The following is a 138,921-nucleotide window of genomic DNA, read 5'->3' on the forward strand; positions in this document are numbered from 1 at the left end:
CAGTAGATTTATAGTTGTATTTGCTTATAGCTGTGTTTCTACAATAATAATGGAGGCACTGAATATTTTAAACTAAACATTACTCACAAACAGTCAGAGAGATAAACTTGAACAAAACCATTTGGGACAACTGTCTGCTTCACTGATAAAGGATAACTCAGGACACCCAGATGCTTCCATAGTGTAAACTTTATGATGAAAAGCTCATACTGTTTCCATTGACTGCTGGCTGCAGTTTCAGACCCTGGAGGGGTCTGGTCTGTACCTCTGCAAGTCTGCTCCCAAGAGCAGCTGGCACAGTCCCAGCTGCAGTCATGGAAACATTTGGGTCTGCAGGAGCATCTGGAGCACATCTGGTTAAAGCAGGTCCACTTACATTGGGTTGTTCAAGGACTTGTAGAATGATAAAATTATTTCAGCCCGGTTTAAAATTAAATTCATTCAGTGTCTGATGAATCATCACGTGCAAGGGGAGAGCTGAGTCTCAGGAGGAACATTTGCTCATTAGAGTGGCTGGGAATTAGTCAGTGGCAGAAAAATTGCTTGGCTACCTCGTGGAACCTCAATGAATAGAAAGGCTTATACAGAACTACTGAAAAGCTAACTTTCCTTAAATCCTGTGCTAATAAATGGTTATTAGGATGTGAAATACAGTACTCCATTCAGACAGGAAGGCTTCTTCAAATGAAGGGCACAATCTGCACATTTCTACACCATTCATCAAATGCACTGCCAGAAGTTTGTCCTTCCACTTTTGGAAGGTAGTAGCTCGAATTAGTGATAATCCTGAAATTAAATGAGTAGACTTGAACTTTGAAATGTTTTATTTTTTCCAGTAAACCCTTTGAAAAGCAGTTCCTCAGGATAAGCAAGCTATGAGCCAGGCTGAGGCAGGGCTCTGTAGCCCTTCAGGGTGCCTTACAGAAACCAGAGATCTACAGCCACCATAACAGATACACAAAATGCACAAAAGCCTGTGGATGCAAGATTTGGTCAAAGAAACAAACTATTTGGCTCAGCTGCAAAAATCTCAGAAGAGGGACAGACGAGCACAGCCCAACAACAAGGACAGATGGGAACACACATGATCACTGCAGCTCTGCCTCTTGGATGTAGTGATGGAGCTGGAAGCCTGTGGCATTCCTGTGACCTGGCTCCTCCTGCCCACACTGACCTCAGTGAAAAACTGCGGTGTCTGGAGGCAAGCAGGGCTGTGGAGCTTCTGGGCAGCACCCCCAGCATCTGCTCACAGATGACCCACTGTCACTGAAAGGGCACTGCATGCACAGGGGCTGCGGGGTCAGGCACAGGGAGGCTCACCACAGGTGGTTCAGCAGGGTCATCCTTTAGCCCTGAGGGTACTGAAACAGGTAAACTCTTGCATTAAAGTTGTTTTATGGGCTAATACAGGGATCTTATTTGACTTGCATCAACAACTCACTAGTGCAACTGTAAAGGATCAAGCGCCTGAATCCCTGGCTCATGTGGAGATAGATGAAAATGTGTTTGGCCAGAACAGTAAAAGACCCACTAAGTTCCTGTGAAGAAAAATGTGGTTTTGAGCCCTTCTTTAAGATATATTTTACAGCAGGTGCTCATCTAACTATGCTTTTGTGAGGCATAACTTAGTGTGGTTTCCTTGCTTATATCCTTGTCACTTTGCTGCAATTACAGCACCTCTTGGTTGATTAAAGATCTTATTTATGAGTTCATAATTTCCCATTGTCAAGTAGAGGAACTTTCAGGATGTGTGCCCTAAAAATGCTGTTGAAGTAATATTAATTTAAAAGGCAAAGTCCTCCTTTTTTGTTTTGGGGTTTTTTTGGGGGGGTGGGGTGTGTGTGCATGTGTGCACATATGCGCTTTCTTGGGTTTTCCTGCTGATTTGGTGGCTCCATGTCTCTCCATACAGAATCTCATCACATCTGTCAGCATCTTTAGTGGTCTTTCTCAGAATAATCTTGCCTACTAAAATTTTAAGAAAAAATTTAAGAAAAATAAATTAATTTCCATTGTGAGCCTCTATTTCAGCCAGCCCAAACATTTGCATCTCATCTACCCACTGGCACATCACACCTGTCAGTACCTTGTCTCCACATTTCATAGATTCACGTGTCTAGATTATTTATCCTTGTAGTGCATCCACTTGTTCTTCACTTGCAAGTCCAGATCACAGCCGTGCCTGTAGGAATCTGGAAGGAGGACAGCGAGTCCAGCTGTTGTTATGGTTTTTGGGTGGCACAGAAATCACGACATGACTCTCGATATGATGATGAAAATAGAGCAATCTTTATTCTTCTAAATTCTCTACTTATAGAGTACTTTGGCACAATTCATATGATTGGTCTTTAAAGTCTACACCTTTTGTAAACACCTTTTACTTCCCAAGGATCATTTTTGGTTCCTCCTTTATTTTTCCCAGGCCACTTTCTCAGGCCTGTGTGAAGGTAGTATGTGAATGATTCCACACAGACACTGCTGCTGCCTGATGCCTAAATTCAGACCATTTGCCAGCACCCATAGGCAACATCAGTGACTCAAACCCAGTGCTCAATTGCTTCAGCTTCCTCAAAGCCTCCATCTTTGGTCATTCAAGACTTACCTGCACTCTTGGATAGCAGGTTTTACACAACTAGAATTGGGTCTGGAGGGAATGCTTCCCAGATAGCTTAGGCTTTCAACTAACAACTAATTTACTATTAATTTCTTGTGATGCAGTTTCATGTGATAAGGTAGAATATCAGGAAGATAAACTGGGACACACATTCTCTTCAGTCCTTCATACACAACCAACATGCAACATCCTTTTTCCTATTAAGACCCCTTTGGTGGTTAATCATCCCCCTTCACCCCTCTGTCAAACCTACTCAATGGCAATACAAAGTCTTTACTCAATGGCAATAAAACATCTTCTTGCTGTTTCTCTTCACCTTGTATGGCAAAAACAAGTCCTAAAATAACCTTTCCTCTTAAAATACCTGACGTTGTCTCAAGACTATCCTGGTCCATCTGGGAGGGAGGTCAGTGTCCCTCCACATCACCTTTGCCCAGTACCCGTTTAGCACTGCCCTTTCACAAAAAGTGCTTATTTCCAAACAGCAGGAACTACTCCCCTCTCCAGCTCCTGTCTGTGCTAAGAAACCAGCTGTGACCCATTTAATGAAGGTAGATCATGATTTGTTTAAGGGTCTCACTGGCCATTACTTTATTTTGACTAGTAAAACCTGGAAGAAAGCAAACTTTTATTTCACTTTTTTTTTCAGTGATCAAAGTTGAAATGCAAGGAATAAACATCAACAAAGAGCTCAGATATAAATGTCCCAGCATGTTTCTAATCTTTTAATTATATTTTTAATCTCAAGTGCTTTTTCACAGGAAGTAAAATCCAGTTAATAAAAGTGGATTTCACAGATGTACATCAGAAATACATTCTGAGCTCCACTTCTAGGTCTACAAAGCAGAAAGCTCATGAACTCATGATATAAGTTGCTTTAATTCAACCCTAGTCCATTAAAAAAAAAAGTATGATAAGTGTAAAGGCATGAAAGAGTAAGTGCAAAAAAAAAGGTAACGTGCAGGAAATAACATTTATACTCATGAGACTCTGAAATACCTCTGGTGCCAGCCATCTCAATTACTGCAAACACCACTGGTTAATACTGGCAGTGAGCTTTACCAGTGGAGAGAGCAGCCAGCTGCCTTCAAAGACTGATCCAACAAGTGGCCAGTGTGAAGGGAAGGATGCAGAATCTCTCCTTTGATGTGCAGCTTGCTAAAACAGCACGTTGAGACTGGGTGGTCAAACTTCACAGCAAAACAGGATTCTTCATCCTCTTCAGCTACTGTATTTTTCAGTGTTTTGCAGAACGCTAAACTTATTTTTATTAAAGAAGTTAAACTTTGCATATTTAATTTCTTTTTTATTTTGCTTCTAAATTTAAACTGGATTTGACTGTTTAAACCAAATATATTCTGTACCCTGTAAGGAAAAATGATCTACAGTTCTCTGTAAATCAGCTGAACAGTTGTCAAAGAAAATAGTGTGATACTTTAGCTTGTTAGTGCTCCATCACTGAATTGTTGGGGTTTTTACTTTTAAAAAATAGAAGGATTTAAACAGTTTTTAAATACTGCAGGTTGGGTTTTTTTCTCCTCTGGTAATAACACTTTTTAGATGTTACAAACATTATTTTGTTTATATTTTTTAACTTGGACTTCTTTTTTCAATTTTGTACATAGATTTATACTCTAGGCAAAGTCTACCCTGGTTTTGACTAAACACATTTAGCAAAATAGTAAGATACAGTATAAACAACATGTACCATCAAAGGACCATATTGGTAATTTCAGGTGCTGTTTATTTCACAAATCAAATATTATTTGATATGCTGAATTTATTTTGTCCTTTAAAAGATTTTCTATGCAACCTAAAAATTCAGTGCAATGCATAATTTGAAGTGATTTATGACATCTTTCTTCAGAGAAAGACTATTTGGCACACATAATTCCAGGTTTGGAGACGTTGTCAGTATCCTATACCTAGGATATAGGATCAGTATCCTATATTCTAGCTTCTTGCAAGCAGTGTCACCTAACAAGACTAAAATAGCTGTACCAATGTAAATAGCTGGATTTAGATTACATCTTCCAGAAGATTGCCAGCCCCCATTAAACAACTTCAGCTGATGGAGATGTCCCAGGGAGATGTTATTTACACAAGTTCAGAAAAGCCCTTTTAACATGAATGGTTTAACTTCATTCAGATAAGAGGAAAGCAAATAAATGAATACCTTTTGTTAGAGAAGCTGTTTATGAGATTCAGTACTGCCCCTCACCATAAGGCAGTCAGTCGTCCAGGCCCTGACTCATCTCTGTGCCCCTTTTCTTTCAGTTTCTTTCCCCTCATCACTGATGTGAGCATTCAAACAGTCCTTGAACTCTCCATTCACTGCTTGGCTCCTTGGCTGTTAAAGCACCCAGAGAGGCCACAGCCCCCTAGATGCTGAATTCCCAGGGTGATCCTTACAGCCTGCTTTTTCTGGTACAGCTGCCCTGGTACACACAAAGTGCTACAGTCTCAATCTACCACTGATACATTTCACTGCTGGTCAATGTTTTGATTATTTCTTCATATTTCACACTTCTTTGATAATTTATCTTATTTTTAAGCCCACGGTATTGCTATAACTTTAAATTACTTTGCATTTATCTTTTGTCGAGCAGTTACCACAAAAGCAATTTTTCTTTCAGAACTTCCTAAGAAGGGGGAATAACATTAAAAAATTAAAAATCAGTATTTTAAGAAGGTGGCAGCATGAGCAGTCTGGAAATACACATTCTACATAACCTAAAGGAGGTCTTCAGAGGCCATGAAAGAAAAAATGCCACAGCATTAGGATGAAAGAACTAGTTCAAGTTCCTCACTCCTTCATAACTCTGTGTTCATGTGAACAATTCCCAGCATTGTTCTGTCTCAATTTCACACATAGGAGGAATAAAAACATTGCAATACTTATTAACTCACACACAGCCTTACTAAAAAGTACTTGTGTTCCAGGTGCAAAAATACTACAGTAGTAGGTAGAGCAACATACGTCACATCTAGTTACTGAGAAATATCCACTCAGAAGCTCTTACTATATAACAGCATATTTTATTACTAACAAATACAGTAATAACAAAACTACTGAACATGTGTATAAAGTTACCTGGTTACAGAACTAGAAAAATGAAGGGTATTTATTGTGCCTTTTCACAGGAGGTTTTTCATATCTTTCTTACTGTCCACTTAGTAGCAAGAATTCTGTGTACTTTCAATGGAAAAATTCTAAAAGAAAGAGCATATGCCATTGAAGGCAATAAATTACAAATGCTAAAATGTAGATACTGTAACATAAAGGTAAAGAAATTCCATTTTTAATGCATGATGGATAAAACAAATAACTTTGGTTTATCAGAACCATAGTTCCTGCTGTTCCAGAATTTACATGTCCTTTGTACCATGCAATTTTCATCGTTCAATGCATCACCATGAATGCTGCCCCAACTCACAGTAAATTCTCTGGATAATATCCTAACATTGAGAAATACCCTTATTAGTAGTCAAATGCAAGATGCTGGACAGTCTTACAAAATCTACTGACATTCAGGTTTAGAAAACAGCAAAATCTGTCTCCAAATTATCTCAAGTAATAAATCCCATTGGATCTTAAAAAAAATTTGACTCAAATGAAGTCAGACAATGCAATTGTTACCCACATCAGCAGTACTTACTCTTGAGAACCACCTAGTGTAAGAAAGGCTATATGTATTAAGGCCTTTTTGATTTAGAGAAAATATATTGCTGTAGTATAATAGAAAAGTAGGCTTTGGAGGAAAAGTATTAAGGCTGTCTTCTTGGTAAAAAGATTGTTAAAGAAGCCAGCATATTAATAATTCAACAATTATTTGCAGCAGTTATCTGCAAGATATTTCTTTATAGCATTTTAAAACAATGAAGTTACTTGCAGAGAAACAGCACGAGACGAGCTGTCGCTCCAGCTCAGGACAAAAGCCCAGAGCCTGCACGTCAGACCGCGCCCACCGAGCCCAGGAGTCTGAGGTGCTCCCTGGGCACCCTGCCCTGGAGCACCACGCCAGGAGAGGCTCCAAGGGGCAGCTTTCTGACAGTGCTGCACCTCCTGCACCACCCCTGCAGCAGGACCCGCCACACCCCAAAAATATCAGTGCATGTCATGGATAAAGGTCCACCATGCTTTCTCAGAACTGTGTCGTGTTGGCTGAGCACCAGGGGACTGCTGGCTTCAGCAACACCCTAAGGGAGGCACGGGAACTTTCCCAAGTTTGTACAATACATACAAAACAGTAGTTCTAAAGATTGACCTTATGCAGTCACTTATTTACAAAATTCTTTTTTATGTACAAAATAAACTGCTATAATTTCAGACTCCCTTTCATATTCAGTGTACAAGCTACCATAAACCAGTGCTATAATTGATACAGCATGATGCATAACTTAGAGAGTATTAGAGAGTATAGAAATCTGTGCATCACTTATTTAAGTGATACTGTTGTTCAAGAGACAGTAAAAAAAGAGAAAAAACTAAGTTTTGAAAAATATCGAAGAGGCAGATGGGATTTTATACCTTGAGAAGTAACAGTGCTTTCTAAGCATTATTTTAATGCAATTCATTACAAAGTGTTCTTTATATCAGCAATAATATTTGTCTCTCATCTTTTTCTTTCATTATTGCTATGTCCTACAGAACTTCAATTTCCATTAGTCCTGGACAGGATTAAATACAGTACATTATTGCTAGCTGTCCCCACAACAAAACATACATTTTTTAAGTGCAAAGCAGGATACGTGTGTTTTTTAATAAGGCACAGAATATCCATTATTTCCAGTATAACAAAGAACTCATGTCAGTTTTATGCAACGCAAATGTTCATACAAATTTTCAATATTTCAAGGATTAGAACTGTTCCCTGAATCCAACTCTCTTCTGGTGTCTGAAGCTGAGTAGACGAGTAGTGATACGGAAGGCGACTGTGAGACATCAGGTATTTGGGAACAGCTCCTTTGTAGTGAAGGGGATGCACTAAAATCATTTCTAGGAGTTACTCTGTAAGTAATGAAAAATAAAACACAGAGTAAATTTTAAGCATAGTTTAATTTATGTTACATGGGGGAAAAAAGAGGTAGTGAAATCATAATATGTCTTCAGCTGTATTCTTTTCAAAAGAATGCAGAACAGTTCTGTACACTGTTCCAAGCCTACAGTCACCACTGTTCTTTTTCAGACCCATCAGCTCTCAAAGTGATTGCAGTGCAGTCACAGGTTTCTTTAGGGTCACTGTTCAACAAGGCAAGAATACCCTACAAACTGAAGCTCCAACATGCAATGCTTAAAAGGAAAAGAAGAATCCCACAAACATACGAAACAGCCCACATGCTAAACATGCATGGCCACAGCCTGCAAGTTCTCTTGACAGCTACTGAAGGCCTGCTGCATCCTGAGAATACCCTGATGCTTCAGAGAGAAGAAACAGAAAACTAACAAAAATAATGGTAAAATGTATAAACAAAGAAAATACTGAGTCCAGGAGCCTTACCTTCCTTCACCTACTCTCTTCATACTGTCAGCCAAAGTACTCATGTGACATGTGCTTTCTGCTCTGTTTCTCCTCTCCAGCTGATCCACGGTCACTTTAGCACTGGGTAAGATTTGATCTCCGCTTTCGCCTCCCTCGACTCTTCGGGCTGATGCTGCTTCTGCCTCTGTCTCTTTCTCAGATGTCTCTGGAGATGTTTTAATTTCTGCCACAGTTTCTTGGCTTAAGTAATCATGATTAGTGATTGCTACTGCAGAAGTTCCATGATTTGTTGTGCCACCTGTACTGGTGCCCATTGACTTTGAAATTACTTTCAGTCTGTGTGAAGTTGACTTGTAGTGCTTCTTTTTATGTTTAACTTTGGAATTGTGCCTCAAGAAAAATTCACATGATTCTTGCAGCACTCTTCGACTCTCACTGATTGGACTGAAAGAGAGTACAGGCATAGAACTGAACAAAGAGCATAACCTTAGCTATAATATAATAAAGAGTGGTACACAAGACCTTGAAAGAACAGCAACCAGTGATGCAATCTGAGCTGGATGAACACGGGGAAAAAAATTTATATGTAAAAAAAGGAGAAAAAATTATAATGGCTCCAAAGTAACTGTCTGTGGAACAAATAAATAAAGCAGATTTCTATATTTCTAACTTCTGCAAATAGGTCCAATGACTACAGTGTATTAGTGACCTACTAGAAAAAAAAAAGGATTAGCTCATAAGTAGCTGCATTACCAACTTTATATAGAGTCAATCTCCTTCAAATGAAAAAGGTAAGCACTGTAAAAATGACTTCACTGTTTTTAAATCCTTGTAGCTAAAAGCAATTAATATCTGAAACACAAGAAAAAATTATACAGGAAATGGAAAAAGAGTGGAGACGGAAAGGAAGCTATAAATTCACCACTGAGGAATGTAGATGTAAAATAAGAAGAGCTTAGCAACTACTGCCTTCTGAAATCCAAAGAAACAAAAGGATCTAAAACCACAACATCATTTATAAGTAACAGATCATCTGAAAAGAAATAATCAAGCCATAAAAAAGAATTGAAAAAACAACAACTACAAGAAATGGAGACAAAATTTATAAGATGTTTAAGTCCATAGATATAAATTTGCTTAAATTAGGTAATAAAAAGGAATTCTTCTGTTTAACTAAAAAAAAAAAAAGGAACACAAGATTAATGCAATAAAAGTGATAGAAGGTTTCAAGGAATATTAATTTTAGAATAAGACAAGCCTGGAAGAGAACACAAGAGGATATTATTATTGCATGACAGTAAATGTAGTACTAAGTACTGTGTCAAATGAAGTGGTCACAACACATGAAAAGGACTAAACTGATGGCTGAAATTATCTTTCCTCCTTTGACTATGAACCAGAGTTGTATCAGCCAATGCTAAACACACCTTCTGCTGTACGAAAGAGAAATCAGCAGAAGAAAATGTTTTCTGTATTCTAGAGACTGTTGCCAAAAGTTCACTCGATCTTTAAAGCTTCCCCAGATTCCAGTGGAATTCTGCTGATGCCCAAAGCAGCACTTACAGTCTGAGGACAACATTTGATTACTTGAGCTATATATAAAGAAACACATCTGAAAGCCAAATCTAAGTACACACTATAAAACAGAGAAAAATAATTTCTTACTCTCTTTTGCGGTTTCTGTTGAAGAAATTGGCCCATTCGGAACAGGTCTTTTTACTTCCCACCCAGAACACCGGAGATATGCCAACAATCAACGTTAGCAAATACTTCATCAGAAACAAAAATATTTCCGGTCTTGCTAGTGCCTTTGCCTAGAAGATAACAAAATTTAATAAATGCAAAGAAGCAAATATACTCATTGATATATTTTTTTAAATGAAGAAAACAAATGAACTTCTTAAATGAGAGACTTTCTCCTTATGACTGTTGCTCTTTGTTGAGGCTTGTACTGCGAACAAACATCAGACATGTGCAGACAAGTCAGACGTGGTTCAGCTGAACATACACACAGAAGAGATCTGTCAGAAGGAATTGTTTTTGGGTTGGAAGGGACCTTCAAGATCCTCAACTTCCACCCCAGCTGCCACATGCAGAGACACCTCCCACTAGCCCAGGTTGATCAAAGCCCCATCCAGCCTGGCCTTGAACACTTCCAGGGATGAGACATCCATAATTTCTCTGGCAAACCTGTTTCAGCACCTCTCCACCTTCAAAGTAAAGGATTTCTTCCTAATATCTAATCTAAACTTACTCTCTTTGCAGTTCAAAGCTATTCCCCCTTGTCCTGTCACTACATGCCCTTGTAAAAAGTCTCTCTTCCTCTTTCTTGTAAGCTCCCTTCAGGTACTGGAAGGATTAGTTGGGAGTTAATCTGATTAGACAGCATCTTCAAGCAGCTGCAGGGAACTACACAGTAGCTTTCTGCTTATTGCAAAATTAATCCACCTATTTGCAGAGCTGTATGATAGGAGCTGAGACATTTAACTCAGTGAGAGATCATTATCTTGGGCTCTCGTGCTGCAAATTTAATTTATGCCACTTGTTTTATCTGCCAGACCCATCTATGAAAGTCACTATTATTGTTAGCCAGGTAACATTAGCTATTTCAGTTTGTTTTTATTTGGTTTTCATCTGGCAAATGTAACAAAAGTCTACAAGCCAGCTCAGGTAAACCAAGGCCAAGCTCACCTCTTTAAGCTATTCCACAATTAGCACACACTGTCTGTTATAGGGACAGATCCTATAGAGTAGATCTTTGTGTAATATTTAATGCTGACATTTCTTCCTTCCAGTGGGCTAATTAAAGGCTAAAAATACACGCTCTGTGTTATTATGCCAAGCTGTTATATTTAAGCACTACAAAACAAATTTATTGATTTTTTAAAGCATAAAAGTCTTGTTTTCAAACTTGTATATTCTGAAGCATTTAGGTTTATACAGAGTGCAGAATAAAACCCACTGAAGTCAAAATACACTAGTTAAGAAACAGTATTGGAAGCCAAAATAACCAAGTTGTCTATGAGCTGTGCTACTCTCAGCCTATACTGACCTCAATCTAGAGGATAATAAATGATGTTTAAGAATGTAAAGAGATCAATCCTGATCATTCCATAATGCTTGTGTTTATATTCCTCATTTTTAATGATAGTTCATTGTAGCAAAAACATGGGTGGGAAGTGTAATGCAATGAAAGATGACACAAGAAACTTGCATTTCTCTTAGTGACACTAAGTCACTAAGACTTCTTATACAGTCTTCTTATGTAGCTGTTCTTAAATGGAGAGAAACAATACTTGTAAGTCTATAAAACTCCCTGCAACTGCAGCAGATTTAATCCACTGAACACGGGCAGATTTAAGTCTTTCCAAGTAAGTTGGATTTTAAGAGGCAAATGTTAAATACAACCACCTCCACAATTTTAAGTTAATGTTTTTTCCTCTGGTTTTTTTTTGAGTTGGTTTTTTAATAAAGAATTCTTTGCATTTCTGAAAATCAGCCTGCAAACAACAGCTATTGTGGAAAAAAATATATGGGAAATTTGTTCTGTAATTTCAAATGGTTTACACTTCTACACTTCGAAGGAAAAAAAAGAAAAAACAATTCTAAATCTGTGGTTATAAGCAACATTTAAAATCCAATTTAGTCTAAATTTTCAAGAATCATTATTTCAGTTTCAATTGAAACTGATGAAAATTCAACTTATGAACTTTGATACTGAGTTTGGCATTGAAGTACTAAGCAAATACTTTTAGAAACAAATATTGTGAAGAACAACCCTCCTCCATCACAATTTGTAACATGAAGTTCAAAGATCATAAAAAAGCTATATATTCTATTAGAGCTGCAAGTTGGAATTTAATTGCTGAATGCTACCAATTAGATTCAAATTTTCAAAGCAAAAGTAATACTCCACTGTTTTTGACTTAAAGAGGAATGAACCACTCCATGTTTTTGAACCGATTACTTAATGAGAAAATAATTTATTTTCAGACATGCATAAGGGTTTTTGCTAATTAACTTTACAGTACTATTTATAAAGGAAAATGTTACTCGCCTGATAAGGACAAGGAATATGGTACTGGTCACAGTGGTCAAACACCCAGGTGGTTTCCCAGATTTTCCGGTTCACCAGTTCGTAAATGTAACATCCAAGCAGCGCTACAAGAGGCACCAAGTACAGGCCACTGAAAACTCCAATGCGGATCATGAACTTCTTGAGCTTCTCCTGGTTCCTGCCGTCGTGCTGAATGACCTGCCGCACGTGGTTCAGAGAAATAATGCCGGCTAGAAGGAGAGAGAGACCGAAAAACACGCAAAGGCACAGCGGCAAAAGCACGAAGTACAGAGACGCGTCCACGTCGTAGAGACCCACGAAACAAACGCCGCTGATATTGTCCCCTTCCACTTTGTTCATTGCAAGGAGCATAATGGTCAGAAAGCCGGGGATTCCCCAGGCAACCGCATGGAACCACATGGCCTTCTGTGCAATGGCTTCACAGCTCCATTTCCTTCCCGCTGCAAGGAACCAAGTGATCGTCAGGATCACCCACCATATGGTTCCTGCCATAGTGAAAAAGTACAAAACCATGAAAAGGACAGTACAGGCTTTGTTTTGGGAGCCAAGAACAACCGTTTCACCGATTTCTAGCTTATCATCTGCCTCGTTACAGGCAGTTCTGTTCCCGAGTAAAAATCCAATAAAGTACATTAGAGAGACTATGCTGTAACACACAGAATAATATATGATTGGTCTCTCTGGGTACCTAAACCTTTTAACATCAATCAGGAAAGTCAGGAATGTGAAAAGCGTAGCACAAAGACAAAAGATTGAAACTATTCCAATGAAGCTTTTTGCTACATCCAATTCATAATTTTTGAAGTACATATTGGGACATGGGGGTGCACACTGATCAATTCCTAGAAACTTGTAGCCTTGTCCATTGGTAGTGTGTAGGTGTCGGGGACACCAGAATCCATAATCCCTTCGGATCTGGCTTGGGGTCTTCTGAGTTCCACGTACGTTTGTGGTTACAGCAGCAGTGGCAGGAGCAGCCTCATCACAATTGATTAGTCTGAATAAATAAAGAGAAGAGGATATATCTCAATAGCCCTCATTCTCAACCAGAATTACTTCTTAGAAATATGAGAAAAATCTGATCCTAAGCACTGTTACATTTATAGATGACGCAAGTGTGAAATTATATGAAAAAAAACCCAGATGGCATTATAAGAATCAAACTTCAACTATCTTCATTTCAGAAGATTTCAATTGCATTTACTGTTGCTCTCTAGCTGTTGTTTTATAGTTTATGAAACACTACTTAAACTGTAATCATTCTACACTTTAAAATTATACTAAACTTTTACATATGTACATAAAATACTTGCAGTAGGTTTTTTTTAAATTTTTGTTAACAGGCTGTGACAGCACAAAATCTTGTCAAAATGCAAGCTTCAATTACGGAAGAAGACTGACATCATAATTGATGACTAGTACATGATTAGTATAATTTTTTGTGTTGTACTGCTATTTTAATGCCAACAATAAACCACCTAACTGAAAAAACCCTAGGTAGAAAATGCAAGCACTGTAAAAATTATAAGCATTTTAGCAACTTTCTAGCTCTGTGATGTTAATTTAAAAATTTTTCAAAACTCAACTGCTCCAGGGTTTAACTGGACACAGGATGTGATCTTTTTATATGGATAATACTATATTAGCAGTGCTGGATGTATCTTCAAATGAGATTATACAACTCAAGCAGGTAAGCATTTACTCAAAACAGGATTTATGGTTACATGCAGCCCAAGTTTAAATGTACATTTAAAAGGAATGAATTTCGCATTCTAGCCTCTAAAGTAAAATTCTGTTATCTCAACATTCTTTGTCAAACGCTATTACAAGAGTCTCTCAATTCAGTATCCAAGCTCAGCTCTGGCTAAAAACTCCTTCAGTTCTTTGTTTTACTGCACTATCATGCTGTCCAACCAAATCCAGACTAATTGATAAGAAAACTGATTCTATGGCAGATTCTTTTATTAACCACAGGCTGGAGCAGTACATGTGGAAACAGAGTGAACTTCATTGACTCGTTGTCTTAATCAGCTTCATGTTCATCTGTAAGAATCCAGAAGTGTGAACCTCAGGATTTCAGTTACTGTCCACGCTCACGCCAGCTCCTGTTCCATGGGCTCCAGCAGCAGGATCTCTGCTGCTCTAGGAACATCCTGGACTTCTCAGAACATGGACTTTTCAGTATTTGCTATCAGGGAGGTATCACTTCACATATGAATAGGAAAGGTTCATTTACAGCAAATGCTAGCAGTAATAAAATACTTTAAAGCTGCACTAGATCCTGCAAAAAACATATTTTGATTTAAAATGTCATTTTAAAGATATACTGAATAATTGGATTCACTTGTAATTGTCCTACTTTTTCAAAACACTCATTGAAGATATCTGCTGGCTGAGGGGCACTATTATTGCATAGAACCTCACAGAAGGTGGGAGAAATTAATGCCTTCTTGTCTTAAAACTCCACAACTTCTATTTTTCTGCAGAACTATGGGAAATGGCATTAATGCCACTTGTCATATTGACTCCAATACTGATTTCTACTAGAGGTCATCCACAGGACTACTGTCCCAGCTCTCCCTCAGTCCCATCTCAGATTAGCAACCGCATGTGGGTTAGAAAAATTATTTGAAAATTTTTAAATATTTAAAATTATTTGCTCCTTTCCTATACCTCTTGACCTGATGTGTGTTAACAAACAAACAAAAATATGGCCTTAGTAATTTTAAAATATCCACAATTGGAGGTCATAATCTCAAGAAATTGCACTGGATTGCTTCCAGTGGTTTCCATTTAAAACATGTAGACATCTTTTCCCCAAATGAAGTATTAACTGTCCTCTATCTGAAACAGGCATGTGAATACCTTTGAGGAAAAGGTGACATTTCAAAACAGAGAGTTCTGGCAGGCAGTACTGGAAAAGCAACACAAGAGTAGGTTGGCACATTTATGTAGTTAGGAGCAAGATAAGGTTTCTACTATTTAATCTTCTGTGTCTGTTCAAATACAGAATATTCTATATTTCATTATGTTATGAGCAGTTACTTCTAAGCCCCTTAATAAAGTAAGCATGATCATCCCTAGTTTAGAGATCAGACACCAAAGCAAAATCTATGCTGCAACATATAATACTTTAAAATTTTAGAAATGTATAGTAAAAAAGCTACCTCTTGCAGGGATCTGATTATTGGAAAGAACTGCTGCAGAACTTTGTTGCAAAAAATGTCACAGGCAGAAAATGCAGATGACCATTTGAATAACAAAAAAGTTTTAATAAAGAAATGGTCCCCTGCATAAGCACTGCAGGGTCAGCATACTAAGTAAGTTATAGCAAGATAATATTTAACATTCTGCCTCAGACTTTCAACTCAGTCTGGGTCAAACATGAAAATACCACTCCCACCACTGTCAATACGAAAAATACCTGGCACATTCCAGCTCTTCAGGCCATGCAATTCCAAAAGTGTCCATCAACTGCTTACAGTCAGAGTACACTTTCTCACAGAGGCTTCGACACGGGTGAATCACGTGAATCTGGTCTAGGCAGGCTGGGACAAAGGCTCTGCACAGAAATGTGTGGACGTCTGGTGAACAGTGAAGGTTCATAAGAATAAGGAAAGGCTACAGGGAAGGAAAAGGCTTTGGTTAGCAATTTTTAGAAGATAATTCAAAGCATCTAGACTAACTTTCATCACTAGGGCTCACATTTAATTCTATGTAGGTTTGAAAAGATCCTAGAAAATAATGTTTGATCAGCAGTTTTGAACAAGCAAAACCCACTGGCCTGAGTGACAAGAGGCTCCGTTAGCACTTCCAGCCCTTGTCGCAGGATCTTGGACAATCTTTGGCTATCCAAACCTCATTTTTCCTATTTGACAACATTAGAAATCTGAAAGGTATTATGAATGCCCAAGATATTCAAAAAACTAAAGTAAAACACTGAGTTTCTCTGTACACCAGTCATGTTCTAAACAAATGCCCTGAGGTTTTTCAAGGTGTGTCTGTTCCTGTAGTTCCCGTTAGATTACATTTTCAGTCCTAAGTGGTGTGTTATACTCATCTTCTCTCACACTAAAGAGATCCTAAAGAGGACCAAATATTATTTCTCATTTTTAAACATCTCATTTCAAATCTCTCTCAACATGATTGAGAATTTCTTTGCCTGGATTACCAAGTACCAGGTAGTGAGTAACTGATGACTGTTCTTACTAGAGAATTCATAGAATGAAGTTTAACTTTGTCTGCTCAATGCATTCAGTTGCTTATTCACAGTCAGACAGACTTTTAAGTAAAAAAAAAACCCTCAGCCTTTCTGTTCTACATTTTTTCAGCTTTATTGTTAGGGCAAATTATTTTGGCCAAAATACTACTGTGTGTGCAAATGTTATGTGTGATGTTAAACAGGGACAGTGCATGCAATTCTCATAGTAGGCCAAGCTTTTAGTAAGATTTTTATTTAGTGAGAATTTTATTTAATTATTTACCATCAATATCAACACCTCGCAAACATTTCAACCAATGGCTGTAAAAGGAAGGATTAGATTCTGAGTCCAGAACAGTATCCTTACGTTTTTCAGCTTTTAAGTATCTCATACATATCTATATCTATATCTATATCTATATCTATATCTATATCTATATCTATATCTATATCTATATCTATATCTATATCTATATCTATATCTATATCTATATCTATATCTATATCTATATCTATATCTATATCTATATCTATATCTATATCTATATATCTCCTTACCCAAGAAGCAAGTCTTACTACTGAACATGGTGTTTAAAAGAGATTGACACATAAAATTTCCCTTACAAAATGGAATATCTCTAAGTCCTCAAAGGACCTTGGTAATAAATACAGCAATGTGTGGGGAGGAAGGAAGAAGACAAGGCAGAGTAAGAATAACATAAAAGTGCTTTATGATAAAAAATGTTGGCAGTACCCTTCAGAGCACTCCAGCTGTGTGCTGCGTCTGCTCATGCCATTACAACAGGCACACAGGAGTCTGATCCCCTCTCTGAATGTCTCCTCTTGAGCTGCCTTTGCTGGAACCCAAGACTTGAGTATTTCATGACAAGGAGGGAAATGCAGTTCTGCTATACTGTGTTCCAGTTCCAGAAGTTGGATTATTTCCTAGAGGCTGCACAGCTTCAGATGAAAAAAGTAGTCAGGATTTCACCCTAAATGAATTAAATTTCCCTTGCATAACTATGAAGTTTCTTTTCTTATCAGTTGTTCATTTATATTTGTTCTGTTCCTCCTGGAACTTAGGATAAAGACAATAGCCTGGGTAATCATATTGAATTGTTACAGAAACCGAGTTTACTTTTGACATTAAGTCTTGCAGAAATTGTCTTGCTTGTTGTGAATTCTTCCTTTTTGTCACCCACAATTCACCTTAATTAATTAAAAAGTAAAATTAATTTTCTAGAGCAAGTTTTGGACTATCAGCCAAAAACCTTTTCAGACTTCAGCAATCTCTAGAAAAGCAAAAATTTTTTTAAATCCCAATATTTATATCAGTGAAACTAAATTTACTCACAGAGATATTTCACCAACTATTCTGATAAGCAATGTAACAGTTTTTAAATAGCATTTTCCAACACAGCTCATAAGGTTACATATTTTAAGCTTGCTCCTTTGATACAGAAAATTAGCATAAAGAAAACATCCAATGAAGAAAGTCAGGACATAAAACCAACCTTTATCCCTCCAACAGAGTTTCTGTCTTATGAAGCTACTTAAAAGCTAAAATATCACAAGAATCATGATATGTATAATGATACTGGGTATTAAAGGTAGATAACAAATCATAAGCAAAAATAAAATGTTTGCATGAGTTTTGCTAATGAGTTATCATTGTCTAAACACTTGTTTAAAGAGCAGATTTTATTTAAATGCAAAACCACCCAAACAGATAAACTGAAAAATGCAAGTTTTTAGGAAGAATGTTATGTTTAGACCATAAAGCAATCAGAGTAGAATTCCAAGGACTTGGCTGCCACGAGTAACTGTTCTTGTAATGCTTCTTTTATTTCTTTCAGCTTGCTAAACATATTTACCTTCTGACACCTGAAAGTATGAGCACAAGAGCAAGAAGTTTGATGTTCTGAGAACACAAACTGACCTCCTGAGTCAGACCATTCAGCTGGACACCTCATTCCACCCTGGCTGGTAGCAAGGGACTATAATAACACAAGCTGACATCTCTTCCAGTTTCCTACTATCAAGGGTTTAGGAAACAAGCTGCACACTGTAACACAACCACTGTGTTGAGAAGACAGTAACAAGCCTTTCTTCATAAAATGAATCTTATCCCTTTTTCAATCATTTAAGTTTAAAATGCTACAGCAGTAAGTTACCCTGCATAATTTAAGAAGACATTGGTGAGAAAATACTGCATTTTACCTGCTTATTGTAACTCCTGGTTTTGCAGCCTGATGTGTGTTTTGACAAACAGGTAACAGATTGCGCTTTACTTTCTCCATGTCATTTTGTCTTCCTGCTATAATTTTTATATTATATTTATATATTAGTTTAGTATTTATACATTAGTTTAGTTTACTAAAAAAAGTAGATTTTGATTTCTGCTCCTTTCATAATATACTATTCTTCCTATTTGCCTTGACTAAATTTGAAGACTGACATCACATTTCCAGTGACAACAAAGACTTTCTGAATGACACTAACTGATAAAATACGGTGCTCACCCCCTTGTACAGATAGTGGGTGTTACTTTCCCCCCATATTTATTACTCTGGGGGTCATTTTCCCCCAAACTTATTACTCTGCATTTCCCTACCCTAAATCACACCTACCATTTTATTGTGCAGTTGCTTCTAGCACATGATCTCTGCAATTCTTTCATCCCATTTTGTTTTCTCAGCAAATTTTGTATCTATCCCTCTTCTAGGTTCATTTATGAAATAGTTTGTTACCAGAGGTTTCAGTACCAGTAACTAAGGGGAATCACTCTAGTCATTTATTTGGTATAGTATGAAACTATCAGCTCAGGATTTAATAACTCTTATCAGGAGAAAACATTTATCTATTTATTTTTTCCTACTTTTCCTCTTGTTCTTTAGGCAGGCATTGGAAAACAAAGTCTCCAATGGGTTACCAACAGAGTATCTTAAAAAAATATAGGCTGTGATGATGTTTTTAAAAACTGAAGTATATATAATATACCATCTGAATTATCCCTTTCAACAGAGGTATGGAGTCCCTCAAAAACCTCTAATAGATTTTACAGTCAATGAGTTTTCTCAACCAAAAAAACTCTATAAAATGTAAAACTTTGCCTCAAGCACACACAAATGGGATTTGTAAAATACAGATTTATTTTCAGCAACTCCCTAGCTTTACCATTTAAGAACACCAGAAGTGTTAGTGAATTGTGCCTGGAACTCTGCTAACAATGAGGTATCTTTAAATGTGGGCTTCACTTGCAGCTAGCTAAAATGGAAAAGTTTGCTCATAGAAAATAGTATGTCTGCATTTCCTGATGGACCATAAAAGCAAAGTCTTACCAAAACTAAAGTATTTGCTTCTCCAGCTGCATAGTCTGGAAGCAAAAAATAAAGCCAAGATCACAAGCTCACTGACAGATTCAGTTCCTTCAAGGGCACTTGATCTGAACCATGGATGTCCCAACCACAAACCACATTTTACCCAAGTGGTCAGCTGGGTAAGTTGCCTGCATGCACAAGCTGGTGTCCTAGGCATCCAAGTCTGGGATTAAACCCAGAATCTTATACCATAATCCTCCTCTCTTCAGGAAGTTCAGGGTCTGCACATGGCACAAACACACAAAATTCACTCTTCCAGGAAACTAAGGCACTTGGCATTTCGAATATTAGCAACCACTGGCCCGTCATACGAAGAAGAGATGGAAATCTGCACACTGGGTGATGAGAATGTTAAAACAGAGTGAAACCAGACTCTTGAGAAAACAGAAATGGAGCCTCACACAGCCAATATAAGTCCTAAAATACAAATTCTCATCTTCTTGAGAATGGGAAACAAAATTCAGTAAATAGAAGGCAAGCTAGAATACAGTAACAATCTTCTGAAAAAAAAAAAAACAAACAAAATACCCCAAACCAACAAACTAATAGCAGCTGTAGAGTCAAAGATGATGCAGCCTGTAACAGCAAGAAGGGCACTGCCTCAAGCACTATCAGTGAAGAACCAAGGACTGTGGGATGCAAACTTTCCACTAACAAACTGGAACACCTTATTAAGTCCTAGATTCCTTACAAGGTGTATCTATGTTATATGTTCTCCAGCAGCAAAGACAAGCTACCTCAGAAATCCAGTTATGGTGTGGTTCTACAAAGAGTAACACAACTGAGATAAGTGAAAACAAACAGTGCAAAACACAGAAAAAATGTCTAAGTGCAAACATGTTCTTAAATGTGCTGTGCCAACAAGCCAATTGCCACCTAGAGCTATATTTGAATCCTGTGCTTGCCATGCTACCCTGTTTTGTGCTTAGCAGGCTTACAATTCCAAGACACAAGAGAAACAAGTTCATTATTCCATGCAGACGTTCCAAATGCTCTGTTGTACCTCATCGCAGTCTGATCCTAGAAAAGTATTACCAGAGAGGATCAGTCTCTGGAGCTCTGACGTGTGATAACTACCAGCATATGCCAAAACAGGTAAGTGAAAATACTCTCCTGTACTCTGTTGATAAATGTCACAGAGATACTTTCATAGTATAGAAAACAGTGGATTGGAATATCAAAGTCTTTGTTACAATCATCAATGTCAAACCCTCACTGTAAGAGACAGGAAATACCTTGAATTGCTGAGAGACACAGAGGACTCAGCCTTGTTCAGCCACTGGAGTCAGATATCTAAGACAGTAACAATTTGTTCTCCTAACCACTGAGCTCTACCTACCACGGTGAAACATTCTGCTTCATCAATCTAGCTAACACTGAGGTTAACTAAATTAAACAATCACAGACACCAACTCAGTGTTAAGCCATGCCACCTCTTTGACACAGCTCGATCTTGTGACTAAAGCAACAACATTACAACCTTGTTGCTTAAATAACTGTGAAGCAAAGGCAGACTTAAATCTGTATTTCTACAATTGTACTACACTGACTACCTCGGATTCCTACCTATATTAAAGATATACATTGTTATTCATGTAACTATGTAGCAGGAAATAACAACTACCTAAATAATGAATAATTAGAGTTATAGAATATCTCAAATTGGGACTCAGAAGGATCACCAACTAACTGCCTTGCTTCTCACAGGGCACCTTAATGATTAATAATTAAAAATTAATTGTTAATAATTTACAGTTCCATACAAACAAACCTACTATCCAGTCACTACAGACCTGAAGTACAGCCTCAGACCCTAAACCAAATTATTTATGAACATGTAAGTTTTCAGATGTGATAGTCACAAAATACAGCCACTGTCAATCACAGTGCACACAAAGGATCTCAGAAGAGGAGACAGTAGTTACTCTTCACACTCCCAGAGCTGTACTAACACTTCACAGTATCTTTGGCCACTTTTACAATGATAATCTGTTCCAATTAAAAACAGCGAGCAAGTATGGCACGGTTGATTTAATCCTACACTAGTGTTACAACGGAGTTATTCTCGACTGGATGCAAACAAGATTAGCATCACACCCAGAGAGATTAATGTCTTCATGTGATTCCTAGACAGGCTGGCAAAGGTAGCAATTTCCTAATGGCCATAGGGAATCAGCTGCCAAGTATCTCTGACTTCTAGTTCATGCACAATTAACTAAGTCATGATAAATAAATGTCCCAACACATGAAACTAAATGAAGAATGAAATTTTCAGGTTCAGTAGATTCAAAGCAAGGTTGAGAAAAGACTAGTTTTTTTCCCATTAGAAGTTACATTGATGAATTTAGATCAAAGGCAAGTTAAATACACTCAATTGGTATGTAAGGATTTTGCAGTTTAAGTGTCAGTCTCTTGTTGCTACATGCCTGCTAAAAGCTCTTACTTAACAGCAGAACTACAAAACAGGAACATGGCAATGCCCAGAAACATTTAGTGCAATGCCAGCCATCCTTTAAACCAGCAAGGAACATGGTATAAACTCATCTGAGAGCCCACATACACCATGTCTCTACCTGAGCTCTGAGTAATAATCAACTACTGCTGCCAGCAGCAAGTATCAGCTGTAATCTGTATTTTCTCAGTGCAGTTAAAATGACATGGGTAAAACAACAAACGTTTTTCAGAACTAAAAGTCACCATTTATATTTTAGCTATAAATGTATGTAAGATATGTATTATAAATGTGAATGCTTTTAAATTTAATATAATTATTAGTGCATCCCGATTCAAAGGAGGTAAAAAGAAAATTATCAAACATACATTAATTTGAGTTCTGTTTTAATAAGCTACTTTAAAAAAAAACAGTATTACTTTCTGCAGCTTCCAGAATAAGCTAAAAGTACATGAAGTCGTGTTTAATTTAAAAAAAATTCAAACATTTTAAAAATGTAATCAATTTAAAATTTACATAGATAAGAATGAAGTATTTTGTCAGAGTACAAAGTAGGTTGCCCTCGTAGTTTAAAAGACAATAGTTTATGTTTCCTACTCCAGGAAAATCTTAAATTCAAAGGGCTGGTACAGGGTGGGGGTGGTGCAGAGGAAAAAAAAGGATTGTAAACAAGCCAGTGGGACAAATGATGCTGCTCTGCAGTGAAAGATGTTCGAAAAGATATAAGTTTATTTTTGTCCTTCAATCGAACAGCAAAGGCAACACATGCACTTAGCCTGTCAAAGGGCTGTGAACAAAGCCTGGCCCAGCGCACAGGCCGATAAGCTGGACCGTGCCCAGCAGAGCCTCTCCCAAAGCCCTGGGTACTGCTGCTGCCTGCCAGCGCCCGCAGATCAGTGTCAGAGGGAAAGGATGACAGCTGATCCCAAAACCCCTGTGCTGTAAAGGCTCCGGGACCGGCCGGCAGGCAGTGCCCGCGGGGGCTCGGCGGGACCGAGCCTCATCACCGTGACCGGAACATCCAGGCAGAGCCCAGGCGCCGGGCTGTGCCACTGCCCAGGGAGCTCAGCAATCCGCAGCAGCGAAATGTTCAATGTAGCGCAACAGGAGCGAGTCTGTCAGCAAACTCTGCGCCATCCTTCACCCAACACAGGCAATGTACACACAGACATATCTACACACAGACATATCTACACACAGACATATCTACACACAGACATATCTATATATACACATAATATGTGTTTGCATATATATTATGGTCCGAACTTTCATATTGGCTGTTTAACCGTTATGGGAATATGAATCGAAAATCCTACCAGGGTAAGGATAAGGCATACGAGGGAATGTTTGGAAAGGTCAATAGGACAGCAAGGCACTCATGCACGTTCAAAGAAAGATAAAACAAACTCAAAAAAACCTACTCCAATACCATAACTTGGCACTTAAGTTGCCATTGACAGTACAAATGGACACAGAAGGATAAAACAAGCTATTTTGCTTTTTTATTTTTATACACTCTGAATGGTTTTGTATTCACTATAGAGAGTTGCAATATATTCTGAGTTGGAAGGGAGTCACTAGGACCAAGTCCAACTCAAGTGAATGGCCCGTGTAAAGATCTAGCAACAGATTTTCTTTCTGTAGTAAAACAACTTAATTCCATATTTCCCCTTTAAGTATTTTCACATGCAAAATAAAAAATATATATACCTATATTTTTTAACTATAGCAAAGGCTATAAACAATTTAAACAGGAATATTACATCTCACTATCTGAAGCAAACTAAAGTGCAACTATTTCAAATACTTTTCAAAATAGCATATTACCAAAATTCCCTGCATTTTTTGTTCTAACCTAAATTATAGCTTGACCTAAATTATAGATATTCCAGCCTCTGCAATTTAGTCCTTGACAAACATGAGAGCTTTTTCCCAAGTGTTACAGAACTGAACTATTTTTTACTAAGATTTTCAGTTATACATTGTGTATGGCTTAGGTTTTGTGTGAACTAGATAGATCATAAAAGACAGACAACTATAAGTCAACCGAAGGAAAGTACACTGCAGGCCCTCAGAGATCTGAAGCATAGACAGAGCTTCATTACATCTGGACTGTGGTTGCACAAGAATCTCAGATCTCAAATTCTCTGTGTATTTCCTGTGTATTATAGGAGTAATTGGATTTATTGCTAAACTTTTGTCCAGAATTCAATGTAAAGGATTACCTGTAATAATGTTGAAGACTGTCTGTTATCTTTTAAAAAGCCCCTCATTTCAAAGAAATTCCAGCAGATGTCTTACTGCTCTGGCTCCAAAAGTCATCCAGATCCATGCTTCCCCCTCTCTCTGAGTGTGGAGACACACTTCAGCACAACAGCACCACCCAAGTTACCAGAGAAGTAACCCTGCACCATTTCTTTCTCACCTACCTCATGCATTTTTAAGCAGTCTTAAATGAAAACTTTAGTGGTCTTAAAAACCCCCAACTTTGTTATGATATAGGAGATGTCAGTCAGGCATGTACAAGTCATCTGACCAAGCTGAAGCCCATGAAGCTGCAGTCATCTACCTCAGCATCTGCAATCACCACCTCTGTCTTCTGCTTTCCCTATTTCCAGTGGTCATACTTTGAGACACTCCCCAGTTTTGAATGTCTGCATTAGACACTGTTTCCTCATTGTTAGCCCACAGAGCTCATCTTAGTGACATTCCCCTCATTATCCTCCCTATTTCTCCTGTTCTAAAAACTCAAGGCCACCTTTTCTTTCTCCCTGTCATGTTATGATTGGTGGGCCATGTTAAGCTTTGACATTTAATGTCCTGTTTGTAGCTCTGGGAATAATCTTAGATTCTTAGAATGTACCTTCCTTGCAAGAGCATTAGCTCATGTGAAGCAATATGCAGCTGGGGCGTGGCATCCTAGCAAACAGATATTGCTAGGTCACCATGAGGCTGGATGGGTACAGTCCCTCTGCAGAAAATTAATGCTTTTAATTTTGTATGCAGGACAACTTTGTGGAGAGTTTGGCCACTAAGTGCTTTGTGGCAGTAGCTACTGAGACTAAAATCTGCTTATGCAAGCCCTCTAGAGAATACAGCATGAGGAAAATTTGGAAGGATGTGGTTATTCCCTGAAATGACTTGATTTACCAGAAGTTTGAGTACAGGGAAGGTGGATTTTTTTTTTCTCCCAGGAAGCTCTTGTCTAGGGGAGAGATCTTCGGTAAGAGCACATCCTTACTGTCCTACAAAGACTGATCATCCAGGCCTCTCTCCCCCATATACAGTAGCTACTTACACAGCTCTTAACACACCCCCTGCACACCTCTCCCAACAGCTAAGCAGAAATCAAATAAGGCTCCACTCATCTACACTACACAGCTCAGAAGAGAGCATCTTTCCCTCTGGCAGGCAAATTACCAATGTGCTGCAGCAATGACAGATGCACACAAATACACAGAAAAGACCCAAAAGGCAAACACATGACAAAGGAACCATGTTTGCCCCTAAGGACTGGTGAATTAACAGTCAACACAGAGAGAGAGAAAAAGGCAGCAAATTTTGTGGTGTGGCTACTCCCATTCCCTCCCCTCTGGAATGCAGTAAAAAAGGAGAAGGAAAGAGACGACACCATAGCAGTTTAAGAAATTGTCAGCTTTAATCATTGCACTGTCAGACTAGAAAAGAAACCATGGACATTTGACCACATTCCCCATCCAATATGGTTATTTTCCGGATCATTTGCTTTTTATGGTTTTTATCAACAAAGGCACACGTAACATCTTGTAGCCAAGTTGTCACCCTGAGCATCCATCCTGCAAATGGAAAACTAAGCCTGCATTCCAGGAGCTCCAGCAGCAGGCAGCAAGGGTCCAAGCTCCGTGCAGCCTCCTGAGCCATGCAGCACTGTGGACACAGAGCATCTCACACCCAACCACCACAAAGCTCACTTCAGAAAGACGTCAGCATCCTTGGCCTTCTTAGGCTGGATTTGTAGATGACATAAACATCACGAGCCTCGCAAAGATGTCCCACAGTGTGCCTTGGTTCACCAAATCCTTCAAGACAATCCAGTTGCTGGTGCCAGAGCTGCTGTGGGCCAATGCACTGGGTGGGAGTTGTTACCCCGTTGTTGATCCCACACAGTTTGAAAGCTCATGGACAGCAGAGGGCAAACAGCGTGGACCACCAGCACACAACACAACACAATTTTGTCCTACTTGCCTACTATTCAAACAAAGATATGTGAAGATCACCTTCAAAATCATGGTCACCACATCACCCTCAGCAGATCTAGCCTACCTAAGCTAATGCTACGTTTTGCTAATGATAAGGTAAAGTTCACAAGGTTCCACTGGGCAGCAGCCACTTCCTTTTTATGGAATAGTAAGACAAAATAAGACAAAAAGGAAATTGCACCTGTGCCTCAAAGCTTTGTGCCCATTGCTGACTTTCCCCAACCCCAAGGATGATCTGTTCTCAGCAGACAGCTCAGCTCAGAAGGCAAAGTAGTTACAAACTCAGTAGCTCTGTTCCTGTTTTCCTTCTCTATATGAATAGTTTCAGGGAAGCTATTCCATTCATCCACAGGTGTCCTCTAGGAGTAGGCTACAGCCACAGGATTAAGTCCCTAACTGCCCTGATTTAGCCAGTAATTGCAGATTTGAGTGTGGGGAAGAGGGAACTGGAGACAAGGCTGCACAGCAAGACTAAGAAACAGCTTGCAGCTACACTTGAACACTAACCAGGGCACTGCAGAAGGACAGACATCTGCAGGAGACAACAAGACACCATGGTATTTCTCAGAAGTCTGCTGTTGACAAAGATCTGCAAGACAGCCTTCCATAGGCAGCTTCAGACCTCATGCACAGTGAGACTGGCCAAAATCTAACCCAGAGTGAAACTTCCCTGTCTCAGGCAGACAGCTAAGAAGTGTGCTGACAACTTCACCCAGTGATCCACTCCTGTAACACCAAATCACTTGCTAGTGTAGGCATAGCTTCTGAAGATGGATAAAGAGGAGGCTTTTGGAATCACACTGTCAACACCATCTCCAAGAACCACAGCTACCATCTCTTTGTCAAGCATGCATTACTTTGGACCCCCATGCATTCTAAACAGCATCCTTGCGGAACAAAGAACAAGGCAGTGTGATTCACGTTACCAAGTGGACAAGTCCTGCTGCTCAGAGAGAGCAGCAGCAGATTTTGCAGATGACTGATATGCTTAGAGCCAGGGTAATGGGATTACACACATTCACCTGTCTGCTTTCAGTCAATCTGCACAAACAATCACACTTGAAGGGCCTCAGTACTATGGGTAACATGTTTCTTTGGAATATCTAAGAGCAAGAGAGCACAAAAAATGAACATATATCCCAATTTTTTTGGTATTTTACAAAATTAAACAGATAACTCCATGTTTTCAAACCCTTAGTCAATGCTTTTCTGCAAGTTCCATGGTGATGTTCAAAACAGAATTACTCACGTCCAACTATTCCATATTTCTTGAGACAACCAGCGGAGAAGTCAGTTGTAGTGCCTTGTATTTCTTTTGATCCATATGAAGTATCTATTAACAACCCTCAACTTAGCTGTTTCATCACCACAATCTAGTGACCACTTCATTCTGAGAAGCTAGAAAAGTTACCTCAGTTTGTACGCAGTAACACATGATGTTCTAAATTAACCACTTTTACAAAAGCCTTCCTTCCGTCATAGTTCCACGGTAAAGAGACAACAAAAATGTTACAAAAAAAAAATGAATTAAAGACTCCTTTGTGCTTGTTCCATTGGGTCAATGTTCACACCTCTGCACACATTCTCCACTTTAGGGTCTGAGGCAGCACCAGGGACAAAACCTAACTCCATGCAGATAGAGAATATTGACTGTTTTTCTAAAAGATGCTGAGATTTAAACTTCAAGTTTTCAGTACTAGTGGCTCACATATTACACCAAGCACTGCTCATGTGGAGTATAAGCAAGAAGCAAAGATGGCTGTCTCTAGAGATTAAGTAAATTCACAAATGTGCTACTTTGCAGGCTATCCCAGTAATAACCTTTTCACAAAACAGCACTTATTTCTCCAAAACTCCCAACCTACAGTGGTAGACAGCTTTTTCCTTCCTATGTGTATGCACACATGCATACCAATTTAAGCTCGTAGACAACAGGTTTGCAGGGTTTTTTAAGTATCCTTATATTGAATTAACTTTGGACTTAGTGGAAGCAAATGAGGCCATTACATTACAAATTTTAACTCATGCAACTTCAGTGTTAAACTTTTGAAGGTACTTTTAAACCCCTCTAAACAGCTTTGTTTAAACTGACCCCAGTTCTCACAATTTCTGCCACTGCTGCAGCCAGCTGCACTTAAGCCTCCATAGACGCACACACAAATTCTGGCATGTGGCCATGAACTCAGAAGTGAATGGAAAACTCACTACTGAACCATTTTTTCAGTTTCTCTGAGGTACTTTCATTGTTCCCTGTGCAACATTTTCCAGTGTTTTCTACAGCTTGCTCTAAAAGCTCACTGGCAAGCCTTTTCCCTTTGTACTTCTACAGACCCGTGGATCTTGCCCACATCAGGAAGTCATAAGGGCTTGTCTGCTGTGGACACATTCCAGAACTGCAGCAGAACAGATTGAGAGATATGGATGTAAGTTACAACACAATAACTCTCTGCCTCGATGGAATAATGCCTTCAGCTGACAGCATATTCTAGTATGGTTAAAGCAGGATTACTTTGGAATTAGAAGTGACTTGTTTGTGTGGATGACCACGAGAGGGAGTTACACATATTTAAGTACAGCTATAATGAGCTAGATTTTCTGTTCTGTCACTTGTTTTCCTCATCAGACAAACCCTAGATCTTCCACCTCCCAACCTGAACTAGTAGTAACAAGAGCAGTTACTGATAAATTTCTTTTAGATACAGAGATGGTAGGCATCTGCAAATAATCAGATTCCACAGTCATGCAGCTGTTTAGCAAACATACACAAAACTTCACACCACAAACCCACGTGGTTTTACTTTCCTAAAGCCACCATTTGTTATGTAAACAAAACTAATCCAAATATAAAGTAAAACTCAAGAAGCCAAAACTCAGTCTGTCAAATTGAAAGCTCAGAATTAAACTAAATAAATAAATATGTGAATGGAGGGAGCAAGTGGAAATTATGTATTTTTTATCTGCAGAAAACAAGATCCCAGAGGGACTATCCTCACTAGCCAGAACATCCACAACAGAGGCCCACGTCATGTCTAACATGAGTTAGTCATCTTGCTCCAGCGTTTCAGTGTTTTGGTTTATAGCACATCATTTTGGACAGCTGATACATGAGGCAGTATTGTAAGACCATGCATCAGCTGCTTCCCTGGAGGACAACCACTACCTGGGTCAGCAGCTCCACATCATCCTCTCCTGGAGGATTACTATGAAGACACCATCCAGAAATACCAATTTAACACATTCCCAGCACAGCTCTCCTGGCTGTACAACACTCCCCTCTGTTGCAGGAGAACACATGTGCAGAGCCTTCAGAGGGGGCATTGTGAGTTACCACTGTTTTGGAGAGTGAACTTCACCCTGAGGTGAGACTTATCCCCTTGACAATTCTTGATCCTTTTGGGGAGTAGACACTCCCCAAAAATTTTTAGAAGGAATAGAAACATAAACCTGGATTAATGTTAGGGCTCTCTCTACACAAAATATTTTTGATTTCTAGAAGAAGTCTCTAAGCATTCCTACTGAGGATCAAAAGAAACCACTTCTACAGAGTGAAAACATGCTATTAAAATTCTTTCTTTGGTATGAATGAAGTTTGGACTGAAAATTACAAAAACATTCAAGCTCTTAAAACAACAGAAGTCTCCTCCACCTCCTAACCTGCTACCTCGTTATGGCTGCAAACTGAAATCAAACACTACTCCAGAAGTGAGTGACTCCTCCTCCCCTGCTGCAACACAAAGTCCCCTGAAAAGCAGAACCCTTTGACAATCCTGAGGGGGTTCTCTGTCACAATCAACTACAGACAAACTCGTGCTGTCACGAATGACGTGAAGAATGGCACCAACATATGTGACACTGGTGTGTACTGGTCCCTCTCAGAAAGAAGGCCCAGTAAAGAACCACAGCAAGCTTTTACCATGTTAATTCTGAATCTAACCACTAGCAGAGGATTCAACAGAACTTCATACAGAATGGGAGCAAAGACCCTTTCACCTGTAAAGCAGCTGTCTTTAAAATTCCCTTTGACCAAGTAATCCATCATCACTGCTGGACCACAAATAAAGGCAGGCAGACCACCACACAAGAGGCAGTTCCAAAATGTCTGCACAGCACCACAGTACTTAGGAATACCAAATTAGAAGCCAGGCAGAGGGAATGACAGGAGACTAGGAAGCAAATCAAAGAGGGTAGGCAAATCAAATCCTAATAGACACTGTTGTTCTCCACAGCCACCCAGCCAGTTGGCTGAGTAGTGATCCAACACTTTAGTAGTCAAGCCATAAAGGTGACAGGATGGAAAAAGAGAGAAAACAACAAAACTTCTCGCTACCACACAGTTTTTAATGAAACAGCTATACAAGAAGGTAGGTAGCTATATGTAAGGTAAGCCATGAATGCTTTCCAGAAGGAACTCCCTCCATACGTGCACTAGGCACAAGTTACTGACAGAAGAGAAAACTCAGTCATAGTAACAAATAAAAATGGCCCTGTGGTCTCTCTGCCCTAACAGCAGCGTGACTGGAAGGCACAAATACTGCCAAGTGGTGGCTCAAAGGTTGCAGTTAACACACACCAAGCAAGAAGCAGCAGTGTACCACAGGACATAAAGCAGCAGACACTGCAGGAAGCATTTCTGAAAAATGATGACTAGAGAAGCACTGCACAGTTCACAACTGCAGCCTGCAGCCCTGCCTTCCAACTCAATAGCCCTCAAATTGTCAGAGATCTGCAGCCAAATTCAGTTGCTTGCATACAGATGGTTTAACATTTGAAACCAGTATTTCCCACACATCTACACCAGGCTGACAGAAACAATGGGAGAGCAAAGCCTGTGCGAATCCAGGCTAGCAACTGGCAGCCAAACAGGGAGTCGTGATTGTAACAAGCAACACTAAAAACATGTTTTGGCAACTGAACCAAGCTCCTCCTCCTAGTTCAGTAAAGAGTATGCAAATAAGATTTTAGTAGCAGTACCTCCAACACCACATATATTTTTTTTTAAAACAGAAACTTAATATTCACCTCACTTGTGTTTCACTCTGTGCATAGCACAAGACACTGAGCTTTTCAAGACCTGTGTTAAGATTTTCCCCCTCCTACCACTGAAAAGCCATTATTAAAACAGGTTTAAAACTTGTTTTACAAGCCTCTCACCCAGAGAGGCTCTCGCCCTTAAACAGGTATTGCTATAGGCAAAGCCTTTCCACAACATGGCATATTCTCAGGGAAGCCACACTTGCAGTCAGTTCAGGTAAGAAAAGTGCTTATTTTCAGTTTAAAAGAGTAAAGTTGCTCTTTCAGTCAGAAGTTTCAGCACCCAGTCAGAAGACAACAAAATGCAAAACCCGCAATGGAGAATAGGGCTATGAATAACGTCAAGTGTTTCTCCTTAGTAGATGTAAGGTGAGAGAGAAGCAAAAAGCATCTTCTAAATATGATTTTTGCACTGAGTTCAGGCAGGCCAGGATATCATAAACTATTTCCCCTGAGAATTTCAACAATTGCTCCGTACAACAGTAAGGTGCCTGAGCTATGTATGATCAGCTCTGCCAAAATGCTCTGAATAGCCACATTGCCGTGCTACACCCATTCCTCTTCCACTCTAACACAGGATCCAAGGCAGGGCGGAGGGAGGAAGTCGGTAGTTCCCTTTCATAGTGCTTATACAACCAAGTAGCTCTGAAATACTCTGCTTGAAGAAAAATCTACTCACTAAACATTATTAGCCTTGTCATTCAGTGCAACAGGTATCCCTAATAATTTCTTAATGACAAATATGTTACACTATCAGGGGAGGGGGGGATAACTTACGTCCATTTTGCGAGCAGCCGTGTCCTGATCATAGTGTCCCATGATGTTTGGGAAAAAAGTCATATTATAAGGCATTCCTGAACATCTGGAAATAGTAATTGGCTCACATGTGAATAAGCTGTGCCCTTGCACCAGAGCCAGAAGTAAACTGCAGGTCGCAGAGAACACAAGTGCTCCCATTTTGTCGGGATCTCCAACTTCAGCACATTGCTCTGTTCAGTAGTTACACAGACCGGCGCTGCACAAGGATAACAACGCGCATCTTCCTCTGCGGGCTCCAGCGCAAGGCAGTAAGGCACGCAGTCAGACTCCTCAGAGCTGCTCAGCTATTGCCCCTTTTAAGCTGAGCGCGACTTTACTAAATCCGTTCTTCTTCGAGCCTGTACGTGCAAAGACGGCACAGAGAAGTGAACAGCAGAAACAACCCGACCGCGACCACCCGTCCGAAGGCAGAGCTCGGCCTCCCGGCCGGCCTGCAGGCGAGAAGGCGGCTCCGGCCGGGCCGGGTGCCCCCGCGGCCCTCCCGGACCCCACACTCCCTGCCGGGGCCGCGGCTCGGCGCAGGGAGCGGCGCCTCCGTCCCCCGCTCCCTCGGGCCGCGGAGCCGCCGCCGCTCCCAGCGCCCGTTCCCAGCCCCGCCCTGGGAAGCGGCGCCCGCGGGCCCGGCAGCGCAGTCGGCCCAGGACCGGCGCCGCATCCCCGCCACGCCCGGGCCGCGCCCCCGCCGCCCCCTCACCGGGGCCCGCCTCCCGGCCGCCACCCCGCGGCAACGCTCCGGGTTGGAGTCGCTGCTCCCCGCGACGAGGCGGGACGGGGCCCGACCCTCTGCCCGCCCCTCTGCCCGCCGCACTCACCGGCGGCCGCCCCTCCGCGATGGCCGCCCCGCGGCACCTGCAGGATGTGGCGTGTGGAGGGCGGGGCGGGGCGGCCGCACCTTCCCGCCCCGGCGGGGCCGGGGGCCGGTGGCGGCGGGCGGGGTCCCGGCCGGGGCCGTGGGGAGCAGCGAGCCGGCCTGTGCGGCCGCGGGCAATCCGTGTTGTGCCGGCGCACCTCCCGTGCAAGGGGAGCCCCGGCCGGGAAGTGCTCCGGGACTGTAGCGCAGACATGAACGGAGTGAAAATCCCTTCAAACAGACTCGGCACTGAAGTTTTCGTAAACATCTCTGGAATGCCGTGTATAAATTCCGAAGGCAATCTACACTGCCTTCAATGACATTCAAGTATCGGGCCATGAACCTGTCCCGCTGTTGGAAGCGATCTCGAGCATTGTTTCCAAATGCACTCCGGCCTCTGAGGGCTCCGCGGCAGAGGGCGGCCGGCCCACACTGCCACCTTCACTGCCACCTTCACTGCCACCTTCACTGACCCCTTCACTGACCCCTTCACTGTCCCCTTCACTGCCACCTTCGCTGCCACCTTCACTGTCCCCTTCACTGCCCCCTTCACTGTCCCCTTCACTGACCCCTTCACTGTCCCCTTCACTGCCGCCTTCGCCGCCACCTTCACCGCCGCCTTCACTGCCGCCTTCACTGCCACCTTCACTGTCCCCTTCACTGCCACCTTCACTGTCCCCTTCACTGCCACCTTCGCTGCCACCTTCACCGCCCCCTTCACTGCCGCCTTCACTGCCACCTTCACTGCCACCTTCACTGTCACCTTCACTGTCACCTTCACTGTCCCCTTCACTGTCACCTTTACTGCCACCTTCACTGCCCCCTTCACTGCCCCTTTCACTGACCCCTTCACTGTCCCCTTCACTGCCACCTTCACTGCCCCCTTCACTGTCACCTTCCCTGCCACCTTCACTGTCACCCTTGCTGCAACCCTCACTGTCACCCTTGCTGCCACCCTCACTGTCACTCTTGCTGCCACCCTGGCTGCTACCTTCACTGCTGCTTTTACTGCCACCCAAGCTGCCACCATCCTGCAAAAGGCCTGAATCCTCAGGAGATGGCGGCTGCGGACACTCTGTAGATAAGGCTACAGCTGAGGAAGAGATTAACACTGAAATTGATGTTCTGCCATTGAATTTAATGAAGGAAAGGGAAGTAATCAGAAATATTTGCTGAGGAAAGGGACGCTGTGGTGAGAACAAAGGGAAATGATTGTTCAAGTGAAGGAGGAGCATTGTGGTGACTTTGGTGCTCAGAATATCACTGTCTTCCAGAGACGCAGCTCAAGGGTGTTTGTGCTGTCCTCCCACTGTTCCCACACCTGCTGCTGGCTGACACCTCACCTACCAGACAAGTACTGGCCAGTAGTGCTCAGCAGTGTTCACAAACACAGGCCTGAGCTAATGAGACCTAACTATAGCAATGTTGAGAGTTACTAAGCAGAGGTGACCAAATTTCTCAGCATGGAGCCGTCCAAGGTCTCATCAGGCTGCTGTTCAGCCATGCAAGTTGCTCCATGCTCCAGGACTGGAACAGGAAACACCAGATGCCGAGACATGCAAACCAGATGTACAAATGGTTTGATGATGTTCAGGCAGTGCTGCCTTTCTTCTAATGAGCCCCAGGATAGTCTGTGCAGTCTGGCGCATTCATCCAGAGAACCCCTCCATGGACTGTGGAGAGTGTGTGAACCTGCATGTGGTTATTCAGAAGACAATAAGCATCTAGAAGCTCTCTATTCATGCAGATATTTTGTGTCATTGCCTATGTCACATAAGAAACATAAAACTCCTCCAGATCTCCTTACACCAAACCATTTTAGCACCTCTGTGAATCATGAGGAGGATTATATCTACCTGCTGCATATCCATTTAGCTCCACCACTTGAGCACATGGAGTAACATGATAGCTGGAACGAAATGTGCTGTACAAACAAGCAAATGATGTTAATTAAATGTTATTTGCAGGTTGTGGAAGTTAATGTACTTTACTATATGATAACACCCATCTACATTATCCTTTGTCATTGCTCCATTTCTCATTTTCCAGCTGTCTTCTGTCCTAGTCTCTCTCAGTAGCTCTTCCTATCCTAGAAATACTACATTTTTCTTTTCATGAGCTCTGAGAGGCTGCATACTCTAGGGGTCTGGCAGTGACAGCCCCAGGAGCATGCAAGGGACAGTTTCCCCACTCCACTTCTGCAGAAGTTCTTCTTGGGAAGTTCTTGATCAACGCTTGATGAAGTTGCAGAGTTGCTTTCAGCTCTGGGAACACCATCAAACACACTGAAATCTTCCAAGGATAAAACATGTTCAGTGCAGATACACACTCCACCAGATTTATAGTGAACTCTCTTTCTTTTCTAGTTCAATTGACTAGGACATAATATAAAGTCATGGCTTAGTTTGTTCCATGAGAACATGGTTTTTTAAATAAATCTCTGAAAAACAGATATGGTTAAGTAATATTCTTTTCCTTCCCTAAATACTCTCATGTTTTTATTAATGATAGGAGAAGACAGAGAACAGGAAGCATGAACCCTTTCTTCAACCACTCTAATAATGTTTTCTTTGCTCAGAACCTAGTTGTTAAGCAAGTTATTCCAGAGGTTGATTCTCAGAGCCGTGATCTAAATATATTTGTTTCTGGCTCTTGACTAACCAGAGTGGGGAAACTGAGCACTCTCATGGGTATCTAGCAAAGCACCTCTAAGTATGATTAAATATTTTAAGCATGTGCTCAGCTATATTGCTGATTAGGTATGCAACTACTCAGATGTGTAAATACTTTTCTTACCTGGCACTGGAGATATTGTTAACATTCCAGTTAACATTGATTCGCTGATCTTCCCTGGCACTACCTCAAATAATTATAGTTTAGCAACTTTTACTACAAAGAGTAGAAGTGAATTAAAGCCTTATTTAAATCCTAGGTCATCTTCAGATGCCTTTCAACAAATTTAGCAGAAGGGGATTCAGCAGTTGTGCACAGCATGTCCCTTCCAAGCTCTGCTTGCTCCTGCCATCTCTGCAATGGATGTGGTGGAACAGGCTGTGCCCCTCCATCTCTCCATGCCCATGCTCCATCCAGCTTGCTTAAACCCACCCCCAGCAGAAACATTCACAACTTGCCTGGGCTGTGAGCTAAAGCACCATTTTCTCCAGCCAGTTTTTTGTGGGGACATGCCTCCAGCAAAGGCAAACTGCAAGGTGACCGTGTTTACCTGCTGTGTGAACATGTTAGTGCCCCATGTGCTCATGCTTGATGAAGGAGGGATCTCAAGCGGTGGCATTTGTCAGGAAGAAGCCTTCCTCTGACACACCAGGAGGGTGTGTGTGGTGTTAATGCTTGGAATCTGCACACCAGTACTTGCACAGTGGCTCAAGCTTTCTCCTCTTGACACATCTAAAAGTGTCAGAATTGAATTGCACTGTTGAAACATTGTACCAAAGTTTGACCTAATGTAATTTAAATGTTACAGATCTGCCAGTTACATAGTTTGATGCTGATTCAGTTATAAGGCTCATAATGTTCTGATTATTCTGCATTTAAAATGCATTATTTGTAATTTGTTGGAATTTAAAAGGACCAAATAGCCAGTAGATGGCACCAATAAATCCTGTTGTGAGACTTAGAATGGCAAAGTGTAGTTCTTGTCTTTTTCTCAAATGCATTTTGGAAATGAAAAAAACTAGACAAAACAGCGTTATTGACATAATTTATACTTTTTAGTTTACAGAAATAGTTTATGAACAAAATGTTTGTCTAAAGTCAAAACTCTACTGTGTAATTAAACACATAAACTTGTGAGGAAGAACACCAAGATGCCTTACAGTAATTTCCCAGTTATTTAGAAAATCCAGTCATTGATGAGTTAGTGTCTTCTGAGTACTTGTGCAGTCTCATGCATTTGTGTCAGCTTAAACCTTGTTTATAACATTTTCTTCTGTAAGGCCTTTAAACTGTAACTCACCCACCTCAACTCACTACAGCAATGAAGACTAGAGAAGGAATCATATCAAGAAAGCCAGAATGTTGATGCATTGCTGTGTTTTAACTGCATTACTGGGTACTTGGAGCCCATGTCATGCTCCTCCCTGAACAAAGTATGTTATTTAGACTTTAGTCCTTCAAAATATTAGAAGCTGTGTGGGTTGTGGCACCCACACACAAGACGATGTTGATTTCTTTGATGTAATAAAGATCTCAAGAAAGATCTCATCTTTCATTTGTCTGTAAATGACAACACTGTGCCTTCACAGCATTGCTTTAATAAAACAGTCATTATGCTAATGGTATTTCTTTCCAAACAGGTTACCTCACCTAGCCTCGGATATTAAGCACGATGCAAACTAAACAGGAAGTACCCTTGTAAAGAGCAAACTGTCCTAACAAATTAATGCCAAGGACACTTCATTCCTGTGGACCTTCAGCAGCTGCCTTCACTCCTGATAAATCTGCAGCCTATCTGGGTAGGTGACAGTAACAGCAGCAGCAGCAGTGAGCATTTTTCTTGACAGAGCCCCTGTTCTCTCATTGTTTCTGTGGCTGGAGTGGTAGTCACCTTAGACAACGTCACACAGGCTGGGGAAAAAGAAATCTGTGTTTCAGAGCATGAGTCATTTCCTATGGAAAAGACTGATACAAACCAAGTGATCTGTTAGAGTGGACAGGTGAGATATGGGTGATTCTGACAGCAAAGCAGATAGTCCTGGCTTGATGGGGTATATTGTAGCTTTGGGTTTTGCTGCCTCTCTCGGGGTCTTCATTCCCTGAGATTCTCCTCGGGGTTGCTGTTCCCCGAGGTAATAGGATCTCCCCAGGGTTGCTGTTCCCTGGGAGTTTCCTCGGGGTTGCTGTTCCCCAAGGTAATAAGGTTTTTCGTCTTTGCCCTAAGTGTTTCACACCGAAGGTAGAGACGACAAGCTGAGTCCGCCAGTGCATGTTTCTAAGGCTGTTTATTCTTCATTATCTCAGTTCTTTCTCAGCTCTGCCAGGCCTCCCTGGCAGGGTACCTTATCTTAGTTCTTTCTCAGCTCTGCAAGGCATCCCCAGCAGAGCTGGACACGCGGCGGACTGGGCAGATCAGAGGGTCCCGGACCTTTTGTACCATTCCCCTGATCCAACCACCATCCAAAATGTACTTTTTATTTACAGAATCATACCAATACTTACTAACTATGCTAACATGTCATTTCTACTCTAAACCAATCCTTGAGATCCAACTCAGCAGAAAATGGGGGACGAGAGCAAGAACAAGGAGCACAGGGGCCAATCCCAATTCCTCCATCTTGCCTCTTCAACCCTATATACTGAGAATCCTAGATTCTACATTTACATTCTATGATAGACTAAATGCTACTTATTTTGAATTTTCTCACCTTGTGATTCTTCATACAATGTGGGCATTCACTCCCATGGCCAGGGGTCAGAAGCAGTGTCTTCCTGGGCTCTGTGTGAGGCTGGCTGAGCCCCTTGTACAGATCCCAGACCCCCCTGTCCGGTCTCCAAACCCTCCAGGGTGGCCAGAGGGATGTCCTGGACTCCCTGGACTCCGACAGCCTCCAAAACATGGACCCATTAACTTGAGTTGAACAGTCCCTTTCAATACAATGTGCCATTATCAAAGCAGGATTGACTTCACACATATTTCAAATGCTGTTCTTTAAGTTGGTAGTTCAAGATATTTATTGAAATGTGAGGGTGCTAGAGATACAAGAAAACAATAACTATGGGAGTTCAGAGGCAACTACTACAAGGTGATTCATGTCAGCCTGCTAAAGGCACACTAATGAGCATCCACAGCAGTGTTTCAGGACATTGGTAACTATATCCATCCCATTGCCAGCTAATGCATCATCTCATCATAACAATCCTGTGCTTCAGGGACTTCTCAGGTTCTAATGAACTACATAATATAACCTTGTATAAAAAAAACCAGATCTGGCTGTAAGTACATCCTCTCAAAACCTCCACCCAGTGGGATTTCTGGAGTGGCAGATTCACTATTTGCTAAAATGTGAAGGAAGAAGCTCAGATAAGAACCACAAATTTTTCATTATTATTGCTTCCCAATTTCTTTAATAGCATTTTTTTAAAATCCTGTGGAATAAAGTTATTGTTAATGTGTAAAAAATTAATTAGAAAATGTCATGGTCACTGTATCCATTATCTGTACAAACAGAACAGCAAATCATTTTCTGTCTTTTTTTTTTGGTCACTGTTTATGATAACAAAAACTTACTTTAATAATGGCTTTAATGCTCAGAAATAATGCTTCTCCTAAGCCTGTTTGCAGGTGCTCCTGAGCTATTATAAATGGAAGCATCATGCAGAATACTAAGTATGTTTTCAGCTGAGACATACAGTTTTGACTGAGATCAATGCACAATACATAAATGAGTCACACTTTAGATCTTACAGTAAGTATAACCACATAACTCATTTTTCAGGTTAATAAAACCTGCTACACTCCAGGACTTGTGTCAGCATTACTATTTTAAATCAGGATTTGCAAAATACGGTTCTGGAACCAGTTATGCCATGTCCTGGAAGATAGTGCTGACCACTTTTAAGACTTCCAAATTATATAAACCTCATTTTCTTAGTCTCCTTCCACATTTTTTTTCATCCTTGATGTTTAAGATCAACATCATATAACTAGCCAGTGTCTGGAAACGAAGCCTTTCCATCCAGCCATTTGTAGTCAGATTATGGAGACAACTGTATGAGCATGAAAGCATCTCAAATGCAAATTATAGCAGAAAATCATGGATTTATAGAATGGTTTGGGCTGTAAGTGGATCTTAAAGATCATCTGGTTTCAATTTCCCTGCCATGGGCAGGGATATCTTCAAAGAGACCAGGTTACCTAGAGCCCCATCCAACCTGGTCTTGAACACCCACAGGGCTGGGGTAAGGGGAACATGGAATATTGTCAGGCAAAAAAAAATCAAAATAGACAAAGCCAATAATGAATGAGATAGGAAAGATTTTAATATGTGTCAGCAGAAATCTCGGTAGGTCATAAACAGAAAAAAATTGCTTAATTAGCAAGGGATTGAGTCTAACAATAAAAATGCTTTTTTTACTATATCTAGTTAACATTCAAATTTTTCTTCCCACCTGGCATACCAGAGTTTCAATAATTCACAGATATCATCAACTATGACAGCAGACAATTTGAGACACAAGGAGGCAGACAAGGGGCTAACCACTACTCTCATGTATTTTTACATGATTTTTGTACAAAGTGTACTGATTTGAGGTTTGTGACTTCATTTCCCTTCTTGGACGTTCTGACATATAACTGAGCATTATATGTCAACTTGAAGATGAAAGAGGAGGGCAAAAGTCAGAAATTAAAGCTTCAGATAGAGAAGGAAGGCCAGGGGCCAGTGGGGGAGGGACAGAGGGGCAGGATTCTCTGCATAGGGATGAGAAGCAGAAGAGGGAAGTCAGGAGGATCTTTGTTTCTTTGAGAAGAGTGTACAGGACACTGGGTGAGAGTTTACTTGCTGGATGGGGATAGAAATTACAAAGCTCAGCTGTGGGCAATTGCTAAAGATCTCACAAAGCATCCAAAATGGCAAAGCAAAGCAAAAATGTGGCATATAAGCAAAAAGCAAAGGGAAGCCTGAAATACCAGATGGGATTTATGCCTCTCTATGACATAGATAGGCACCCAAACCCACCCTTCTCAGAGCACTGAGTCATAAAGGCCTGCGGTCTTGTTCAGGAAATATGGCAGAGAAATATGCATAAAGCATTCCCTATTACAAAGAGAAAGTGAGAGGCACTTAAGCCATTAACTCCTGGGACCTAGAGACCTTCTGAGACAAACATACACTTAGGGTTCATGGGAAACTTCTCAGGCCTTCCTTGCCAACTGCAGCCTAATCATCATCATTTTTTTTTTCCTCAGAGGACCCAAACTGCCATGAATGATAGAGATGTCCATGTCTCCTTCCATGGAGACACTCTTGTGTGTGATATGATGCTCTTGTCCTCCAGCAGAAACCTTTCAGAGCCTCTCAGTAGCAGGGGACAATGAGTTAGCAATGGACAACTGCTCACTGTTGTATTGAACTGTTTTCTAAGTCTGACTCAGGGCTTTAATTTTAGTCCTGCACTGCAATAAGTTGCATTTCTACATGTGCTGGGCCATATCGGCACAAAAGACCACAGTGAGTCATCCTGTGCCACCAGCTGTCACCTCATGCAGTGATTGTCCTTTACTCAAACTTTGAGGCAGCTTAAGAGCCATCCAAAAGGTTCAGTTTGGGTCATTATATGTTGGAAGTACACATTCTTCTGGAACATTGTTTTTCATGGTTGCGTTTAGTTGTAAGTTTGGAACCATGTTCTATGTCTGGTCTAATTTCAGAGTTGTATCATTCTGTAGAACCAGTATTTTAACAGTGAAAAGTAAAGATAGACAAAACAATCCCAGCATAGTAGCAGAGGCCATAGGTCTGCTGGGCAGCAAGATGGAGAGGCTGATCATGGCTGGGAGCCCCTCCAGACCTAAGGATACTGAAACACTTAAGGGAATAGGCCAACCAATCCATGTAAAGAGGAGCACAGACATCCAGAGATGGCAACCCTGTTTACAGGAGTCAGAAAGAGAAAGAAATTCTACACCAAATGTATTGTAACACGCCTCCTGGGACCCTTTCAAAATGTCAGTAGAGCAAAATTGATAGACAAGTAAAAAATCAGTTTAACTCACCCAATTCAATTTCTGATGGAAATGCAATTGGAATAATGTTACTAGAATTTGTCAGTCTGGCCCTGGATTCATAAATCCTTCATAAATTCAATTGTCCTGTCTCTTCTTTGTGCATCAGATGTCACAACAGCTAGCATAAGTACATAGAAACTTCATTCTTCACCACTCAAGCAGTTATTTGCTCTGGAACAAAGGGACTGAAATTAAATAACAGACAAAGACAGCAATTTTTTTTCTATTCTCCTCCTTGCACTTGCATTATATGAACACATGCCTCATTATATTTTGCACCAAATTAATTCAACTTTCTTAGAATAACTCAGGTGAAACTGTTTAGACAAGTGTTGTGGAGTAATTTATTCTAAAAACAGATACTAACAATTTTAATAGACGCTAATAACATGTTATCACATCAAAAATTTTAATGTATTCATTGATTTACACAAACATAACTAAAACAACGATTTTATCCAATGGATTGACATCCCATAATTTCATAATTTTTATATTTCCCTTGTTCCAGTCTCCTCCCTGTGCCTTTTCTGGCATGATATACATGTTTCTGCATCTCTGCCAATTGCATTGTGTTTTTTCCTCAGCTTCTAGCAAATACAAGGTTTCTGCACTCCTGGGAGTAAAGTGAATAATTTAGCAAAGCTTTCATTTGAGCTCTACAAGAACTGTGTGAGTGAAACTGTTGAATACTAGGAAGGAGTTCTCAAATTTCTACCAATTTGGAAGAATCTAAAGTTGCTTTATATTCAGGAGCTCTAGCTGTGTCACTTGAAGTACTGGTTTTAATCTGTTTCTGAATTTGAAAGCAATAAAAAGGGAAGAAAATCAAACCTGCATAAGTAGAGATTTCTACTTTCATACTTTCATTGTGGTAAAGTAACATGATTTCTTCTAGATTGTGTACTATTGTAGGAGAACAATAGCAGCATAATACATGTTGAATGAATAAAGCCAGTCTCACTAAAGAACACAGAAAAATAATTTTTTTGGTATTAAAAAAGTTTATTAAATATTGTCTAAATTTATAGAGAAGTTATTTTTATGTTGTATAAAATTATGTAAGCAAAACTGTAGGAAAAACTACAAACCCACTAATTTGAGCCCACAGTTAAGTCAATTTATATCACAATGTCAATATAAAGTGTATAGAATGAGCAAGCCATACTCTGAAGTTTTTGTGCTAACAAAGTAGATAATGTGGTATGCAATGCCCTTAGTAGTAGTGAAAATCAGTGTCTCTTGAATCAAAACTTACCTTTGCTAAATGCAACCAAAATGGTCAGTTAATGGATGGAGATGTCTGGTAGACCTATCCCCACAGAGTTTTAAACTATTTTAGATATATGGAAGAAAATTATAGAGTACAAAAACTTTATTCAAAATTGCACTGGTGTAACTAAGAAAAGCTTAAACTTGTCAGACAGAAAGAAATGAAGACAGAAATCATTATTTCTTTTGATCTCGAAGACATCTCAAATACCAAGCAGAGGTGGAAGGTGCTGTTACTTTTCTAAGAGTACAACAGGCAGTCTGAGAGCACTGTCAAGATCTATTTTATTATACTACACGTGTCAAAGAAGTGGTCACCTGGCCTTGCTCAAGCAAATCTCCAACAGGTTCTTGAGAGCACAGAAATATATCTCAGTGTCACTGACAGTTCAAATATGTGGGATAAACCCCACATGAATTTGAAGAGAAACAGTCCAAAGAACTTAGCAGGCATAACTGAGGATATCCTGAGCTAATAAGAAAAGATCATAAATATGCAACTGAAGAGGTCCTGGACCAGCACAGTTTTATTGCAGAGGGAACTGGTTGTTTTGGTCCTGTGTGTTACAGGGGTGAACATGCACTTGTGCCACGTGTGCAGCGCAGATGGTCTGGGACGAGGATCCTGGAGCAGCGTAAATCTACCCTGTGATAAAAATGCATTTGTAACATGAAATACCAGCAAGAGATTAACAGACAGAAATTAAAAATACCTATATGGTGACGGCATAAGAAACTTTCTCACCATGGATGCAAGTAATTAATACATTGTAAGAAAGACAGCACGCAGACAGATGAGCAGCAATGATGACAGCAATTTCATGGTGGAAAAACACACACACACACATATATATATATATATATTCTGGAAGTTATTCTGTTGTATTTGTTAATTATTCCTCTAAATTGTCAACAGATACCAGGTACAGACCAAACCAGGGATAGAAAATCCTTATCAGATATGAAATCCCAGGTAGAGCAGGAATGGGTATAAAATGTTGGCCTCCACAATGATTTTAAACATGTTAGTTCATCTGAAAGATAGTTTTGAATCAGAAATATTAATAATTAATATCATTTTCATAGGGCACTATACATGTACATTAATATTGAACTCCCTACATCCCAACAGTTCCCAGAGGTGATGATACTGCTTGGGTTGAGTTGTGGCTGTTCAGTGAGTTAATGAGAATTAATTTTGCCCCTGTGCCTGGCAGTTGTGATCATGAGCTTTAGTTTTGCCAGGCCCATGTCTGAATTGGTAAAATTATGCTCTCAATAATATGATAATGTGTCTAATAATGTGCTGCAAAAAACATGTCATATTTATAGTCTGAATAAAGTGGAAAAAATTTCTAAGAGGAAAGTAATGTGAGGGCAAAGGAGATGCTGCTGCATTGCAGAAGGGCTGGTTTGGGGACTTGGACAGGCCACATCACCCAATGTTTAGGTTCAAATCAGTCCTTGAGTCAGGCAAACTGAACATTAAGCCATCTACTAACTATGACCTGGAAAGTTCTACCTGCCTTGCATGGACAAGCCCAATATTTTATTTCTGGTAAAACCAGATACAGATGAACATGAATAACTTCACGCCTTTTGTATTTGACAGCTCTTCATAGCTGATAAAGAATAGGCTGCTGCTTAGCTATAGTGCCTTTTCTTAAGCTGCTTTTTGACTGTGAGCAAATTGTTTTTTCTGTATATGCAATAATACCCCAGACATGTTTCCCTGCATCCAAACATGTGGGTGTTTTGCAGAGGTTAATGGGAATTAAATTAAAGCTGAATAATACTGATTATAAAGCAAGAGTGTGCAAGCAAAGCTAATTAATACAACTGGCAGCATGGCTCAGTCTTGCCCTGTGACACCACTCTCTCTCTTTCTCCCTCAATCCCATTTTCTTCCTAAGCAGGGACCCCCAGCAACCTAAAGCTGCTTGTTTTATACAGTCTTGAATGGATAGATATACAGCAGCATCCCAGTTTTTGCACTCAGGACTTAAATGATATTCAATCCTCCAGAAATAAATGAAAAGCTATTATATTCTCTGTTTTTCCGTCTTGCTTATGAACATCCTAGTTTTACCATTAAGATTACAGTATTTCCTAGATTTTAGTGTTTGCTGAGTTTTTCTGTGCAAGAGGCTGTTGCAAATAAACTTGGATTTTATCTTGATTAAGTGACATATGTCAACAAATGTAATTTCTGGTGGACCAGCTCACTTTTTGTCTTATATTAATGACCCAACTTTGCCATTAGTTTACCAAAGAGCAGAAGAATGGCCTCTAACTATGGATAGTATGCACAGGCTACCTGAAAAAAAAACTTGAAAATCAGACTGAAGGATTTGAAAACTGGAGGGTGGTAACAGGACAGAACAAGATCATACATCCCTGCATCTTAGAGTATATCTTCTTTCTTGCTAGCACCTTTTCCACATGCTTCACTGAGCCAATCTGGAAAGGAGGCACCTGAGAAGGCACTGGTGCAATGAGGGATGCTTGGCTTGAGGACAATGAAGGTTTAATTTTGAAACACTGCAGTGTATTGGGTTCTTCAAAATATTTGCCTCACTATGAAATGAAGAGTACTGTGGACACACTGTGTACACATTATTGAGCTCATGGAGCACCTCCTAAGCATTACTTTTAGAAATGCCATCTCAGCACATATTCCCCAGAGGCACGAGTGGAATGGAGTCCATTAAATTTAAGCTTTGGGGGCTTTGCTTCCAACAAGACCCAAACCCCTCTCCCCTCCAGTTGCTTCTTGCACCAACAAAGGCTCCACTTGCAAGGTACTGTCTGATCCTAGATTTTGAAGCATCCTGTTTGTAGGGGTCCCATGGCCTGTTACACGCCTGACTGCTGGACTATGGCTTCCTTGTGCCCCTAAATCCTTTTTATTTTTGGCACATCTGAAAGCCATTCCTTTGATACTATTCTTCCTTTTCCACAGGAAAGAAACCAGTTGCTGTGTCAGCACCCTGGCCAGGAATCAAAGAGAACAAGCTACTTGTCAGGCAACACTGGGAGCACAGACAATTAGGATGGGGATGATATTTCAGCAAGAGCTTTTCTGGTAGTAAAGAAAAATATAATGAAAATTTCATGCAATTTTGGAAAAATTAAGAAATGTCATCTGTAAAAGTTATGAGTTTACTTCTATGGCAGAGGTCAAGCAACACTACAGCTACTTTTCCATCCTGTGCTCTCCAGTTTGGACAGGAACAACAGCTTTTTTTAGCTATGTATGCTAGTCGCCCGTCATTGATTCATGGTATCTTACTAGAGAAAGTGTCTCAGATTTTCAGTGTCTTCTGCTTTAGCCATGACAGCAACCACAAACTCTCCCATTTATAATTCAGAGGCACAACTGTATTTTGACCTCATAATCTCTCTTTGGTAAACACATCAATTTCTTATGGGAATATATGTATTTTACCTTCTTTCATATGACCAAACAGTCCATGAGCCACAACCTGAGGACATCAGATACAGAAATATTCTGATTCTGTGAATAGCAGATGTGGGAACCATTCATTATACATTTGCACTCTTTGATCTCAGCTTTAAAAGCTAGTCCAACCACAAACACAGGAATGTGAAATACATGGAATAATAAACTGACACTTTAAAATTTTTCTTTATTTTAATTTTCAAATTTAAGGTCAATCTTCATTAATTTGCAGAGAGTACAAAAATGTTCCCATTAGTCTAGTTTGAATTTAGATGTATTTGTAAATAAAACTAAGCCTGCTTTTTCAAATACCATTTCTATGCACAAATTATATAGCTCATTCTTTTCATAAGGCATGTAAAACAGATTTCAGTTTAAACGTTAAAATACTTTACACTTGGATATCAGAATCACAAACAGAAATTAAAGGTTCTCAAAAAAATGTGCCTGAACTGCAGAAGTACACACTAAAGACATTACAATATACACATGCAGAGACATGCACAAACAAATATCTATGTATATGAACATACCAGGAAGATCGAAAATACCTGTGTCCTGGTTTTTATGAAATCTCAGTCATTTAACTAACAATGCATGTTTAACGCAGTACTCAAATATTGCTCACACAATAATTATAGTTTCCTATTTATGTCAGTACAAAATCATTTCAGTCACACAGTAAAATTGTGTGTCTTCCAGTCAATGTCCTACAGTGATGCTGAAATGATGAAATACATTAAGGAATCATAAGGGAGAAGATGAAGGAATAGTGCAAGATAAAGGAGTACTGAATCTTTGAGAAGTATAATTTGCTACATGATGAATTGGTAACTGTAAATCTTCCCTTTTCTTGAGACAATATCCTCTTTCTTTTGAATTACTCCATTTCTCACATAGTGAAAGAAGATATATCAAGATATATAGGACAATCCTATGTATTTGTTGTGTTGGAATTCTGGAAACATGAGAAATTTCCTTTCTGTTTAAAACCTGAACTTAGATAAATCATAAGAACTCACCATCTGTTGGCACATCTTTCCAGCAGAAAGTGTGTTGTTTCAGTGCACCTGCAGAAATCTTCACGTGCAGCCAAGGGACATCAAACAAATTATGTGGCAATGTCTTTTGGGGGAAAATTACGTTTCAAAAATCCTGGCATATAGGACAGAGATGGCCACAGAGGTGCATTATCTGAAGGTCCATGCCTTTTAACATGGTTGTTTTATTTGATTTTTTTTTTAAGATTATTCTCAAAGAACAGATCCTGTAAACAATACTCCTTATTTCTAAGAAGGCCACTGGGAATGAAAATGTCCAGATTATTCTTTGGGCTTGCTTCTTCCACTGAAATCATTATGGGAATCCATTATGAGGACTTTAAATTGTCTAAATATAGACTAGACAATATAGACTAGATTCTGTCACCCTAATTATACAGAGTGGTATATTATTTTATAAACAAATTGGTTGTTTTTACTGGTGGTTGTCTCTAGTAGAAGTAAACATAAGTACATCCCAGTCTGTGTACAGAGGCAAGATCCACATCTCCACAACATGTTCTTAGTTTTATTAAGGTCATTGGAAGTTTGCACATCAAACACTAAGAAGCCATCTAGGACATAATGTAATTTCTTTTCAGTTACTGTCTAATGAATAAGAACAGTAATGTATTACATGAGGAATGTATATAAAATTGCTTGTTACTAAACATGGCTTTTACCACAGAAGCTGGATCTAATCTTTGAATGTCATAAAGCTAAGTTTCAGGATAGAAACAGGTTTAGGGGATTTTAGAGTAGCTCAGGAATGTGACCATGAGCAGTCCAGGGCAGGCAGCATCCACCACTCTGCAGCTGCCACTCTGATGTACTCGTGGTCAGCATGAGCAAGGTCTGTGCTTCTGCCCAGATAATTGTGTACCAAGGCCATCTCCTGCAAACCATCCTGCCACATCTCATGCTCAGAATACAAGATTTAAGAGCTGCCTCCCTGGGGGCTGCTGGCATGAGCCAGGGCTGCTTGTAGTGCCATGCAGCTCGCGGGCTTCCTTGTGTGGGGTGACACAAGCCATCTGACACAACTGGTCAGCACATCATCACTAAATAATTTCTTGGCTAATAAATAATCTCATGCCAGGACTCCTTTGTTCTTGCATCTACTCACTCTAATGTGGTATCCACCCAAGGCCACAATCTTGGGAACAGCTTCTTACACAACAAACCTTCTCTTTTGCCTTCCTTCAAAATTCTGTTTACCCTTAAACACATCAGGATCATTATTCACTTTCTGTAGCTTTCTTGTGTCATACAAGTTTATACTGCACTCTCTCTGCCAGGAAATCCTTTTAGAATATGCTATGGTATGCAAAATCCTGGCTCTAACTCTGGATTCCAGTTTGTCTTTTTGTTGGAGTAATTAATAAAGAACTCCTGTTGCATAGACCTGTTGTACAACAAGGAAAATAACTCTCACACATAAGCAGTAAGCTATTAAAATGATCCTAAAACAAAATAAACCAGGGTTCAGTTCACAATCTTATTCATGCTTGTTTGTCTGTTTTGAGTGAGTTTTTAAATGGCCCTTTAAGGATATTAATATACATCCATATATATATATATATATGTCTGATAGGGGAGGCCAATAAATTTACCTATTTTATCTTCATAAACATGCAAACTCACAGAGAATATGTATTATTACTTCCATATTAAGAAGTAATATATTAAATTAATTCCTAGGCTTTACTATATTGAACATTTATATTCGTTTTAGATGTATATTTTTGATAATCATGGAGTATTGTGGTACAGGATGCTCACGATGTATTAAATAAGTTCTCCACAGTGAATTAAGTATATCTCATCAAAGGAAGTTATTTTTTCGAACTGACATTAGAATATTACTTTAAAAATTGTGGTTATTTTCATGTAATGTTAATGGTAACTTTTTTCCAAGTCAGACTGGGCTTCAACATAATGAAAGAGGCATTTATAAAACAACCAAATAGCCATACCTCTACTTACCAGTTAAGACTAGGATCTTCAAGTAAGGCTGATCGATATGAAAGTTACTGTTTCTAAGTCTGAAATTATGTCAATACAAACAATAAATTAAAACTAAGTAATTGAAAATTTAATATATAAAAATGTTACTGTATGACTTCACTATATATAACCAATATATATAGTTGGAAAGGGATTTGATGGAAGACTAGACTTTAGTCTCACTTTCTTGAGATATCTAGGTTTGTGTTTTAAAACATGTGACTGCTTTAAATTAATTCTGTGGGTTTGAATGTGCACTCTCAAAACCCCTTTATGACTAAAAATGCAGATTCATTTGTTCATTTCCTGGTTTTAATTGGGATGAGCTGTACCCCTTATTATCCAGCCTCATCTTAATAGCAAAGCGGAACAGGACATACACAAGGGATAACACAGAGGTTAGTAAAAAGCAAATGTGATGAATTTCTGTGCATGTCTGTGTGGTGTCACTGTTTTAGACAAACGACATCTGAAGATCCTACAGTGCTTGCAGCTGGTTTCCACAAGACCTGCTTCTGGAGGCACTCAGTAGCAGCTGCCTGCTGTATTCAACCTGGAACACCTAGAGGTCTTCATATCTTCAGTGACTGGCATTTAAAGTGCAGTGAAGCTTTGTTAAGTCCATCCTCACCTGCAATTTTCTTCATTAATTGGCACAATTCTTTGTTTTTCTTCTGTCACTTTGTCTGATGCCTTTTGTAACATTAATGGCGACTTCCTGTGTGGAGATTTTCTGTGTGTCCCATTTACTCTGTGAGAGTTTTAAACAGTACAGTCAGTTCCATGATGACAACAGAAAGAGTCATTGATGATTAACCCCTAATTTACAAAAACAGTTCTACTTAATGAACAGAATGCCTCCAGCATCCTTCACACAGCACTGTGATGCAGAGCAGCTTCCTTATTCAGCGTGGACACAAGCTTTTATATCTGCTACAGAGGCAGTGGATGTCAGTAGGCTTTGATCAACCTTCTTAACTATAATTATCATCTCTGCATGTGTGTACTAGAAAAGCAGGGCAAATAAATCTGGTTTCAGTCCAGAAGTGAATATTAGAGGTTCCTTTTGATTTCACTGAGACTAGTGCATCACTAGCCTGAGACAGAATTTTCTGTACTTGTTTTTATGTTTCTGATGTGAAAATACAGTTTTAAAGTAACACTTCTGCCTGTGCACAAAACCCAAGCACAATATATACCTTTCAGAGCTTCATCAGTTTATTTTCAATATTCAAAAATGTCAGTCTGTCTGTGTCATGCGAGTGCATCCCTAATTTAAATTTATACTTTTCCATCTCCCAGACTGTCTGCTTGTTGCCATTAGCAATGCACTGTAATGCACATTACAAAATGTGGGAAACTGCATAGGTCTAACAAAGTGTACTCAGATCTGGGCTAACAGAGACACAGCTGAATTAGGTGGGTTTCATTATTGTATTGCCAGTGTTCCATGAGACTATTTGTAAGGAATGCCAGGTGAATTTGGCATTATTTACAGGGTAAAATAATGTCTGATAAACTTCAGGCACTGACATAAGTGGAAGGTAGATCTATATTGCAGACCAACACCTGGAGTTAATTTGCTGCTGTGTATTATTTCACATTTCTGCAGCCTGAATACACCTCCTCCTTTGCTATCTGCTCACCCAGTGCTACTGTTCATGCAAGTATTTGCCACAGACTATAATGAGAATTAAACCAGATTATTGTCAGTCAGGGACATAATCTGGATACCACCTTTTTTGGAAAGAGGTGCCTGACCAACCTGTTACCTTCACTGGTATTAGCACTCCTTTCTTTATTACTGTCTTCATCATCATCATCTTTTACTTCTAAATTGTTTTGACATTACCATCAAGAGAGGATAATAAAGTTTCCCAGATACAGTACAGTGCTTTTCAATAGCACAAGTTGTACCCTATTATAAGCAAGTCTGAAGGGATAAGGCAGATGGCTGCTTCACAGCTGGATGCAGGGGAAAGTGGGAAACAGAGAAGTGACAGGATTTATCCCCTGCTAGCCCACAGGCCAATGGCACAACCCAAGTCTCAGGAGAGCACCATGTGCTGCATTGCACTGTTTTCAATGGCATGTTGAGATAAAAGAAAAACTGTGGTCAATGTGAACGTTTGGGTAAATAAAACTTAAGGTGTTCACATGTTATGCTCATCTTATGGGTCCCTAAACAGTGGAAAAACAGAGATAAGAGTGGCAGATCAGAGCTGGAGCCTAAATTAGATACCACGCTCTCTCTCTCTCTATATATATATATTTCTTTTTTGATGACAAGAAGTTTAGACAACTTCCTTTTTTATGCACCTGCATTAGATGTAGAGAATAATGTAAATGCTTTAGTTATCATGAGAAATTTTCTTTGCACTGAGCTGCAACAACACAGATAGATGTTACTGAATGTATCTCAGCTAGAAAATGCAGGAGAATATCTTCAAAGTCATGGGACCTCAGGGCAGGAACCCACACTTCACTGAGTAGTACCATTAGAGTCAACACTCACATTATTAATATGTTGTGGGAATTTGCTCATACATCCTACTAAGTGCAGTACAGAAGTAATTTTCCATTCAATTACAAAATTAGACAATTTTCTCGAACAGTAGGACAGGTACACAATGTAATTCCCAATTGTGACCAAGTGATTTTCAAATTGGATTAATCATTATCTAGTTCTCTTTGACTATATCCAACCTCACCAATTAAAATTTCTCTCTGGGCTAGTGGCTATGACAAGCATTTGTGCTTTTCATTTACAGAAATCCCATGGCTCTAGATGTCATGCTGCTGTGGACTGTGTCCCTGTCCACCTGGAGGTGCAGTATCTCGTGAAAAGATACAGCAGTGTCTTTTATGTCACCTGGGAATATCTTTGTACTATAGCAATACAAAAGATAACAATACAATGGAGGTATAAAATAAATAGACATGTACTGATGTGTTGTGTGTTAGCAAATGCAATGGCAAATTCAATCCAAATTCTCTTTTTCATTTGCTCAGACCCCTTGGTTTAAGGATGTGACTCCCAAGATGGGATAACATCTTATGTTAGCAGTGTTAGGGTGTAGCAGTTCTGCCACATGCTGTGCTGAGGCATTTTCTGTGGAAAAATGTCAAAAGACAAAGCTCAGTGAGGAGGAGTGCCAACATGAGCAGTAATTCAGCAGAAACAAACTGTGTGTGCCTGGGGAGCAGGAACACCAGGGGAGCTTGTTTCATGTCTGAGAGGCAAGAAACAAAGGATGGAATTGCACAGAGGTGTTGCAGTCATTCTCTGTTTAAAACAATGAAGCTAACAGGAATTAAGCCAAAGGAATGACCCAAATGGTGACTAAAAGCTGAAATTTGCTTGAGCTTGAAAATACATACTCCATTTCATTCCCCACATACGCTAACAAAGTAAAACTTGTACCATCTTTACATGTATATAAAGTCACCCAAACTCCATTTAAATGTGAAATTATGTCAGCTGAAACCTTTGTTCCCCACCCTCAAAGAAAACAGTATAAATATGACTTAAAAGGGGAGGAAGGCAGAGGAGACTCTACCTTTGTGTCCTGGGATGGTCAGCAGGCTATACTCTCTCTTCCCCCATGGGGACACCTGTCAGATAAGTTTTATTCACAGTAACACTATTGCTTATGCATTCTGCTATCAGTGCCTTTATCAACAGCCATTTTTGGACCTTACTCTGTCCAACAGGGAAGAAATTACACCATTTGTGGATGTGGATCTTACTGAATTTGCCCAGACTTACAGTGCAATGGATGCCAGTTTGGCATCAGGGATTGCAGTCGTGACCAGATTTGCTGTGCCCCTCACCAGACCTGAGTGCCAGATTGGTTACTCTGAAATATTGTCTGTGAAGGTGTCCCAGGACCTCAGACAGGCACATAATACTGAGGAAGGAAGGGAAGGCCCCCAGACCTGCTACATCTGCAGACAGCACCAAAAGCAAGGGTGGAGGGGTCTCCCTTCCCTAATTTTTTATCTGACAGAAGAATTGCTGTAGTCAGCAGGATTGCCATGGATAAAAAGTTACAGAAGTATGAATGTGCCCCTTCCCAAGCAGGCAAGGAATGGGCCCAAAAATTCTGGAAAGACAAAGCAATTATTTGTACAGTATTGGAGGCTCACTTATCTTACATGCAAAAGGGAATCAAAGAGTCCTTCTTCCCTCAAATATATCATATACAGAACATGCTGCTTTGCAATCAGAAAATGGAGTATTAAAGTCATCACTGACTTTTGAGAGGGACATAAAAGGAAGATTGGAAACCCAAAAACGAGCGTATCACTGAGAAAGAGAATTTTAAGATTCTACTTGCTTCAGCAGAGCATAGGGAAAGACAATTATTGGAGAAATTAGGTAGGAAAAAAACACAGCAGAGTGAAACAAAATCTGAGAGAGGAAATAGAGGGCAGAAAAACAGCTGAATTGTTACTATCTTTGGAAGATGAGCAGCTGCACAAACAGTTACAGAAAGAAAATGAGATAAAGCAGAAACTGGAAGAAAAGGTAAAAATGATGCTTAAGAGGGCTGCCAATCTAGCCAGCATTGTACAGGTAAGAAAAGCAATTGTATCCTCTGGAGAATGGTGAAAAAGCCAAGGGGACAGTGGCCACTCACCATTGTCTTCAGGAGACTGAATGCCAATATTACACACCTTTAACTACTGCTGTGCCAAATTTTGTGGAACTAGCAATGCAAATTCAGGGAGCATCCTATTCACGGAGGGCAAAGCTAGATGTAAAAGATGTTATTTATGATTCCACTCTGGGAACACCTCAAGGCTTAACTCATGCTCACCCAGAAGGGAGTGCAGTGTACCTTTGACAAATTCCACAGGGATACAAACATTCACCCATGACTGCATATTCTGTCATTGCCAAACTTCTACAGTCTCACTCTCCCCAGATGTGAAATCAGATTATATCATAGTAAGAGGAGACTCTCCTGAAAAAGTAGGGGAAGCAGCAACAACAGCATGGCAAGCACTTCTTCAAGTAGAAATTGAGATTCCCCCAGAATGCCAAGGACCATGTAAAGCACTTTATCTGCTACATCTGCAGATAACCCAGAAAACAAGGAAGTCTCCCTTCCCAAAATTTTTACCTAACACCTTATCATATGAGAAACCAAGGAAGCAATAACCCAGCCATAGGTTGTGGCTTTCTTTAATCTGCAGCAGCTCAGCATCTGCTATGCAAACAGGGCAGCAAGGGGAAATCTGTAGGTGGCAGGTAGGTGGATAGGCAGCTGTGACAGGAGAAGGCTGGTCTTTGGTACAGCCCCAAAGCCTTGTTCTTACAATATATACAAGGTACACCACACGTAAGTGAGGGGGAAAAGGGGAGAGGATCTGACCCAAAGCCTACTGAAGTTATTGAAAAGACACCCATTGACTTTTTCAAGCTTCATGTCCAGCTTTGAATGAACCAGGGTTCATGCAGTGCACATATTTTAAGCAGAACAGCAATTAAGGGAGGGCATGTTCCTTTTTCAGATAATTAAACTAAATTGTTTGCACAATGCATGCCACATGTGGACTGAGTTGGAAAGAAATTAGCATGGGAGCTTTTTTTACTGTAGCAAGTGTGTGTGCCACTCTGGTTGACAAAGAAAACATCAGTGCTATTGGCTGTTCAGGCATGAAGCATTGCCAGAGGTGCTCAGCTCAATCATGCCATGGCTGTAGTGCAGCCTGGCACCATTTTCTCCTATCTCAAGACATTAAATACAGTTTTACTGCAAAGAGAAAGCTGTCACAAAAGTAGCTTAGACGTGGTTGAAGCTAGTGCTGGGCATTAGGGAACATAGTTATACTCATACCTCTGTGGTCCTGAAGCCATTCTGTCTCTGTGTTGTAGTTCCCATGCTGTGGGCTACGGGGTTTGCACACTGAGAGCCACAGTTGTTCCTCTTCTCAGCGTTCAGCATTCCAGCTGTGGCTGATGCTGTAGATACACCTGGGTGAGCCAACTTCCCATCCTCCAGAAGACCTAGTAGGGACACATGGAATTGGGCAATTAACACTGAGGAGCAATTTGCAGCTGGCTCCAGCGTTCCTCTATTTTGCCACAATTTGTGATCTTGTCAGTGATGCAAGGTGTGGTACCACAGTGAGAGCAGTCCCTGTGGCTTCTTCATCCTCACATGTGACATGATTTGGCCTTTTTCCTATGGTCCACTGCTCTGTGAAACATTGGCTCAGAAAACTTGGAAAACCAGTCAATGAGTGCAGTATATCAGTAGATTTTTGTCACCTGCAGGTCTCCATGGACTTCTCTACACACACACACCTTCCTTGCCTGATTGAGAGTTGAACTAAGACCCAGAGAAGACTCCATTAAATCTCTTCCAGTTCCGGGAAATGAAGGGGTTAGATGTGAGCATGACAGATGAGACAAATATGGAGGGAAAGGTTGCTCTGTGCATGGCCTTGCCTTGGATATTTTTTCATTTGAAGTTAAGAAATTTAGAAAGGATTTGTTTCATGTTGTTTTGTCTATCAGCAATCAAATAAATGAGTAATTTGCTTTCTGCTCGCTCTGTGGATACACATGCATCGTACAATATGATATTGGACAGCATAAATGAATTTTCCCATCTTACTGCATTAACAACAATCAGTTGTCATTTATGGTGAGTGCAGAGCACTCAACATCTGGTTGCAACACTGGATCTGAAATCCAAATACAAGGAGTAAGTGGGATGCATGACTTTCTCTCAATTTAGTTTTTGTCAAAGCTTATTTGTGAAGAGCTTTATGTTAAAAGACAAACAAAGAAGGCAAATTTACTAACTGGCAATGCAGGTATCAAACCTAGAAAAATTAAGGAGTCACAGACACTAAGTGAGAAAAAAGTATGTGGAGAACCAATGACAAACCATTGCTACATGAAGTGACATGGTGTCGTCAAAACCTTCTGCATTAATCAGGTAGGAATTCAAGTGCTGTGTTAAAGACATTAAAAAGGAAGCAAAATCCTGAATTATTTTTCAGAAATCTGTACGAAAAGATGATTTATCAGTAGAAAGCAACATTTGTCAGTATTAGCTAGCAAAGGGAAATGTCTGAATTCAATAAAGTTTCACCCAAATATTCAAAGCCTTGGTCTTGAAAATATATACAATTTTGTGAAATTAAAAGGTCTTTAGGCTCTCGTCTGAGTACAAACTAGTCACTGCACTTCCCTGAGCAGTCAGAAGATGGAGGCAGAGTATTCCAAAGGCTTTAACTGTAGTGGTGGTAACTAATAATACTGCCATCTAGTTTTTGATAGAAAAAGAATTGAACTGAGACTTGAAAATATTATATTGTAATTTATTTTTTAAAAAATAGTTCTGTCTTTGGAAACTGCCTTTTCTACTAGATATAAAAACTGATGTTGTTCTAGTGTGTAAGTTTAGATGCAACTTCAGTAAGGCAATAGTAAACCTCACCTCTCCTGCATCTCCCAAAATTCCCCACCTATTTTTGTTTTAGGTCTTACCTCTTCCTATCACTCCACAGGGCCAGAGGAGAGGTAAAAACTGACTTTGTGCAGAGCAGTTGGTGGCACAGACTGGCATCGTAGACAAAAGCAGTTGTCAGGAAGGGAAATGGAGAGGCAACGAGCCACGTGTGAGTCAGAGCTCTCAGCCAGGAATCCACTGCTCCACCTTGCAGTGGAGCTCCAAGAACAAGCTTGAGCACAGCTTTCAACAGGCAAACTGCACTAGGAATTGTGTTCTAATCCCATTAATTGAGTCTTTGACATTTCAGACATTCAAATTATGAGTTTTTCCTTCTGTGGAGTCATCCTATGAAATTACTTTCCACCATGTGTCTCTTTGGCCATCTGGCCTAAGACTAAATTATCTGGTGAAACAGCTGTCAGCTAAAAAGCCATTTTGTTATTAAGTAAAATTGTTCATTTATCAGACTGTGTTGCATCTTTTGATCCTGCATAGAAAAATTTTTCTTACATGAATCCGTTTCCAGAGGCTGATGAAAAATCTCAATCTTGAAAATAGCATATCTAGTTTATATTTTGTCTCTGTTAGTTTGCACCCTGAGCATAATTGATGCATCCTGCATTGCAGGGGTGTGACCTTTTTTTGCAATACTTGTCAAATATAAACCAGGTATCAGTATTTGAGCTTTCCACTACCACTACCATATTTTTATATGGATGATCCAGTGGTCACAATACTAGGCAAAAAGATTTTTTTTATTTTATCTTGTGATATGTTTGCTATTCTGAAGTGAAGAAACTATTTTAGAATTTGTTTTCATTAGCAAATAGATGATTTAGACAGTGGGCAGCAGTTTAATGGCTTCAATGACTTGTCCTTTATGTATGACCATCAAGAAGAAATAACAGTGAGAATATATAAGCAGTGGTGTTAAGAGCACAAGATTTATTGGCAATCCATAGAGCAACACCTATTTTATAGACTAGATACATAACACAAAATTATAATTGCAAAACAGAGACGATGTTAAAAAAGGATTAGGAACACATGGTTGCTTTTAAAATAGCAAATATTTTTGCACTGCTATTTAGGATTTGCCACAGTACACAAAAACGAAGAGTTAGCTCTCTAATGCACTATTTGGAATTTACAGGCCAGCAGGGTGGCAATACTAAGGGTCTTGCCTCATTGTGGTTTAAATGCAAACTGTTGAGATATTTATGCCATCCTCCCAGCTGGGTTTGGTAAATAATCTCCTTGGTCTTTTATGGTAGGGCTTCAGTTTACATCAGCGCTGTTAAATCACTGTAGACATTTAAATGAAGGGGTTCAGTAATGTTGTTTTCATTCTCACCTTCTCTTTCATGGCACCTCTGCCAAAAGTCTGTGGGCCTTTTTAGGCCCGGGGAAACAGCAGATCCCATCTCAATGCTCTGTCAAAGACACAGATTTTACTTTCAGATGACCTGGCAAGGCTCCAGTATTCCCAAGGCTCCGTTCCCTGGGTTTCTGGGTGATTATTAAACGCCATGGATGTGTGGTGAACGCTCCCTCAGGAGGGGCCGGCCGGGGCCCGCCGGGTCGCTCCCGCTGTGGGGAGGAAGGGACAAGGGCAGGAATTCCATTGCAGGCAAGCGGGCTCGTTTGTAAGGAACATGCATGAGCTCTCTCTCAATGACCACAGGGAGAACACCCCTGCAGCAGCCCCACTGCTCACAAATCCACATCTTTCCAGCACAAAGTGTGCCTGAAAGGATTTGTCCTCTCACGGCAATATTTACCACCACCTTCCTCTTTGCTTGCTGGACTGCACAGGCACAATAAGTCTTGCCTTTCTTACCAGGACAATAGAAATGCTTTAGGCTGGAGCTTGACAAATGCTTTTTTTCAGCAGCATCAAGGGCAAAAAGGGTTATTTTAAACTGAAATCGGTCCTAGACTTTATTCTTCCACCAATGACGCAAGCAGTCAGGCTGGCATGACTTGGGAGGTAGCACGGGAATCAGAAAAAGCAGCTGAAAGCAGCTTAAGTTGGTGTGTTCTCCAATAAAACAAAACAAACACCATAATTTAAAAATTTTGAATTAGTTTTCATAAAGTGTCAGACAGCATCATCTCAATTTTTTAGTTTAGGAGAGATGTTTAAAATTGCAGTCTGAAAAATTGTTCAGAGATTTGCATGCTTATGTCCATTCAAAATACTTAAATCAGGTAGCTCTAAATCTCCTCCCTATTATTTACATGGGGAGAGAGCTGTCGAAGAAAGCTTTGAAAATAATTATTTTAGTAAATAGGGTGTTCATCACAGAGAAGTCTGTGAAAATGTAAAATACAGAAAGAAAATGTAAGACATTAGACCTGCATTTCTTAATTTTTCTGGTTTCTTTTATTATAATGACAACACTAATGATAACAAAATCAAGGATAAACATTGCATACATGCTGCTCTAGGTCTTCATACAGCCTGGTTACACCGAAGGATTCAAATTATTCTTAATGACAGTATTTCATAAAGAGGAGAGGAATTTTTTACTCTACTCTTTCTAACCAGAGTTTTGTATGAAGAGTTTTGTATCACCTTTGTATAAAGATGATGTGAAAACAAGGAAAACCACCTAATTTATTCAGATTGTGAATGTAAAACTGGTCTGAAAAGCAAAGTAGTGTCATGGATTGACAGCTGGCACAGAGAGACAGAAAAGAGATCTAGGGGGTACAATTTTATAGCCCTTAAATATCAGGACCACAGGGAATTTCTCAAACCACAAATGACACATAGGTAGGTCTGCCTGGATCTCCTGCACAGACTTCATCAAAAGAGTAAATTTTAATAAGCTTCAAGATGACCTGAAAATTTCTGTGACTGAAAAAATCAGCAATGCTGCAGTAGCTAATGCTGTCAAGTGGTTCAGGCAGGGTATGAAGCCTTGTAGTAGGGAGACAAAGCTAATCTTTGCCAAAATAATCAACTTTTTATTCTGTGTGTGTTCGCCACAGTATTCTCCCACTTCATTTTAAAGCAACAGGTAGTGACCAAACAGGACATGAATTTGGACCCAAATACACTCTAGATCTGACCCAGTACCATGAGACCCTGTGCTGTCACAAGTTCGGTTAAGGAATAAAAAACATGTATTTGTTTAAAGCAGGTACCTGTTGTTTACTGTGCTAAATTTATACCTTTGAAACTGACTACAAGCAAACCAACAGGGTTTAATTTTCTAGTTCAGCAATGTCCTTTTTCATGACTGTTATCCTCACACATAATGCAGAAGGTTTAGAAAATGCTTGCCTAAAAAGATACTGCACTGTAAAGATGGACTCTGAGAAAGCTCCCAGTGAAGACAAATGAAAAGTGTTATCACCACATACAGATGCTTCCAGAGGAAATGTCTTTGCAATCATCACCAAGTTTCTTGCATTTAATGCTACAGAGTGATAATAAGTACAGAAAACACTGAAACATCTGTCTTCTCTACCTGTTTTCCTGATTTGAAACTATTTTTGGGAAAGCCACACATCTGCAGGCCTGAGGGCTGGTGTGCACTTCTGCTGCAAAAACAAGACATAGCAAGGATCCAATAAAAATGAATGGAGCGGAGGCTGTGACAAAAGTCAGGTTTAAGTCATTTCCTCCAAAACAGCAGCCACAGGGATAAGGCCAGATGCTCAGGAAATATGCAATAGCTCTTTTTTACCTAAAAAGAATCAATTTAGAAACTTACAGGCATAGCAGAGAGTGGGTTTGTGAGCTAGGATGAAGGATCCAGATTTACAGAGAGATAACCTGCTGCAGCAGGAAAATATTGTCAGAAACAATGTTTTGTGTCAGTAAACACAATAATGCACTAAATTTGCTACCCAGACATTCAGAGAATCCAGAATGATTTCTCTGAACTCTAATGTGATATGAATTTTAGACTGCAAAGCAAGACACAACAAACACATTTGCACTTTACACATGTTTTGGAGCTCTCTCCAAAGCTGTCTTCAGGCAGGCAGGGCTGAGCCATGCCCAGGCACACTACTGGTGTGAGGAGGCAGCCAGGGGCTCTGTGCCTTCCTCCAGACTTACAGGAGGAACAGAATTACTTACTTGAAGTGAGCTCATCCTAAAGCACAAACAAACTCTCAAGCTGGAAACCTTCATATCACTTGCATGGCGTAACTTTCCAAGTACATGAAGATGCTAAATCTTTGCATATTGGTATATTTCAATTTCAAATTGTGATACAGAATCACATTATAACCATTCTTTTAAACAAATTTAACAGTGTTGTAGCTATGTTTGCAAAATAAAGGTGAGTATAAAATTTATTTTTATTCCGAATGGGAAATGCATGCTGCAACACTCTTTAATGAATGTGTGATCATTTCAAAGTTCTAGACAAAGGGCTCTATATGGCAAAGAGACTCCAGATGATGAATTAAAGGGAATTGGCCTGACCATCAAGGGAAGATGCAAAAGGTAAACTTGGGAGAATTGTAATCATGGTGTTAGGCAAGGACCTAATGTCAGAAGGACAACAGATTTTAATGCGTGAAAGTACAAATTTTGATAACTGAAACAAGAGAGAAGAACCAAATTTTCACTGTATTTTGGAATAAGCGTCATCAAAATTTTGGAAGACCTTGACAGCTGAGTAGATCTTTTGCCTGGGAAACTAATGACACATGATGGATTAAGCAACTAAGCAGTGCCACATGATGTGCCAGAAACAGATCACTCCTTCCTCCAAACTGAAAAACTAACACATAAATAGCAAAGCTCTGAAGTGCTATTCATAGTGCTGGATTTTAGAAGAGGTTATTTGCTTTTCCACACGCAAATATAGTGGTTGTGTTTCAGTAAAGCCCATGAAAAATACACATTAAAAATTACACACTCTGTGCACAATACCCTATATCATGCATCTAAATTACTGCAAATCAGCCTGTTTTCCAAAAGTGCTGTCTTTTGTCTCAGTTCCTGTCTAAACCCATCCTGAAAATGCCAAGAAAGAAGTCCTCCTTGCAGGAGAGCACTCCTGTGTGAGATGGAGAACAGGCAGCAGGCTGCTGGCCCTCTCAACATCAGTATCCACCCTGTTCTGACCAGTGCTTAGAGCTGCAGATGTTCACATGCTCTTTCCCTCTCCTTTACCTTGGCTTTCCTTCTCCTTTGGGATGTGGTAACAAAACACCTCTCATTAGGATTAGACTAATTTCCAACATAGACATGGAAAGCGTTACTGTCATTCTTATTAGCTAGCTAATCACACACGGAATTTTAAGATGAGTAAAATACATCATTTCAATTAATCACACTGAGGAGCAGCAAAAATATTTAGGCAGACTAAATATAAATCCTCATGAAAAGCATTTAAAGGTGTACGAAACATGAGCTAAAATGACTCTTCAGCTTTGCTTACCAAGCTTCAACAGCTGGAATTGAAGTTGAATGTTTCAAGTAGTACTTAGCACATTTATTTTTAAAAAATAAAAATAAAGTGATTGACTATTGAGATAATTTACAAAGGCTTGGGCAAAATGTGAGCCATTGGAAAGCTGTAGATTCAGCCTCAATGTCCCAAAGGTATTCTCCATGTGGGAATTAACTGAGGAAGGTCCAGTGGGCTGTGTGGCCAGGTGGCATTCCCAGCCTTGAACATGCAGAAAGCTACTGCTGACTTAACTGGTTCGCAGTGTGACTATGATCATTTAGTTCTTTGGCTTTAAGATATCTATGTGCATGTGAAAAAGTCATCACTCACATTTAGTGTTCACCCTAAAATGAAGGCAGTAACTACATTAAAACTTAATGCCATCAGCCATCAACTATCTTCTAGATAAATCCATTGCATTTTTTCCATCTTTTTCACACACAGTGTAAACACTCAGAAAGCATTCAGGCATCAGCATTGTGCAAATGTCAGGTATTCATACTTTAGTATTGCAAGTGCTTGAAACAATTCTGACAGCCCAAAAATGCCAGCATTTCTTGGGAAATGCTAGCAGTTCACAAAAATGAAAATTGCAACATGAGGACAATACACAGACAAAATGTACAGAGACAGAAACACAACTATACGCACTGTTAGGGAATTGGTAAAAAAACTCTCAATCAAAATATTTCAGTCAGTCAATAAAGAATGGGCTGGTTATTTTTCTATTCAGTAGCTAGCATGCATCTGAACCAGCTAGCCTAAATCTCTCATCTCCCAGGAGAAAGGAGACTCAACATTGCTTCATTTCAATCAGCTGCTTAAAATGTTAGGCTCAGTTAAGCAAACAGCAATGCAGAGGGGCTCAGTGGACTCAGGAAAAGCTTAAAATGTAAAGTCCTGCCTCACAGTGTCCTGTTGCCTATGCTAATTGATAAAACCACTCCTTCATCTACCTCTTTGACTATCTTTTAACCTGTATTTTTCCTAAACAGAACAGGAATTGTGGCAGTCTAGGGAAGCAGACTGGTATTTTATTTTCTGATGTGTTCATTAGAAAATAAAATTGCCTTATTGCATTATTTCTTTGAATACAGCAAAGGACCAAGCCATTTGTTTCATGTGAGACAACTGCTGAAGAATGTACGCACTCACCACACAGCCAGAGGGATCTGGTCCTATCCTCCAGAAAAGAGGGCTGCTTGGTGCAGGACAAAGAGAAAGCCTTACAATAAACTGCTGGCTCTGATCATTCTGTTTCTGAGTCCTAAATATTACAGATTCGTTTTAAGATAAAACCCAGGTTTCAATCCTAGATTTCTTTTAACTGAAATCTGTTTTAAACTGCAGGAACATTTGAGGGAAAAAAAAAGCTGTAACTTGCAATATCATTTCTGTTTCTATGAAGAGATATATTTGTAGAACTGATTACAGTTAAAGAAAAGAGAGATTTTGGTCACTTCAGTGCTGAAACTACTGAAATATGTGCTTAATGTGGAAATTTTGGAAATTTTAGTCGATGAACAATGAGGTAAACTGCACTCTGAACTGTTTCCTGTATGCAATACATTGCACTTCTGCTTTGAGATTGGCAGGAATCTTCACTTAAAGATAATTCAGTGTTTAACTGTTTGCTGTGAATTCTACATTCCTAAACCGGAAAATACAGAATTAGAACTCTCTGGAAAGTGTAAATACATTCCCAAGGGGAAAAAAAAATTCAAATGTCCTGAATCAGGATATAAACCTGGAACGGGAGAAAGAGTGCTATTTCCACAAGAAGAATAATTTTGCCGAGCAATTTCTTTCTCAACATCTTACTGGCAGGATCTGCCATTGACAAAAACTCAACTCAGGTTTCCTGCTCAAACTCTTTCAGACACTCTCCCTCTCTCACCATCCCCCCTCCCCACCACATGCTGCAGAGACAGTGTAAAACCTCTTCCTTTAGTTAATGACAGACCTTTGGCCCTCATTAACTTAGAATACTTTTGCCTTTAAAGATTTCAGTGCTGCAAAAGAGAGGGTTTTTTTCCACAGGGAAATCATTTGGAGAGATCGTTCCAATTCATCTCTCCTGCAAATCATCTCTATTGATGCTCAACAGCCTTTCTGCTTTCTGATACTGTGACAGCTGGGAAAGCCTTTCATGTAATTCAAGTATGTGACATTTGTAGTAAATTTACTTTATCAGATGGTAAATTATTATACTGAGGTAAACTGTGGGTGATCAATTCTAGCAGGTCTGCTTTAGACCATAGGAAGGGTTTGTCAGGACTGTTGGTCACTAATTAAATGGATACTAATCAAAGCCTGAGAGGTTTTGTGGAAAGATTATCACACTTTGGGTTGCCTGGCCTTACAACTTTTGCAGTGTTTTGAGATAATCCCAGAGGCAAATGAAGTACGATAAAGAAGTTGCTGGAGAAGGAGGAAGCATCTGGAGAACCCTGTCCAACCCCTGCTCTCCCTGACAGGAGTCACAGGGGTGAGAGGCGGCTGCTCCCCCGTGAGACACGATGACCGGTCAGGAGGGTTCATGCAGTATCTGAACCACCTACTCTCAAACAAGACTGAAGTTTTTCCAGCAATTGAGTCTGATACATCTCACAGAATAGCAAGATGAAGGGTCATAATAGTAAAAAAATTCCCATCTCTCAATTACCTTTGACACCTTTACTTAAGTTCTGCTATCTATGGACACATCCTTTTTTTATGGCAGTGGTTATTTATTAAAAAATAATTAATTTTAAAAATTCTTCCAGAGGTGGTAGAGTAGATTGCTTAGCATGATCTGATGGGCCAAATAAGTATCAGTGCCATTTTTTTAACTAATGTGAAATTAAACTGGTACTACACTATCAAATGACAGCAAAGGTGAAAAAGTATGGAGTGGAAGAATTAACAGCTACTGTTGGGCTGAAAAATATGGTCATTACAAAAAGTTGTATTTATCACCTGAGTCTGATTTTTTCCAGTAATTTCAATGCTCTCTTGTGGTGCAATAAATACTGGTTTAGGCCAATACTGTAATCTCTGATTGGCTTCTATGCTGAGCAAACACCAAGTCTATGATGTACTGGGTTTGCATGGCCTGTTTTTGGTAGCAGGGGGGCCACAGGGATGGCTTCTGTGAGAAGCTCCTGGAAGCTTCCTCCATGTCCAGCAGAGCCAATCCCTGATGTCTCTGAAGATGGACATGCTGCTGGCCAAGGCTGGGCCAAATAGAAATGATGATAACACCTCTGTGATAACAGATTTAAGAAGAAAATCCAAACAAAGGTCGCGTAGTAGTAACTATCCTGTTAGAGAAGAGCAGAGTGAGAATATGTGAGAGGAATAACTCTGCAGACATCAAGGTCAGCAGAGAAGGAGGGGAAGGTGTAACAATCCATTTCCACACCTGAGCAAGTGTTTCCATATAAGGGAAAGGGTTTCAGTTTGCCTTGGAACATGTAAGGAAGTTAAACTAGAATTTTCTATAGCCTTCTCACTGTAACTGGCTCAGTACCAGCACAGAGGCACTGATTGAGCTTTGGAAATGTACCTCAAAGCCTGTTGCCAATCTCTTTGACCAAGGTGCCAAATAGCCCACCTAAACAATCAAGTACCAAAGGGACAGAAGAGAGGCGCTGAAGGCTTTTTTGGACTACCTTAGCCAGTGTAAGAGTGTTTTCTACACTGTATTCAACTTGTACTTTTTTGTTCTATTAATGTTTATTATTTTTGTCACTATTAAAATCTTTTATTTACAAAGCCTGTCCAGAGAAGTTGTCTCACTATTATTAAGCCATTTCTCCGCAAGGACTGGACTCTCGGGGGTGTTGGGAACCCCAATAGGCAGGAGGTGCTCCAGGCACTGGAGCTGGGATTCCCCTGCAGCCCTTGGTGCAGTCCATGGTGAGGCAGCTGTGCCCCTGCAGCCCATTGAGGTCCAGAGGGATGCAGAGATCCCCCTGCAGCTGGGGAGGAGACCCACGCTGGAGCTGTGGATGCCTGGAGGAGGCTGTGGCCCTGTGCAAGAGCCAGTGGAGAGAGGATGCCCCTGCTCCCAGCTGGAGCAGCCTGCCTTGGAGGACTGCACCCCATGGAGGAGTGACCCACACTGCAGCAGTTTTGGGAGGACTGTTGCCCTTGGGATGGACTCGTGTTGCAGCAGTTCACACAGATATGTTGCTCTCACACTGGAGAGTTTCATGGAGAACTGTCTCCTGTGGGAGGGACCTCATGGTGCAGCAAGGTAAGGACTCCTCTTCTTTGAGCAGCAGGAGAAGCCTTGGGAGTTGAACTGACCATAACCCCCATTCCCTGCCTCCTTGAGCCCCTGGGGGAGGAGGTAGAGCTGGGAGGGAGGGATGGGTGGGGAGAAGGTGTTTTTAAAGGCTTACTTTACTTCTCATTCTCCTGCTCTGATTTTGTTAGTGTAGTAAATTCTCTTCGTATTGGTAAGTTGAGCCTGTTTTGCCAGTGACAGTATTTAATGAGTGATCTCTCTCCACGCCCTTGTCTCAACCCACGAACCCTTCATTAAATTTTTCTCTCCTCTGTCCAGCTGTGGAGGGGAGTGAGTGCTTTGGTAGGTGCCTGACATCTGGCCCAGGTCAACCCACAACGTGTTGAACAGGAAATGGTGAAGGTACTGCTGTCACATATTCTCACTCGTCTCTCCAGCTGCTCTTCTGCACGTTCTTCACCCCCATACTTCTTAAATATGTTATCCCAAAGGTGCCACCACTATTGCTGATGGGCTAAGCCTTGGCCAGTGGTGAGTCCACCTTGGAGCTGCCTGGCTCCACGAGATGTGGGGAAAGCTTCTAGCAGCTTCTCACAGAAACCAACCCTGCACCTTGCTGCCCGCTACAAAACACTGCCAAGCAAACACAACACACTGTTATACCCAAGGTTCAGACTAAGATGGAAAGGGAATTGCTGCAATACATCTACAGTCCGTAAGAGCTGCATTTATTCACTTTTACTGAAACTCTGAACTGTAATAAGGCTATCTCCTGAAAATATCACATCAGGATCACTGTTACAGCTGTTTATTTATTAAACATACCAGATTTTGAAACAACCCATTAATAAAAGAACATAAGGGAATAAGAGCACAAAGAGATCCTGATGTACCCATGTAATGCCTCTTTACCTCTTGACCTAAACCAGATGGTTTATTACATATTTTTTCTGCAGTCCAATTCACGGAAAACACTCTGCTGCACCGGGTTCTTAACTTACAACCTGACACTTGCTTATTTATTTGCGTTAAGCTCTCAACTTTGCGCGCCCCTGGTAAAGGGGGGAGCGGCTGCGGCAGCGCGGTCCGAGCCGGCAGCAGCCGCTGTTGTCACGGCAACACTGCGGATCGTGTTGTCACTGCTGCTGGCACGGCCCAGCTCCGGCCCTGTGCGCAAACCGTGCAGGGCTGGCTGTCCAAAACTTCCCTGGGGAAGGTCACCTCTGAACGCCGCGTTCTGCACACTGAGTCTTGACCAAACCTAGCTACAAGTGATGAGCGCGGTCCATGAAACGTCCCGGAGCTGTCAGCGACCAGAAAACAGTGAGCCAGGCACTGAGCCCCAGAGCAGAGCAAGAATCATTCATACACACACAAGCATATCAGGGCAATTATGCAAGATAAACTGTTAGCCAGCCAGATTGCTAGACAGTGACAAAATTTCTCCTGTATTCCTCTGATTTTCTCTATTTATTTTACAAGGATTCGATTGCCCTCCCATTTCATAGATATTTTGCAAATGTCTTCACTGATCCTAAACTGCAGGTTTCATTCCTGGCAGACCACTTACTGCAGTTATGTTTGCTGATGCCATGAGCAGGTTTTCCTTCTGAGCACATCGTGTGAGTCTGTGTGAAACACAGATAATGTTTTCTTTATGCTTCAGGGGAAAAAATGACTTCACTAAGGAAAAAGTGTAAAGTTTGAAGAATAAAAATCAAATTTTTTTTAGCTGACATTGTGGATCACATAATGATAAAAAAATCAATAAATATTGTACTAGCTGAGGACCTGAACACAATGAACAAGTCACTATTCAACTTTTCCATTCTGATACCAGAGAGTTATTTTTTACTTGGCTGCTACATCATTTTAAAATTAATTACTTTTATTTCAGTAACAATCCCTATTAAAGACTGGGGTCTTACTGTGCTGGTTGCTGTGGGAAAACAGTAGAGATCCTGTCCGAAGGCACTTGCAGCCCACAGGGTAAATTGACTGTAGTCTCTCTGACCACAAGACAACAAGCCATATCCACTCTGAGGCATTTTCAGGTACAATAAAGAAAAGAATAATTGAATACAGCAGCTAACTTAGCCAGTGAAAATAGAAATATAAATAAAATGGCTTTAAACCTGCTTTAAAACAAACAAAATTAATTTTTGTTAGAGCTGACATTGAGTGTGTTTATAGAGTACTTTTACAGTCCTGGTTTCCAGTAGTAAATTTTACATCTTAAAGTTCTAGGATATACATATACATATACATATACATATACATATACATATACATATACATATACATATACATATACATATACATATACATATACATATGTATTCTGAAATGTACATATACATGTACATTTCAGAAGTTATCCCAATATAACATAACAGGTTGTGCAGACATGTTCCAAAATACTTGTCAAGTTTTGTGTTCTTTTTTGTGAATTCAACATCTCCCCCATGGTTTACATGTAACCCATGGTGACTGCCCTTGGGACTCATCTGTACCCATAGATTATTACTTCCTCCAAAAGTCATTACTTTGCTAACACTTCCACTTAGCTGAATCAGACCCTCTAAAGAGAAAGCAATTTGTGCAAAGAATTGCAAGGGTCAAGGAATAGTTACTAAGCAGACATGTGGTCTATTATTTCCCCCAGCTATAGCCTACGCAGTAACTCAGTCCTGTGAAAAGTTCTTTGCTCACATAGCAATGGATGTTCTTCCAAGAAATTGCTTTATTGTAAGGGCTCACTGTGACTCTTTCCTTTTTTTCTCCCTCACAGAAGCCACTCACCCAACGAACAGTACGTACGCTTATCTTCCAGAAAATGCCTTTCCATTCCAGCACCTGCAGTGCTTCATGAAGTTATTTATTACTTCTCTATCCCTCTTCAGCCATATCTGGTTGCCCTGTTCCTCATTGCCAAAGCCTCAGCAGTACACTGCAACACCATTAAGTTACATAATATACATTACTGTATAAGTTGCAACCACCTATATTTGTGTCTGCTGGTGACTTCTTATGACCTAAGTCACTTCTCGTGAACCTAAGATCATCTCTCTTATTTTAGGTATGTTATAGCAACTAATACTGTCCTATATGTCTTCCTGTAAAAAATAGGGAGATTACAATACACTTTATAAAACTGGATGTGAAAAATCAAGTAGGAAAATTAACAGATAGTCTAAGAAGGGATCAATTGAAATTGGAAAAATAGAAAGGCAAATGAGAAAATTAAAAAAACTCAATACTTCCCTTTTAATTTAATAATATTTAAGCTTTCAAAATGCTTTGGTAAAGGTACAAACATTTGGCTACAGAAATACATAGAGTTCCAATGAGAGCAAGCACAGGAAACTAAATGTACCGGCTGAGAAAAAGAGAAGCATATGATGAATTTTGTGGGGGTATGATATTACTAAGACTGATAATAATAACCCCTTCCTCATTGACACACTCTCTGATTTTGTATACATGACTTTCTTTCATCCCTGAGTGATTAACTCCTCTTTACATGTTGATGTCCAGTTCTGGTTTTTTCTACAGCTGAGACATGTTACAACCACTTGTTACTGCTTTTGTCTTTTCCCAAAATATTTCTTTCATCCTATCTCTACGCCTCTCTCTTCACAGAATTTCATAAAATTATTCCAAATGAAAAATGACAAAGAAGAACTTCATCCTCTTTCCCCATCGTCATTTGGCTGGTGTTCCCTTCCCTGGCTGCCTCCTCCCTTTCTGTGTCCCTGCTACAGCACCTTCCTACCTTAACTTGTGCCAGTGTCATCTCCCATTTCCCCATCTCTCCCAGCCTGCTCTTGTCCCCTCCTTTACTCTTCCTTTTCTGTGTCTCGCTCTTAGGTAGTTTTCAGTTCTCACAATAAAGGCATGTTTTCCCCTTCATGTCTGAAACCCACACTTGACCTCATTTGCCCCTCCAATTGCTCCTTCCTCTCCCTTTCATCTGTAAATTCACTTGAAGTGCTGTTTCTAGTCCCTGGAGTACCTCTCCTTATCCCTGTTCCTTCCCTGCCTCAAACCTTATTCGACAACAGCTCTCCATGAAGTACTTTATGACTTGAGGCCCTAACTGGGAGCAGTGTGCATTCCTCAGGTTCCTTAAACTGCTGCCACCACAGCTCTGTTGAAGAGTTAATCTTGCCCTGACTGAAGTCCCACTCATTGTTTTTGCTCCTACTCTCTCATTTCCTCATTGCCTTCCTTCTAATTTCTTCTGCAAGGTTTTCTTGTAAACTCTTCATGCCCTCATCAGTCTCCATTGGTCTCAAGTGTTGTTCTTTTCTCCCTATCTGTGGTATTCTCATCTCTAAACACAAAGTCAATTATCACATGTTTTTAGGAAGAATACTTACTGATCTAGCACTTTATTACCACCTATTCAGAGTCTTGGACTGTCTAGCTTCTGTTTATGATGTTTAGGTACCAACTCAAGGTAAACATGGCTAAGATAATGTTAAGTGTGGGTTAAAAGGTAATGCTCTGTTTAGCTTTCGCTGCTGGAGACACCACTGTTACCTGTCATTTGAACTTACTGGTCATCATCACCTTGAAAGTCTTTAAATTCCTTATCTAATCTTCTGTAATATTATATTTCATAGACCCATTCACATTCAAATTCTCATAATTTCCCATGTGACTACTACAGAGTCTTTCTTTAGTCTCTAGGAGTACAACATAGACCCTTTGTGACTTCTCCCTCCCTATCATACTTTGGTCAGCAGAGAATTGTGGTCTCCCTATTCCAGCTGGCCTGTGAGTCCCACCTGTGTGAATTTTCACTCCTGCACTTTCATAATTTCTTCCTTGTGCTTTGTTACTTTCTACAAAAGTCTGTAAAGCTAGTTCTTTTCATCTGAACCTATCTATAGGCATTTACGGCTTTATATGGAAATTATAATCTATTCTGGGCAGCAGTCATTTGTACAATATCTAGCATAATGAATTTCTCAACCTAGGCAGAGATTTCTAGATACTGCTGCAATACACAATGATTCTTAAATCATTTTAAACTTCACATCAGATCAGAGCTCCTCAATTCCTTTCCCATATCTGTCGTTTCTGTAGCTTCACTTCAGGTGCACAACTAGGGATGTAGCATACTGACAACAACTGGGAAATTCAAACTTGCATGTCTGCTCTTGTGCCACCCACCCTCCGGTTAGCTTTCTGTATATCAGAAGGCATCAGAGGTAGAGTGGAAGAAAGCTGCCTCCTCCCTAATTTCAGTTTCTTTCCTAAATTATTTGTCCTGCAAAAGAAAAAGCCATGTACTTCACAGCAAGAGCCTCAGGGACCGAGATCTCTTCCCTTCTGATAACATTGTTCCACAGCTGACGGCGGCTATACGCTCTCGCTCGTCAGCGGGCACCGCCGTGAGCGGGTCCTCAGAGCCCGAACCAGCTCGGCGGGGCCGCTGCTGGCGCTGCGCGGTCCCGGGGCCGCTCCCGGGCCCGGCCGGGCGGGGCAGGAGCTCCGAGCGCCCCGAGCCGCCGCGGCCTCGGCGCACACCGGGGCGCCTGCGCCTCCCGGGGAGACGGGATCGGCTCCGCTCACAGCAGGAAAACGGGTGGATGGGCGCGCAGCCCCGGGCAAACATAGCGGGGGTGTAGGTGCACACAGAGTGTGTACGTGTATATACAGTGTGTGTGCGTGTATATACAGCGTGTGTAGGTGCACACAGAGTGTGTGCGTGTATATACAGCGTGTGTAGGTGCACATACAGTGTGTGCGTGCATATACAGCGTGTGTAGGTGCACACACAGGGTGTGTAGGTGCACACACAGCGTGTGTAGGTGTACACACAGCGTGTGTAGGTGCATACACAGAGTGTGTAGGTGCACACACGGTGTGTGTAGGTGCACACACGGTATGTGTAGGTGCACACACAGCGCGTGTAGGTGCACACACAGCGTGTGTAGGTGCACACACAGCGCGTGTAGGTGCACACACAGCGTGTGTAGGTGCATACACAGAGTGTGTAAGTGCACACACGCTGTGTGTGTCGCAGCCGTTCCCCTCCCCGCTGTGCCCGCTCGCTTCTCCGCACTCACCGGGGCGCGGCCCGCCCTGCTCCCGGCCGGGGCCCTCGGCGCTGCCGCCCTCCTGCGGGCTCTCGGAGTCCGTGTTGGTCAGCCAGGTGGACTCGGTCTCCCGCGTCCAGCTCTCGTAGTAGCGGGGCTCGATAGCGTCGGCCCGGCTGCCCCCGCAGCCCATGGCGACGCCCGCTCAGAGCCGCCGCTGCCGCCCGGGTAGCATCGCCCCGCCGGGCACGGCCGCCCTGCCGGGCCCGCTCACGCCCTCAGCCGCGCACCCGCTCGTCCAGCTCTCCCCGGCTCCGCTCGGCCTTCTACTTCTCCCCGGCTTTATTATCTTCGCTGTCCCCCCCCGCCCCCCACCCCGACTCCTGGCTGTCCCCTCCCCTTCTCCCACAGCCCTCTTCCCTCCTCTCCCGCTTCTCTCCGCTCTCCCATCCCACCGCCCCCCCGATCTTTCCCCACCCGCGGGTGTCTCCCGAAGCGGCTCTGCTGCCCCGCCGAGCCCTGCGGCTGCCCGCGGCCGGGCGGACACTCCGCGGCGGGCAGCAGCTCTCTCCTCCCGGCTTAGGATGACGGACAGGATTTCCCCGTACATGCCGGCGTGCCACGGCTAGCACGGCAGCCCCCCGCCTGGTCTTGCACCCAGCTCGTGTGCCCTGGTTGGGTCTTGTGCTCAGTTTCACTGAGCCATCTGTCCCTCCCCTGCTTTAGCCGGGAGAGCCTTGCTCCCACTTTGGCGTTGCAGTTTGCTGCTGTATAACTGGGAACTGAAGGTGCAACACTGAGTGCTCAACTCTGGAGATACTTCCACTCTTTCTCTTGAATTTGGGAAACAACCAAGACCATGAGATCCTGCAAAACAGACTATAATTTAAGTTTATGCTTTGGTAATCTAAATTCTGCACTGATTCTGCACACAGATTCTGCATCGAGTCGTATCGATGGTGGTTGCAGCTTGTATTGCAAGAGCTGCTTCACAAGGTCCCTGCAGGGCTGGAACCAGCCCCGTGAACACTAGGCACTGTGGGATCATATCCTGAGGGAAACACTTTATCCCAGGTAAGTGTTTCCCTCCTGTACTAATTTTCCAGTAGAGCAGCAAGAATGCCTCTTTCCCCTCTGAGAACTTACAGAGCAATACAGAAGTCACGTTCCACACTTCATGCCATTACACAGTACGGCCGTCGGCTAAAAAGGATTCATCCACCGAAAATCCAAAATCAAGCTGTCCAGTGTTATGGGAGCTGCAAGTAGGAGCACAAGGTCTCTGGAGTAAAAGCTCTTGTCCCTAAGCTGGCTTAAGACCTTCATGAGGATCCCACAGGCCTTAGCTTTGCATCCCAGATTGGTAAGTCCCGGTTCTTGTGCTGAAGGGATTCAGACCAGAGACTGAGGTCCAAGCCCCCAAATCACCCATTGTGCTTCCTGAAACAGATGACCACTGAGGTGTTTCTAAGCAGCTTCCAGCCAAATACTGACTCACAGCAATCTTAATTTCTGGCTGAGGTCTGCTGAGATCCCTTATCCCTGTGGGTGCTGCCGACAGCTCTTGTCCCTGTACTTGTGCTACCAAAGTCCCAGGGGGAGAAGGGCAGTGATCTGAGCTACTTTTTCATCACTGTGGTAATGTTTGGTAAAGTATAACTTTACTTTTATAAGAAGAGAATTTCAAAAGGGATTATATTACAATTAAACTGCTCCCCAGCAGGTAGTCCCCAGGGCAATGGGATATAATGGCGTCTGCAGCCAATAAAGAAGCCTAACACACATCCCCCCTCCTAGGAGCTGTGTGTGCCCTAGGTGAGCATAGGGCATGGCCCAGGAAACACTGCCAGACATCTCTGAGTCTTCAGATGAAAACTTGAACAGCACATCAGTGTCTCATACCATAATTGTGCAAAACTTCCTAGACCAAGAGCTCTAAATGAAGAACACACTGGAGCAGAACCTTGGGGGAGCCTTTGTATTTTGTTTCATTTTAACTTAAAAGTTTCAGGAGCTCTATCAGGCTCCTGCCTGCTGGCATGTGTGCTTTCACATTACTTTGATTTCAGTTCTAGCTGTACTAGCAGGAACTTTGCCTTCTGACACTTATTTTTGCTAGCACAGTTTTCAAACACTTGAAAAACCAACAGCAAGAGAGTGACAAAAGGCTTCTCTTTTTTTTTCCTGTTATTACTACCACCACTAGACAGGAACCAGACCATAAATGTGAAGCGGGGTTTTAAAGCAGTATGTTGAACCATGTTCATTTTGCTTGCACTAGTATTTCACATCACCTTTCAAATTTTCACTTTTGGTGGAACACTGAGAAAATTACTGCAGAAAAATAATAATGTAACTATTACAGATTTCATATTTAAGCTTCTGGTGTCATTTTGATTTTGAATTAAAAACACTTTCAAATAAGATTTTTTTCTATGACTAAAATAAAATGTTTGTTAGCTCTAGCAAGTAAATGATTTGTTTTTGTCAGCTCCTAGTGGAACTGAGAACTACTTCTTGAAACTGAATTTTTTTTTCCACAGCTAAAGGAAGTTCTATTCTTTGGTGTGTTTAAAATAAATTTAAGTGACTAGAAGTAAAAAAAAGAGGTTTGTGCTGTTTTGTTAAAAGAGCCAAATGCAATTGTGGGTTACCCTGTTATCATAATTAATTCTGAATTATTGAAAATTACTCCTCACTGCCAAGTGTGTAGGGCACAATGTTGGTGGATCTGCACCGTTCTGGTTCCCTCTGAGCTGAAGAGCAAACTGAGGCACAGAGGTGTGCAGCCACTGTGTAGAGGCGTGTGCTGTAGCTACAGAATCCCACAGCCTGTGGCAGGGAAGTGCATGTTGGCTGGCATGAAACAGATGATGACAGCTTTAATACAGCGAGGTAACAGTACAAGGGATGAATTCAATACCATTGGTTTTGCACTGAGACTTGTATTGGGAAAGAAAATGGACAGAAAAGGAAATCTGCCTCCAGAAACAGAAAATACCCATGATCAGATGAATCTTTGGCCTGACTTCACCTCTTCCAGGAGTGTAATCAGATGGGAGATACTCAGCCTGTGAAGCTGGCTGGAGAGCAATTGATGCAGGACAGGAAGAGGTTGATGGCAATGTACAAGCGAAGAATTAAAATCTGCAGAGCTCTTGAGGGGAAAAACTTTACAATTTATTTTTCTTCCTCTACTTCAGCACCTGAGGTGTTGTAACCAAGCAGGAGAAGGATTAAAAATGCAATTTTTTGGATCAAGTTTAATTTGTCATGCTGCTACCCTGACACCAGGAGATGATTAAGATGATTAAAACCTGACCTCTCTTCATTAATTGCTAAAAAAGGGTGGTCTCCCACAGATCCTATTAGTGGAGCTTGGACTGTGTTTTAGCTGCTCTGGTTTTGTGCTGCCTGGTGCACACTACAGTGATGCTTTTCCTCCTCATGCTGTCAGTGATGTCTGCTGTGTGCATGCTGGTTTCAAAATATGCTACTTGAAATAATGGGAGTAGGAAGTAAAAAGACAGGATGGGGAGGGGATGAAAAAGGGATGAACTTGTTTTATTAGATGGTGTTAAATGTGGTTTCAGGCTTCAGCTTTTCTCACAAACCTGTTCTCTTCACCCCAGAAAGTAGACAGCAGATGAAGTTTACTGACCTACTCAGGATCCCTGTGGTTCGAGAACATTATTAGAGGGGAGAAAAGAATTTGACTTTAAAACTTTTACTTTCTAGTAATGTATTCTGTGTATCTGAGGAGAAATAGAATTATTTAGCTGTGTTATACCCATTTGACATCACCACTCCAAGCTTGCAATATACCTGGAATCAAGACTGGCTCTGCAGCTTTCACTCTGTTTATATGAGTAAATGATGGAGCATTCCTCATTTACTGTTGTGAACACTTGAAAAATATAATTTGCTTGCCTTGATTTCTCAAATAATTCTCTTTAAAAGCTTTTAAATTTATACCATATAATTTCCACAGTGCTCTGCATTAACATTAATTTATGCATTTCTTTCAACAAGGAAATAGTAGCTTTCATTTATCTGATATGGCCATTCAAACCAAGAAAGTTTTCAGTTAAGTATTCACAGCTTCCTGGACATGTGTGGGTGATATTCAATATCAGCTACATGCGAAGGCTTGGTAAGATGTCTCCAAACAGCTCATAAATAGAGAGAAGTAAATTAACTCACTCTTCCACTGCAACTTTTTTGTGTTTGAAAATGATTCTGAAACAGAACCTCAAATTCCAATTTCACAGAGTCAGAGAGCAAGGCCTTGAATTCCCCCATCTGAATCTTTCAATTCCGTTTCAAAATAATAATTTACTAGATTCTTAATTGTGAATAACTGTAGCCTGGCAGCACAGAAGTTTCCTGTGATGGAGTACAATCAAGGAAATTTTGTGCTCATTTCTTTTCAGCTTTCTTAGCCTTTGAACCACAGCTGGACTTTAATGCTGACCTGAAGTTGTCAAGGCCCAGTCTCCTTCCCTTGTGAATATGAAGGTTTCCCAGTGAACAAACTGTAAGCCTTGCACAAGTGGGAAATTTAGGATCAGTATGATCATATTCACTTTCCCAGAAAATAGTGAAAAACCAATATATAGCAGACATCGAAGTGTCCTCACTGCAGGCATCTTACTGATACCTTATGACTGAAAATTGGGGCAGATGTGCATGTTTGTACAATCTACATCGTGCTTTTTCTGTGTGCTGTGTGAACAGAAATCTTCAAAACTGGAAAAACAAAACCTTAGGTTTGCCTAACTTCCGACACGTTGGAAGTTCAAACATTCCAAAGTTGCATGAGGATATTTGCTTTATTGGTGAATTGAGCAGCAGTGTCCTTTGCTGCTCTTGGAATGCAGTTACCCCATTTGCAGTCAAGGATAGAAAGTAGATTGCAAGCAGTGCACAGAAGCAGAGACTGGGATGGTGGATCCTGGGTTTTCAGGAAAGTGGGATGCTTGCTGATGGCTAGGTGTATGTGTCCTCATGGAAAATATCTCCTGCTTTCCTGTGAGTTCAAATAGCTCAAAGGGACCAAAAGAAAAGGAGGTATGAAGAAGGTCACAATAAAGAAGCTTTGGCTGTATTACTGGGTCACACTGAGAGCTGCTGGTTGCTCTGAACAGCCATTCCCTTCACCAGACTGTTTGGAGGGTGCAACAACCACCCATGGAAACACATCCTACAAAGTACTGCTAGGCTGTGACAGCCTGGCTGAGACCTCTTAAAGAAGGCATAAGGTCTTCCTCTAGTCCTTTTGGGTGTCCCAGGCTTGTTCAAATGAACTGGCAGCTGGTGAAATAGAATTATTTTCTGGGAAAAAAAATTGTCAGCTGTGCACCAGGCCTCACTTGAGAGTTTTTAAGTATCTATTGATTAAGGCGCCTGAATAAAGAACATCAAGTGTAATATCCAGCAAGGATATCAAGTGTAAGTAAGAAAGGATGATGCAGAGAGAAGCTCAGAACACCTGGGTGGTTCTCCCCAGCAGAAAGCCAAAGAGTTTGTCCCCACAAGGGTGCACATCAGTCACTGCCGCCCTTCAGAAGTTGACATTGGCACCAACCGTAAAGCCCCTGGAAAACTCAGCCTGCAAACAGAGCTGTACACAGAGCAGTGATGGATTTATTCTCATTTACCCAAGTCTCCGCAGAGCTCCTCCACATAAAATCTGTTTAGCTTGTACTCTGCTCCAAGACTACACTTTGTTCCTAATTAAGAAGGTAAATCATAAAACCTAGTTATGAAACCAGTATTTTATGTAACTAAGTATCATACCGGGTAAACATTTATCACTTCAGTTGTTCCTGGCAGAGTCAGCCTGAAATTTTATGTCCCTAATACCCAAGTCTTAATTAAAATATCTTTGACTTTTTCCTTTGGATGTATTCTTCTCTCTGTGGGTATTACAAAATTGAGCAGCTACTGCCACATTTTAATTGTTTATAGAAAATTAATTTGTTTTGATATAGACTAGATACTCTATCAGTCTAAAGCAAGAGGGCAGGAAAATCTAAATGCAATTTAAAAGGAAGTAGTCAGACACTCCATTAGTTATGTTCTACATTAGGAAAGCTCTGTAAGTTGAGGAATTTCTAATTCTACATATCCAGGGTTTACTCAGTCAACTATAAACAAATGCAATATTTTGCTGTCTTGTTTTCCTAGGCTTTTTTTCCTGTTATCTACAGTGCCAAGAGGACTGGAAAAAGGAGATGGAAACCAGCAAGACTTAATTACATTTGTGCTATCAGTGTGTAAGAACACTATTAAGAGCAATCGTGCTAAATTTTAAAGCATATTTTGTCATCTAAAAAATAAAATGTTCAAAAAAAGGAGAAAAAAATTTCCATTCAATAAGTACTTGTGAATATTTCTAAGCTTCAGCACAGCCTTTTGTATGTGTGTCTTCCTCTGAGCCCCAGTGCTTCTTCTGAGCTTGTTTGAAAGTGACACTGAAAATTGACCTCAGTACAATTCATTCTTTCTTAATTCAACTGGGCCTCATTCTTTATAAATGCTAATTCTGAAAGATCCTGTCTTCTTTTATTCTGTCTAAACACTGTGGAACCTAGAGCAGCATCTTCCTAAGATTCCTCCAAAGTTTTGACTCCTGGGTTGGATGTGGTCAGTCCCGGGGAAACCAGAATAGCTGTGCACCACCCGTGCCCACTCCCAATGCCTTTTAGCACTGAGATGTGAAATGCAACTGTAAATATTTTGAGGCTTCACCCCTTTTAGGTTGGTACACAGCATATGACTCACTGGCTGCTGCACAGAGCCTGTGTTTGCTGTTGCAGAAAGCAGATGATACTGTTATTATGCAAAATCACTTCCACCCACCCTCGTGACTCACCAGCACGTCACCAAACAGGATTTACATCAGTTTCAAAATATATCTCCATTACAGTTCTCGTCTCAGCAGATTACTTATTTCTTCCTTCCACTGCTTCTCGGAATGACGACAACACGGCTGTGTTTTCCTCTCGGAAGCAGAGCAGGGCCGGAGGCTGCTCCTGCCTGCTTGAGCTCAGTTTGCCAGAAGCCTTTCACTTATAAATGGAGCAGAAATACAGTGTTGCAAGGGCTGCCTCTCCATCAAATGACCAAGCCCTTTTCCTCTGACAGAGGTTTCCCTCTTCAGCTAAGGTTTTTCTTGTTCTCTTAAGATCAGTTCCACTAATTTGTATCTTAAAAAGTTGATTCATCTGCGAATTAACGTAAGGTAGCACTGATCTCAGCTTGCTCTGATGTGACAGTCTGTAAATGGTGTCTGTAAATGGTGACAGCTCAAGGGTTGTTTGACTTAAGACAGATTCATTTGCCTCACTTTAAAATTGTTACACTTTTTAACTCCATAGTCAAACAAACTGTAGTGGTCGATTCGGGAAAGGAAAACGAAGATAATCTTTTAGAAAAGTTACTTATTCTCCTGTGGTAAGACACTGCCTCAGTTTTGTGGAAGCGCCTGGTGATGATAGTAAATAACTAAATGAATCCCTATTTATTTGAGGAATTCTATTAAATTATGAATTTCATGGTTCTCTGCTCTGGCATTCTTTGTGTCTAAGCATGAGTAGATAACATTCAAGTGTCTTTGAATATTTAGGCTTAAATTAAATTGAGATTTGATATATTTGCAAATCTGAACATATCTGGAAATCTGGAAATTTAGCTCTCTGCCTCATTTAGAAACCGGCAAAAAAGGAATATTCAAGCCTTTGTGTTGCTGGCAAAATAAATACACACACTGTAAGGGATACCATGCCATTACACCAACTAAGGTATGTGTACAAAAGCTAGGCTATCAATGAAAGCAAAGAGGTCTATCAGGAAGATCTATTATTGAGAAGTATCCCAGCTGCTTTTGAGGAGGCAGGAGAGAACATTTCAGGCTGAGAACATTCTCTGAATTTTTGATTCACCCAGCTGCTCCTTTCAGAAGGTGCTGTGGACCAAAACACTGCTGGAGGGTATTGTCTCTTTGTCCATCAGGTCTACCCATGACATCCTTTCAGTGCCCAGGTGCTCACCCAGCTTTGCTCTGCCCCTGCTGTGTGCTGTGGGTATATTGTGCTCCACCCGTGTGAGCAGAGCAGCCCGAGTCAGCTGGCCCAGAGGAGAGACCAGCACTGGGAGGGCACCAAGTGTTTGATCTTCACACTCCTGATGGCTGAGACAAAGCCACGAGCCTGCAGCTGCTGTGTGTGACCACAGCTGGATTACTGATGCAATCCCAGTACACTCAGTGCTTGGCTGGCTTCACACTTGGCAGCACCTTTATGTTCTGTGTGCAATTCACCATAAGGATAGAGAAAAACCTGACAAATTTAAATAGCAAAAACAAGAAAGCAGCTTAGCGAAACAGTGATTTGCAGAGAGCTCCAGGTAACAACTGCAGCTTGAGGAGGTTGGAGACATCAGAGTGGAAATGAAGCCCTTGAGACTCAGCTAGAGATGAAGACCTGTAACCCTATCTATGGCAGTCCATGGGGATCTAAGTCCAGCTGCTCAGCCAGAGGGGATTCAGGCAGATAAACAAAGCACTTATTGATCCAGGCAGGATCCAGATGGAAATGGGCCTCCCACAGGTCCCATGTCTTGCCTATCATCCTACCTTTGATGATCCTAAAGGTCTTTTCCAACCTAAACAATTCTGTGATTCTACCAGCAGGTCTCAGCTGCCTTACGGTGTTTGAAATGGCAGTGGACACCCCTGCTCACACAGCACTAACAAACTGCTCCTCAGGTTGTCTGTGAGAGCTGAGACAGCCAGCAGACAACACCATTTTTGCAGTCTAGAGCTGAATTTCACACTTTGGATAAGCTGCCTTCTGTCTGCTAACCCTGCTCCTCCCATTCTTGTGCAGGAAATGCTCACATCCTGGTTCCTTTGCCATGTTATGCAAAAAGGTTGGCTGCTTCAAAATGTATTGCTTTGAGATATTATCCTTTGCCAGTATTTGCTCAAGATAGGACAAGGTGTTAGTAACGACATAAAAAAAATTGTTCTTCCAGAGGTTGTTGTGAAATTCACAACTATCTTCTGAAACTTGAATTTCAATGCTGTGGAAGACCTCTTGTTGTGGGTCTGTTGGTTTTGGCTTGGGATTTTTGTTGTTGTTGTTAGTTTGTTCATGAGTTTTGAGTTTTTTTGTGGAGGGAGTTTTTGGTTGGGTTGTTGGGTTTTTTAAAATTTTAATTAGGAAATCGTTCAAGAGGAACAATGTATCCACACAGTTATTTTAAACAAAAATGGAATTTGTATTGTTATTATTATGGTTTGACTATTACATTCCTTGGGGACAGCTGTGTGAGAGCCAATGAGAGATACAAAGGCCTGAATTAGGAGCCTGAACTGTCCTCCAGCAAAGCACAACAACAGGAAAATTGTAGGTTTGATTTAGCATTTTGAGTGCAATCCAAATCTGACAGAAACAAGTGGCAAGAGATCATTAACTGAAATGGGGATGACATGGAGTCTGCTCATTTTAGCTACAAGTTTTGAAGCTGTGAAGTTTGAAGTGCTTGAATGAAAAATGTACTTTTTTATTACAACAGCTTTTTTCACAGAAACAGAAGAGAATCCTTTTTTATGTCTTAAGTAATACCTTTTAATAAGGCCAGCTGAAATATTTAATAACTCAAACTGATTTTTAAGACTTCGAAGTGGGTTTTTTTTTTAAAGAATGTAAACTTATTTTTACATAATTATTGTCTTAATATATTTTCCATAAGAAAATATCCTACAATAATTTGAAACCACTCATTTACAGCACTAACCACAGTAGTTTTTAGAAAAATACCAAGATGTAGGTACCATAATCCATTCTGGTATCAGCTGGGCTAATTCTTCCTAAATAGTTTAATTATCAATTTTCCATAGTTTGGTCCCACTCAAAAGCACTCAGAACATGGGGTTTGAAACTATTATTTGTATTACTAATCCCTGCTACAGCAGTCACAGTGCTGAACATGGTGGCAGTAAAAGCCTACTTAGCATCTACAAAAATACACCCAAGCCCATGAGGTGTGTTGGTGTTTCAGGCTTGCGACAGTGCTGTCTCCTCAGAGACACAATTCCAAAAGGTTTGGTTCCTTCATCCATCATCATTCATCTACAGTGCCACATGACCACCTCATACCTTCAGGGAAGGAAAAAGTCCTTTGCAAGAGTCAGCCAAAGCCCTCTCTGCCAAAGCTGGGCAAAGATGTTTTTTCTAAACCACACACAGACATTTCCACAAGGTGACAATCCCAGGTCAAGACCAGAGAGAAACTGCATTAAAAGCACCTCTAGCTGGTAACAAAGATGCTCAAAGATATGCACTTATAAGCATTTTTCTAAATACTTATGAAAATTTAGCCACTACAGGTGTATCACCTATTTTTAGAAACTATTTTGGACAGTTTAAGTGAAGAACTCGTATTACACCAGTCTGGTATTCAGGAAGAAACTTGCTATTTCCATTTCATACTGATGAAATAGAATTGATATAAGCTCTATTCTTCAAGGTTATGTATCCCAGTTAAAAATGTCACTGACCTACTACCTAGCACAAAATTGTTGGTCATTATTAATTTCAGATTTTGTTGCCACCAGGAACTCAAAACTGATGTTTTACAGTTTCTCTGTAAGTGCAGACACAGGGACTCTCACAACACTCTGCTGAAATCATAGTTTCCCTGGTGCAGAGGCAGGATCCGTCAGCACAGCAGTGGTGTCAGAACAAATCCTTTCCAGATGTGCAAATACACTCAGCAAGTGCTACAATGGCATGCCAAGGCAGACCCTGCCACTTCACACCAGGCTGTGTGCAGGGAACAGCAGAGGCACAATAACTGTATCCCACTGCTTCAACATTATTTTAAATGGAAAATTATCTGCTGGGGGAAGAAAGAAGCCAAAAATACTTATTAGTAAGAAATTCCTACAGGCTGGAGCTCTGCATCGCAGACATTCCTCTCTGTGCACAGATTGCTCATCATGGTCTGAAAAAGTAAAATCTAAATTTGGCTTCACAGTGTCTCTAAAGGTGCTGAGCACTTCACAGCCACCTGAATGCCCAGGGTATCAGCGACAGGCCAACAGAGCCACAGTGGTGCCACAGTGGCACTGTCACCTCTCCCACAGTGGTCCCAGAAGCAGTCCAGGCCTGGCACCTGGCCATGAACTCTCTCTGGCTGCATATGCTCTGCATTTCCTATTCCATTCATCTAAGCTCATGATGCTTGTTTTCATGTTTTTTTCTGACACTTATCTAACCATTTATGGTTAAATAAATTATGAATTATGTTGAAAGAACACTGACATAGGTAATTCTGATCCACAGTTTCACAAGGGGTAACTGGAATTTTTATGGATAGTTTGACTCCAACAGCTGGTGAAAATTGTGTCTTTTCATTCTGGATTACTTGCTGTACCATTAGTAGCTGAAAATCCATATGTAATTTAATATTTACAGACCCTTTATCAGTGGAGCCTAATGAGTAGATTGGCCAAATAATGAGCCTGTCCTTTGCTTCACAGTACTTTGGGGCACTGATGATTGCTGCAGCATGATGGGCCTCAAGTCACATGCTCCAGAGCCTGATCCAGGTTGGATAAACCCTTATGAGCAGATTGCAAGTCTCTTGTAACAACACACAACACAGTCAACAAATACATTGTGAAATATAACCAATTCTGAAGCAGCAGTGTCCAAGAAAACAGTTTTAGTAATGACTACAAGCTTTCACAAGGGTGAATGTGGCAAGTTAAGCTGTTGTTTAGCTGTGGGAGATAAAGACAAAAATGCAGCTGAATTCAGGGCAACCAAATGGGGACTGCAGGTACTAAACACTTCGAAGAAAACCAGGCTGTTGAGAAGAGAGGAAAAATATCACTTAGCAACATGAAAACATTCAAAACTACAGCCTCTGGTAGCGTGGCAGTTTATAAATGCAAGAGGAACAAGGAAAGGGAGGAGTAGAAGAGTGTAAAGAAGTGGGTAAAGGGGAAAATGGGAAAGGTGGAGTTGCAGGACAGAGAACTAAGAGATTCAGTCAGGAACATGCAGTGACCTGTGACAGAGTAATGTAACCAAGGTGATGTGACAGGGCAGCACAGGACTGGGAAGCAAGCAGGGCTGAGGCCCTGCTCCTGGCTGCTCTGCTGTGGGAGAGCAGGGCCTTACCAGTGAGACTGTCCCATGTAACTCAGGGTGACACTTCTTACAGTTGCTTTCTCCATCATGTTCACAGGTAAAGTTTGGTTGAAAACAGCTTTTCTGTTTTCTCTTAGCCAAAGGAGGTAACCAGGACAAGGGAAAACAGGTGGGGTTAGCTGGACCAGCTGGCAGATATGCTTTGGACTGATGCTATTGCTCACACAAGGTAGAGAATAGCAAAACAAACATGTGCAAGATAAAGCAAATGTGTCATGATACCCATGTGTCTCCAGAGACCAGGAATTCCTCCTGAAGAGTCTGAAAGGAGAAGACAGTCTTCTGCCAGGCAGTACTAGAAGTTATCAAAGCCCTACATTTTGCGTATTTGATCTAAAAACTTAACTTTCTTCTGGAAAGAAAACTTAGTAGTTTGGAAACTACAGGAATATTTTCACAGATCAAAACCCTCACCAATCTATTTAAAAAGAGAAAAAGATTAAAAGGCCTACATTAAGTTCTACAGCCTTCAGCTGCAGGATCACTCCTGTTGCCATGGGTGTGGAGCAGGGTTGAACATTGCAAAAGGGGATGGTACAGAAGGTTAGAAGCTGAAGACTTTTGCTTTGATGGAAAATACATATGATCCCTCAAATTTCTTCATTTAACAATTGGTAAAATAAGCAGTACTAGTAAATAGTGTAGTCAAAGAATCTACTTTTCAAATATTGAAATCTCATAATGGACCTTCAATTAGACGTACACCATATTAAGTAGTAATTCTGAGTCCATCAGAATTCTCTTCCACAATTGGGACATGCCAATCACTTCAGGCTCTTCAGTGACAAGCTGGATATGTGCTTGGCACCACATAAATCTTTAGGGAGCAAAATATAATAACTATGGATAATATTAAAAACTTCCTTGGTACTATGAGACCACGAGACCATTCAAAGACCAAACACCTCAGTTCAAACTCAAATCATTCAGGAAAGGCTTCATGAGAGCCTTACTGCAACAGTTACTCAGAGCAGCTCGAGGTCGCTCTCTAGAGGTGAAAAATACAGATTTCATTTGTGCAGATGACGCAACCAAAGCAATTCAAGGAAACGTGACAGCACGCACTCAGTCAGACAGGAGTGATCCTTGATCAGCCTACAGAGGACAAAAGCTAAACCCACTACATTTTCAGAAAAGTGATAGTGAGGCCAAAACTAAGAGAACAGTCCTACGATGGTGTGCACTCTCACACTGCTTCTTGTAACTCTTTAGCATGAAATTGTTGCAATCTGTTCAAAGTTGGCTCTCCACCATCTCCTTTTGCCCAATGCAGTTTCCCCTGTAGTTTTCTCGTTGGCTCTGTCCAACGCAGGACTGTCCAAAAGTGTCCACACAGCCACAGCTTCCCAGGTCCCACCAGCACCATCTCGCCCAGTGTCTCAGGGAAATACAGCAGTGCAACAACCTGCTTACAGACTCCAAAGAACCTTGGGAAAACCACAGTCTACTCAGTCAAGTTTCAGGAATACAAATATTACACTTGTATTTCCTCAGAGCCTACAAAATGTGAGCTTCTTGGTGAAACACAAACCCAGATCTCTGCAAGAGGAAACACTGATGCTTTAGTCCACCCGTGATTCTTGCCATTCGTGCCACTGTACAGAGAGTGACAGAGTTCATTTGTAAGGAACATGAAATGTTCCCAGGCAGGGATCCTATCCCCATGACGTGAAGTGTGACACCATTTGCTCCTGACTCAACTCACCAATTGTGCTCTTCAAGATGTTTAAGTCAGCATAGGATAAACTACACACTGCCTGGAAACAAATACTAAGCTGCTAGCAAATATTAGAGTCTTTCACTCTAAGAATCCAGTCCTAGTTGGGTGGAAGACAAACACTGTAATTGTTGACATAAGTGATGGAGCACAATTCAAACATCCCCTCTGCAGTGGGAATTCTGCCAGAAAACCACAATTAAAGTACAAAGATATCTGGGAAGAAATTACTTTCTAAATACTTCTGCTCAAAAATCAGACACTGCCTGAAATGTCTTTCTAACTAATAGCTCAGAAGATAATAGATACATTTATCTTTCAAAAAGCTTTCAAAATAATCAATATCTTAATGAAAACTGCATTAATATAGAGGTTTAAATGCTAAGCATTTCAGAATATTATATATTCAAAAGGAAACCAGAACAAAGATTCCACATCTGCTGGTCACCATGCATTGCCACATCCAGGAGCTCCATTCCTTACAACAAAAACAGCCCCAGAAAACAAGTGCTTGAACACTGCAGAAGCCCTCACTACCCTCTGCTCAAGAAAATAATTAGTCTCAAGAGCACCTTATCAGTGTTTATTCATGCTGATGAGAGGATGTAAAGAGAGAGCTTGACTTCTCAGTGGTGCCCAGAGACACATCTTGTCCTGTCTAAACAGAACAGTTTTACTACCTGGTTGGTTAAACACCAGGAAGATTGCACACAGAGGGTTGTGGAGATTTTCAACCCCTTACTGGACATAGTCCTGAGCAATCTTTTCCTCCTGACCTTGCTTGAGGAGGGAGGACCACATGATGGTCTTCAATAGTGCCTGCCAACCTCAACCACTGCCGAGCTGTGGTGTGTCTGTAGTGCTGCGGTAAGGGACTGACCACACTCCTCAACCCACTGGCAGTGCTCTTCCTAAGGTGTGCTGTTGGCCTTCTCCACTGCAAGGGCACGTTGCTGCCTCATGCTCAACTTTTCAAACAGAGTCCTGGGCCCTTTTTCAGCAAAAATGCTTCCTAGTTGGCTACCAGTTTGTACTGGTACATGGCCAATCTGGTATTCTTCCCCAGATGTGGGATTTGACATTTCACTCTGTTGAACTTCATAAAGTTCCCATGTTCCTACTTCTGCAGTGTACTGAGGGCCTCTGAACAGGGACCATTTGGCATATGAGCCTCTCCTTCCAGATTTGTATCACCAGCAAACTTGGTGAAGGTGCACTCTCCCATCATCCAGGTAAAACAGTTTAAAAATACTGGCCTCAGTATTGAACCCTGGGTTATACTAGTAGTAACTAGTGGCTTCTGCATGGACTTTGTCTCACTGATTACAAGCTTTCGGCCCCATAAATTCATCTGCCTTTCAGTCCACCTCACCATGCATTTACCTACTCTGTACTCCATCAGTTTGATGCTAGAGGAAACAGCATCAGGGGCCTCACTGCAGCCAAGACAAACAAACTTGTACTGCTTTGCTCTCATCCACTGATCCAATCATCTCTCTGCAGAAGTCCATCAGGTTGGTAAGTCTATCAAATCCAAGCTGACTACCCTTAATCATCTTCCTGTCCTTGGTAGAGTTTGCTCCTTCGTCCTTCCAAGAGATCAAGGTCAGGCTGCCCAGAAGTAGTTCCCCAGATCCTCTTCTTGCTATTCTTTAAGACAGAGTGATGTTTGTTTTCTTCCAACAAGTTTGTGGTGGTTCATTTTCCCCAAAGTTCACTGAAATCCTCTCCTGCTCTGACCTGAGCTATGGTGATGCTCCCCCGCAGCCCTTCCTGTTCAGTAGTGAGTCACTAGGTCTGCTGAACTGCCCCTTCTACAAGCTCCTGACTACCACATTCCCTCTGCCTCTCCCCAGTTCTCTGCTCATTCTTCTTCCCAGTCGTGGTGATCCTGGAACTCACTGCAGGTATTGCTTTCTCACACAGTTTCATTACTAGGTTGTATTTGTCAGCTTTCAAAGGCATCCATCAGCATTTCAAGATCTATGTTAAATTTCTGAAAAGACTAGTACATTGCTATTTTTGATACTTCTGCTGGGCAGCAGCTGTCTCCCCTTCTCAGACTTTGATTACCGACGTGTAAATTGTGACAATCCAGTTATGTCTGCTTTTCCTATTAGGACATAAATCATCTGTTACTTAATTATAAGAAAAATAAAATTCTCATACTCCTCACATTCCAGAGTATACTACGTTTTTCATTTCTTCCACAAATTACTCTCTAACCTAATCACTTGGCCTACTTCCTGGAAACAAAATTTCTACAGTTTTAACCTTGTTTCATTTGCCAGAAATCTTTGAAGAACCACAGAAATAAACTGTAAAATTATGTGGGTTTGGTTCTAGCTTTTCCCTATAAATCAAATCTAACACAGACTGACTGCCAGCTCCTGTATCCAAAGTATCTCTCTTCCCTACAAGGAAGGCCCAACGATATCCAGACACCAGCTATTCCAGGCTGGTTACTAGTATTTAATACTCTTCAAATTTCCCTTCTTTTGAACACCAATTTTGAGTCTACTCAGCCACAGATAATGCCAGACTAGATACATCATTGAAAGGAAATGCACTGTAGGTATTTATTTCCCTGTAGCCCCCAGAGGGGATCACAGGGGAGCAGGAACTGTCCTACAGCCTAATTAGAGGTCTGTGCCAGAGCACATATCCACCCTGTAGCCTTTGGAGGACCCAAACCAGACCACAGGGACAAGCCCTGAAGGAAACATGACTCACAGAGGATCTGTGCTGGACTAGGTTACTCTGAAGGACTGCAGCCTGTGGAAGGAGCCATGCTGGAGCAGGGGAAACGCATGAGGAGGAAGGTAAAGTAGAGAGGAATTATTATGAACGTAACTTCTATTCCCTGTCCCTTCTAAGTTGCTGGACAGAAGGACAGAGGCTAGGAGTAATGGAGCTACACTGAGCCTCAGGAAAAAAAAAAAAAAAAGGGATAAGGTGTTTCACTTTTTGTCTGCTTCTCAGAAACCAAATCCTCTTGAACTGGCAATAAACTTCTGCAACTCCAACTTTCCCATCTTCCCCAAGTCTAGCCTATTTTGCCTGTGACAGTAACTGGTAAGCAATTTCTGTGTCTTTATCTGAACTCAGGAGCTTTATCACCTTGTTTGCTCATCTGTCCCATCAAGCAGGAATAGAAAGCAGCTGGCCACCAGCCAAGGTCAACCCACCACAGCCTCCAGTGAGAATTTCTCATATTCAAATTTGTATCCTTTGCCTCTTCTTATTGCCACATACCTCTGAGAAGTGCTCAGGCACATCAGAAGGCTCCATCTTCTCTGTATCCTCTGTTCAGGCAGTTGTAAATATCAGTAAAATCTGCTCCTTGCTTTCCCCATCCCTTCCCCAGCATGGAGAGATATGACTCTCCCAGTCAGTGTCACATGCTCCACCTCCCTGACAAGCTTGGGTAGCCTCCACTGAACTTTCTCCACTGTGGTACTCCATTCTCTTGCATTGCAGAGCCCAGACATGATTTTACAAGTCCCAAACACTGAGGAAGGATGGCTACACCTTCTTCCTAACAGCCACCCCAGGAGATGGCTGGCCACAAGCAAGCACAACTAGTTTCCCATGAGCAATCCCAGCTCATTCTCTGCAGTGTTGCTTCCTGGCTAGTCCACACCCAGCCTAGACTGGGGGGAAGAGTTATTTGTCCCCCAGCACTGGACTTCGCAAATCTCTTTGCTGAATTCCATGCAGCGCCTGTCAGCCCATTTCTCCAGAATTTCCACATCTCTCTGTTTTTCAGCATATTGACCACTTCCCTCACTTTGGATGGAGGTGTCATTCTGTTGTCCACCTGCCCTTTGCTTCCATTTCAGAACACTCTAAGGCTGACTGAACAGGCACCAGTATCTTGAACAGGGTCACACAGCAAAGCATTTCACACAGTACTTACTGGAAAACGAAGCCCTGACCCACACTTGTTTGTAGAACGGCTTTGAAAACAAAATCAAAAGAGAACTAAGGTGAAGAACAGAGACAACAGTTTAGCCTGATTCCTCCTGTGATTAGAGAGGCAGGCTAAAAATCCCTCTTTACTTTAAAGCAGTGTACATGTTATAGTGGGCTCAGAACTAAGATGATGATCTTTGTGTGCAACAGTAACAAAAGCCAGTGGAGGAGGCAGAGCTGGGTGATAAAAGGGAAAACCTCTTCCACTTGTGCACACTTTAACAGCCTGGATAACACAGTAAACAGCTGTTATCTTCTGTAAGGAAATGAGAAGCAGGAGGAGCAGAAATATGACCACAACAGGACACTTGATCTCACTATTTCCCTTTTTGTCTATAAAAATAAGAAGAAAAGCAAATATAAATTTACACAGCAAATATTTTCATAGACATCAAACCCTGTCAAAATCAGTAGCTAGATGCAACCCTTGCACTCAAAAGCCAGACTCCCCTTTTAATAATTAGAGATCTCAATGTAGGCTTAGCAAGTTAGCCAATTCCTCCAAGGTGCTGCTGGGTTATGATTAGAGATCCCACAGCTGAAAGCTCTATACTGCTTGAAACCAAAGCACTGGTTATTTTCAGTAAGGGGCTAAATCAGAAAAGAATACAGTGGTTACTTCAAATACTACTTTTGACAAATCAGCACTCCTCCAGTCTCTTGATTCAAGTCAGTTTTAAGCAGTAGTGCAGCTTTTACTGCATATTTGACTTCTCAGACAGGTAGAATACTTGTAATAGCTGCTACCGAAATAAACAATTCCTCTCTACCCACATTAAAAGGCAGCTGTCATATTCCCTGTGTGGTAGAACAGATGTTGCAAAAAAACCCAATGAGTATCTAATAGCACAGTATTTAAAGCCATAAAATAGTCTGAAGCTTCAACTGACTGAAAAGAACAAAGAATTACCAAAATCCCAGCTCAGCCTAGCTTGGTATTATCCCAGCTTGCCATCATCTTCCCAATAACTGTCTCACATCTTTAGAGTCACAAAGATATAAACATGAAAAACATTCATACATATGTGTGGTGGCCAAACAACATACTTGAGCCTTTCTGCACAAAGCAGAATTATTTCCTGCATCTCTTAAAAGCACTTGTGCTGAAGCAAATTGCATTTCTGTACCAGTGTGTGCAGGATGTAGCACTATTAAAGACTTAACACATTGCTTCAGTTTAGACACAAGTATCTGCAATTTTACATGGTACAAGAAAGTGACACATTTGCACAGGTATGTTTATTTTCCCTGTGTTTACAGTGCATCAATTGTAATTTTAAACCATTCATAAAGCACGATTTCATACCAATTTTACATACTTTACATCACAGTTCAACAACGTTAACACAGTTGTATCTACTAAATCAAATTAACAAAATGGCCATGAACATTTACACTAGTCTTCTGTAAACAAGGTTTTTTTTATAAACAACAGTAAATGGAATTAACACAGACCACCATATGAAAGAGGAATAAGCTTTTCCTTAAATAAATCACTCTGTTTATAAATACTTCAATTCTCTCAATATACATTTACAGACATAGTCGATTAAAAGCTGGTTACCTACACTGTTCTTTAAAAAGAAAATGTCTAGAGATGGACCACGGTGTGTTCAATTCACCTAACATAAGAAGCAAGCATATGATTAGTAGAATGTTAAAAGTATTACTATACTTCAAACTCACTTCTGTTTGTTTACACCAACACTGAGAAGATTGTCATGTTAGGGAATTTTTACTTGAATTCCAGCAAATTACAATCGATCTTGTAGTACACATATGGGTAGTACTCCTGTTGGCTGAGGTTTAAACCTGGAATATCCATAGTTGCCTGCAAATAAAGTTTTGAAACCAGTTATACTCTTACAATTCAGACTCCTATTAAGAAGTAGATGAAACATTCATGTTTTAGAAGCAAATAGGCTAGGTAAGACTTCAAGCTTAAATTTTCATGTTCAAGTGACTGTTTAAATAACAGGTGAAGTTAAAACTTTGACAAATGACTACCAGTATTTTTCAAAAGAAAATACAAAGTGCTTTTTCAAAATTCAATTAGTTCCGTATCAATAATTCACATCCATTGCTACAGCAAACAGATCATTACTACTGCATCTAAACACTGTCAGTTTCTGGTAAGAATGTTACAGGGTGCTGAATGATCCAGGAAGCTACATAAGTTCAGCATCTTTAATTGTCATCTAAATTGTCTCACATCCTCTTTCAACAAAAAGGCCTGGAACTACATTACTACAATCTTTTTTAATTCAGTTAAACTCATGTTATCTTTAGTTAACTTTTAACTACAAAAACCGCTGTTTTCAATACAAAGCAAATTACTAGAATAAGCCTCCCAACAAACCAGTTTTACACATGAAAATGAGACCTCTACAGATGGAAAGGCTGATTCCATTTTGACAATGATTCAGCCTTCTTCAGCAGAGGACCACTGTGCTAACTTGCAGTCTGTATCTTTCCATCAGTAGTAGGAAAGAATGCAGTAAGAAGAAATTACGTGTGACTTTTGAATCACACAGCTCTTCAAATATATCAGTTGCAACTTTAAATACCATCTGCCTTGCAAAAGTGTAAAACAGAAGCAGCATTTTTTTAAGGAGACAAAATTCTCTGTACTGTGAGAAAATCAAGAATATAGAGAGGTATAGCTTTTTAATGATGCCAATAGACTTTTTGCTTTGTTTAAACATACCAGTAGCAGTTAAAAAGTACTTACATCAATGATAGCTGCTGCACTGCTGTCAAGATGTTTGTATAAGTCATACAGAACTTCCCTCAGCTTCTTCATCGTTTTCTTGTTAGGCTGAAGCAACATTGCCTGGAAGTTAACTGGCAAACCGTACCTGAGGAAGTCAAGTAGAAAACTATGGAAATGCTGAAATAAACCCTCTTTCATAATTCAAAGCAGAATTTTATTTTGAGAAAGAATCTATTGAAGAGGAAATTCTGCTCATTTCCATTTTTGCAAAACCATTCTGTGTCTACAATTCATAAGGCATAAAAAAGTACAACTTCAAGTTTAAAATAATAAAATTGAAGCAATAATATTTTTAAAATAGTTTTAAATCCTTGAGTATTTAGCATAATTCTCAATGTTACCTGAACACTCAGACTAAATTTTGAACACTTCATAAGTTTACTTTGCTTATGATACTTCGTGGACAATGTGGTTTCTACTTAATCCTCCTTTCTAGGAGTGTGGAAACAGCTGCCAACATTCCAATCAAGTTCAGCTTTCTTCTTTACTCAAGTTTTGTCTTCACAATAAAGCCATAGCAGCACAAACACAGATTCATGTGATTTGTGTTCTTTTTCTCCTCAACTTATCAAAAAGGCTACAAACACCTTGCATTTTGCTGACCTTGGTAGGAATGTCTTCAGCTATAAAAAATAAAGGTCCTTCCTTTGCAGAACAACTACGGCTGTTCCTGACTAGTAACACACTTGTGGATAGTATGAAGAAAAGAAGCAGGTAATTCTAGTTAGAATATTGAGTGGTTTAATACTGAAAAGTTTAGACTACAAAAGGCATGTCTAAAAGAAAAAGCATACATTTCATGATGCCAAACTATGTTACTGAAACCCCAGTTTTTATTCTGAACTATTGCAATTTGCCATTTAAATAAGATGCAGTTAGTTCTTGTTACAAGCAGCTCATAAAGTAACCTGAAAATCAGCAAATGTGTCTCCCTGCTGCATACAGAGTATCTGTAACACCTAAAGCAATAGTAAAAACACTATCCAAGGGGAAGATACACAATTATCTTCCTCAAATATTTCACAACTGGCAACAAGAGAGAGCTACTGCCCTACTTTTTGCCTCTTCCTTCCCAGAAGAGCAGCATTCATCTGCTTCAGTTCGGTAAACCCAAGCTACATGCAAATTCTTACCAAGTCTAGGAAGAAAATCACTATTCAAATCTGCCTCATTACCTTAAAACAGATTCAACAAAAACACGTAATGCTTTCACATGAATCCATGCAATGAAAGCTTCACTGAAATTAACTTTCAGCCACCGAACCAGAGGCCCCTGTGAAAGAGAGGAGGGGAAAAATAATATGCTATTCAAACATCAGAAAAAGACTCAGTCCATTATGCATCTTTGAGCAGCTACTCAATATCTGTACCATGATAATAAAAGACAAGTTAAAGACAGAATTCACTATGGACATAATGGCTCAAGAGTGTTTTGATACAAAGTAAAGAGACATTTAATGAGACCTCCCATTGTCTCTTCAGTTCCCCATCTCAGTTACCAGGATTTAACTATACTAAAGAACATTTTAGTAATATCTGATTATGTAATTCAAATACTTGTCCATTTTCAAACTTCAAACATTATCAGCTGCAATACCAGCCCTTGGTTCAATGCAGTGAAGAGCACTTGTGCTGCAGGAAATTCAATTATCCTGGAGCAGATGAGCTGGGTGGCAGGCCGGCTACATCAGTCATCCTTACAGTGCTTTCTCTGAACCACCACTTCATGAAATTTTTAAGTAGTAATAACAAGTTTCTCAGATGTCTCACATTTCTATAATGTCCAGTTTATTAAGACTTACAAACTGTTTCTTCTTGTCAGTTGACAGTCTATTCATTTCCTCTTTGTCGGCTTTCATCTCTTCTTCATTGTACTGGAAGTCACGGACCATAAATCTGCATTTAGAAGTGAATAAAATCAGAAGTGCCTATCTAGAGATCCTTCAAAGCATGAGGGACAGGATGCACACAAAAAATCCCTTACTTATACTCTCTGGCTTTGTGCTTGAAGTCATCCACGGCCTTCCTGAACAAGGTGACATTACAAAGGTAGCTGTCTTGGTCCTCAAAGAGTACACTACACAGAAGGAAAACAAACCAAGTGTCAGAATTAATCAGGTTCAAGTCAGCACAGATCAGTCACACAGTACCACATGTTGTACTTTATTGCTACAAGGCAAGACATAAATGTAGATAATTATACAGGATTTAGTTCCCAAATTAAGCACCTCATACAGAATGTAACTGACTGCTCTTAAATTACTCCCTTCATAAATGATGGCAGCATACAGTTCACATTCAGAGACTTCATCACACAAACCCACTTCATATGATATTTGTTCAAATTAAAAATTATTTAACAAAAAAAGCAACTGAAGCTGGTTTAATACTGAAACGTTTGTACTACAGATTTATTAGAAACATGTTTTAAAGAAAAATGAAATGGATATAAAATAGAAAAGTATACAAATTAAAAAGATACAGGTTGGCAAAAAGAAAATGTTTCTTAGGCTGTAAAGTTGTCCCCTAGATTTACTATTTTATAATTAAAAGTAATATTGCTTATTTTGAGGTTTTATCTTAGGGGAAAAAAAGCTTGAACAGATTCAGACTGTTCCTCAGTGTCACACTGTGTTCAACACAAGCATTATCCAGCAGTTTAACAAGTTGCTTTTTCTTAAGCTAGCCCTAGGCTATGGTTTCCCAATAATTAACTCTGAACCACTAGCAGATCTTCCAAATGTGAAGCTATCCAGAGAAAGTTCGGATTTTTAAACTGGCATAGGACTGGTAATATCAGATTTGCCTGATCAAAACCTCAAAATTAACCACAAACCGATGCTTTGTGCTACATGTGGACTTTATCTTCGATGTGGTTACAAGGTTGCTAAAGTGATTTAATCTTGCCCACCACAGCACCTAGCAAGAGCTTGATACCAGGGATCCAAAGAGACAAGCCACCTTTTTTTTGTACACAACAAAACCATTTACACTTCCAGTTCTCCATTCTTTTGGAAGTTTTCAAAGATTTCATACAACCTGTTTCAAGTCTGTGAATGGAGACCTAAAGCTCACAGGCCAGCAGCCAGCATTTGTTGCTTATCTCCACCACACTCCAGATAGAAGCTGAATGTATCTGACCAGAACTAGATTAACTTTTCAGTTCTCTTACTCTTCTCACATAAGTTAAGTTTGATAACTTTGTAAACCCTAGAGTTCATTTGGATCTTTCCTCAATTATTTGATCAAATAAAGCTATAAAGCTAGACATATTGACAAGTTTTTGATCACTCTTTAAAATTCGAAGTCTTTTTAGATAAAGAATGCTCCTGAAACACAGCACAAGCAAAAATGACATTTAGTATTTAAAAACTTACTTGCTGGAACGTGGTACAACCATCTCTGCTAGTGTTTCATACTGCTTAACCCAGTCATTATAATTTAACCTAGAGAATACACAGGTTATTGTTAGACTTTTCATCTGAGATTAATGGATCAAGGTGGTTTTTTTAAAGATAAAAACATTTAATTATCACATCTTCCATATCAGGTGTAGGTTGTCAGAAATATGCAGGACTGAAGAAATGCTCAGTTCTCTGCATGCTGTTTTTATAACTATTGATAAATAAACTATAGTGATGGCAAAAGTACAATATTTTCAGTCTTTGTGTCAGTTTAAAAGTGCAGCATTTTTTAAATCAAAGAACTATGAAATTAAATCATCATTAAGTACAGATCTCAGGGGACCAAATGGAATTAAGTGTCAAGGTTAATCAGAAATTCCTCATGCAACTCTGCTCTTTTGAGCAGAGGAATACTTCTTCCACAATTATAAAGAGGTTCCCTAGAGCCCTGCACTTGCCTGAAGGACTGGGAATTTTGGAAGCCCTGCCTTTCTGTAGTTGGTTGTGAAGAGGTTCCATCCTTTCAACAGCAAAAACAAGTCAAAGAAAAATAACAGCTGAGATATCCTAACCACCTGCTTTCTGCTAAAGCCACCACAAAACCATTTTTCCTTCACCAGAGTTTGACACGTGACAGACTCTAATGGTTCCTGTGGTAAAGAGAGCCAGTGGGCTTTTCATAAATCAGAAGCTCTCTTTGCTTGCAGCTCCAGAAAGACAGTCAAAGGCCATCTCCTCATTTTACAACAGTTTTGAGAGCATCTGTTTCACCAGTTTCCTTGGCCAGGGGAAAACATGAGATTTCTGTTGTTCAAACATTTCAAATGAGAACAGCCTGTTCCCCCAGCAAGCTTTTGACAGGACATAAGCAGGGTTCCAATGGCAGAGACTTGTAAAAAAAAAAAATCAGTGTTCAGGCAATCTAAAAAACGTGCAGGGCAAAGCAGTAAAGAGTTCACTCACTAAGTGGTGAAAGTTGGCATAGTCCTAACCAGGATAATTTAATGATTAAGCCTTGTAATGTAAAACAAGCCATGTTTTTACTCAGCACTTATTTTCATAAGGACACCATCTGGAACATGACTAGTCATAGCAAACACTGGGTAAGAGACATAAATTTCATCTCCAGTTTCTTCAAGAAATTCATGAGCACTCAGCAGTCCTTATGAGGAGTTTTTGTGAACAAGGAACACAGGCACAGATGCTCACTTATCTCTCCTGAGCATCTTAACAGTTCTGTTTGCTCATCCAAGAAAGCCCCAAGTAAATTCAGATGTCATTCTTACAGTATTATAGGGTTGTGAGATCTATTATTTGATTTATATTTCTTACTGTATTCTGTTCTTAGGATGAATAAACTTACTTCGGCACAATCACTAATAATGTGACCAAATATTCTGAATCAAGTACAAAGTCCTCTTTCTTTACAATATCAGCAAGACTTCTGGTTAGCAAGCTTCCCCTGCAGAGAAACAAAGACAGACAGAACAATTACATGTTTAAGAATTGAACTTGTCTGGATAACAGTTTCCAGTGCTTGATAATATAGCATTCTCAAAGATACATTTTACCTACACAATTGCTATTAGCAGAGCAAACAAAATGTCCTTATATGCATTTTATATCTCACTATCCACAGTCACTGACATTTTTATCAGTAGCTCCACTGCAGGGCGTCATTTCCATATTCCAAATACGTCACATGCTTAAGTGGCCAACTTGTCTTTTTAAGTTATTTAAAACTGCAAGGATCATCAAAACCATTAACTGCAGACTCTAGTACACAGAGTTATAACTAAGGTAGTACAGATCTACATACAGAACATCAATAAAAACTGAAAGCAGTGTATTTCCTCATATTCATAAAAGACCAAGAACACACATAGGTTTGAGGGCGTTCAGCTGACAACTGCCATGGCTCAGCACAGAACTTATGTCTCACTCCTAGAACAGCTTGTCACGTACTGTCAGTGGCATGACCATGGCTCTGAATCAGCCAGCAGCCTTGTGCCAGTCACTGCAATGGCAGGGTTCAGGCACACTAATCAACCACATTTGCACAGAACTACTGTACCTCGACTATATTTCAGATAATCATCACACGTACGTGACAAGACAACACGCGGCCCTGGCTTAATTTATTATCTGCGTGTGCACAGCAGCTGTCTCTGCTGTTGGTAAATTCTGAGGGAAGAAAACCAGTTAAGCTGGAGTGAAGGAAAGACTTCCTTATTTAGACAAGACACCTAAGCAGCAGCGTAACACACCACTAACAGCAAGCTTCTCTCAAAAGTTCCAGCAATTTATGCTATTCGTACAAGCTTTTGTGATTTCTTAATTCCTTTTCAGTCACAAGTAGGTTAACAAGAACCAGACAGCTGGTAATAAATGTTCTTTTATGACAGCTGCTCTTCAAGATGGATAAACACCTCAAAAACACATTAAGCTTAGAGCCTGTATCACTCCACAGTTTATTACGTTTTCATGCTTAGATAACATTCCTGCACTACATTAGCAAAAAGTAATTCAACTTACGCGTTCTTTCTTTCCAGATTCTGAAGATTCCCTTTCAGATTATTGTATGCCGAGGCTCTTGCTTTTAGATCATTGTCAATCTGGTTTACTCCCTTAAAAATGAAAAGAAAAGGAACCGTGTCTAAAGAACTAGAATAGAACCTATGTTCAGCTTGCCACTGCTGCTCAAGTAAGGAAGAGGATGGATTTGAGAAGGATGGCTTAATTAGCATGATTATGAAAAATAATTCATTCTGAGCAAGATAACTTGGCAGTAAGTGGAAGCATACAAAACAAATGCAGCACTTTAGGACATCTTAAACTGCTAACCATACTCGTATCAGCGTGTACCCTGTATGAGGCAGCGTTTGAAAATCAGTGCACTCACTAACAGCTGGTAAGTGAAAGAACATGGCACAGTGCTGCTCTGGCATTATAAGGCTGCCTATTGCCTCCTTCACTGCTTCCTCACTGTAGTATGGAGGTACAAGCATGAAAAAATTCCCAGGAACAAGTTTCTGAACACAGGGACTTTCCCTTTATGTACACTTAGACACTGACAAAACATCTTGTTTGCATAAAACACTTCAGCTTGGAGATCCAGATATGATTTTGTTTCCACAAAATAGGTCTCTCTTAAAAGCAAAGTCACTTAATTAAACAGTGACCTTGTTTATGGTAACACCCAAGTTGGCTCGTCTGTAGCAGGAAATCATCAAAAGCCTGAATGTCCTGCTAGTTTCATGTGGCAACACATTAAAAGCTTGCACCTTTATAGATACAGAAATCCTTTAGACAAAATACTCTGCAAATGACAAAATCAAACAGATGAGTACTTAAGGTTATTTAAATCCTTTGACAGATACAACCTTTAGCAAAGCAACATGCAGAACATTTCAGCAGGTGTCACACAAGGCATACACCCTCATGAAAACTTTTTAATACTACAAGAAGTAACACTAGCACCTGTTTTTACATCTAGAAGACAGCATAAGGGGAAAATTAATGAGAAAATATTAAGCCTTTGTGCAGTTCAGCTCTTCCCCAGACTGACAACTCTACGCCTTTTCCAGGGATCAAGATTTTCATTGAGTTTAACTATGCATTGCTTAATGACACAACCCAAAAACCACTGATACTAAACAGTGCCTTTAGAAACCAGTTCCATCCAGCATTTCCTAATTGACAATGATCTAATTGCTGTCATTTGTAGAGTCAGTAGTCTTTTAGAATATGACTGCTTAGACAAAAACCTGTTACTGATGCACTGACTGAAGTTTACTGTAAAAAACAACCAGCTTTGCTTCCTAATGTATGTTAGAGAATACAGAACCACAGACTTCAATGCCATGACAGAGCTCTTGAAAACAAATTTGTAAAATTACCAAATGAAGCAACAATACAAACTCCCTTTGTGAGTAGAATTGGTGAATAACTCATGAAGGTGATGGCAAAAGGAGGCAGACTCCTGGAATTGCTAAGGAAAGTGCCAGTCTAACATAGTGAGCCTATTTCTACACAGAGCACTCCCAGATATTTAAATCATTTAGGCAGTCACTGGCAATACACGAGTGTCTTGTAGTCATACAACTAAGCTGTGGCACTTCAGTGCATGCCTGGATTGCTGAAAAGGTTGGACTAGGGCACTAAAAATATTGAGGTTGTCTCCTTGCATAAGTCTGATGACTAATTTCAAATTCAAAGAACGATTCAATTAAGTGACAGCTCTCACATAGCACACATGCCATCTCCAAAGTTTTCTGTATTGACACTGGGGTTCACAAAACTTCTGAAAGCTAAAAGCTGAAAAAACTTGATAGATAGTTACAGCAGATACCATTTTATTTTAAATGTTTCTAACACTGCTGTAATTTCTTCTCAACTGACAAATCCCCCACTGCAATTGCCATTAGTCATCTTGACAGACATCAGAATCTGCTGCCCAAGTGAGTGAGGATGATATAAAACCATACAGGAAAAGTAATAATTCATGATATGACAAGCTTTTCAAATTATTTAACATCAACATGTCAGGAGGCTTCACAGATTTTAATTAATGCAGCTCTATCAATTTCCCTGTATCTTCACTTTGGCACGTGATTATATGAAGATTTTATCTTTGTCAGGACTCTTTCTGCCTTGGGACAAAACTGCTTCAAGTCCTGTGATATGATCTCCTGGAGTTCACTTCTATAGAACATAAGACATCTTCAGTCATCTTCCTTCTCTTCTCTACTTTATGGACACTTATCAATGGCTCACAGTTGAAAATATTTTATAAACTCTTTGAAATCAGATTTATGACATAGGTGTCCTGAGGCTGTCCCTATAGAATACAAGCACTGCTAAACGTGAAGAGAAATGGAAACCCTCAAGAGGATGACTGAGGCTGAACTCCAGCAGACTCTTCTCTGCATTTACTGTCCAACCTAACAGCTCAATGAGGTGCCTAAGGCAGATAAAGGATGTAAGACAGTTAAAGTTCAGGTTCTGGAGTACAATTTTGTTGAAGCAGATTATTTATCTAGCAGACTTCAGGACATAGAATAACATACACTGAACCTTTGATAATTTTCAATAAAAGGCATATCTCTTCATGTCCTATGTTTCTTTTTCAACAAATTTAATCTCTGCAAAAACAAGTGCTGTACTATAACAGCTGTAAAGAGTTCAGTACTCCATTTTGGCACCTTCTTCTGAAGAAGCAAATATTATGTGCTAGTGTCAGATATTATTATTTTGTATCTGTGAGATATTTTTAATGTGCAAATCATCAGAGCCTTAGGACAGCCAGTCATCCTTCAACAAAAGGCCACACTACAGATGTTTTTCCAGGAATACTTTCTGAATGTAATTTGTGAAATGAATTCAAGATACAGTGATAGTCCCAAAGAAATATCAAAAATGAAAGTACTAATTGCATTCTCTGTCAGCTTTGTAGAAAATAATAAGATTTTGTAATCTCTGTAAAACAATTAATGTAGCAGTTTCAGGCACCTGCAGTTATAGCAAAGCACAAATCTGCCAGCACTTACCCCCATCCCAACCCCACTATAGCCCTTACACATCCATCTCCAAAGACTACTTTGATAGATACCCAAAACAGCCTCTTTTTTCCAAGTTATGCATTTCTAGTTAGTAACACAGGCAGTTCCAAGAGCCAGTCTGCAGATTACAGAAAACAGGAAAGGGAAAAAAAAGAGGCTGGGAAGATCCTAAAGCAAGGGTTGCTGACAGAGAACTCTCTCACTGTCTAAATCAGCCAGACACTGCTGAGGACCCTGTACAGGCTCACAAGCAAGCACAATGCAAATTAAACCCTCCATGTATGAAACTTTGCCAAAGTAAAGATGAGGAAAACGCACAACAACTCTCAAATGAGCTTTCCTCATCTAACAATGAAGGCTTATTTCTCCCCTCATACCTGACTGCCATGGCTTTCAGACTGTAAGGTCATGCCCTGGTTCACTGCTGACAGCCCACAAGGTTTGACAACATCACACAAACACCACGCTAGTACAGCAAAACAGAAATCTAAACATCCTTTCTTGGTTATTTATTTGTTAGCTCAGTGATCCTAGGAAACAAAAACCAGCAAAGACAGTCTGATGGCCTTCAGGGAGCATTCTCCAAATCCTAGCCACATCTTAATGTATTTATTTGGCTACTAAGTGCTACAAAGTTCACTACTATTGTTAGCTGACTAAAACAGACCAATGCCTTTGAGAGCAAGTTTTGTGCATAAGTATCTCAAGTTCAAATAGGGAAGTTTTATAAAACAAGTTACCTTACCTTTGCAATAATTTCTGAAATATTCTTCAAGGATTGCTTGATTGGGTATTTGGCCATATCCCATTGGAACCTCGTTATATAGGTGACCAAGTCAACTAAAATTTTAAAGAACTTTGTTAAGATAGACAATAAAAAACCTAATGTATTATACTCTATGGAGAACTGCTGTAACAGAAGAGAACTGTAACAGAGTGGACCTTGCCATGTGTGGACCCTGTTGCTTAAGAAATTCGAAAATAAACAAGCTGTAAATTAGCCATGACCTCAGCCTTCAGATATTGGTTTCTCCCTCTGTAGACCATAAATGACATTTACTACCAAGTCAAGGATGGTTGGAGAACTACAGACAAGAGCAACTACTTTTTGCTCTGTATGAAAAATGGGTGGGAGAAGGGAAGGTTATGATGGCAAAAAGGAGAGCAATGAACATGTGGCTCATCTGAAGTGACAGTTCTGCAAAGTTTTTTATGAAAACCCTACTCCAAGCCCTTATCCACTTATATTAGCCTCTCTTGCATCAATACAATTTGTTAAATTCTGTTAAATGGCTTTGAAAATAAAATATTGGTTCAGAGAACAGTGCAGCTCTTTCCTGAAATAAAATGCCCACTGGCAATCCCCAGTCTTTCTCGGCAGGGCTGCTCTCTGTGCATTCATCCCCCAGCTGTACTGACACTGAGGGCTGCCCTGACCCAGGTGCAGCCCCTTGCACGCGGCTTCCTTGCACCTCAGTAAGTTTCAGGATCATTGCCTCCCCTTCTACAGCTTTAGGATACATTAGGATATCGTGGTTAACACTTTACCTCCATTAGCCAGAAGATTCTCCTGAACTTTATCTTTACTGTCTTCTAGAACATCAGCCATATACTGAGCCACCTTCTTTACAACACTGAAAAATGAAAGATAAAGATAAATATATATATATGCATATAAACCAAAACCTCAAACTTGCCATTTGAGAAATACCATTCATAAAACTGATTTTAAATTGCCTGAGACTGGATCAAAAGTGACTGGATCAAACAAGGATGATGGCTGCTCTACATCCAAACTTTCTAAGAGCACAAGCTGGGCTCAGTATCTGAAGGAGACCAACTTCTCAGAAGTATTCCACAACTTTGTTTAAAATCTCCACTGTTGCTACTCCCCATTCTCAACAAGGTGAGGCTAACTTCCTCACATTGATATTGACTTCAAGTGTAATGTCAGTATACTGCAAAATTTTTTAAAGTCTGTTGTATTTCCAAAATTCTAACCCCTTTCTAGGAACAGATAGAGAAGTCAACAGTAATCCAAACTAAACACAAGGCAACTCTGACAATGCAATCTGACATTCAACACCTACCTTCCTAACTGAAAAGCCACACATAATATTATTCACATGTGCCAGGCCAAATAGTTTCCTTTTCTATTTAAAAATGTCTACTTAAGATTTCTCTCCTTGAAACAAAAAATGGCTCCATGAGTTCTGGTTATGAGAAATTTTGCTACTTTTGCTAAAAATCACTTTCAAAAGGCCATTAGTTTCTTCAAAATGAATAGGTTTTGCATTTTTGTTAATACTGTTTTTCTGTGGATTAGGAAATTACATGGTTACTTTCTCAAAGTGTGTAAATAGCATAATAGCATTCCTGCTAAAAAGAACAAGATTTTACTTCATTTCATCAGCACTTCCTGCACCTGTCAGGCTCAATTCTTAACAATTCTTCAGGACCCAGCACCACACAGCACTTCTATGGGGAGAGCCATCCTTCCTCAATGCAGAATGTTCCACTACTCTGTAAGAAGTTCATATTGTTTTTCTTTTTTCAAGAACAGATACTGTGAAAAACAGCATCTTGGCTTTCTTAAATCTTAGCTTGCTGACTGCCTGCAGAGGATCACTGTGACACAAAAAACGCTGAAAATAACCTGTGTATTATTAGGAAACCATCACATCATTACTCTAATACTTTGCATCCCAGTAAAAAGAAACTGTTACCTCTCCACAAACGCATCCAGTTTAGCCAGCTCATCTGACAAACCAACCAAAACATCCAGTGTGCCAACCTAGAAGCAAAGATCAAGATGCATTAGCAGATGTATATAAACACAGAAAGATAAAACCAGTTAACAGTAAAAGCTATATCTCCCAACAAGTAGCTCTGCAGAAGTACATAAAATGCTGGACTCTAAGATTTCAGACATCTTGATTTACCAAAGTCACACTCTGTTTCATTTGTTAGATAACAACCCCCCCCACAAAGCACCACAGGATCAGATCTAACTCACTAGTTTGGTGCTCAGTTTCAGTTCTGCAACCCAGCCATCCAAAACATGTTAAAACAATGTCTACATTATGAATTGCCTGTGTCTTTCACAAGGCAGTAGCTTCAGCATTTAATTCACTACTTTAGATCAAATGTGAATTTTCACTGATCAGGAATCTCAGCACTGGAGGCAACCTGGACATTGAAAGCTTTGACAATACAAGAGAACTGCAGCAGCAAGACCAACAAGAGTCTGGACTTTTTGCATCTTGGGTAATAAAATATCTAGCTTGTCTACAAGTTTTCACTCTTTCTTGCCTTCTCCTCCAAAAAACACTTTCTTCCTTAATTTCATGTATCTAAATTACACATTTCTTGCTGAAATATTACAGGGCATAAATGAATCTTCTGTCTAGCCAAGATGCTATTTAACATACTTGTAGCCTAGCATCTACTTTTGATATATCTGATCACTCAAATTCATATTAGTCCTTTTCTGTTTAGCCCTGAAGTGGAAAGGAGCAGAATTACTTAAGAAACATCATTACCAAATGACTTTCCATGCCCCACCTTCTTGTGGGCCACAAACAGTAAGGAAGCTCATTTTAACTAGTCACTTATAAGCCTCAGCACAAGCAAGTCCTTAAGACTGCTGTTCAGTGGAGACTAAACCACTGTTTCAATGAGTTTTAACTAAAAGATCTCACTGCTTAAACAGTTTCAACAGGTCCACAGAAGCCAGACTACTTCCCACTGTGTATAAGGTATATTCAGCTTCTGCCCCTTTTAGGAAGCAGAGGAGAAGCAAAACCAATTCTGTCTAACCCTGATGGGTCCCAGTAGTTCTCAACAATAACTCCTCTGAATGCTGCAGGCACCCTACAGTTTGAAAGCCAGCCAGACTCGTGTCCAAGGATCTCCTAGGAGGAGACAGACATTTGTTCTAGTCCCTATTGTAACTTGGGACAGTCCAGATGTGAATACAAGTCATGGCAGCTGGAAGATCTTAAAAGGCACTCTGAAGCACTCTGTGTCCTGGGCTCATTCCTTAGCCGAGGCAGGAAAAGGCATTATGCCACCTGAACTTGATCCACTCTGCAGATGAAGACTGATGGCATTTTTCTCCTCTATTTTGTAAGCTTTGATGAGCTTTCACTACATTAAACTGAGCTCCAAATTCTTGTTCAAGAGACATTCAGGCATCAGGAAAGAACTTTTCTGAATGAATACACTGGCTCATAACTCTTCCATATCCTGATGATTGTATTAAAGCACGATTAACTACTTTCAGATTTTGTTCCTATTTCCTTCTCACTGAATAGTTCAAATGGTCTTTTTTCCATTTTCCACAACGTACTGGCAGGTCACACTGGAATGCTCAGCCAGAGATAAACCACTGCTCTAATAGTCTAATGCTATTTCTAGACAGAGAAAAGGCAGAGCAGCTGTTTGATCAACTCCTGTATTTTAATTTGAGCCTTTTCACTGTATCTCAGGTGGAAAAGGAGCAGACATTCAGAACGTGAAAAAAAATTTAAATACTTTTTAAAAAGGCAAAACAAAACAGTCAAAGGAAACTCTCAATAATCAGACCACAAGTTCCTATTTTTCTTCTCCAAGTAACTGCTACCACTATGAGATCAAGACTACCACCCTCGGAAAATTTGCTGAAAGGACACAGGTTGCTGAATCTTGAAAACTTACAGAGTGAACAACTAACTTAGAAGTTCAGAAAATAAGATAACTGTTGTCTGAATTATTTCTTAGATCCACGCATAAACATCAAGAGAAGTCAGGTGTTCTCCCTAAAACATCTGCAAGTTTTAATCTAGAGAAACAAAGATGATGCAAAACACACACACTTCTTAGGACACGACACAGGGTTTACATACCTTCAAGTCTGGAATGTTGAACTTTGAATTAGTAGAAAGATTGTTGTGTTTTGTAGTTGCTGCATGTAGCTTCTCCCATGTCTGTTGACAGGTTTTTTCCCCAGGAGCAGAAATCAGCCAAAACTCTGTCATTTTTGTGCCTTTACCTCGATGTTTTTTGATTCTGGAAGATAAAGGCAAGAGGCTAGCAAAAGGGAAGCAAGGGAAAGAAGAAAAAAAATCTGCCATTAATACAGCAGTCAAAGCTTTGCCTGAAGAAAAACATCTCCTTCCATATTACTAAAGTGCAGTTCCAACGTCAATGAAAGACATTTTACCAGGAGTATCATGTGGTTTCAAATTCATTTTTTTCCTATCTTCCAAATCACATTTACACAGCTAGAAAATCTTTTTAAACTGAGCATCTTACATGTTAAAGTGAGCTGAGTTTGCAACATTAGCAACTTTCAACTGTAATTTCACAGAAAGATAATAAGCAAATAATCTAACTGAAAATAAATCACATAAAACAGCACCCAAATTATATTTTCACAGCTATATTCATTTTCCCATGTCTGTACAACAGACAACCTCTTCTGAAAACATCAGAGAAAAAAATCAAAAAAACCAAACAAATTTCAACTCTGACTTATCTTTTCCCATCACTTTTCAGATCAGGACAGTGTTTAAACTAAGTAAATGCCTAAAATTATTTAAATGCAATAGCTCCCAGGAATCATTAAGTCACCAGAATCCCCCTCCTCCTGCACCATTTTTTGTCTGTGTGGTTAGTTTTCCTGAAGCTCTGCTCCATTTTTAATAGTCTTGGGAAGGAAGATGATTTCCCATTTCAGGTAAAATGGAGGTATTACCAAATACACACAAGAGAACAAAAAGCTTAGTAGAAGAGTTTTAAGTGTTTTACATGAGGGGGCTTGAAATCAGAACAATGGAGAAGATCAAATAAGAAGTGAAGAAAGGAGAAGTGCTGCAGAATGGTTTGAAAAACAGATATAAATGCTGGTCAGACAAAAAATACATACAGATCGACTGAAAAATGAAAGCCAAGCAAATTAAAGAACCACAGGATACAGCAAGAAATACCAAGTGTTCAAAATAAATCCTAGAATAAGCAATAAGAATGGGTAGCTTGTTCACACCATGTACCTATCACCAGGACTTTTTTGTAATGTACTCTGCTTCATCCCTATGTGATTAGGAAAATGGATTTCCTAAGAAAAATCTTCCATTCAGTACACTACAATCTAAAATAAAAGTTATGAGCAAGTGTTTTCAGTGCTGTACTTGGGAAAACATACAGCGATGTCAAAACAGAATCTCAACTACGGCATTGCATTAAAAAAAAGACAACCGGGCAAGGGGCAGGGGACAATTGCTTCTATTTAACTTCATAGGACACTTCAATTTACTGATGCGACTTAGCACTAAGTCGCCAGTGTGACACTTCTTCAAGCTCGCTTTCAGAAATCACTTCTGGCTCTCGGCCTCCGCGTTTCATAAACACGAGCGGCCACAAGGAGGAAGCCGGGGAGGTTGCGCCAGGGGAGCTCCCCACGCTTGTGCGGAGGCGGCCGGGGCCGGCAGCGGGAGCGGGGGGCGCTGCCCGGCTCCCCACGGAGCCGCTGACCCGGATCACAGGGATTAGGTGTCAGTTCCCACAGCCCGCGCCGTCCATCGGCCCTCCCCGAGGCAAACACTCCCCGCCGCGGCAGGGCCGTGGTCCGGCGGCCCCGAGCCCCGGCAGAGCCCCAGGGAGCCGCGGTACGGCCGGGCCCGGCCCGCGCTGCCCTTCATGCCAGGCCCTGCGCGGCCCGGCGCCGGGGGAGGCCGGGGCAGGCCGGAGCGCTGCGGCAGCCGCTCGGGGTAGCCCAGACACTCGTCCTTCGTTCCTTCCTTCCCTCCTTCCCCTCCCCTGTCCGCTCCCGGGCCCGGCCCCGCCGTTACCGTCACTGCTCCATCCCCGGCGCCGCCGCCCGCTCACCCGCCGGTGGGTCACGTGACCCGCGGTCAGCTGACGCCGCCGCAGCGCCCGGCACGCGGGGCGGGCGGAGGCGCTGTGACGCGGCGGCGCAGGGGGTGCCGGGTGCGCCGGGGGTGCTGGGTGCGCTGGGGCCGCGGGTTCGAGGCCCGCTCCGCCTGCTGGGGGCCGCGCCGCTACCGCCGCGGACACCGAGTGCCTCAGGGCCCGGGCCAATCCTGATTGATCTGGGCTTGATTGGGGAATTGCTGTGAAAACCACATGTGGCTCAGGACGACCCGTGTCAAGAAGGCTTTGTACGATTCTGCCCTTAGGGCAGAGAAGGATGGTCGGGTTTGAAAGCGTGTGTGTTCGTTCTTGCTGCAGCCAGTAGATTTTCCTCAGATTACAGAAACACTGGCTCAAGGAAACATTTAGACTGGAAAAGACCTCTAGGATCATCGAGTCCACCACGTTGAACAGCACCATGTAAATCAGATTCCGCGACTGAGTGCCACATCTAGCCTATCCTTAAGCATCTCTGGGGATGGTGACTCCACCACCACCCTGGCCAATCCACTCCAGTGTTTAATCACTCCTCCAGCGAGAAAATTCCTCCTGATGGTCAACCTAACCCTCCTCCGGCACAGTTTGAGGCTATCACCTCTTATTCTGCTGTTCTTTACCTGTGACAAGAGCCCGACCCCCAGCTGGCTGCAGCCTCCCCTCAGGGAGCTGCAGGGAGCGATGGGGGCACAGCGGAGCCTCCTTCGCTCCAGGCTGAGCCCCCCCAGCCCCACCAGCTGCTCCGCACAGCGCCCGTGCTGCGGACCCTTCACCAGCCCAGAGCCCTTCTCTGCACCCTTCACCAGCCCAGAGCCCTTCTCTGCACCCTTCAGCAGCCCAGAGCCCTTCTCTGCACCCTTCACCAGCCCAGTGCCCTTCTCTGCACCCTTCACCAGCCCAGAGCCCTTCTCTGCACCCTTCACCAGCCCAGCGCCCTTCTCTGCACCCTTCAGCAGCCCAGAGCCCTTCTCTGCACCCTTCAGCAGCCCCGGTGCCCTTCTCTGCACCCTTCAGCAGCCCAGCGCCCTTCTGTGCACCCTTCACCAGCCCAGAGCCCTTCTCTGCACCCTTCACCAGCCCAGAGCCCTTCTCTGCACCCTTCACCAGCCCGTGAATGTCCTTCCCGAACTGAGGGGCTCAGAACTGGACACTGCACTCAAGGTGTGGCCTCACCAGTGCCCAGTACATGGGAGAAGATCAGCTCTCGGAAAGCACAGTGTTGGAAAACAGAGTGTACTTCAGGGATCACAACCACAGGAATATGTGCTGAAATGCTTTACTGCTGTCAGTCTGCAGTGAAGGGCTTGAGAAAAGAGGAGGCTTGCACGCAGGTGACAGTGGAAAAAAATGCACTTGACAAGAAACTGTTGCTGTTTTATTTTGGCACCTAACCCCATTTTTCTTAGCTCAGAGTAGAAATGCTGAGAGAAAAAGAGCAGATTGTAAATTGTTCTATTGCTAGCTAAGTTGTGTGAAACTGCCTGTCATTGTAATTCACAACGTTCTCTGAAGAATGCAGAAACTGTACAAAAAAGGCAAACTATTTTGCTTTGCTGGTTTTCAGGGAACCAAATAGTTTGCTCCTATTTTTCTTCAGGTTTTGGGTTTGTTTTGTTTTTCCAAATAGACAAGAGTTGGAGCCATTATATAGCTGTGGGTGGCTTGTGGGGAACTGTAACAGAGAGGAGACACAAATGTCATCAGAGATATCAGAAAGGTGACTTCACACAGTTCCGATCCAGCAAAGGATGCGGCTTTGTGATTCTGGGAGCAACTTCAGGTCTTCAGTCCTATGCTCTTCTCCCCATCAAGTATTTATAGATGCAGATGCTCCAAACTCTGCTTAGTTAAGTTCAGTGTGGCTGTTTAACAGCCCCTGATGTGACAGATCAGTCTTCCTTCAGCCATTGATGTTGTCCATTCAGCCACCAGAGGCTGCTGAAAATGTTCCCATTGCCAAACTGCCCACAGACATTTAAAATGGTCTTACATGCTCCTACTGGTATGGCTTTGTTAGAGGCTTTTCTTGTATCAGTATAAAACACGTGTTTACCCTAAACTAACACAGTAAAACAGAAACTTGCCTACCTTAAAAACCTATTTTTAAACCCCAAATTAATGATTGCAGCAAGAATAATTTCTTAATGGATGCATTATTAATTTTTCCGTGAAAAATCCTATAAAATTTCACATTAGGCACATTTCTCATTATTATTGCAAGCCATTTCCTCAAAATGTGGCAATATATGCCATATGCAAACACTAACCAGCAAATGCAAGACGTTATCTGTGTTATTTTTGGAACAAGATAAGATTTTTTTGAGTGATACATAGTTCCAAGCTATCAGACGGAAACTTGGCATCAACCTCTATAAATAAACAGAGTGGTTAGCAAATGATACACTAAAAGCAGTACTTAAGAGACGAACAGCAAGCATTTCTAACCTGCAAAATGACAACCTGCTTGTAAAACTGCAGGAGGGTATTCTGAACGCAAGGACCTATGATCTGCTACTTAAAGTCCACTGGCTAATGTGGTTGGTTTTATAATGATATTTGCCATTTGGTTAACTGATATCAATGAGGTACAAAGCAAGCCTGAAGGCAATCTATAACTCTTCACTAGAAAACAAAAAACAAAACAAAACAAAAAAGAGTGATTAGCAGAAATCAAACAACCAGGATATTAGCACCCGTGGAATAAATGCACAGTAACAGTGAGCTGCAACATGATCATTAAGTGAGCTAGTGGTGAGAAACCCAAGCCAGATGTGCAATCATTATAAATGCTGTTAGGGAGAAATCTGTACATAGTAGCATTTAAAACCACAGCTGCTACAATAGGAGTGGATATATGGTAGATTAAACAGATATGTTCACTAATATTTTTACTCCATCTGTCCTGATAGGGATATTTTTATGAAGACTCTGAAGCCTGGAAAAAACTAGTCACACTTTTTTTTTTTCATTTCTTGAGTAATCTATTTGTTGAAATTTCATTCAGGGAGGAGGGAATTGTTGTGTCTTTTTGACCTCAATTATTTTCTGTTGTAATTTTTGAAAAATAATGATCTCTTTAAACATTGCATAGAATTTTGTTCTATAATAAAAATATATGTCAAAAATTACTTTGGGTCAGGTCTCTGTGTAGGCCTATATTCAGCTTTGAATATCTGAATGACTCTTTTTTGTTGAATACTTTTCTTATGGATAGGCTAAACACAGACTGACTTGAGTGTGCCCTGAGCTGCACAGAGGTATGTGAGATAAAACTACTTAGGATTGAGAAAGCTTACCTGAGAGTTAACAAGAAGTTAGGAGAGCAGGGCTGCCCTTTTACCAGCTGCATGAAGTGGTTGCTCTTTTAGATCTCTAGAGTGAAAATTAGAACACATGAAATAGGTTATGAAAGTAGCTGCTGCTATCTGAAAATCCTAGTGAGGAAAGTAACTCTACCCAGGGTTAGGAGGGTCCCAGAGGATTTATCTGACCCCAGGCATGTGTGGTGCACCAGGCAGCGACAGGGAGTCCCCAGTGAGGGAATCCACGGCAGCTGTGCGGGAGCCTCAGCCAAAATGCCAATTGCAGGCTGCTGCCAGAGCCCTCCAAGGACTCTGTTCTGCAGAAACCCTCTCAGCTGTGAGTCCAGAGTGACATTCCACATGCCCTCACAGCAACAGAATGAACATGGTGAATAGATTTTAGCTTTTCATTCTAGTGGGATGGCTCTTGACATCTCTGGTAATTTTTGAGGGAAATACAGATTTTATTTGAATTCTGATTTTTCACCCATTATATATTTATTTGATTTGTAGCCAGATTTTCTCAAATGATTATTGCAGAGCTGTGTGTTCTTCTTTGATATGTGGATGATGTTTACAACAGAGATGGTGCAGATTTCCCTTGCTTTTTGGTGTCCTCTGAGGCTATGCTTCTTCAATATTATACCAAGAAAAGCTGACAAACTGACTTGCTGAAGACAATGGGAATATTATCATCAGTTTTGACATGATCATAATTTTGCTCACAGTTTTATTAATATGTCAGTGGAATTATGTTTTTATTCTGGTAATAAAAGTGGTAAAAAAAAAGGATTCTATATAATTTGCAAGACTAAAGCCCTAAAAATGGAAAGTTATAATTTAAAGCTGAAAAATATCTGTAGATCAAAAGATAGAGAATAATAATATTGCTGTACTTATTTCCCAGTATCATGCTGTGCAGTATTCAGATATCTGAAAAAATTAATACAATTAGGTAAGACCATAATGTTCTGTGTAACATGGATAAACTGCAGTATAAGACCCTATCCTGCAGCTTCCATCAGTCTGGCTGATGCGAGAATGAGATAAAAAATACTATTGTTTTCCCAAAATTATTCAAAGAAAACAGAGAAAAATATATTACATTGTTATTTATCTTTATTTTTCCTGAGGGTGCTTTTTGAAAACATTTTAATAAAAAATACGTATCAAACCACACTACACTTTAATCCTTCCTGATGTTGCCTGGGAGACACAAGCCTTAAGATTGAAATGTAGGTCTTTGAAAAAAGATGTTTGCAAACCGTAGCAATTTTTTTTTCTTCAGGTAAGCTTTGTGCTGGAGACAGAATGTCACTTCCATAGCTGCTTCTCTGTTTTAAAACTTCATCCCTGACTTTCAGCTTCAGTTCAAGGACTTGAGGCAGATAATAAATCCGAATTTTACAAAGTTTTTTAAATTCCTAAATTACCACAATTGACACTGAAGTCCCCATTTATATGTAGTTATGCATATGAACATGTAATTATTCTATATCATGTGGGCAGCATGTTCAGGACAGGTGCAGAGAGATTTAAACCATCATGCCTGAAAAGCTGTGGGGCAGGCTGTACTCTGACAGAGTTGAAATCCATGCCCACAGCCTTGTTCCAAACCAAGCTGAGAGAAGTTATGAACAGCACTTGTGATCCCCCTTGCACACTGCACATGGACAGCATTGACCACTGCCTCCCTCATTCCAAACAGGATGGAGTTCTCAAATACTCTACTGTTATTTGAGAGAGCACCTGATTTATGGAAGGGGGCACTGGAAAGCCCCCTTCTGATCTGTGTTTCAGAGCCCCTCATTTAGAGCTCTGGTTTAGGGACAAGCTGATGGGGGTTTCTTGTGGGACTCCTAACTCCAGGTTTGCATTGATCAGAAGGGGCTGGGAAGGCTGTAGCCCTGTACAGTGTGCAATACCTGGGGACACATTCAACCCCGTGGCTGCACAACACTTCCATCCACACCCTGCTGCATCCAGATCTCCTTTTAGTCCCATTCTCAAATAATCCAAAATCAGGCAGTACCCCCTTTGTCCAGTCCTCGTGTGTCTACAGCAGAGCCCAGCTGGCGAGGGTCAGGCAGCAGAACTTTGCAGGGTGCACAGCAAAGCAGTGCACAGTTACTAATCTGTACAGTGGAAGAAATCTCCAAGTCCAGAGGGGTCTGTCAGCAGAATAGTTGGATGCTTTAGGAGCTGTGGGAGAAGCCATGAATAAGATCACAGACACAAGGGATACCAGGTGTCACTTCACTGGAGTTAAATGCCTGAACCGCACTGTGAACCTACACTGAATTAGAATTCCATTTAGGTAATTTCAGTACCATAAAGTAGTAGTTAAATGAGTTATATGGCTGTATATTCTGAAAAATGGAAACCATATATAATCACATCAGTAACAGCAATAACGGGTTGGCACCTTTTGTTTTATGACAGATTAAGAAGATATGAGTGACAATAAAGTACCAACTCTTATAACTTGGCACCTAGCTCTAGAAGCACTCATTCAGCCTAGCAGGGCGTATGTCCCTTGTGCCTTTATAGATGACACACTGAAACACAGAAGTTTTTGACTACAGGAGAGATAATACAGACTGCCACCACAGCAGTTTTGACAAGAAAAGCAAAATCCCTGTATCATTGCAGTATAACTGTCCTAGACAGTTTTCCTTTAAAATTATTTTTTAAAAACCAGTTTGAGTAATTCCCTGTATTCTCATAAGTTCTCAGTTTCCTCTCATTTAAATTCTTTGATTATAATCCTGGCCAAATATTTTCCTCATCATAGCATTATATTAGAAAATGTTTTAGGGCATATTTTGATAATTAACTGCTTGATATCAGATTGCAAAGGCAATCTTAAGTCTTATAATATCATCATCTTAAATCTTATAATGTCATCATCTCCCTTCTGTGTTCTCGTCTATTGATCCAGCCTGACATTACCTCCCCTTTTGCCCAGCATGAGCAGTCTGTAACCACATAGTGGACTCATGTGGCTGGAAAACAACCTTTTTCCATCCCCTCAGTTATATTTCAGTTGAATCACTTCTTTAACCTAATCTACTTGGTAGTTTTAAGTGTGCCAGCACTTGAAGGACAGAGCTGGTGGGAGAGCAAGAGGCCCAGAAGGTACAGGAGCACTGAGCTGTACAGTTGATCCGTGCAGCACTTCCTCTGAATCTTGTCATCACATAAATAAAACTACGTATATGTTTATGGCTTACATGAATGTTACATGTTTGTTTTGCTAACTACAACAATAACACCTGCTACATACAGAATTAACAGACCATGTAAATTTTGTCTTTACGTCAAATTTCTGATAGAGGGCAATGTTAGCTTATCTTCTGTCCTTGTTTTTCACAGTCGATAAATGATGGAATGTCTGGCTCTTCGCAGACGTGCAGCAGAGCTAATAACTCACTCAAGGTTTCTGGGAGCTGAAGTTTCATTTTGTCACACATACCTCCAAGGCAACCACATGGACTTTGTGACCCTTATCACTGGCAGTTTATTTTTAATTTGCCAAAAGGTTGGTGATTTACCTGCTGGTAAATTTAGATCTTTGTGTATATTCCCCATTTCTTTACCAGAATGAAATGATCTCACAGGAGGCACTGAAGCTTATGGTAGCACTTACTCCTTATTTATGATAATAAGTGATCATCCGCAGTGGCATTTTGGATATTTTATCTTTGAGTCTATTCTACAACTGTATTCCAAAGTCAGACAAGGAGCACATTTTATTCTGTCTGACACCTGGAATGCAGAAACACAATAAACATTTTTCAGTTAATTCCATCACATCCCTTGCATGTTTTTGCCTTTTGTTTATTCTGGAGATAAAATCATTTAAGGTCTCTCTTTTTAACAGGCTCTTCTGGACTTGGGCTAAATAACATACTAGATTCTTCCATGTCAAATTCCTTTGAATCACATTTGTTCTGCTTGGGTGGATTAGTAATGAGATCAACAGTGTTTCAATTAAATAATGAAGATAGACATGAACTTGCACTGAATCCCCTGGATTTGGAAAATACTGTGTGAAACAGCACCTTCTTAAGATAAGGCATGCATTGAGAACAAAAGGGATAGCTGGAAGGACTGTTGACACTTGTTACAAGTACTTGAGACAGCAGTGAGATACAGAGGCACCTTTTCTTGCCGAAAGCACTACTCGGATGGCAAACAACCAAATTTGGTAGATGCAGTTCCAAGTTTCGTGTAGGGTAATGCCAAACACATCGCAGGAAAGAAAGGACACGTAAAAGTGTGAATAATAATAAATTATAACAACAGCAACGATATCTCTTTAACATTACTTTTTCTCCAAAATCAAATATATGTGATTCACTTATTTTATGAATGAGGAGAATGAAGCATTGGGAAGGGATCTGACTTGCTCCCGTTCAAGCAAGATTGAACCCAGGCTTCCAGCCCCTAGCACATGGTCAGAATGGCCCCAGTGTGGGAATTGCTACCTTCTCCAGGCTGTCTTTTCTCATCAACAGCAGAAATCTTGTATTTGAGAATGCAGCTCTACTAATAGGACTGCTGGTTCTTACCATGCAAAGGCTGGCTGAAAGACTGCACTGCCCAGTAATGAAAATGAGCACAGGAGAGCTTCAAAAAGGACAGAAATTATGCAGTTCAACTTAGGATCATTATATTTGAAATCAGCTGTCTAAATACTGTATTTTACCTGTGTTTCAGGTAAAAATGTATTTAAGAAAGGCATAATTGCCAATGGGAAAGGAATGGCCTTCTCTGGCTATGACAGAGGGGAAGGTCGTCTAGCTGGATACTGATTAATGGAAAACCTTATTTCTTTACATTATATATATAAAGAGACATTTTGGCAGACAATGCTTCTGGCAATGTAGAGCACACATTGTTCACAGAAGTGCTTGGTGGATCACTTCTCTCTGTATGCATCTGAATAAAATCCCTATGCTAACTTCAGCAGCTGCTTTGGTTTATAACTATTATTGGGATAGTAACTACTCTTTTTCATTCTTCAAGGGTGTTTTGCATGTTTTGTTTCTTCTTTGAGCAAGTTAATTCATCTTGACTTCTTCACTCTCATGTGTTTTTCTTCTCGGTGTGTTTTTCCTATATGCCCATTCTTCCTCACGTGTTGCACACTGATCTGCTCCTCCCCTCCACAAGCCCTCTAGGGCAATGCTGTCCTGCAAGTAAGGGGCTACTATGATTGTTGTGATTTGGTAGCCCTGACTTGCAAGTAGCTCTTGAGTTTCTGTGACCCCTCTTCTTTAATAACAACTCCTGGGATCTTTTGGGCCAGAGGCTCACGGGTTTCCAGGCTACCATGAGCAAGAGTTTATTCTGATCTGATCTTCTAGTTGCATGTACTGGTTTGAAAGCAAAACCAGTGAGACTCCAAGTCAGAAATACAATGTAATAGAGAGAGAACAGACAACAAGAAAGGTAAAAATAAAATAAAATAAGATAAATGCAACAGTACAAAGGACCACTGACAGAGTCAGAATGCAAACCTGACACCCTGTTGGTCAGGGTGGTGGAAGCAGTCCAAAGTAAGTCCTCCTGGAGTGACAGATGTGGCTCTATTGAAGTAGAGACGATCCTCAAGAAAAGATCCAGTTGTCCTCTGGGAATCCACTGGAAACAGGCTCCCTTGGTGTGTGGGATTGCAGGTTTTATCCAGGTGGAAAGGCTTTGGCTCCTCCCACTGGGTGGAGCATCTCACAATGGAATGAGGTGATGTTATCAATCATGTGAGAGGCCTTAAATGGCCCATTCACAGGTGATGTCCCTCAGAGGAGGATGGGTGGAGGAAGAGATAAGGAGGCACTGCCTTATCTGGTGTTATCAGGTGTCCCATTAACAGAGGACATCCACCCTCTTTCCACCCCTAGAGTTACAAGAGATAAAGAACAACATCTCACAACTGACTTCAACAGATGAAAATAGAATACACATTTTCAGTTACCTTTTTCAACCCAGGACATTGCATCACTGGGTTTTGAGGAGTCATTAGCTGCTAATACCTGGAATTACATTTATACAGTAGCTTGGTAGGAGCTAGAGAAGTTGTGGATGCCTCTTCCTGAAACTGTTAAAGGCCAGGCTGGATGGGGCTTTGAAAAACCTGTTGAGTGAAAGGCATCTCTGCTTACGGCACGGGGTTAGAATTAGGTGATCATTTAAGTCCCTTCTAACCAAAATTATCCTGTGATTCTCTGATTCCATTTATATCTCCATGGTGAAGTAGATCATGTGTCTGTGTGAAGGATACACAGCTGAGCAAGGGCTGGCCACCAGAAAGAGTAGGTGCCATTTCTGTGCTTCATTGCTCTGCACCAAAATAGTGATAATAATGTACAATCTGCAGCATGTCAGCTACAAAAGCTACAAAATAAGTAATTTTTAAAAAAACCCTTATGATTACATTTTGTTGCTATTTGCTCCTTTCTGATGCCACTAACAATCCCCACCTTTGAGTTTTTCTACACAGGCCATGATTTTTTCTTTTAATGAACATGCAGCAGAAACCAATGTAATATTTTAGGCTCTTCCACTCCCTGGTGCAAGCATTACAACAGTGCCTCTGTCTCACTACATTTGTAGGGAGACTTTTTGCCTTGGTAGCTTGCACATCCCATTGGTCTTAATGGCCCACAGCCAGTCTGATGGATTAATCCAGACTGTGGTAACTGATAAGAGCTGGTGCTGGCAGGGAACCCAGGGTGTTGGAGATCTAATACATGATATGTCCTTTGCCAAGTTAGAGATGTGCACAGACTGCTGGATATTTCAGCTAGTGTGATTATATTTTAAATTTGACTTCTAAGTACTCAAAGTAGGCTATTTTTAAAGAGTTATAGATATTTAAATAGGTTTCTTTAAAGTGCCCTTTGTGGAAAGGAAGGGTGCAGGGCTAATTATGTTTGAGCACTAGCATATATCCAAGGCCATAACATACCTGTAATCTACCACATGTATCTGATTTTTAAGGGCAGCAAACACAGACTCCTGGGAGCCTCCATGTCCCATCCAGTCACTAGGAAGTCAATTTAATTTTGCTAGATTTTACGTTTTTGTCATTTTCATTTTCAAGTTCTTAATGAATTTCTACAAGACATAGAATACACAAATGGGTGAGATACTCCTTAAAAGGAAAGCCACTGCCACAAAAGCCTCTAACTATTACAAAGTCACGCTGTTTTTAATGCAACATTCATTTGTATGTCACACCAGCTATTTTGCTGGATTAGCCACATGACTCACATAGTATTATATCCTTTCCCTGATCATATTCTGCAGAGGAAGGGGAAAGAAATGTCCTAATCATGTTTAGCTGAGGATGGGAGTAAATCATGACTGATTTCAACATTTCAATGTGTTGCAACTCTGAACACCGGTGTTAGTGTTCATTCCCTTACTAACTTCTGCAGAGTTCTAGCGATTGGGAACATAGATCAGCTGGGAGTCCCACAGTTGAACTGTCTCTCATGAGAAAGAGACCCACTTCACATCACTCCTAAATGGGTCACATTTTGATTTCTTCAACTCTCCACTCCTCCTTGCATCACAAGAGAGAACAGAAATCCACACTATACATTTTCTGTATTGTCATTACCTGATGTGTTTCTCTTGCTCATGTTTCTGTACATAAGTAGACTTTTCCATCTTCAGGCTTATCCACCCTGGAAATTAGCTGTTGTTAAGGAAGTTAGAGTGTGAAATTGAAGGTAAATATTATTTTGCACAAACTATTTGTGCAGCTACCCCTTCTCTGCACTTGGAGGGCTTTTTAAAACGGGTTCCAGATTGCTTCTACTGCACACAGAGAGTGCATTGTGAAGGTGCCAGCTTACTCCCCACAACTCAGATCCTTTCCCACTATACCTCAACAAGCTGGGCAGATGTGCTGAGCCAGGTGCAATGCACAGCAATACCATCTGGGCAGGACAACCATGTCCCCTGGCAAGTTCCCTTGTGCAACCAGCCTCTCTGGAAGGTTGTGATGACCTCCCCCAAAGCCTCCTTTAAGCCCCTCTGACACTCTTGTTCCTGAAATACAGTGAAGTGCTGTCATTGTGTGCACAGGCATGACTGGGCACAGTGCAAAGGAAAGGGCAGAGAAGGTTGTAGGTAAATATCTTGGCTGCAATTTCACAAATTCTGCAAATATGGAAGATTCAAATTATTAAAAAAAGGAGAAGGTAGGACAGAAATGTCCCTCCATTTTTCATGTCTGCATTTGCTGTGAAGTCACAAATGCTTTGGTGTTCTAATTCAAGGAGAATTTTGTCATATGGGTGAGTTTGGAGGTAATTTTGGTATAATTCCTTTGCTTTTAGAGCAATAGTATGTCCCAGGTGGAACTCTGTCAGTTTAATTTGTTTGTTGTTTGTTTTGTTTTGTTTTTTTAATTTACAGATTATCTGAAAATTTGAGCTACAAGAGTGATGTAGAAAGAATTTATTCTGTAAGGACTTTTCCCTTAAAGGCAAGCTCACAGAGTAAGAGGTCTCCCAGGCTCTGTGGAAGGCTGGCAGGAGTTTCTGAGTGAAGGCCAAAAATATGTTCTTGCAGCAGTGTTTCCAAACTGATGGCACTACAACAGAGGCAGCTCCACTAGAGACGAAGCAAGCAAGCCCACGCTTTGGCAGGATGGGGAGTTCTGCCTGCCTAGACGTAAGGATAGCTGTCATCTTTTAAGTTTTATTTGTCTTTGCCTAAGGCACTGAGAGGAATTATGTTCATATGGTAAATAAAAATAGTCCAGGTAAAAATATCCTGTGTCTTTATCCTCTCACTTTTATCTTACCCAAGAGTTATCTGCATCACTTGGGAAAGCTGATACTCTCTGAACACAGCACAAGCCCTATATAGTGTTGAGTGCTGCGACTAATTACTGGGTAGCTACAAGTGCTGAAAAGAGCAAAGAAGAAGACAAACCCCCTGAACTTTCCACTGTTTGAGTCTTGGTTTAGCTGCCATGGGTTTAGCACTCCTTTCAGCTGGGGCCAAGAAGAGGTTTCAAATGACTGGTGCAAATGGACTAAAATTTCAGGGTAGCACATGCCTGGGAGGACATTCTCTTCTACCTAGCTAATTCCCAAAATATAATCAGCAGGCATGGGCTGAGCTGAGGGAGCCTCTCACTTGTACCATGCTTTACCCTGCTGGTTGACCTAGTTGCTGATGCAGGGAGTTACACACAATGCCAAGCCTGTTAAGTGACTGCAGGTTTCTTCGCACAAACAAGTAAACAAGAAATTAAAGAAAAGCTTCAGCAATGCTGATAAGCTTGTAGGGGCACTTAGGGCTTGTTTGTTTGGTTTGGGATTCAGTTTGGCCTTTCTTTGAACTCAGCTAAGATGGAAAGCTGTAGTAAGCTTCAGTGCAGTGCACGAGGCAGAGGAGGGCACGGGTGGCTGCAGCTCCCTGGCCATTTCTGGCTTGCACAGAGCATACACAGCATCAGTCCTGCTCTGGATGTCACGTTCCCCAACGCCCTGCAAGTGTTTGCTCTGTCATGCTGGTGTCAAAGAGATAAAAGGAAAGACTGAAACCATCTGTGCTATAACACACATGAGTCAAAAGTGTTGCAGGGTTTCTGCAAGATGAGCAGCATCTATGACGTTTCCATGCCTGCTTACCCATGATTATCATATCACTGAACATTAAAGAGACTTTGAGGAACTTCGAAGAGGCCTGAATGGCACTGGAAAAGTGTGTAGCAATTTGTGAACAGTTGCTTGTTAAGGACTACATCATCCCTAAAGGGTCGTTTAACTGCTGGTCTAAATCCTTTTCACTCCTAAAAGCACACAAATACAGAAATGCAAATTTCATTTGTACTAGCTACATGTGTTTAGGACTATATTTAAATGCCATGTAAATGTTTTGGGGTAGCATTTAAAAATTATTTCAGCAATTTTAGAAATTTTCTTTCAGTAATTAAACTTTGCTTTAGTACCAGGAAGTGTAGGAGACTATGGTAATACAGGATGATGGTGGAGGTTAGGCTTGCTCCTACAGGAAGCCCTTATCCCTGTAACACAGATATGCAGGAGGTTTTTTTATGTTCTACTTTGAAAGATTATTTGTGAACAATTTAAGAACTGAAGACAGGATTTATGATGCACAGAGAGAAGACAGTTCTTTGCACAGTGGTATTGCTGCTAAAAGAGCCAGGCACTTTACTGGGTCATTTGTTGCTCTGACCTTTTTCAGAATATTTTTATCATGTGTTTTTCTTATTTTTAATACATCTTCAGGCAGGGAGAAGTGACCTCATAATTTGGTTTATTAAAATGAAGGACCATGAATTTTCCTTCTCAGCTTGACTGCATCTATGAGATTAGTGATGTGTATGCACTGTGGTACTGGGTAGAAGACTATAAGTCGTGGATAACATTTAGGGCTGTGATGCTTTAGATGTGTAACTGCAGTAAGCTGGAGGCAAATGAAGCTGATCTACATATAAAATATTCTCTTAATGAAAAAGCACACAAAGGAGACAGATCTTGCTGTTACAAGTATATTTTTAGGATCCTAAGGATGATCACAGACTCTTTCAGCAATGTTTTTGTGAGACATGAATGGTCTAGAAACCATTCTTTCTACTAAACATGCTAGCAGGGATGAAACTGTGGAAAGAATCTTCTCATCACCAGCAGCACAAAGGACCACCCCCACCCCGAACTGCTTTTCATTTATAATATATTACACTGCATAAACGTTAATGGGCCACGGGTGCTGGAGCCAAACCTTCTGAACCAGATCCAACAAGCGCAGTGTTACCATGGTAGTCTCCACCAGCTTCTAAGCAGTCTCCTTGAGCAGCTCCACCATGCTGGCTCTTGTTCAGAGCCTGAGGCCTAAACTCAGTTCCACAGACCTTCTTTTCCTACATAGCTAATTACTATCCTCTCGTGCCCTTGCAACACAAATGCACAAGCACAGCTAAGGTCTGCACTCCCCGTGACAGTGCTGTCAACAAAAGGTCTCTTTGCACGTTTTTTGGGCTGAATGCTCAGTGATCTGTACTGCAGCAACGTCCCCAGGGATGTGGCCATGGCCCCAGGCCTGACAGTGAGCAAGAAGATTTTGTACAATGCTTTTAGATATATCATTTACCTTTTAGTCTGCCTTTTGGCAGCAGTTGGATTTAATGATCTTCTTGAGTCCCTCCCAACTCAGAATACTATGTGATTCTAAGTTTCTAGTGTTTTCTACTTTTCCCACTTCTTGATATGGTACTACAAGGATAATAGCACAACTGTTTGGTGAAAACTTTTGAGATCACTGGCTGCAAGAAATAAGAATAGAAGAGGACTTTTTTCCTTAGCTTTTAATTAAACAAAACCAAACCAAAACAAAACACCAAAAAACAACAACAACAACAACAAAAAAAAAACCAAACAAAAAACATTGCTTGCTTATGCAATAGAAATATCATCTATTGGAGAAAGACGAACAAGGAAGCTAATATACAAACTCAAGCTGTCCTTCAGTGCGTGTTAGGATTTTTACAATCTGCCTCCCCTGCTATTGTCACTTTATCCTGCCATGGAAGTCTCTGCTCAGCTGAAAGTGTTGGTAAGTGATCAATGGCCTGCTAGAGCCTGGATGTGAGCTGCTGTTTGCTGGATGAGCACAAAGTGCCAGGAGTAGCAGCTGGCCAAGGACTGGCAGTAGCAAGAGATGTCCCTCCATCTGTAAAGAAAATCCTAAGTCATAAATTAATCAAACCGGAACTATTACACTATCTTATGCAGTGTTTTTAGAAGGGCATTTATTCTAATACGTTGTGAACCTGGAAATCTCTTTTTCTCTCCTCCCACTCCCCTGAAGATATTTATTGAAGCAGAAAAAAATGGTGGCTGCTTGTTTTTATTTGCAGAGTTAATTTCTAAAGCAGAGTGATTCTCTTTACTGAAAGATCTAACTGGAGGATACTTAACTCTGCACCTCCAGTGATGAAACAGGCACTGTTTGATTTATGGGAGGAGGCAACAGCAAGGTTTAGGTTTCTTCCTATGAAATGCAGTTCAGTAGCTGCATTACAAAAGACCATGACTTATACTGTCCATGTTTCAATAGTCTAAATATCACCAAAGCATATAGACTACAAGAATCTAGGCCTAGCAGTGTCAGAGAAGCTCCTTTATCTCACTTTTTACAATGCATAAAAGCTCAGCCGTGGTAAAATGCTCATTGCTGCAAATTATGTTTTAAGAACAATTGACATTCCAGGCTCAAATAAGGAAAATAATTCAAGGAAGGATTCCTGTCCAGGGGTTCTTTGAATCAATTCTTTGTGCATCATTGTAGCCATTAAGTCCTTAGTATTGGTCTTGTATATGTATGAAATTGTGATTACCCTATTGTGAACCAAAGAACTGTTTTCACACAACATGGAGATGATATTGAGATGATATTATCACATTGGTACTGATTGTGGATAACATTGAAGTAGCTTTTATTAAATTAACCACTTCAGGAAACAGGTAATAAGTCACTGAACTTACATGCGTAAAAATGAGTTATTTCTTCAGGATTTATTTGAAACCTCATGGCTTGCAAGAGATGATGCTGAAAAATAAGACAAATATATCTGTAACTAACTACACATACCTGAAGTGTAGTTTGACCTTGGGCTTCTGTTATACCTGGAGTTGTTATGACAAGTTTAAGGTGGCCTTCTGGGCCAAATCCTATTTGAATAATGCTGATGTATCTGAAGCTTCTGTAAAATTACTCTTCTGAATTTGGGCAAATAGGATCACCTATGCTTGAGTATGATTTTTTTTTTTTAATATTTCTCTTGTTTTAGGAGCACAAGTATTCCCATTAAATCTATTTGCAAACTTTCCTGGCTGATATTTTTCTCCCAATGAGCTGTAACTCTCACATATCTGAAGAAACAGATCTGTTTTCAGAGGTCTGGACAGCTTATATGCCTTGTTTAGGACTTCTTAACTTAAATCATTGCAAAAGAGATATTTAAATGTTTCTAGTGTCTTTACATCCAACTGTAATTTAAGGGTGACTTTGATGTTCCCCAGCTTCCCAAAATACAATGTAGAAGCTTAAAACTTGGTGTGCTTCTTTCCAAAGAGCCCCCCTGGTGATGAGAGGATATGAATGACTGCTAATGCATTTTCTGCTTCATATTTTATCTCCTAAAGTGCTATTTATAATTTGGTTGATTTTGCCATTACTGCAGTGAATACTAAACTCTGGGGAATGGGGGTGGATTATTATTTAAATCATGTTATTTTTAATAGTGTACCAACAAATCAAATTTCAAGCATATTCCTGACAAGGAGCCTCTCTAACTACTAAGTTGTCATCTCTCAACCTAGTTGCTTCAGTTGGTGCTGTGACTGCCATTACAGTGACAGTTTCAGAGCATCAGTCAAGCACATTAATGCAGCTTTAATTAATGATACAGTTACTCTACCAATATACAAGCCTCACTGTACCCACCAGATAATTCTTTGTGGGCATTTGTGTTTATGCCCACAGCCCAAAATCACTTACCATTTAATAAAGTTTGTTGCTTTATCTCTCTGTATCATGCCCTATACAAACCTTTCAAATTTTATTCCTCACAGGTTTAGAAGTCATCACTTCCACTGTATTACTATTAAGAAAACCTGAACTTCTTATCTGGGGTTTGGGTTGAATTTTTCATTTTTATCTTCCCCTGCAGCTTCTTTGGAATATCAGGTCTCTGATCTGCCTGCAAACCCCAAGCAGTTAAATACTACTTCGGGCAGCTTTTCTACTTAAGGGCATGATTTCAGGTTGCTTGCTATGACAGCCTTGCAGTACCAGTTGTTATCTGGCATGGGTAAGTATTTAACTTTGTATTTTCATTGGAATCACACTCATTTGTTCTCTGTTCAGTGAGTACTGGAAGTTTAACATGTCATTTGTATTCTCTGTGGTATTTTGAAAAATATCAGCTGAATCATTATAACACAAGGAAAATAGGTGCCTCCCAAATTTGTCTCCAGTTTTCCTCCTCTTAGGGCATGCAAACTATGTGAAAACTTCATTTTTGGCTTGGCACAAAAGCAGTTCCACATAGAGCTGAACATTAGTGGAAACTAATTACACCATCCTCAGCTTCCCGGCAGTGAAAGAAAAGAGGAGTTATCAGAGGAGGATGAGCCAAGGGAATGACCTGGTTTTCCAACACTGTGCTCAGAGAGCCATAAGCCGTGGCTGATGAGGAATGCTAATGGTATCATGCAGCTGGCATCTCGTGCTAAAGCAAGCAGCCGCAGCGACAGCTTGGTGCTGCCGTCAGAGGAAATCAGCGCCTGTCTTGCAGGAAGCAGAGCTGCCTGCTTTCTCATCAGTGTCCTGAGGGATTTCACTGCAGCTATTTATTATTACCTTTATTTTATACTTCACTCATGGGGTTGTTAAGCGTGCCATGTGAACACATGATTTAGACCTCCTCTATGGTGAATGGTAATGGTACGTGAACTGCATGGCTTTGTGGTGTCATTGTCCCATAGAAGCTCATCGAAGGTGTGGCAGGAGGAGACCATTTTCCCCATGGACAGCAGCAGTAACTGTGTCTGCTTCCCATGATTTGTGCAGAAATCCTATCTCACCTCGTCCCATCCTTGTCTCCCTCCTTCTTTGCAGCCCCCGGTTCCCTCCATGTCTCCTAAAACCCCTTGCCCCTAGTAGCCTGCCTAGGACAGGCCAGGGAGAAGACAGCGCATGCTGAGGCTGGTCCAAGCCAGTGCTGTTGGCTAAACAGAGCAGATGATCACTGAGCTCCTGCTGATATTTCATCTCAGTGCAAGCAGCCACTAGGCTGCAGAAAAAAAATGATGAGCAGAATGGGTATTACCCAGTGCCCATACCCCAAAACAATAGGACTCTATTTGCTAAATAAATCCTTTTTTACTTGGAAGAAAAAGCTGAAGAAACTTTCTGCAGGTGGGTCATTTTAACATGACTCCCTAGAGAAAGATGAGTGCTACCCTGGAGAAATACAGAGACTTTGTAGTGCTAAAATCACAGAGCTGTACCCAACTGGAGCTGAGTGGAAGGTATAGCAAGTATGATGGACTGCCTTTTCTGCAATGATTAACTGCTACTATTGGTGTCTGCGGCTTTCCTCAAACTGAAAAGAAGCAGTTCTCTGCCACTTTTTGATATTTCTGTTGGAATACCAAAGTTTAGAAGGTATGTATCATCTGTCAAAAATCTTGATGAATCTTGCTAAGATAAGTGCAGAAGTGATGAATACATACTGTGGAGTGTAGGGGCAGAGTTAAGCAGAGCTTGCAGCCTCAGACAGCCCTAGGCCAGTCATGCAGAATTTGTGGAGGTCTCTTTTATCTAGAGAGAGATCCTCAAGGGAAATGTTATCCCAGCCAAAATGTTGGCAGGAGACAGGATGCCATCTCAATGATGGGAATTTACTTCTGATCAGAATTTAGAGACCAGACAGTTTACAAAGAAAATAATGAGGCAGAGCCTCAAAATAAATGTTACCCAGCACAGCAGTGTATTAGCTGTGGTCCTGCAAGTGGAATTTCCCAAGTCAATCTCCCTGTTGCAGCTGTTTTTATTCAAAATGAACAGATTTATTGTACGGACAGCAAAATTGGAAGGAGTATTTGAATTTCTTTTCTCATAAGGAAAAATGTGAATATGCTCTTTTCATTTCTACATGAAATGTAGAAGGGGCAGGCAATCCATGGTTGCTAATTTCTAAGATTTTACTGAGACCAGTGTGATATCTGTGATGTTTTCAAGTGTTCATCATGAAACTGGTATATTTTCTAAGTTTCCCTTCATCCCTAGTATCAACTCTTCCTATCATCTTCAGGAGGATTGAACTGTTGAGAAGAATAACCCCTGCACACAAGGAGCAAGAAGACATGGAGCTCAGAAAATGGGAGAAGGTACTACACTGAGAAAAAATCTCTGAGAAATTAGGTAAATAGAAGAACATGAGGGAAATGGCAGAAGAGTGTAAGATTTAGGGATGTGCCTGGAGGGCTGCAGCCAGGTGTGGGTGGAAGGAGGGAAGGAAGAACAGGGAGAGCAGGAGATGTTTGGGAGGGGGCAGACAAGTGTGTGCAGGGTGACTGGGGAAAATCAACCTGCTGTAGGCCTGGCTTGCTCTTATTAAGGTAACCACAAGAAGGAGGAATTAATTACCCATTTCTGTAACCCCTCATATTATGAAAGATTTTTCTCTAACAACAACCAGAATTTGCTGCCTGCATTATTTTTAAACTTTGAATAAAATAAATCAAGGTGGGACAGACCTGCTTTTTGATGACAGGAGGAAATTTGAATGTAAGTGTGTTGTGGTTTGACACTCCCCAATTGCCAGGCACCCACGAAAGCTCCTCACTCACCCTCCCCTGCCACAACTGGACAGAAGAGAGGAAAATTTAACAAAGGGTTCATGAGCTGAGATAAGGACTGGGAGAAAACACTCCAAGAGCAAAACAGGTTCAGCATAGAGATACAGAATGAGTTTATTACTAATAAAATCAGAGGAGGATAATGACAAGTAAAACATGCCCTTAAAAACCACTTTTCTTTCCCCAACATCTCCCTCCTTCCCACTGACAGAGCAAGGAGACAGGGCATGGGGGTTTTGATCAATTCATCACCTGAGGTTTTCTTCTGCTCCTCGGGGAGAAAAGTTGCTCTCCTGTGAGACCGTGGGGTTGCTTCCCACAGGAGACAGTTCTCCATGAACCTCTCCAACATGGATCCACTCTCATGAGCAGCAGCCCTCCCGAAACTGCTGCAATGTGAGCTCCTCCTACAAGCACACAGTCCTCTTAAAATTTCTACGGCACTGGTCACTCTTCTACAGGGTGGAATTCTCCAAGGACAGGCTGCTCCAGCATGGAAGCCAGGCCCTCGGTCTCTATTTGGGTCTCCCACAGCCTCCTGCAGGCATCCACCCGCTCCAGTGTGGGCACCTCCCCCACGGGCTGTGGGTGGATCTCTGCATCCCTCATGGATCTCCACGGGCTAGGGGTGGATCTCTGCATCCCTCATTGATCCCCACAGGCTGGGGTGGATCTCTGCATCCCTCATTGATCCCCACGGGCTGGGGTGGATCTCTGCATCCCTCATTGATCCCCACGGGCTGGGGTGGATCTCTGCATCCCTCATTGATCCCCATCGGCTGGGGTGGATCTCTGCATCCCCCCTGGATCCCCACAGGCTGTGGGTGGATCTCTGCATCCCCCCTGGATCCCCATGGGCTGTGGGTGGATCTCTGCATCCCTCATGGATCCCTACAGGCTGTGGATGGATCTCTGCATCCCTCATGGATCCATGGGCTGTGGATGGATCTCTGCATCCCTCACGGATCCCCACGGGCTGTGGGTGGATCTCTGCATCCCTCACGGATCCCCACGGGCTGCAGGGGCACAGCTGCTGTGCCACGGTCTCACCACACCCTGCAGAGGAATCTCGGCTCCAGCACCTGGAGCACCTCCTGACCTCCTTCTCCACTGACCTTGGTGTCTCCATGTGGTTTCCCCTCACATGTTCTCATCTCCTCCTCCTCTCTGGCTGAAATTGGAACTGTGCCCCACACCTTTGTTTTGATTTCTTCTTGAAGAAGAAATCTTATCACAGAGGCATTACCATCATTTCTAATGGGCCCAGCCCAGCCTTGGCCAGCAGCATGCCCAATTGCATGGGATTGGCTCTGCTGGACATGGTGGAAGCTTCTAGCAGCTTCTCACAGAAGCCACCTCTGTGGCCCTCCTGCTACCAAAAACAGGCCATGGAAAACCAACACAAAGCAAAAAATTAGGAAATTACTTTTGTCTTCTAAAGTACTACACTCTCTTTGTTGATTTTTCAATTATCACAGTAAAGTCATAATAAATTTCTAGAGGGAAAAAACATAATCATTGTCTTGCTAACAATTAGAAGATGCATTATGTTAAAAATGACATAAGAATATTTAAATTTGAACATTTTCCTTAAGATTAAATATCCATTAACTGTCTGGAAATCACTAAGACACAGCATAATTATCTTTTTATTTGTGCAATTATGAGAAATATATACAAAACTCTTCCAATTTAGAATTTTATGACTTGAGCATTGACAAGGATTTATTTGATGAAACTCATTCATGGAATCACTTTTTTCTAGCCTTTAGTATCTAATTTTGAAACTTATCAGTTTGTCACGGTTTAAGATACATTAGACTTGTTAAATGCAAGAGTGTAACCATTAGCTTTGGATAATAAATGGTCTGTTGTAAGAAATAATTTAGCATATCATCAAAGCAAATAGTAGAACTAATTGCATTCCATTTATCATTGACCGTGTCAAATCTGGTGTGGTATTTAAAAGCAAACTTTGTCTGAGAATTAAATGGAAGTCATTGACATTGATTACACTCATGATTGTGTTTACGTGTAGTAAAACCTCAGAAACACATTCCATAGTTATTATTATAATCATTCATTTAAACTCCACTGCTATTACAGAAAATGGTAAGCATGCCTTTAGTTCTCACAATAAAGCCAAGCCCAAAGCCCTGCTCCATAGCTATCAGCATACTGGGATGTTCTGGGTAAAGGGACCCCTGGGAGATGGTAACCCTAAATACACATTGCCTTGGGCATTTTTTTTCACCACAATGGATGACATGGGGGCAGCCATCTCTCTCCTTCCAGCTCCTTTGGCACCTGAGCTGACGATCCAGCTCAGCCATGGGAGCACAGCAGCTTCCCAGATGCTGTCTGGGGTCCCTGCCCCACATTTCCCATCAGGGGAGAAGAGAGGAAACGAATGCTGAATCATGCAAGAAAGTGATACATGACAAGAAAGTCCTTTTTGTTTGTTTTAATTTCAAGATGGAACAGCAATTATCTGCCCCTTTGGAAAACTGTATCTAATAAAGAAACAAATGCCAGTCTAAGAGCATCAGGCAAAGCTATGGCCCAAGTCTAGTTGAAGCAGTATTTTTTATGAGCAGATGCAGAGTAAGTAGGCAGGAAGTGGCCATTGCAGTGTGCTTACTGGTACCAGTAAAAGCTCCTTAAATCAGAGTGTCTCCCTGTTCCTTGCAGCAGCTGAGCTTGCAGGGCTGGGCAGTTCGCAGTCCCCTGGCCTGGGAGCTCTCTGCAGGGAGATAAACAGGACAGGTACAGTCATAGCAGAACACCATGGCAGGGAGAGGGCCAGGACCCCTGAGGACTGCCCAGGGCTGAAGGCTCGGCTCAGCTCAGCTCAGCTCAGCTCAGCAGTTCTTTGCCCTTTGGTGTTCCTGCTCTGCAGCCACCCAGTGGGGCCCTGGCTGCAGCCCCTGCTGTCCTGGGGCTCCCTGGCTGGCATGACCCCATTGCCCTGCATAATGTCCTCCTTGGGGTCTTGCACTGGGGTTTGGGGGATGTTAAAAATAGGTGAGATCTTCTGGCTTTGCACTTACATTTATGGTTTGAGTGTGCACAGGAGGCTGTTTGCTCTTGCTCATGAAACAGGGCAGGACAAAGGGCATCAAACACAAGACATTGCTCCAGGCTTGTCCGGTGCTCACCTCAAGTTCAGTTTTCACTTGCTTTTCTATCTGGTCAGATTTGGAAGGTACTGAGTACTTTGACCAGCTGCAAGGAAATGGAGTGTAATAAAAATAACCCAGACTTGTTTTGCTTGCTTTCCTGTTGCTTCTGCAAATCTGGCTGGAAATAGGGAAGCCCAGGGATAGCACTGACACACCACCCTGAGCAGATGATATCTGTAGCTACTGTTTCACCTCCAACAAAGTATCTGAGCCGGCCATAGCTCCACATTCTCGAGCCAAGGATGTCTGGAGTCCTGAACAAGACCAGGGATCTTAATGGCAACAAAATTAAAAAAGGGGTTTCCCTCATTGTTTTTGAGGACCACAGAAAGACTGAGGCTGGGACAAATTACAAGCTACAAATCTTAGCGTTAAGGCCCCGGCCATAGAGAGAGAGTAGAATGTACATGGACACAATTTCTTGAGGTGAAGATCAAATTTGGTTGAGTACAATTAGGGATTTAAAAGCATATTGGCAAACAACTTGTTTGAAGGTCCTGAGTACAAGCAGCTTCACTCCTGGAGTGGTCTGACAACCAAATGCACATGTCCACAGCCTGTTCCTTTCTGTATGCAGGTGACACAGATGTGACAGATCCTTCTGTATCTTTGAACTGTGTTAAAGAGGTAACTGTTCCATGCTGGTCACTATTGCCAACCTATCATCTGTAGTTTTTCTGCGGTTTTTATGTGGAAGAAAAAAGAATTCTTTTTTTTAAAGCTTTCAGTTTCTCAGGGAAAAACATATATTTACAGAAAATTCAGATGCAAAGAGATGTGACTATTGCTACATGCTGCTCATCTTCCTCCTGCTAACAAAACAACTCTAATCATGCAAGCAAAATAAACAAGATTCATGGGATTTATATTAAATGGGTCAATTTTGCTTTTCAAATGTGTTGTTACTTGCTTTTAAAGTAGCAGAGAAGTCTGCTAGAGTTTTGTATGACAATCCTGCTTCTTTCATGTTAGTGGGAAAGGCTTCTGCCTTGGCTTGTGGTTCTCTCAACCCCAAAATGTGTGAGATGACATTGTCAGTGAGAGAGAAAATGCAGGCACACATTTGAAGCCATTTCCAATGGCACCGGAGTGCAATCTCAAGAGACCACTTCCCTTCTTGCTGCTCTTGGATAACAAGGGGGAGATCATTGCCACCTCTCAGAGCTGGGAGGGTGATGAAAGACATTGTAGAAAGTGCTTCTCCAGGGGTTAGCTGGAAATCTTTCTTTGAAGGCTGTGAGTCTTCACTCTTGACAAAACGCCCAAGCAGCCTGGGGAAGCTCAGCAAAACTGGAGGCTACTAGGGGATGCTGTTACCAGAAGTCATGAGATGAACATGTGCATGTTCAGAAAGCCGGAACATCACTGTCAAGAACAACTAGCAAGCCAAGCAGCCTGAGAAAACTCTTAATCATTGCATAAAGCTAGGATCACATTTGAGGAAGACTACTTACACAAGAAGTACAGGGCTGAAAATAAACATCTGGGAACAAAAACTTCTTGCAAATGCAACCAGTGACAACAGAGACAGTATTCATTCCAAAAAAACTTAATAATAAAGAATCCCCCCATTCAGTAACCATCAGTCAGGCACATGATATGCATACTTTTAACCTCCTTGCATGGTACATAGACCACTTCATCCTGCTTTAGTGTTTGGACTGTTGTGTTTTAAAGTAGATTTATTGCTGCTGACCGGTTCACTCTTCTGTTTGTCCACACAGGGGGACTCCATGCCACTTCTCCAATTCAGAGATATTTGCAATGAGAAATGATAAATTCCACAGAGCCATAACCTTTGGTGTCCCACTGATCCTTCAGGTAGTAGTGATGATCCATTGCACCTGGATAACAGGAACTGGCATGGGTGTGATTAATACACAGCTCAATGTCTATCACACAATGAACCCAAGTAATTTCTAACCTGATCTCAGCTTGGGCACATTTCCCAAAATAAAAAGTCCATATCATGTTGCAGATACTTAAAACTTCTGAGTTTTCTTTACCAGTTAATGTGGAGTAGGCATGCAGGTGGATAGACTCTCAAGTAATGCTCACAGTTGAATATTCTCTTAAATAGTCCTTATTTAGAAGCTTGGATTGTGCTGGTTTTGGCTAGGGTAGAGTTAGTTTTCTTCACCGTGGCTGATATGGGGCTATGATTTGGATTTCTGCTGAACTCAGGGCTGCAAATACAGTGATATTTTTGTTATTGCTGAGCAGTGCTTACACAGAGCCAAGGGCTTTTCTGCTTTTCATGCTGTCATGCTGGCGGGGAGGCTTGGGGTGCATGGGAGATTGAGAGAAGACACTGCCAGGACAGGTGATCCAAACTGACCAAAGGAATAGCCCAGACCACATGACATCATGCTCCTTAAAATTGGGGGAAGAAAGAGGGAGGGGGGCACATTTGGTGTGACAACATTTGTCTTCCCAAGTAACAGTTACATCTCATGGAGCCTTGCTGTCCTGGACATGGCTGAACACCTGCCTGCCCCTGGGAAGCAGTGATTCATTCTTTTCTTGTTTTGCTTTGCTTGTGTGAGTGGCTTTTGCTTTACCTAGTAAACTGTCTTTGTCTCAACCCAGGAGTTCTTAAGCTTTTACCCTTCCAATTCTCTCCCAATCCCACTGATGAGGGAGTGAGTGAGCAGTGGTATGATACCTGGTTGCTGGCTGATTCTTTTCTCTTAGTTTCTGCCCATCCAGTCTAGATTTTTTGGAGCTGACATTATTCTAGCATTGAACTACAATCAGCCTATGGTAAATCACTGAATACTCCTAAACTGAGACTGACTTGTCTCTTGCTCTTTCCCCCTTTTTCTTTGATTTTCTTTGACTTTGTAAAACAACCCCAATTTAATTTTACTTACTTGTGATGACTTTATGTAGTGCTTTGAGCTGAAGTTTCCATTAACTTTGTGTAAACTACTTGTTGTGAATATGAGATCTATTCTGTAACTACTCTCCATAGAAACTACATTATTCTGAAACCAAGAAAGGTGAAACCTTATTTTTGCCCCAGTTGTTTTGATCCAGAAAAAATAGTCAGTAAATATAGGTGAAGGGTGACTGTCCCTGTGAGTTAAGGCAGAGATGTCTTTCCTCCCATTACCTCTGAGCTTTTAATAATTATGAATCATCCTCCAGCTGGTTATCAGCATTTCTGTCAACTGGCTGGAACAGTGATAGCTCCAAAGTATGCAGCAATAAAAAAGGTCTGGAGATCAGAGTATCAATTAATACTACTACTACAAGTTCCTATTTATACAGGTTATTTTACTAAAAAGAGGGCCTACTGAAATTCTAGTATTTCTATGTCATTTTGGGTATGAGGGATCCAGAGCTGCCATAGCCCTCATTTTCTTTTCTTGTGCCTCTTCCCTTTGCACAGGCATTTCTGCCCTGAGCAGCTCAGACAAAAATGTATTTTGGACTGATTCTTTCCTCCCACCCAAGGAGCTGAATGTTCCAGCTGGATGGCTGTAGATTTTTGGCTATACCCAGTGTCAACTATACCGAGTGCTACTACATGTCAAAGAAGATGGAATGGGGAACATACTCTCAAGTCCAAGCATTCAGAAATTGAAGCAACCTTTTCCCTACATTGGAAGATGGACCATTATTTATATTTGTCCTCAGTTGCACTGAGTTTGCAGTAGCTAGGAACATTTTATTCTCAATGGAAGATGAAATTCCTGTATAATCACATCATTCCTGCACCTGAGGCTTTAAGAAAAAGCACTGACTGCTGCAGGAGTTGGCAGCAGTGGGGGAAGAGGAAGAGGAGATGGAGGAGGAAATAATCTCATTCTCTCACTGCAGGAGTGGAATCCAACCCCGCTGCTGATGAGTGGTGATTGAGGGTGCATCCAAAAGGGAGAGGAAATGGGAGAACCAGAGGAGAAAACAGCCCTTAAGAGAAGGAAATACTTGGGATTAGCAGGGAAGGTCATCAGGCTGTGCAGCCCTCAGACATCTGTCCAAACCAATCTGGAGATCCTGGCCACTGGGTTGCATCATTAGTGAGTATTTTTGCACTCCAAAAGATGAAGTGGGGAAGGATGTCTTTCCTGCTCTGGTTTATCTGCGTCATAGGGATAACACCTGATTTTGCCTACATCCAACTGTGAACTATACTGAAAAGAAAGCATGGAGGCCAAAAAAAAACAACCCAAAATGTGGTTAAAGTGCCTCACAGATAAAAGTAAAGGGAACTCAGAGCTGGATATGCATTTTGTGCTTTGCTGACTTTCTATCTTTGAAGCAGAAAATGTAAATTTTTACTCTACTAATCTATGAAATGTGGATATGGAGCCATACAATATTAAGAATCCAAGTATTAAAACTGAGTGCAGAGAAATGAGGCAGAAAGAAATTTTATGTAAGCTTTTTTTTATATTTTGCCTCTCCAGACAAAACAGGACTGCTGAAATATATATATGTGTATGTGTATGTGTATGTGTATGTGTATGTGTATGTGTATGTGTATGTGTATGTGTATGTGTATGTGTACGTGTATGTGTATGTGTATGTGTATGTGTATGTGTATCTCTATATCTGTATCTGTATATCTATATCTATATCTATATCTATATATGTATATCTATGTGTGTATATATATACCTTGAGCTGTGGCACCAGTTTTCTAGTTCTGCATTAATATCACCTGTGGTAGTAGAAACACTGTATAAAGCATTCATCCATCATTTTTTCTCATTTTGTATAAAGTGACTACACAGTCCAGTCTTGTACTCTCTCTAATAGTGTGCCACTCTTCTTTTTCTAGTAGATGTGAGAGGATGAAGTTTATGTTTCTGTTTTCAAGCACTGCTTCCTTTACGAGCAGGAAATCCTCCCTCCCTCCATGCATTTTTAAAATAGTTGACAGATCCCCCAATTAATTGCATATCAAACTGAAGTTCTTTTTCCTGTCCTACGTGACTATGCACTCCTCTTAAATAGTCCATCTGTTTTCTTACTCCCAATAAGAATATTAAAAACATCCCCTACCTACCAAAACAAAAACTCTCCTGGGAAGATGAATGTGGCAGTAACATGTGCCAGTGGAATCACTCATATACCACTGGGATATCTTTAAGTATTATGAACAGGAGACCTCTAAGAACATATACAAAATACATAGTAACATCTCCAAGCTAGTTAAGTCCTTTTCCTAGTTTATATCCCATCCAAAGATATGTTTTGAAAAGTCTACCTTCCTAATGAATACAGCTTTCTGGATTGCTGTTTTTTATATATCACTATAACCTTTGTCCTCCCCTCTATCCCTTCCTCCTTTCTTTGCCTGTTAATGATTCACAATTACTGTGCCATAACCAAGCTCTGCCCAAATTTCTCTTCCTATTTTTCTATAGCTTTTTCTGGTTTGGCTTTTTTGCTAGTTTGTTTTTGCTAGTTTGTGTTTGTTTGTGTGTGTTTGTGTTTGTTTGTTTTGGGGGTTGGTTTTGTTTTGTTTTTAATATAATCTGATCCCTCCTCCTGCACTTGCATTCTGGAATGGTGACTCAAAATACAGGTAAGTCACTGATGAAAGGTATTACACAGAACATACTTGAAAAAACAGCAGTGTAAACTCTAAACTTGAATTTTTGGTTTTCAATACAGGGTTTGTTGCAAGTGTATGTAAGAGGTGTTCTGACTTCCTAATCAATGTGCCTGCTTTTACTAACTTCATCAATAACTTACTAATGCTGTTATCATGAAAAAGGAGACATGATAATGAGACTGCACATATTTCTCAATTCACTTCCTCCTCATTTAAAATTATTTGCAAAAAAGAACGAGGTAACAGATAAGAAGAGTAAACAAACTCCATCTCTATGTGCTGTGGAACCTCAGTCTCATTCTTTTTCTGAAGATATGACAGGTGTGTATCTATTCACTCCTTTTCTAAATTCTCTCTGCTATAAAACTAAACAAACTCAAATTTGCTTTGGAAAAAAAATGCAAGCTATAGTAACATACCCTTTAAAAAGAAAATAAATGTGCCCTGAGAGGAAGAAGTACTTTCCAGAACAAGTATATCTTTTGGTAGGTTTCAGTGAACTGCATAACTACATATTTTAGTGTCTGGAAAGAACTGTGGTTGCTCAAATTATTTTTTTAAAAAGCAGCCCTGTGTGGTTTAGTAAAATTGACGTAGCAGAGCCAGGCTGGTAGATCAGGGTTCATCCACAGCTCCACCATGAAAATTTTGTGACTTTCAACTGAGGCATCTCATCTCCGAGTGGCTCTTTTCCACTTGCAGCTGAGCAACGCTCCCCCATAAGGGTGTTAAGAAAGAACTAAAGGCTTGAGGTGCGCTGAAGATGTCCCAGAGTTTCAGTGAAACTCTGTGTGAATTATATGGGTCAGCTAAGGCCTTCCATTCATGTATTTACTTACAGGATTCTTGAAGGCCTGAAATTGCTGGGAGACTGAGGCTGCCAGTTATGCAGTGTAATTAGTTTCCTCTGCTGAGCATTATGAGCAGCTTATCAATGCCCAGGGAATCAGGGCGAGCTGTCAGGCTGTGATTAACTCGCTGAAGGAGGCTTCTGGCTGACCATTAAATCCTGGGTTCTTTTGCCACAT

General features: G+C 40.8%; 4 protein-coding genes across 7 annotated transcripts; all 4 read right to left on the reverse strand.

The window, feature by feature from the left end:
• Nucleotides 1-5,631: 5,631 nt before the first annotated feature.
• On the reverse strand, nt 5,632-32,924 carry FZD6 (frizzled class receptor 6). Its single transcript, XM_063389826.1, has 6 exons — nt 32,258-32,924; nt 15,600-15,796; nt 12,155-13,172; nt 9,763-9,911; nt 8,116-8,541; nt 5,632-7,625 (listed from the first exon to the last, which is right to left on the reverse strand). Exons 1-6 carry the CDS (start codon nt 32,435-32,437, stop codon nt 7,469-7,471), a joined length of 2,127 nt encoding a protein of 708 aa, XP_063245896.1. The 5' UTR covers nt 32,438-32,924; the 3' UTR covers nt 5,632-7,468.
• Nucleotides 32,925-33,472: 548 nt separating this feature from the next.
• On the reverse strand, nt 33,473-35,982 carry LOC134562647 (keratin, type I cytoskeletal 9-like). The gene is made up of 2 exons (XM_063420142.1): nt 35,946-35,982; nt 33,473-34,242 (listed from the first exon to the last, which is right to left on the reverse strand). Exons 1-2 carry the CDS (start codon nt 35,980-35,982, stop codon nt 33,473-33,475), a joined length of 807 nt encoding a protein of 268 aa, XP_063276212.1.
• A 941-nt stretch (nt 35,983-36,923) lies between these two features.
• On the reverse strand, nt 36,924-73,215 carry BAALC (BAALC binder of MAP3K1 and KLF4). Of its 3 annotated transcripts, XR_010079256.1 has the most exons (5): nt 72,887-73,213; nt 55,521-55,690; nt 50,306-50,425; nt 49,654-49,712; nt 43,671-43,810 (listed from the first exon to the last, which is right to left on the reverse strand). XR_010079256.1 is itself a non-coding variant. In XM_063389850.1 (4 exons), the coding sequence occupies exons 1-3, from the start codon at nt 73,047-73,049 to the stop codon at nt 50,321-50,323; spliced, it is 438 nt and encodes a 145-aa protein (XP_063245920.1). In that variant the 5' UTR covers nt 73,050-73,213; the 3' UTR covers nt 43,675-43,810; nt 50,306-50,320. The 3 variants fall into 3 exon arrangements, 2 of the variants coding, with proteins under 2 accessions (XP_063245908.1, XP_063245920.1); XM_063389850.1 differs by lacking the exon at nt 49,654-49,712 and having other exon boundaries at nt 43,675-43,810; XM_063389838.1 differs by lacking the exons at nt 49,654-49,712; nt 50,306-50,425 and having other exon boundaries at nt 36,924-43,810; nt 72,887-73,215.
• Nucleotides 73,216-91,992: 18,777 nt separating this feature from the next.
• ATP6V1C1 (ATPase H+ transporting V1 subunit C1) lies at nt 91,993-109,469 on the reverse strand. Of its 2 annotated transcripts, none has more exons than XM_063389860.1 (13): nt 109,344-109,469; nt 107,400-107,583; nt 105,240-105,307; nt 104,062-104,147; nt 103,259-103,353; nt 99,488-99,579; nt 98,316-98,414; nt 96,926-96,994; nt 95,533-95,625; nt 95,351-95,444; nt 94,724-94,821; nt 93,507-93,633; nt 91,993-92,606 (listed from the first exon to the last, which is right to left on the reverse strand). In XM_063389860.1, exons 2-13 carry the CDS (start codon nt 107,529-107,531, stop codon nt 92,511-92,513), a joined length of 1,149 nt encoding a protein of 382 aa, XP_063245930.1. In that variant the 5' UTR covers nt 107,532-107,583; nt 109,344-109,469; the 3' UTR covers nt 91,993-92,510. The 2 variants fall into 2 exon arrangements, with proteins under 2 accessions (XP_063245930.1, XP_063245939.1); XM_063389869.1 differs by having other exon boundaries at nt 107,400-107,562; nt 109,344-109,441.
• Nucleotides 109,470-138,921: the final 29,452 nt, after the last annotated feature.

The sequence above is a fragment of the Prinia subflava genome, chromosome 1 (assembly GCF_021018805.1).
Source record: "Prinia subflava isolate CZ2003 ecotype Zambia chromosome 1, Cam_Psub_1.2, whole genome shotgun sequence".
Taxonomy (NCBI): Eukaryota; Metazoa; Chordata; class Aves; order Passeriformes; family Cisticolidae; genus Prinia; species Prinia subflava.

What these genes read in the sequence shown, in the direction of transcription:
- BAALC (XM_063389838.1), bottom strand. Translation starts at nt 73,049, where the DNA reads ATGGGCTGCGGGGGCAGCCGGGCCGACGCTATCGAGCCCCGCTACTAC. An exon ending in GCAGGGCGGGCCGCGCCCCG is followed by an intron (nt 55,691 to 72,886) that starts GTGAGTGCGGAG and finishes TGTCCCTACTAG; the next exon opens with GTCTTCTGGAGGATGGGAAG. An exon ending in ATGGCTTCAGGACCACAGAG is followed by an intron (nt 43,811 to 55,520) that starts GTATGAGTATAA and finishes TTTTTATCACAG; the next exon opens with GGTAGATTTACGCTGCTCCA.
- LOC134562647 (XM_063420142.1), bottom strand. Translation starts at nt 35,982, where the DNA reads ATGTTAACTGGAATGTTAACAATATCTCCAGTGCCAG. An exon ending in AACAATATCTCCAGTGCCAG is followed by an intron (nt 34,243 to 35,945) that starts GTAAGAAAAGTA and finishes TCTCTTCCTCAG; the next exon opens with CTGTAGCCTTATCTACAGAG.
- ATP6V1C1 (XM_063389860.1), bottom strand. Translation starts at nt 107,531, where the DNA reads ATGACAGAGTTTTGGCTGATTTCTGCTCCTGGGGAAAAAACCTGTCAA. An exon ending in TTTCAGAAATTATTGCAAAG is followed by an intron (nt 99,580 to 103,258) that starts GTAAGGTAACTT and finishes TTCATTTTTAAG; the next exon opens with GGAGTAAACCAGATTGACAA. An exon ending in CTGACAAGAAGAAACAGTTT is followed by an intron (nt 94,822 to 95,350) that starts GTAAGTCTTAAT and finishes TCTCTTTCACAG; the next exon opens with GGGCCTCTGGTTCGGTGGCT.
- FZD6 (XM_063389826.1), bottom strand. Translation starts at nt 32,437, where the DNA reads ATGGGAGCACTTGTGTTCTCTGCGACCTGCAGTTTACTTCTGGCTCTG. An exon ending in GAAGAGCTGGAATGTGCCAG is followed by an intron (nt 13,173 to 15,599) that starts GTATTTTTCGTA and finishes TTATTTATTCAG; the next exon opens with ACTAATCAATTGTGATGAGG. An exon ending in AACAGAAACCGCAAAAGAGA is followed by an intron (nt 8,542 to 9,762) that starts GTAAGAAATTAT and finishes ACTCTCTTTCAG; the next exon opens with TCCAATCAGTGAGAGTCGAA.